This window comes from Oryx dammah, unplaced genomic scaffold (assembly GCF_014754425.2).
Source record: "Oryx dammah isolate SB20612 unplaced genomic scaffold, SCBI_Odam_1.1 HiC_scaffold_25, whole genome shotgun sequence".
Classification (NCBI taxonomy): Eukaryota; Metazoa; Chordata; class Mammalia; order Artiodactyla; family Bovidae; genus Oryx; species Oryx dammah.
In genome coordinates, this window is record NW_024070209.1 from 42,957,073 (window position 1) to 43,087,576 (window position 130,504).

At 37.7% G+C, this 130,504-nt stretch overlaps 2 protein-coding genes across 4 annotated transcripts; one reads left to right on the top strand and one right to left on the bottom strand.

Annotated features, from left to right (window-relative positions):
• Window positions 1-964: 964 nt before the first annotated feature.
• On the bottom strand, window positions 965-79,776 carry PUS10 (pseudouridine synthase 10). 3 transcript variants are annotated; one of them, XM_040224170.1, is made up of 19 exons: window positions 79,577-79,612; window positions 74,945-75,085; window positions 73,727-73,959; window positions 72,157-72,420; window positions 71,348-71,434; window positions 29,477-29,511; window positions 26,098-26,209; window positions 23,880-23,941; window positions 23,542-23,587; window positions 21,415-21,479; window positions 19,795-19,880; window positions 18,624-18,749; window positions 14,841-14,897; window positions 13,909-13,985; window positions 13,760-13,815; window positions 12,613-12,730; window positions 7,962-8,104; window positions 5,283-5,382; window positions 965-2,971 (listed from the first exon to the last, which is right to left on the bottom strand). In XM_040224170.1, exons 4-19 carry the CDS (start codon window positions 72,298-72,300, stop codon window positions 2,933-2,935), a joined length of 1,353 nt encoding a protein of 450 aa, XP_040080104.1. In that variant the 5' UTR covers window positions 72,301-72,420; window positions 73,727-73,959; window positions 74,945-75,085; window positions 79,577-79,612; the 3' UTR covers window positions 965-2,932. The 3 variants fall into 3 exon arrangements, with proteins under 3 accessions (XP_040080104.1, XP_040080103.1, XP_040080102.1); XM_040224169.1 differs by lacking the exons at window positions 73,727-73,959; window positions 79,577-79,612 and adding an exon at window positions 79,656-79,776; XM_040224168.1 differs by lacking the exon at window positions 73,727-73,959 and having other exon boundaries at window positions 79,577-79,636.
• Window positions 79,777-80,135: 359 nt separating this feature from the next.
• Window positions 80,136-111,920, top strand: PEX13 (peroxisomal biogenesis factor 13). The gene is made up of 4 exons (XM_040224171.1): window positions 80,136-80,268; window positions 102,429-103,123; window positions 106,785-106,910; window positions 109,239-111,920. The coding sequence occupies exons 1-4, from the start codon at window positions 80,177-80,179 to the stop codon at window positions 109,535-109,537; spliced, it is 1,212 nt and encodes a 403-aa protein (XP_040080105.1). The 5' UTR covers window positions 80,136-80,176; the 3' UTR covers window positions 109,538-111,920.
• The last annotated feature ends 18,584 nt before the right edge of the window (window positions 111,921-130,504 follow it).

Below are 130,504 nucleotides of genomic sequence, written 5' to 3' on the forward strand. Positions count from 1 at the left end.
ATAAAGGTAAAAAAATAGTAATATTAGTGTTAATTTCCCGATTTTGGTAGTTACATTGTGATGAAGTAGAACAATGTCCTTGTTTGTTGGAATTTGTCCTTATTTGTAGGAATTACACACCTAGTGTATTTGAGGTGATATATTTCAGGAAAAAACAGTCTTTGTACTTTTCTTACAAGTTTGAAGTTATTTCAAAATGAAAAAAATCAAAAAATGTTATAAAATGTATTTTCTCTATAATAATAAAGGCTATCATTAAAAAAACAACTAAGGAAAGCTTAATCAAAGTTCATTTTCTTATATGGAGTTAAAAATCAAAGAACAGAAGAACCCCATAAGAAAAGATCTATTTAAATAAGATGCTTTTTATAGAAATAGAAATTTAATTTCTAAATTGATTTCACATAACGTAAATGAAACCACTTATCTTACTAGGGAAATTTTTCATTTTACCAATTTTTTTTTTTTCACTTTTCCAGCTATTCAGTGTCTTTATTAAACAAAACAAGACTGTATTAGGGACAAAGATATACTTAAAGTACAAAGGGCCCTTTCCCTTAAGTGTTACTAAAAAAACAAAAACAAACATTTAAACAATAGGAGAAGATCACAAAACTAATTTAAGAATATTTTTATATAGGCAAAAAAAACTATGTATTTTTTGCACTCTATTAATGTTTTCAGTTCTAATTAAACAAAGACCTAAATTAATTTTCAACAACCTGTCTCATGAATAGTTGGAATAAGTATATACAGCTGTTTCCTCTTGAAATTTTATATAATCCCATTATAGTAAGTATAATAAGTCTTCTAATAATTGCTAAGGAGGTTCTTAATTCTTCCATTTGGACATCTACTAAATGCAAAGCTGAGCCAATAAGAAACCTACAAAAGACTATTTCTCAAATTACTTAAACTTCTCTTGTAGCAAAATTTCCCTAGGAAATAAGAAACATTCACACAATTACATTTTTACCACAAGTTTATTTCTATTATCCCTTTCTCATTTTCTGGCATTGAGAACAATGAAAAAGTTATTTGCTATTACCAGGTGGCTCAGTGGTAAAGAATTTGCCTGCCAAGCAGGGGACCTGGGTTCGATCCCTGGGTTGTGAAGATCCCCTGGAGAAGGGACCTGCTACCCATTCCAGTATTCTGGCCTGGAGAATTCCATAGACAGTCCATGGGGTCACAAAGAATCGGACATGACTGAGTGACTTTCACTTTCATTCACATATGAAATTTTTTCATGTCAGTTAAAGCATTTTCCTGATTCCTAAGGTTAATGATACAACTTAGTTTCTCTGAAGCATGTTTTTCTGTTTTTTTTATTTGTCTTTGTTGCTGTGAGTGGTCTTTCTCTAGTTGCAGTGAGCAGGGGCTACTCTTCACTGCAGTGCATGGACTTCTCACAAGCGGTGGCATCTCTTGTTGCAGAGCACAGGTTCTAGGCTCTCGAGCTTCAGTAGTTGTGGCTCACAGGCTCAGCAGTTGTGGCATATGAGCTAGTTGTTCTGTGACATGTGGGATCTTCCCAGACCAGGGGTTGAACCCATGTCCCCTGCATTGGTAAAAGGATTCTTATCCACTGTACCACCAGGGTAGTTCTAAAGCATGTTTAATGAAGAGATGGGAAACTGAGTAGTCCATACTATCTAGGTCACACGTGTTCCAAAATAAGTTCAGAAAGTTGAATCATGGTGATGGAAATTGCATTTATATCTGAAATTTTAATGAGACTCCTTTCTGAAACTTTTAATGATCCATCCATTTTCTTTAGGTTGTGCTTATTTAATGATTTTCCTTTTCAGAGTACCAACTGATGATTAACTAATTAACAAATGGTAATCATATGAGCTCACATGAAATTTACTTGGGCTATTTTTTTGTAAGCTTGATTTTGTATCTAAATTCCAAAAGTCAGTTCCCATGGTTATGTGCATTAAAATGACATTCTAGGTGCCTCCTTCATGTAGGAGGTGCTCAGTAATAAGGTTTTTTTAGAAATGACCCTAGAGATCAGGAAACTTCAGTCCTAGTCCCAGATATGGAATTTAGATGAATTTGAGATATATCAGTTAACTTCTATTCTTTGGTTTTCATATTTATAAAGTGGAGATGATAATACTCTTATCTACCTGCCTGATGAAGATGTTTGGAATTAGATAATATATTGAAGCACTCTGGAATATCAGCTTAACCTTTGTTTAGCAAGTCAGTTTTTCAGAATCTTATCCCTGGGATTAAAGTCATTGAAGGCACTTGTGTCTCCTCATTTAAAAGTCTCTTAACATGGTATGCCTCAGTTCCTAAGGTGTTACTTCCTCTCCCCCAGGAAACATACTGACAATTCTAGATTGTCAGAATAGTAACTTGGAGTCATTAAGATTTTGACAGATCACACCAAAACAGTACTTCTATTGGTAATCGCTTGCTTGAAGCTTACTGGGAAAAATATTAATGATGTCAGATTTTCATTTGATATCCTAGAATATTATAAGGATACTGTGCTGCATAAATCTAGAGGTAACTTTTATCAAGATTATTTTAAAAACTTAAAACATGATTTTAACTATCTTATGGAGGGAAATTTTGCTGAAAGAAATTAGAGCTTCTCAGATTATCAGAGAATGTATACTGTTTTTGTAACTCTAAATGAATGGTTCATTATTCATAATTTGGCTTGTTGGGGATTGGAGAAAAATCATAAGACATCCTTAGAATAATTCAACACAAATTATACACATAGTTAGATCCTGAGATGTTACAACAAATTTAAAAATATATAGATCAACATGATCCAAATGATTTCCAAGACACTGTTGGAAAAACAACCATTTTGGTGGTGGATAAAAACAACCTTTACAGTGTATGCTGGATGGACGTCCATGCGGAGCTGGAAAAGCCTACTCTTTGTTTCCAAATATGAAAGCTAGTCATCCAGAGCAGGGGGCCAATCAACATCTACAGACTAGAAGGAAGAAAACAAGTCATTAACACATTATTGTTCTAGTAAGCATTTACTGGTAATGCTGTACATATTTGACAGTTTTAATATAATGCAACAGAGGAAACTGCATTGGAAGAAAAACAGCCACAGAACATCTCAATTTAACACCCTAAAATCCACTCTAGGACTTGGGGTTCTTGGACCTGAGGTCTCTTCCTGAATTCACTGAGTAATTTGGTTACTCAGCCAGTTATTTAACTGTACTTTTTGATCAAAACAAGTTTAGAGTATATTTATAAACAAGTCAAGAGTATATTTAAATTTTTAAAATGTTATTTATGGGAAAATGAATGAATGCAGGGGGCAATACCAACTTTCCCTCAAAAGTCTCAGCAACTTTTAGTCTTCATTTTCCCATCCTGCATTTAACAGTACTACATTTAAAGTAGTCTTTATACTTACAATGTTAAATACTGTTAAATAAATGTTAATAAAGTAGTACATTTAAAGTAGTCTTTATACTTAAACAATGTTGTTTGTAACTTAGCAACTAAATGTGAAATAAATCATTATGAAAGATCACCTGAAACTAGAAAAGGATTAGAAGTTTTTGCATTCACATTAATAGAATTTTTGTTTCTTTTAAAATTGAATTTATCTATCTCTACTCATCCTGGTTTGGCTCTTCTAGAACAAAACCTTGATCTTTAAGTTATAATGGAATTACAGTAGCAGAATATTGGTCTCCACATAAAATATCATGTCCCAGGCATTAGAAGTATGAAATTCCACTTTGCCTTAACTACCTAGAGGGCCTAATTTAGAAGTTAAACAAACAAAAAGTACAAAAAGCAAACAACAAAACTACCATGCCCACATTGTTTTTTAATACCTAAAGTGTAAAACCTGAAATGACTGACTTACTAAAAATTATTTTTTTAAGTTAATCTATGTGTCAATACAAGACTTGGGAATTTTTATTAGAAAAGCCCAAATAAGTATTGTGTGTATCTATATATTTTACAAATGCCAAGATATACTTTGATTTCATTTCAGAGAATAGCCATAAACCAAACACCTATATATAAATTTAAGGGTGGTTTTTCAAGCCTGAAAACCAAACATTACTGATCACAGTATCTAGCATGTGTTGAGGACAGGGGAAAGTAGGCATATTTATTGGGTTTTTAAAGTTGTACAAGTGATCGTAGTGGACAGTCAAGGCTGAGAAACTCTGGCCTTTGGCTCTTCGACACTCCTAAGCTATCCTAAGAATTAAGGTCAAAGAAGATGAATGCATTTGGAATTTTCTTTAGGAGAAGATTGTCTTCCTGAAAATGAGAGTCTTCCTAAGAAGATTCCCTGCAACCCTCAAGGTGCTATCACTGGTTGTCCCACAGGAGGTGTATAAAATCTAACCCGAAAGAACTCAAGGGAAGTGCTGGTAAGGTAATAATGCTCCAGTGATCATTTGATTACCATGGCTGTTTTCACACCAGCTAATTATACCCACTTCTTTTCATTTATACTGAGATGATTCCCAAGTGCAAAAATCCCCCCCCCCTTTTTTTGTGGGCTAGGGGGCTGTTTTTAATCAGATATTTACCAAAGTGTACAACTTGTGACTCAATACCTATTGGTGCTCACATGAGGAAAATATTTATGGAGAATTTCCTGAAAGATCCATTCATTCCATCCTTCTAATTAAGAATGTAATGTGATTTCAATTCATACGATATGAACAGAGAATTTCTTTTATACCGTATCACAGAAGCCTTGAGTGAGTGAGTGAAGTCGCTCAGTCGTGTCCGACTCTTTGTGACCCCATGGGCTGTAGCCTAGCAGGCTCCTCTGTCCATGGGATTTTCCAGGCAATAGTCCTGGAGTGGATTGCCATTTCCTTCGCCAGGGGATCTTCCCAACCCAGGGATCGAACCCGGGTCTCCTGCATTGTAGACAGACGCTTTACCGTCTGAGCCACCAAGGAAGTGTCCTCATAGAAGCCTTATGGGACTGCTTTTATATATAACCATTGACTCATCCCATTTTCTATCCCTACGTGTTTCTGAGTAGGCTGTCTTAAATTCTCTACAAAAGAGACCAAAGGATATGTGAAGGGCACTGAAAACTTTCTTTCCTTGTGTGGTTCCAGGGTCTCATGTCATATGTAAAGCATAGTTAGTCAATTAGCTATATATTTGTAAGAATCATAAACAAGACCAATTTCAAATATCTATTAAAGTGAACAGTACTATTTGGCTTAGTGCTGCAAGAGCATAATGTTGGCTGAATTCAGTGTATAAACAGGCATTTCCACAGTAAAATGGTTTACCTCAACATCCAGCTCAAGAATGTCTGCAGTCACATCCATCAGAGAGCCAATGTTTGGCTTGGTTCTTCCAAAGTCTCCATGTACAAACTCTTTAATGTAGCTGAGGTTTGTTTAAGGATAAAATGAAGATAGTCGTGTAATACCAACTGTTAGGTGAGATTTGACAGGTTGGAGGAGAAATGACAAAAGCAGAAATGCAACAGAAGGGAGTTTATTTCTGAGCCGTGATTGGGACGTATATCTTAGAAAATATAGCTATGGCAATAAATAAGCTAGAGCAAACTGATTCCTACCAGTCTGGGAGCCAACACTGGGGCCTAGGGCCTATGTTTACACCAAACTTACCAAGAGTCATGACTTTCCTTTTGGCTCATCTCCAAGCGCCAAAGTTTGAATATGGATTTTTAAAATTAACTGTAGTTCAATACTTTTTAAAAAAGAACTTCAGCTGTTTTCTTTTTTGCCACAAATTCTATTTTATCATCTTTTTGGTCTCATCATTTTTTAGTAATGACAGCAGATATCTGCCAAATGGTAGGTTCTCACAGGGTCACTCCTGGTGACATTATTGATGGCTTCTCTTGTAACATGACCCAGTGACACAATAGCAATAGGATGGAAGACAATGTACATATTTATACTTAACGAAGGTCCTTCAGAAGGATTCTAAATTCTAGTTGTTTGCAATTCTTGCACGGTTGGCAATAGAACTAATTCTTTTGTGTGTGTATTTTTCTTATAGATTTTCAAATTTCAAAGTCAGTGACTAATCCTAGAATTATTCAAATTACCTTAATACTCCTTACACAGAACTCTACTATAATCTTAACTGTATTTTACCTGAGAGAGATGTTTTTGCCAGCATTCAGTAAATACTCATTTAGCCTATGTTATCTATAAACCAGCACTTAGTATAAAACTGTAATATAATTTAAATGTAAAAGTTTATTCTCAGGTGATAAATATAAAGTTAAAACCATAATATGATGATTAAGTCTTCCTCACTTTCTGATAATTTGTTCACTGTAGTTTCACCAAATATTTTGACTCAAACATAAGGTATATAGTTATCTAGTTTACTGTCTTCTTTGCTAAACTCATAATTGCTCAACTGTCCCTTTTCACTCACCTCTTTAGAGAGTGCTACTTCTGAGTAGCAATGATGAGGGAGGATGAGAAAAAGTCCCAGAATAACCAATTAAAAGGTCCATAATAGTCTTTATTCATAGCCAGAGGGATGAAGTATAAGTCAAATGAACTAGTTTGGTATACTGAGTAATATACGAGAAAAAGTCACGTAATTCTGTGAATTACGGAATCTAAAGTTCTACCATGTAATAGTCTTCCTTGGTTAATGCCTTAGACTTATTCTAAAAGTATGTTAGTTAGATTGAAAAGACATTGGCTTCTCCATAAGACCACTGCATTTCTTCTTAGCACATCAAAACAAACGCTAAAATTAGATGAAAATGTATGTCTTTTATATCTGTGATTTCTCTGAAATTCCACCCACTGTCCATCTACAATAAGCAAATGTGCTCCATGTCCCCTGGTCTAAATAGGTCATCACTTGATTGAAACTAAAAAAATTCAGATTTTCGGAGTAAATAACCTGTACTTATTTCAGCTTGGTCAGTCCTGGGGTGGAGTAGGTAAAGAGAAGGGGAGAGAAGATTGATGGAAAGGAGAGACAGACTAATAACAGAAAGACAGTAAGAATGCTGTTTGGTAATTAAAACTTATTCCCCCCCTGTTATTATATCCAATAAGTTGTCATGAGTTTTGTACCAAATAGAAGGTTTCATTCTTCATGTTATTCAATCACAAAACAGCATCAAACCAAGAAACAAATAAAAACTTGGGGCACTTCTGAAAAATAAACTAAAACTAAGACAAAGGCAGTTCCCTGATATATTTTAACCCGGCAACTAAGATCTGATACAAGGACTTCCCTGGTGGCTCAGATGATAAAGCGTCTGCCTATAATGCGGGAGACCTGGGTTCGATTCCTGGGTTGGAAAGATCCCCTGAAGAAGGCAATGGTACCCCACTCCAGTACTCTTGCCTGGAAAATCCCATGGATGGAGGTGCCTGGCAGGCTATAATCCATGGGGTTGCAAAGAGTCAGACACGACTGAGTGACTTCACTCACTCACTCACTCAAAATCTGATATAAAACCACACAAAGCAGAGTAGATTACTAACAAATGATTTAAACTGGGACTGTTCTCTTGTTCTGGGCCAGTGGCCAGATAACGTGAAGGTCTGCATGTGAAGTGGGGCCACTCCCATCCATCACCCCTGTTTAATCATCTGGGGCAGAATGCTGAAAGGACCTAAATGTGGTTGTCAATATGTGGCCTGCAAAATGTGTAAAGGCATGAATCAATCAAATGTGTTCTCTGAGCCCTTACTATGCCCTCAGTACCTCAGCATTGTTAAGATACTACCTATTTTAAGGTTCACATTGAATTGGCTGCTGCCTCGTGATTTACAATGTCATTTTGAAAAACACAAATTTAATAGGTCAAAATACCTCAGATAGACAAAAAAGATTCTTCTACAACCCAACCTTTCCTGAATAGTTTCAAGATAAGGTTGAACCTCTTTCCCAGGGTGGCATGAATTCTCCCAATAGGAATCTGGAAGGCTTAGTGCTACACAAGAGTGAAAGGATACGTTCCAGCTTGAGTCTTCAGGTAGAGGCGGAAATGGTGCTCGTCCACATAGCGTGTCTCCATGGAGTGAATGATGCGAGTTCTCACAGCCAGGGGCCTCCGGTGAAGGACCCGTAAAGGTGTTTTCTGGTCAATCGTTAAGTCCTAGAGAAGGGTATGAGAACCATGTTTCAGCTTTCCTGCCCAGTGAAGCCTGTCTTAGCATCTCCTTTGTCATCCATGGCTCACTATAGATGTTTTCTTAAGGATCCCATCTATTACTATCAGGACAGAAACTAATATTGTAATAAATTGTATTCTCTAAGGTTCAAACTTTGTGGGACTTCCTGTAATCTAGTCCACAATTACTTATCTTCTGGGCCCCAGTACACCATTTAAAAACAAATAAAAAAAGTATCATTGATTTGAAGTAAATGATACCCAAGGTCTCTTTTGTTCTAACATTGACAAATTGATTGGACCCTGGGGTGTTATCCTGCCCATTAAACAGAGATCTTGTAGAAGATAATGTTCTTACTTTTTTCCCCCCTAACCCAGCAGAGTGACCTAACAGTGAGAAATTCATACTGAGGTGAGAAATGGTGTTTATAGAAAATGGACATCAGCATCACTTGTGTGCCTGGGCAGTGTCCATGTTGTAGGGATAATAATATACCTATTCACAAGGTTATTTCTTTTTGTTCTACAAAAGGAAATATCTGGGAAATTAACAGCTGCATCACTGTCTAGGGTGGTGTTTCAGAATAATAATTATAAGTAAATCAGAACCTCTCAATATTTGTCAGCCCAGTTCAGGTTACTTGAGAATTACATTGCATGTTTTTTTTTTTACAGCTCAGCTTTTTAGGGACAAAGGCTTGGTTTTCTCACAGAGATGTCCTTTTATGTCACAAGATATAGATAAAGAAATACAGGTTAATATTGTAAAAGGCCAACTAATTCCCCGTTTTAAAAATAGATACTGGGCATAACCAGCAATGTAGGTTCACAAGAACTTTGAATCCTCTGCAATTTCTTGTTGGAACAACTCCTTCCTGATTTATGTGATTAGTAAGTGCCTGAAGCCATGCTGAGAAAAGAAAGATTTCTGTCTGGCCTCTCCTCTATCTAGTTCTCCACCAAGAAAGAAGAGCAGGTTCTGACAAAGACTATATTTGAAATGGTATGACTGCTTGCTTTTATCAGAGCAGTGAGTCAATGGCTCCTCCTAACTTGTGGGTTTTACGATTCTATAATTCTTTGATTTTAGAAGCACTTTGTTCAAATGAGGTAAGTTGTCTCTATAAGGTCTAATGTTACTCTAGTCAAAAAGACCAAAAAAAAGAAAAATGACAAGGCTGAATTATTATAGAAACAATAAAGATATGGTCTCCACTTTAGGGCACAGAAGCAGCTGGGCTTTAAAGGTGTGACTAGGTGCGGGGTGCTCTTCCCGTTTCCTTTACGAGTCATTCCTGGGACTCTGACCCAGGAGCAGGCAATGGAGTTAAAGCTGAGCCAATAAGACACACCACCACTTCCGACACAACACTCAGACTGACACACACTCGTGTGTCTTTTTGGTCTCTTGGTTTTCTAGTAAACAAAATGAAACCACTTCATTTACTCCAACACTGTGCTCTGCTTTCCCATACTGCTGAATTTTTCAGAAACACATATAAAGATACACAAATGATTTCTTCCTTACAATTAGGTTGCCCTGGACTTCCCTGGTAGTCCAGTGGTTGAGAATCTGCCTGCCAGTGCAGGGGACATGGGTTTGATACCTGGTCTGGGAAGATTCCACATGCCCCGGGGCAGCTGGGCCTGTGACACAACTACTGAGCCCAAGCTCTAGAGCCTGTGCTCCACAGCAGAAGAGGCCACCACAATGAGAAACCCATGCACTGCAACTAGAGAGAGAGCCCGTCTTCATCGTGAAGGTCCAGCACAGCCAAAACACACACACACACACACAAACTAGATTGCCCTTCAAAAAAGAGGAGACAGAGAGTAAATCTGAAATGACTTTTTGTCAGAATGGGGCAGTAATCAGTTTCTATATTTTTGATGCCAATAGGAATATCTGAAAAATGTTTTAACCCTAGCACTTTAAGAAAATGATTAGATGTCAAGTTATCATCAGTCCACTTGGGCTGTGGTCCATGAAAACAGACCTTTTCACTACTTAGGGTGTACCTATAACAATCATCTCAGCATTATTTCTGAATTAGCTCTATGGCTACTCCCAAACTATCACTCTGTTGTTAAAGTGGGTTTCTATTTTCCCCACAGCATTCTAAATGATATGTATGCATGTCATGGAGTAGAGGCTTAGAAATTTGTTTCACAATATTAAAGAAATTTGTCTTAGTATAACTCATTCTAAAGACTCTCAATAATAGAGCCAAAAGCCAAAGGGCCTTAGATATGGAATCACAGAAGCCAAGAAGTGGAGGGCCCACTGGGGACCATCTAGTCCACCTGTCATTTTATAGATGAACTTCTCTCAGTAGGTGGCATGTATGTTTTCACAAAAATACTCATTATTAAAATAAACACTATTCTGCACCTTGCTTTCCCCTGCCAATGTTATGGATGTTCCTACAAGTCATAGATGTAGACCTACCTCTATCTTTTTTTTCACAACAGTTTTAGACATATATACATACAACAACACAAATTAAAGGGGATCACATGTTGTTTTAGCTTTTTTTTAAACAGCTGCATAATATTCCAACATGTTCTACCATTTCCTTATCAAAGGAAATTTACTTTGTTTACAGTTCTGTTGATTTTCTCACTCTGAACAAAGTCAACAAACATCCTTGTGCACATATCCTTACACACTGAAGTTTTATTTCTTCAGGACAGATTGCCAATAGGGGAAGTACTGGGTAGACCATTAAATTTTTATTTTCACAGTCACTGCCACATTGTTTTCCAAAAGGCTAAAACACTTATATTTCTATTGAAAATATAAGTAACTAGCCTTCTCCCTCCAACCAACAGACATTCTTAGCCTCAGAAGAATAAAGCGATGTCACTGTTGCTTTAGTCTAGAGGTAAAGTATCTTAGTTGCCATTTTTTCAGCTGTCTGTTCGAATAATTTGTCCAGTTTTCTCTATTGGGTATTTATGTTTTTCATAAGTATAAATCCTATTTATGGTATTTCTTTTGCCATACATTTTTTTGGTACAGAGTCATACATATGTGTATATATAACCACACACTTATGTGTGTGTCTAAATCACAATGTATCATCCTCTATATATTCTTTTATTATTTTTTTAATTTACTTATTTTTGGCGTGCTGGGTCTTCATTGCTGCACACGGGCTTTCTCTGGTTGTGGCGAGCAGGGGCTACTCTCTAGTTGTGGTGTGCAGGCTTCTATTTACTGTGGCTTCTCTTGTTTTAGACCACGGCTCTAGAGTGCATGGGCTCACTAGTTGTAGCACACAGGCATAGTTGCCCGTGGCATATGGGAACTTCCCAGGCCAGGGATCAAACCCGTGCCCCTGCACTGACAGGTGGATTCCCAACCACTGCACCACCATAGAAGTCCTTTATATTCTTATAGCTTGTTTTTTTTTCCCCCCCTTTAGTATTCATCAGGAATATTTCCCTTTGTCAATGAATATTCATCTTCCATAAAATTTCTAACATCTGGCTAGTAATAGTCCATCATACCAGATAAGCCAGAAGACTAAACCAGTCCCCTCTAGATTTTTACAAAATATTGCCCATTTGAACAACGTTGTGATAACTACGTATTTGTGCCCCTTTCTGCTCATTCCTTGCATGTGAAAGTAAGTTATCTTTACAGGAAGAGGTGGGGGCAGGTGGGAAGAAATACTCAAATGAACATGTAGATCCTCAAGAGCAACATCCTCATGTGAAAGAAAATCTAGCATGTGCCAAAACATTTGTGCCCTACATATATCACCCTGACATACTGATTTACAGTATGTTTATCTGTGCAGTTAATCTGAGCACCAATTCTATTAGATAAATTCTGTTTTCTATTTCCTTTCTGCAGATGGTCAAATATAATAATAGCATTGTTGAATGTTTTCTATATGTCAGATCCTTCGTAAGGGCTTTATATGACTAAACCTGTTTAATTCTTCTAACTAATTTTATCGATGAAGAAACTGAAACACAAAGAAGCTAAGCAACTCATCCAAAGTCATACAACCAAGAAATGCAGAACCAAGATTTGTATACAGGTTATATGTTCTTGGAGTCAGACTCCTAATCAATAGCAACACTGCTTCTCAGACAAGTTAGATGAATTACTCAGTCATTTAAGGAGTAAATGGCAGAGCCAGAGTTTAGAACCAGGTTTCACAGCCCCTGGTGGCTCAGTGGTAAAGAACCCGCCTGCCAATGCAGGACACATGGGTTCCATCCCTGGGCCGGGAAGATCCCCTGGAGAAGAAAACAGCAACCCTCTCCAGTATTCTTGCCTGGGAAATGCAATGGACAGAGGAGCCTGGCAGGCTACAGTCCAAGGGGTTGCAAAAGAGTTGGACATGATTTAGCAACTAAACAACAGCAACAACTCAAGGGTCCCCAAAGCCAGTGTGCTATGACTTGGCAATAAATGAGAAGACAAAAGACTTTCATAAAGTCAGTAGAAAAACAGAAGAATTAGAGCACTGAACTACCTTTATGTCATCTAGGAATGCAATGTCCTTCCTCTGTATTGCTTTATTTGTCCATATTAAGGCACTGTAGGTCTTGGTCTTCTCTTCTTCACCTTCTTTCATATGTCCTATTGCCTCTCTAAACAAAAACAATAAAAGAAAGTTTGTCTGAGTTGATAAAATACAGATAAGCCTTGCCCCAAACTTCTCTTTCTTTAAAAATAGCTTTAGTGAGATATAATTTACATACAATTCCTCTGTTTAACTGAATGATTCAGTGATTTTTAGTACGTTTACAGAGCTGTGCAGCAATTACCACAATCTAATTTTAGAACACTCTAATCACCCCAAAAGAGAAACTCCACACCCAACTGCAATCTCTTCTCATTCCCCATTTCCCGCAGCCGTTGGCAACCACTAGTTGACTTTATCTCTATAGACATCCCTACTCTGAACATTTTATATAAAATATGAATACTGTAAAATGTACAATATGTGGTATTTGATGTCTGGCTTCTTCATAATGTTTTTAAGGTTCATCCATGTTGCCACAAGTATCAGTATTTTAAAGTAAAGTACTGATATTTTAGCACTGATTTTCCACTGTATGGATATACCATTTTGTTTATCCATAGACATTTTGGTGGTTTCCACCTTTTTGCTATTGTAAGTAATGTGACTATAAGCATTCATGCAGAAGTCTCTGTGTGGATGTACATTTTCACTTCTCGTAGGTATATAGCTAGAAGTGGGACGACTGGGTCAGCTGCCTACTATATATTTAACCTTTTGAGAAACTGCCAAATTGTTTTCCCAAGTGGTACTAGTTACCATCCCATAGGAATATATAAGGGATCCAATTTCTCCACATTCTTGCCAGTACTTGCTATCTTCTGTCTTTTTTGTTAAGTGGGATCTCCTTGTGGTTTTGATGTGCATTTCCCTAATGACTAATGATGCTGAACACTTTTTCATGTATTCACTGGCTATTTGTATATCCTCTTTGGAGAAATGTGCACTTAACATTCTCTCTAGTTTTAATTGAGTTGTTTTCTTATTACTGAGTTGCAGGAGTTCTTTATATATTCTGGATACAAATCCCTTATCAGATAAATGATCTGCAACCAAAACTCCCCTCTTGAGACATCACCAGTGAGCCTACCCTTACCTTGTGACAAGCTGCAAGTCACGGACTTGGATTTTGTTAGATGAGTTATTAATTTTCTGTAGTATTAGAAAAAGAAAAACAATTAGCAACTCTAGTTCAGTTACAGAGTTGCAGAAACATGACAATTTCCATGTCATGAAGTGGTTTACCTGCTGAAGTTCCTTAATTTCTTGTGAAGTGAAATGTACTCTATGAGGATTCACCAGCTCAATTGCAAAGGGCCTTCCTGGCAGCACACACCCCGTCATGAAACAGAAACGTGTTGATGGAGTTAACATTTGGGCTAATGCAAGAGGGTTAGGAGGTGTGAAAAAACGAGTTGAGCGCTAGAGGACGGAAAGTTCAGTGACATGACTACATCTGGGGGAGGGAAGAATGTGTGAAAAGAATCAAGGGGTTTTTGGGGGGCTGCTAAACCCCAGTACAGGCAATATGTGAAAATGACTGCTTTCCCAAAAGTCCATGAACGAGCCTGTGTTAATTTACAAAATCATGTCCAAACAGTCACTAATTGACTTGGTAACACTAATGTAACATTGTTATGTGCAGCAATGCCCAGGTATACCAAGTTGAAATACATTCTCCTAGCCTAGTGAAATGAAAAGCTGAGATTCCATGAGAAGAAAGGACTATAAATCTAGAATAGTTCAGGATTACTCTCATCATCTTTCTTGTAATGCAATAATATAAAATGAGAAAAATGAAGGCTAAGAGAGCAGGAACATCTTTTCAATGAAGATGTGCACTTTGAAAACTGTACTGGTACTGAAATGTTATTAAAAGGAACAATGAATAATCAGACTTTTGGAAAAAATCAAGTACCTGTTTGTTAATGCACAACTGTAAAAGTCCCTTATAACCTATATGTATGCAATAAAGATGGCCTCTGAAGAAATGATCCCTGTTAAAACATAATCATTTAATTTACAAGGGTAGCTCCAAAATCCACAAGGCTTCCTCTCATGGAGAAGCTCTGGGCTCTGCCAACTTTGATTCTGACTAAGTGACTACAGAAGACCTACTGCCTGGAAAGGGTGATAATCTGAAAGTTAGTTCTAGTCAAGTGATGTCGTAATCTTACCATTTCCTAATGTTCTCACATCTACATCTTCTCTTCCAGAGGAAGAAAAATTAAAGCCTTTGGAAAGCAGATAAAGAAAAAAAAAAAAAATCAGCAACGTAATAGTCCTAGGCTTTCATTCCTACCCTTGGTAGAAACCCAATTTGTCTTAATCTACAGGAGGATCCCAAAGAATAGTTATCATCAAAACTCTAGTCCTAATCTCTACTGAAAATAACAATGATAATAATAAATACTATTTATTGAGTACTTATTACATGTTAGACACTGAGCTAAAATTCTGCATACATTATTTCATTTATTCCTTTCTGTAACCTTATGAAATAAGTATTAAATGAAAGAACACCAAGCTTCTGAAAGGTTAAGTACTTTCCCCAAGGTAACACAATTAAAGGGAGGTAAAAGCCAGATCTTTCTTATCATCCCATGCCACCATCCCATGGGAAAGCCAAAGGCAGAGCACTGTTTGGAGAAAGGCCCTGCTACCACACTGGCCACAAACTTATGGTGAAAAATCTTTCTTTTTCTTAAAACAAAAGAAAACAAAATAAAAACAGTATTTGAGAATTAAACTCCATGAAAGGAAGGGAAAAGAAAAAGTTTGACTCTAAAAGCAAATTTATTATATAAGGAAACTTAAGCTGGGGCCACAATAAAACTAGTATATATTTTAAGATAGATGGATCATCACAGACTAAAAGCTACAAATACTGGGGTGGGAAAGTGGAAGTATGGAGTGGAGCAGAGGGTGGGGGGAGTGCTCCCATGACAACTTTCTTAGATCCAGAACCAACAGATGATTTTACCAGGGTAAACATTACCACGAGCAGGCTGTAGTCTGTCTTATACCTGCGCACCTCCATCCCCAATCCAACCTCAGGGAACTAGGGCCCTACAGTGACTGAGCCGTAACCTGTGGCTGATGGGGTGGAGGGAATGAACAGAACACAGAGACGTAGATCTCCCCGTGACTCCTCAATCAGATCAGAAACCTCAAATTCATAAACTAGCCCAAAGAGCTTCCCCAAAATTCCAGCCCATCAACAAGAAAGAAGTACAGAAAAATAGGCTCTTGAGAAGCCCAAAGGAACAATAAATCCAGACTAAGGGATAAAGGGTAGTTATTACATCTTTTAGAAAAAATGTTGCAAATTTGGACCCTACACTGAGAAATACTTTGGGGGGCAAACTTTAGAACTTTATTTGTATGCAATTATGAATAACAGAAATTTAGGGGGGTTCATGGAGAAGGCAAAGGCACTCCACTCCAGTACTCTTGACTGGAAAATCCCATGGATGGAGGAGCCTGGTAGGCTGTAGTCCATGGGATTGCTAAGAGTTGGACACAACTGAGCAACTTCACTTTCATGTTTCACTTTCATGCATTGGAGAAGGAAATGGCAACCCACTCCAGTGTTCTTGCCTGGAGAATGCCAGGGATAGGGGAGCCTGGTGGGCTGCCGTCTATGGGGTTGCACAGAGTTGGACACGACTGAAGCAACTTAGCAGCAGCAGTAGCAGCAGGGGGGTTCAGGATGGGGAACACATGTGTACCCATGGCTGATTCATGTCAATGTATGGCAAAAACCACTACAATATTGTAAAATAATTAGCCTCCAATTTAAATAAATTAAAAAAAATACTCATATTATGCCTTGCCTTATCCCCCAAATCCTGTGAGTTCTACAGACTTCTCAATGGAACAGATATTTCAAACAATAACAAAACCAAGAACAAGAATGATCAGGAACGACAATGATAGGGAAAAACAAGGACAAGAATGATAAGGGGTTTAGTGGTCTGTAGTGACCCTCATACTTGGGGACAGACAGACAATGGGACTGAAGGAAGGGCAGAGGTCAGATGATGATGGCCTCAGAATATCAAGTTAAATAGTTTGGACTTTACCCTGTAGCTAAAACACTGACCAGATTTCAGCAGGCAACTGACATGACAAATATTTATTCAAAAAGTGAAGTAATAAATGTATTGGGAAAACATTTCTTAGACACATTGGTTTTGAGAGTGTGTCAAAGTTTCACTTATTAACTAGAGAACTGGCAAGTAGAGAATATGACGTGCCAGTCTGAAGTGAATGAAAAACAAGTTTGTATCTCCCACTGAGGGGAAGGACCCTTTATAGAAGTAGTTAGGCTGCTTCATGCAATACTGGCTTATTTTCATAGAGCTGTAAAGTGTAGAGGTTCAACAGTCAGAACCATCTTCCCAGAGCTGTCAGATGTGAATCACAGAAGTGACAAGTAATATATCTGAGAAGCACAAGTTTAGCAAACTGATGCTACTAATCAGGGATTTCAGACAACAAGGTTTTATTTCATGACAAGGAGCCAATTAGCACAGAGGCCCAGAGGTCTGCTTTTTCTCAAGTGGCTCTTTATAAATTTCCTAAACATACAATTACAGTTTGCTTACTTTTCAGTTTGGGGACAATTTTTTTTTTCCTTCTCAAGTGGACTATAACAAGGAATTACCTCATGAAAGATTGCAAGGGGGAAACATACAGGTGTTCAGAACCCCTCTATAGCCCTCTTGGTAATGGAGGATTCCTTGGAACCCAAAAAATCAGAACTAAATCTTGTATCTTCTTACAGAAAGGAAATAAGGTGGCCCCCAACAAGAGTTTGAAAGAGACTTTTCATGCTAACGCTTTATTTTCACTTCTTTGTAACTTGAATAAGTCTTATGAGATAACCAATGTGTAAATATTAAATTAAGTAGGTAAAAGTTCATGGCAATAGCCCTGAGTCTTTACTGTTAAGATTTTGGAAAATGTTAGGTTGCTAGGTTACTTTCTTTTCCATTCAGTAAACAGTTCCTAAAGGCCTTTTTAAAAAGGGCCCACCTACCTGACAGGCAACAAATGATAAAAGGGGTATGGCTTTGAAGTGCTTCTCTTTCCTTTTGACAAGCAGAAAGCTGGAGGGACAGGGCATCTCATTTCGATCATTTGTCTGCCTTTACTAAAGCACATTTGTCTAAGGTTTGCCAGAGAGAAAGATGGATGTCTAGCTGGTCTTTCAAAAAAGATGTTCTAATTATGCTAGGAGACCTACTCCAAAGAGTATGATACACTTACTCACTGACTATGTTTTTTCCTGATATACAACATGATTTCCTCCGATTGAAATCTTAGTCCCTTTCCTCTAAGTCTAATCCTGGGTGAAACCACAAGGTTTTTTGCTCCTTTGACCTGACAGGCCTACTGAGACAAAGAAAGCATATTCCTGACAGGGTCTGACTCAGCTCACAAACCTGGGCTTGTTAATACCTAAGAAATTAAAACAACAACACTACTATTAAGTCTTTGTGAAATGGTTGCTGCTGATCTATCTTCTCTAGGTCTGAACTCTATTCTAGGATATTTTAGCAGTTAAGATGGAAGCCGGGCATTTGCCAGTGGTTACTCTTGAATAAGCAATGGATATAGAAGCTGTGTTTTAATTTCCTCATATTCCCAATAAGAGGCTGAGGCTAAAGTGTCCCAAGGTCAGAGCTTAAGTGCATTCATTTAAAGTAGTTTCAATTGTTCTGAATTTGCCCAGGAAAAGGCAGTTGTCTTGAGAGAACAGAGAAATCTTAGGGCAGCTTGGCTCAAATCCAGCCCTGGGCAGAGGAGCTCAGGACATGGCAATCCCTGTTCACAGGAAGCTGCCAGGCAAGGGGCCCAGACTTGGTGGTGGTTTACAAAATCCAGAAATCGTTCCTGCCATCTCCAAGAAGTCTATGAACAAGTATTTAAAATATTAATATTATAACACTTACTTTCTGCTTTGAACACTTTCAAAAGATGGTCTGAAATTAATTCTTCCACTGAAGATTCCAGCTTCCTTTCTCCATCAATTATCCAAGGAGTTTGTGGTAGATTCCTGGAGTATTTATTATATCTCCCTGACAAAGAAATATAAAGGTTACCTGGCTGGGATGGTGTGATTAACACAGCAGAATAAAAAGGAAAGTAACAACTATCCACTAAAGTGCCAACATTCTAGGGGCTATGATACAAAACAAGGCTTAGCCTTCGACTAATTTATAATCTAATTTAGTGACTTAGCACATACACATAATTCAATGAAAAAATTTAAGGTAGCAATAGAAGAGATGGCTAAAGACACGGTATGAATCATCAATGAGTTCTAAAGGAATGCTCAGTATACTTATTAACCTGACTGAGTGACTGAACAAGTTACAGTATTATGGAACACACCAAGGATCACTTAAAAAAAGGGCAACTACTGCTTTTACACCTGATTGATAATACTCTCAGTGTAAGAGTCATTGGTGATAATGTATTCCAAAGAGTTCAAATACAGGAAATTTTGCAGTTTTTATAAGTTAAAAAAAAAAAAAAGAAAACACCCTAACAGAATATGACTCACTGTTTTATGAATAAAGCTATGCTGAGGCAGGTAGCTTTTATTACCCCAGGGCAGGGTATTATAGTCAAGACTAAAGAGTGATTTCATTTCAGCTATTACTATGAAATAGCCATAGCTTTCAAAACAAAAACTGTCTAACCAGATTTACCTCTTGGGAAAGTCAATGCAACAATTTTTTTTTCCAATCAGAAGCCACTCTGCAGATAACATTTTTTCCCCAGGATTGACTTCATGTTGTAAAACATCCTCTCTGTTCTCTTGATTAGTTTTTGGTCTGTACATCTACCCATATTTCTATTTGGCCATCTCTGATGAAAACTTAAAATCTGGGATGTATCATTTCCTTTTGGCATGGCATTTTAAATATCAAATCTCTTTAGTGATCCATAAGAATACTTATAAAATCTAAATAAACTTGACTATCAGGTCTAGTGCTTAAAAGAGTTAACTAATCAGAAACTAATAACAACAATAAGAAGGAAATAGAGGAAAAATTGAGTTTTTCAGAAAGGAGAGACAATTGACAGTGTAAGTATATTCTAGACTAAGTATTTTACCAGCCACAAAAACAGCACCATGAGCACATTCAATTTCAAGAACAGTGCATACAGCCTTTGGTGAGTTTGGAGGACAAGGAAACTGCCTGCAAAACAAAATAAATTTTACAGCTACTATTTTCCAGACATGAAATTGAACCACATAACTAACATGAATCAGCATTGCCTGAGATGCACAGAGCCTGAGTCTCTGAAGGACTAAGCCTCTCCCGAATTTTAAATTTTGGGACTGTTAGGGTCTTCTGGGCCTCTGGAGGACCACTTTTAATACATGAGAACTGCACTAAGTAAATCAGGGCTCTGCTAATAACATTCAGACTCAGGAGGCCTCATGTTCCCAGATGACAGTTTTCAACATCAGCCTTGAGATTTCGGGGGAAAAAATCCACACATATGTAGTAGAAGCCTCTCTGGGTTCATTTTAGTATCCGTGAACACTTGCTGCTGCTTACAAAATCCTCAATCATTTGGGTAAAGCTGGTGTACAGTCAGAGATTGGTCATGTGAGTATGGCACACCTGTGGGGAGGGTAGTCCACCATTTTTCTCTTTTTTCATTTCAACTATGATCTTGGAAATCAGACCACAGAGCCAGAAAAAGTGAAATGTGGCTGACTCTGTCTTTTAGCTAAGAAACTTCAATCCAGCTGAGGACAGACAGGAGAAAGCAATGTATGACTTTATTCTCTGTCCACCATCTGGGAACTTTCAAGAACTGGAGTCTCTCTATAAATGACTAAATGTGTATTTAATCCAAAATGCTTGTGTTGAAATTTTCAGTTTCCCAAGATGTCTTAACAAAGAAATCACTTAGAAACTCAGGCACTACTGCTTGTGGAGAGTAACTGTCTTTTGTTTCTAAAGTTTAACAGGTACTTCCTTGGCGGTGCAGTGGTGAGGACTCCACACTTCAACTGCAAGGAGCACAAGTTTGATTCCTGGTGGGGGAACTAAGATCCCACACAGCATGGTCAAAACAACAACAACAAAACCTTAATAAAAATACTTCTATTCTGAGACATGTTTAGTCAGCAAAATATATGAAACCTTCCTCATAACTTCCTTGTTTGAAATTTATTCAAGGCTATTCTGGAAGGATAACTATGATAATATCTTATTAATGAAATGAACACACTGAGTATTAAAATGTAAGATTTATTGTAGTTCAGCATACTTTAGCAAGAAAGGAAACTCATAAGCCTTTTCCTCTCTCTTCTGGAGATGTATGATAGCAGGAAATCCAGGATGAGGGATGTAATGGGGCTAGTACTAGCCTGGAGAATCAGGAAACCTGGCTCAACATCCAGCACTCAATCTTAGGCAAGTCAGCCTTCACTTTGGACCTCAATGTTGTTGCTGTAAAGTCGCTAAGTCATCCTCTTCTAAAAGATAAACAAGTTGGACATGATTCATAAATCCAAATATTACTTTGAGAAACATTTATTGAACACCACTACATGCCAGATACTGAGCCAGGAACTGGGGATATAATGGAGATTAAGACACAATTCTGGTCCCGAAAATACATCCAGTCTTGTTTCAGAGATAATCCAGATTATTTCTAACATTCTCTTTATTCTAAAATTCCATGATTATTTCTTGTTTCTATACTTCTACTTACTTGCAGAAATCCTCTTCTTTTATCTTATTCAAAGCTTTCATAACTGCCATTCTAGTGAATACTGACTATATAGGGTAAAATGAAAAGAAAAAAAAAAAAAAAAGCATTTTATCACCTATATAAGAAAACATCAGAGGTGAAACACATGGTTGGAGAAATTATAATCATTTTAAACCATACTTAAAAGTGAGAAATACTTAATAGCTTCAAGAAAATAAAGAAAATACTGCAGTGTCCATACTGTCAGTTCTGGACTGGATGCTTCTCTTCAATTTAGGCTATGTCTATAATATCAGGTGGATCTAGCAAAATATGTCTTCTTCACTGCACTATCCCACTCCCCTCAAAATGTGGTATTTTTCAAATACAAAAAAATGATGACATGGCAGGAAATGTGCTTCAAATATTTTTTCTGAGACCTCAAAAGAAATTTAGATGGACCCATCTCTCTTTTCTTCTCTACATCCCTTCAAGGGTCACAGTACATAATTTAGGAGTTGGCTGCCAGGATAAGGGGTAAAACAGAGCCAACTAGCATGTCTTGACATCCAGCAATTCAGTATCACCCACTAACCACAGACAAAGTAAATAAAATCCACTATATTGAATAGAAGGGCATCTATAAATGTCCCACTTTGGGTTTTTCAAAACAAGAAAAGCCAAACTTCATGGTAGACATACTAGAACTAATTAGTGCATATTCATGTGGTCACTATGATAAGTTACAATTATTTCGTCTGTTATGAGAAACTACACTTGACTGAAAATAGGAACAATATCTAAATAGTTCAGCAACAAAAGAAATTATTTTCTAAACCATACTCTGTCAGAGGATTAGAATTAAAAATTAAGTGCTTGTTTGTTAAGATATGAAATCTCAACCCTGGAAGAATCTCAAAAGGTCATTCAACTTATTCCCAGCCATAATGCAGGAAAACTACACTTAAGACTAAACAACACTTACTGACCAAATGGCATGATATCTCTGATGGTTCGACAAAAATTTCCTTACTCTATTATTTGATGCTGGTACTTACATACTTGCTCAAAGATGACAAAAAATAGAGCTAGATCTTTATATAAACATGGCTCACAGGTCATTTGGGCAGAACTTCCCAGTTGGTATGGCAAAGCAGTGAGCTACAGCTGTACCCGGGTCCTTCTAGGTCACGAGGGTTAAGGGGAAGGGCCTGGAACGATGAGAACCCCTCGGCCTACTGCTCACAACTTAGAGCAACTTCACCTGTTAACCTCGGGGTGCTGGCCAAACATGGTGATATTCTAGATGTACCATGATGTGAGAAAAGGAGGGAAGCAGGGTTTTAGGCTTGATCTGTATTTCTGATTACTTCTGCACAGGGCATTTGGCAAATGTTACAAACTCCCCAAGCCTCCAATCTCCCCCAGGTACTAAAAGATCCAGCAATTAGTCAAAGTAAGAGGAAAGACCAGAAGATGTATCTTTGGTGATAAACTTATATTATTTTTAGCAACCACAACAGCAACACATCAGTTATGTTTAACAACCACAACATCGGTCAGTAAAACTAGAATCTCTGAGCTTATACAAAACCAGCTAAGTAACTGGGCTGTGAAAACCTGTCAGTAACATGCCAGGCCATTCCATCTTGGCATGACAGAACTAAAAATACAAGCTAACTATTTTTTCTCATTAACATGAAGGCCAGCTCACATCAGACAGTAAGGAGAATTTAAATAAAACACCCTTTTGCAAATGTAGCCTGAAGTAGGTTCTATTAATTCAGGACTGTCCTAAATAAAACAATTTACTTTGGATTATATTTTCAAAATACCAATTTCTAGAAAACAAATATTAGACAGAAGTTTGGAACTGTGATGACACTGAAAACATACTTTCCCAGATGGTGTAATTTTGGGGAAACAATTCAGACACTGATACAAGCATGAGAATGTGTTACGACTTCTGAGCCACACACAAAGGCGTTGAGAGTTTAAAAAAAAAGGAATGTAGCAAATGGAAATAGTTTGAGATTGATTCTTAGTATAATAGATGGCCAATATTTCTAATGCATATCCTTTTTGTTGTTAATGTGAATATTCAGCTCAGAAAAAACTCACTAAAGAATAAGAAGCAGAAATCCTTACCTGTTTGTTTTTGGCTGGCTTGAAACAATCTGGGCATATTGCACGTCTAAACAAAATTCAAGTTAATATAAAAGATTAATGAGTTTATTTGAGGGTGGATAAAATTCAAATATTTTATACAACATAGCTGCTAAATTCAGGATATCAGAAGCGGACAAAATGAATCCCTATATGAGCCACATTGGTCTGTCTAGACTCATATCAGAGAGCACACTTTAAACCTTCAGAGACACGACAAGTTCTGATAGGCCCCCTAGAAAGGAGAACAAAACTATTTTCATGAAAATCAAAAGGTATTAATAATGTTGCACAACTGGCAATGTTAAGTTGTAACTTACAGGAAGTGGCAATCCTCAACTGTTTCTGGGTGAGCAAAGACCACACTCACTTCAAACAAGCTCTAAAAATTATAAAGACAGTTTAAAAATGAGCAAAAAGAAACTAACATCTAACAACTTATCAATGGAAACAGAATTAACTCTCAAAGATTGGCTCAGAAAAAGTGACAAGGAAAACTGGAAATACTACTGTTTTCAAATCAGCTTGGTCACAGGGCAGCTGTAAAGGAAATAGTCTTTTCTCTTTTTTTAACTCCTAGAACTCAATCACTAGTGATCCTACAAAAAACAAGTTTAAAACAAATTAAATTTGTATGATTTTTTTGTAAAGTATATAAATTAGATACGAAGATGAATGAGAACTCAGGGAACTGGAAAGGGGTAAATGAAACAAACGAAGACATACTCCTGTCAGTACTATGATTAGAATTAGCAACTATTATTTATGCACATGCCTAAAAACTCTGTATGAGGTTTCTTTATTAAGTTCTCAAACTTTTTAATAGAATGACTTTTAAAAGAAAGATCTTAACTTTTTGTTTCCTTAAAAATATAATACATAATAATATTATAAAATAATGGGTTTTCAATCCCACTCCACTGAGGTAGAACTAGTAACAGTCTGACATGTTCCCTTCTAGCCATTTTTATGAATATAAACATAAATATATATACTTCTTTGTATATTTAATAGACATTTAGAAAACTGCTTAATTCAGTTAATATTACGTCATGAACATCTTTTCAACTCTAAGGACTGCTGGACATTTAACTTGTAGTTAAGTTTTACCATTTAAAAAAAATGGTACAGTGTTGCTATATGGCAAACCAATACAACATTGTAAAGCAATTATCCTTCAATTAAAAATAAATTTTAAAAAACATTTTTTTTAAATGCTATAATGAATATCCTTGTACACACAAAGAAGCACAATTTCATACTCTATACACATTTACCTCCATGGAGATTATACAAAATTTCACACTGAAAAAAAGATATAAATGTCATATAATAATTCTTCCTTTTTATTGAATTTTATATTTATTGATTGCATTGGATCGTCAGCAGGCCTATTAGCAACTCTTAATCACAATAGTGAAGGACTAATTTTTTTTTGTTCTACTCAAATCAACAAAATAAAATTAAAATTACAACATATTCCTTTTACTTAAGAAAACTTCATTCATGCTGAACCTATTAGAACATTACTGCATCTTTTGTTTTCTATTTTCTGTTCTTACTGATTCAACATGTAAAATTATCTGTGCTTCAAACTGAAATTTGAGGTAAAAATATTTTGCATCAATAACTTCTCTAATTTCCAAAGTACTTTCATCACCTCATTTCCTCTTCATACTATCTGTGAAGTGGTTTTATTCTCTATTTTTTCAGTATTCAGTTTAAAGGACAGAGTTTATTCTTACTAACAGAGGGAAACAGAGCTATATAATTCAGAATGAGGAAAATTTTTTCATTGTTTAGCTTTGAAAGATGGTTTTGTGATTTTATTTGAATAGGGGTATGTCTGATACCCAGGGAATTTCCTTCAAGCAAAATGATGAAGCAATGAGGCCATACTATTAAAATCTAATTTAAGATGAGCTGGGAATATGTCCTGTTTCCACGTTGGGAAATCTACTGAGCTCTTCCCTAAAATTCAATCCATTTCAAAGGCTGAAGCAAGGTCTACCCTGGAATAGAGGGGATGGGAACTGTTCTGGTTTCAAAGGCAGTCTGCTTAAAATTAAAGGGATTTGAGATACCAACAAGGCGGGATAGGTTGAGCTCATGCTCCCTATAGTTGAACAGGTTCTGTCTACATATTTGAAAACAAGACTAGCCACAGACAACCAAAATTAAATAGTCTAGAGTTGACTCCACACTTGTTCATAGTTATTTATGTATAGCTTTATATCAGTAAATCTGTCTAATTAAACTATAAATATACTTAAAGGCACAAATTCATTTCTAACCTTTTAAGGTCAGTTAGGGTACACTGCACCTGTTATACTCATAAGTGTCTTGATTACAAAGAAATTTAAAAAAGAAAAACTTTAATCTCAATTTTAACCTCAATTTAAGAACTGTAAAAGCTTAAAAACCTTTTACTGGATTATTGAAAGAGAAGATTCTTTTGGGTAACCAAAACTCTGCCATATAATGAAGTAAAACTAGTAAAACCAGAGAATAAAATTAACAATGCTGATGACCCAATACCTTTCCATCAATGGGAACACCCAGTTCCTCTGAAAACAGGGGGTGAGTTATCCATTTGTAGGCTTCTTTTAGCTGAACTATATCATTTCTTCCCAGCGACAGACTCTGCTTTCTGAATAACATAAAAATTAATTCACTGATATGAAAAACATCATTTTTATGAAGGCAAGAATTTATGCAATTATTAAAATGTATTGAGTGCCTACTATGTGAAGGCACTATTTTACACATTAGATAGAAAGCAGAGACCAAAGCAGACAAAGTTTCCTCAGTTCATGGACCTATATTCTAGTAGAATCAAGAAACTACTTTTTTTTTTTTTTAATGGCATATAGGACAAATTTTGAAGTTTCAAAAACAAAGGCATACAAATGAGTTTTTCTGAGATAAAATGGCCAGATTCCAGGATTTATATATCAGAAGATGGAAAGAAGGAATAGAGAAGATTGTTTATTGCTCAGAAATTATAAACTGTCTATTACAATAATTTCACCCAGACCAAAAATGTTTACATCTACTTTCTTCCTGATAATGGGGACTTACTTTTGGGAAATCAATCTAAAAGCTGTACTTCTCTTTACTGGTAAAGAAGATTAAATCCTAAAGCATCACTGCTCTAAAATGTTCATTAAGTTAACAACATATGCATGTCTTAATAAACATTTTACATTCCCCTCAAATCTACTCATAGCCAATAAATAGGTTTGGGGAAGTCCTAATTATGATTTCTAGCTTTTAGTTTGTAACCTAAAATTGAGATAGAAAGGAACTGAAGTGAAAGAAAAGAAAAGCATGATATGGTAATATTTAAACAGCTCTACTCTGAAATATCACTAATAAACAGGCCCATGTCATTCAAATAATTAAAATTTTAAATCAGTTACAGCTATTTACAGGACTGCTTTTTAACAAAAGAGATGTTTAGGCCAACTTGTGAATCATTTCTTTAAGTATCCAATTTTCACTAAAAAAAAGACAATACAGTCAATATCTACTGTATTTAATTCTTCAACACCCAAAGACACTGTGAACTATGAGTAGAAAATCAAAAATAATTTTGTTAATTGCTAAATTTAATTGATCTAAAAATATAATTATATACACACAATATAAAGACCACTGTTACTCTAAAAATGTAAATTAAGAAATAGCTGATCTACCCATTTTAATCCAGCTGAGATAACTGGTTAAACTGAATGCTTTCCTATGCTTTGGGTTTGTGGTTTTTAACAATGAAGCACTCTGATAAGCCCTACATCTGACAAAAAATTAGATTACTTCTCTACACTTATGAATTTATTCAAACACTAAGTGTTTGAGCTTCATAAACTGTTCCTAGTTTTCTGAATATCAGAAACATCTTAGGAATTTTCAAAGACTATCTTGATATTACATCAACAGTTTAACTAATGATATTTGCATAAAACAGCATCACAGTTGAAAGTAAATAATTAAGGTATGAGCACACATTTTAAAGAATAAAAAGGTTAAAACAGAAAACACAAGAATGGAAAACCCTTTAAAACTGTTTAGACTCTAGACAGTCTAAAATACAAAGGATTGTAGCCAAAGCCAATCCTAAAAACAGATTAAAACATTACTCATTATGTGTTTAAGAAAATTGATATTTTAGGTCCTTCATGGTTTTTGAAATATGTTTCAATTTAAAACACCTTACTCCAGTTTAAAAACTTCAACTACAGGTATTTTTTTCCTTCCAGATTAATGAACTATAGGAAAGGGTTAACAGACATTTTGGAAACCTTAGCCTCACCTTTAAGGCAAAAATATAGTACTTAAAACACCAGATTTTCAATCCTGCAAGCTGAATGTGGCTAATAGCTTTTCTAATATAATTTAGGGTGAATGTTTTCACAGAGGTCCTTAGCTTATGATTGGTGGTCCTTTAGAGGAATCAGTAGTCATTAAGGTAAATTCAGTACCAATTTAATACTTAGAAACGGCATTTCCCTCTCCTCTGTTAGATAACTAATGATGAGGATATCAATTACAATCACTTTTTCTATACATACAACAGGATAACCATTCTTAAGCAAAGATGAACCAAAATATCCAATACCATTTCCCCTAAATTCTTTGAATCAATTCTTTAATGGCAATCCCTCCACAGCCTTTTGACATTATTATTATAGAATGAACTAGGGATATTAAGAGGAAAGAGTAGTATTCTGCATTTTTTTCCTGTTTTAGTATCCCTATATTGATCAGGATCTTTTGGAAGAGCTAACCTTGGTTTAAAATCATTCAATAAGAAATAACTACAATAAGCAAGGAGGATGGAAACTGGAAGCATTTAAAAAACAGCATGCTCTGACGATGCTATTAATAAAAAACTTCTCAAACACAGGATCAAATTTTATTATGCCAGAATCACAAGCATTTGAGACTAATTTAACATAACCTAACAGAACCCCAAAACCTTTGATAACTATGTGGTTACTACCCTTTTAAAAATGCAGATGTGAAATACAACACACACAAAAATGCCAGATGTGAAATACAACACACCCAAAAATGCCAGATGAATTAACTTTTTGTAAAATACCAAGTATAAGATTCTGATACAGAAATTTGTACTTCTCTCTGTTGTTTTCTTTCAGGAGTACATAGGAACCTCCAATAGTCACATGGCCCTTTTCATACTGGTATAAAATTTTTAGTTTCAAAATCCAGAAATCCCTGGGAAATTAAAGAGCTTTTTCCTTAACTCAGTTGGCAACCAAACTCTGACTTGAACATGTAAGGCTTTGTTTATCAAATTTGGTGTGAATATTGGTATGCTTCACTGCAGAAATATTAATGCTTGATAATACAGTACTACCCCAGAGGAGAGAGATATATCATATATGGTATTTATGCTGTATTACATTTCCAAAGTCTAAAAAATTCTAAATTCCAAGACACATTTGCCACCAGGGGTTTCAGATAAAGGATGGTGGACCTATGTTTTCTATGTCTTATCTATGTATAAACTTACTGTTTTTCTGCCTTAACTAGGACTTTACTATGTATCTTTTATAGCATAATTAGGTTTATAATTTAGTTTCTAAGACCAGCATAAAATGTGTTCCTTTAAAATAAGCTGCCAAACTACATTATATAAGTGCATAATGATTATAAAATATACACTTATGTTCATGATAAATCTACCAAAAAAATGAGACTACTAATATGCTGTGCAATAAACCAGTTAAACAAGGTTAACATCTAAATATATAAAATAAAAATTTTTCTTTGTGCCAATTTCTCTAGTAGCTAGTGAACTCACTCTAAAAAAAGAGTAATAGTAAAAGTACTTTAAGAATCAAGTAGCTTTAAATTTAAATGGTAGTAAAAATTCCCTATGTAAATTACTTACCCCATTTCCTGTTTTACCAGCAACCAAGCAGCATGCTGTAGGCAATTTAGTCACACCCAGAAAGAAGAGAAAAGGGAAAAATGTTCATTGAAATTTGGTTCCAATATCATTACTAAAGTGCTTAAGTAATTTGCTAATCAAACTCTCCCCTGTAGAAGAGGACTTACTGTTCAGAAATGTGGCAATGACCTCAGTCTCATTTAAAATCAGAAATGAGGTAAGATGCCTCATTTGCAGTGCTGGCTTGCTGTGACCTAGGAATTCAACAGTGGTATCCCCCTCCTCCCCACAGATTTCTATTTCTCATTAATAAATTACAAGTGTTTTTTAATATGGGTGGCTCACATTTTTCTCTTAAAATATCTTACTGTTTCATGGGGGAAAGCCCAAACTGAATGAGTACATACTATGTCCCCAAAACATAGATTTGAAGGACTCAGTTTTTTTTTTTTTTAATAGGGCTAACATTTTAAAATCAAATTAATGATGTCCACATATAAGTGTTTAGGAGTATTATGTACTAATGTCTATAACTCACTTTGAAATATAAGAAAAACTAAGATGTGTGGGTGGATAAATGTATAGGTGTATTAAAAAAAGCAAATATAGAAAAATAAGTGTAGAATCTAAGTGGGTATATGAGTGTTCACTGTACAATTCTTTCAATTTTAATATAGGTTTGAAATTTTTCTTAATAAAATGCTAGGGGAAATGTTCTGGGAAGGATTAATTTTAAAAACTGATAAAGTTGCCTAAACGAAAACAATAACATTTACAATCGCAATTGTTATGAGGATATAGTGAAATTCATGTAAAATGCCTTGTATACTAAGTGTGTGACACCAGATTCCTCAGTCTGCCATTAGACTTCCATAGCTTTCACCTTAAAGAAAGGTAATAGATGGCCTGCCTCATGCATACGGCATTTTGTGAACATAACAGAGGCATAAATGTGTAAGTCTCTGCTTCTACATGTCACAAAAATGGCCAGTCACACCCATTTTAAGACCTGGAGAGACAGCTTTTGTCATTCATATGTCCTTTTAAACCTCAAATGGCTGGTAGGGCACCAGAGACTTCTAAAGACTTAGTTAGGATCATTTAGAAACATTAGGTGCATCAATTTGATCAGATATTAGCTAAACAGAATAAATTAATCACTAGTTAGGTAAGAACTACAACTGTTCCCAGTGCCTAAATGTCTCATCAGCACCTTCCAATCTATTAGTTTGTTTACTTTGCTACCTCAAACTAATATCATTTATAGTGCTGCAAGACCCCTTCCTCCGGCCTTCCATTTACTCAAGCCTTCTTTGAAAGTGTATGGTCATGGTGGAATACACAAATTAAGGAGTTGGAAGACCTGGCTTTAGGGTTTACCAGATGTCTGGCAGTCAGTTTCCTAGTGTGTAACATAAGAGAGTTAGACAAGATGCCAACAAATTTGGAAAACTCAGCAGTGGCCACAGGACTGAAAAGGTAAAATTTCACTGCAATTCCAAAGAATGCTCAAATTACCATACAGTTGCATTCATTTCACATGCTAGCAAGGTCATGCTCAAAATCCTCCAAGCGAGGCTTCAACAATACATGAATTGAGAACTTACAGATATACAAAATGGATTTAGAAAAGGTAGAGGAACCAGAGATCAAATCACCAACATCTGCTGGATCACAGACAAAGCAAGAGAATTCCAGAAAAACATCTACTTCTGCTTTATTGACTATGCCAAAGCCTTTGACTATGTGGATCACAACAAACTATGGAAAATTCTTCAAGAAATGGAAATACCAGACCACCTTACCTGCCTCCTGTGAAACCTGTATGCAGGTCAAGAAGCAACAATTAGAACCGAACATGGAACAACAGACTGGTTCAAAGTTGGGAAAGGAGGGCATCAAGGCTGTATATTGTCACCCTGCTTATTTAACTTCTATGCAGAGTACATCATGCAAAATGCTAGGCTGGATGAATCACAAGCTGGAATCAAGGAATCAAGATTGCCAGGAGAAATATCAACAACCTCAGATATGTGGATGACATCACCCTTATGGCAGAAAGCAAAGAGGAACTAAAGAGCTTTTTAATGAAGGTGAAAGAGGAGAGTGAAAAAGCTGGCTTAGAACTCAACATTCAAAAAACTAAGATCATGGACTCCAGTCCCATTGCTTCATGGCATATAGATGGAGAAACAACAGCAACAGTGAGAGACTTTATTTTCTTGGGCTCCAAAATCACTGCAGACAGTGTCTGCAGCCATGAAATTAAAAGACACTTGCTCCTTGGAAGAAAAGCTATGACAAACCTAGACAGCATATTAAAAAGTAGAGACATTACTTTGCTGACAAAGGTCCATCTGGTCAAAGCTATGGTTTTTCCAGTAGTCACGCATGGATGTGAGAGCTGAACCATAAAGAAGACTGAGCACCGAAGATGCATTTGAACCTGTGGTGTTGGAAAAGACTCTTGAAAGCCCCTCGAACTGCAAGCAGATAATATCAGTCAATCCTAAAGGAGGACTGAAGCTAAAGCTCCAATACTTTGGTCACCCGATGTGAAGAACTGACTCATTGGAAAAGACCCTGATGCTGGGAAAGATAGAAGGTGGGAGAAGGGGATGCCAGAGGATGAAATGGTTGGATGGCAGATTCAACAGACATGAGTTTGAGCAAGCTCTGGGACATGGTGAAGAATAGGGAAGCCTGGCATGCTGCAGTCCATGGGGTTGCAAAGAGTCAGATATGACTAAGCAACTGAACAACAAGACTAAAGATGACTGTAATTTAAATTTTTCTGGATGGCTAAAGGTCACCATTAATGGACATTAGTGGGTATACTGCTCTGTAACAGGGGCTATTAAGACTTCTAGGACTCTAAGATCATAGAAAAAATAAATAATGGTCTCCTAAAGTTGAAACCTTGGAGTCAGTGTTACCCCACCTTTCTTCAGTCTCCATACTTTAAGAGATCAATAAATACTTGTTTCCTCATCTATAAAGGGATATTAATATTCCCCTTGCAGAGATATGATAAGGATTTAATGAAATTATGTATGCAAAGAACCGAGTAAGATTTCTGGCATGTACTTAATAAATGGTACCTATTATTGTCATTTTTAAATTAAAACCTTATCTATAATTCACAAATAATAAAATTATTATCCCTTTAAAGACTTCCCTTTAAAGAGATTTGATCCCTTTCCTTCACACCACAGACTGCTCTGCTGTAGGCAGTCCTGGAACCTCCCTCATCAATGAAACCCTCCTGGGTACCTGCACCATAGAGAACTCTCTGGCCTTTTTTCAGAGGACTCAGACTCTTCTGTCCTTTTTTAGTGACCTCTTCATTTCCTCTTTTGACATCTGTTCTCTATGGTTCCTTCCAGATGATGCCATCTAGTCTGTAATCTACCCTGCCATCCTCTGATTATAAAGTAGTGTAGGGTGGAGGTTGCCAAGGGAAACCAGATTACCATGTGTAACATGTTAAATTAAATCAAATGTCTTTAGTACCTGAGATTTCTTAAAGGGTTTTCCCTTCCTAATCCCCTGCAGGCTCCCTGCTCAAGCATGCCAGCAGGGTTGGATTGAACTAATCACACAGCAGGGGCTGGAAGGCTGAATCGCAAAGTAGTCAGTGTTGCTCAATTATTCAATTTTACCACGTGCTAATAATGCCATGGACTTACTTCTGCTGAGGTAAAAGAAGTACATTCCTCTCCTTCAGGTCACCAAGATACTTTTAATAAATGTTCTATTCCTTAGTCAGTGGAAAAAATTCTTTCTCTGGAGTAAGAAATTTAATTCTTCCTCCCCAATATAACCACTTAAAGTTATCAAGTTTAATCAAACTTGATACCAAAGGTAGCATGTCACCTCCTGAAAACTCTGGACCCACAGAATTTAATCCTGGACTCAGCTTTGCTAAATGGGGTAGTTGAATAACGTGCTTACTAAAGTGCTTGTGCACTTTGGCAACACACAGACAGACACACACATACACAAGCATATACCCATACACATATCATGGAAATTCTATGCCTGGGAATGGCTTTTAATCTTAGAGTTTCGAGCTAGGGGCTCATTCACCAGCAAACAATGAAAGTGGGTTATAGTAAGGCCAGGAATCGAGGCTGTTCAAGCACAGGAGGCAGGCAGGAAGGAAGGAATGAGAGATGGGGGGAGGTACTAAAAATGGCACTTGTCACATACAGATTAATGGAGAGCCCAGAATAAAAGCCCACACACTGTAGGTGTGCACACCTACAGTCAATTAATCTTCAACAAAGGAGGCAAGAATATAAACTGGGAAAAAGCCTCGTCAACAAGTGTTGCTGGGAAAGTTGGACTGCTGCATGTAAATCAATGAAGTTAGAACACACGCTCACATCATGCATAAAAATAAACTCAAAATGGCTTAAAGACTTCAACATAAGAGGTCACAATATAAAATTCCAAGAAGAAAACATGCTCTGACATAAATTATTCAATGTTTTCTTAGGTCAGTCTCCCAAAGCAATAGAAATAAAAACAAAAATAAACAAATGGAACCCAATCAAACCTATAAGCTTTTACACAGAAAAGGAAACCATAAACAAAATGAAAAGACTGGTAGAAAATATTTACAAATAATGCAACCAATGAGAGCTTAATCTCCAAAATATACAAACACCTCATACAACTCAACAACAACAACAAACCCAAACAACTCAATTGAAAAATGGGCACTAGGCCTTAACAGACACTTCTCCAAAGAAAACATACAGATGGCCAGTAGGCACATGAAAAGATGCTCAACATCACTAATTATAAGAGAAATGCAAGTCAAAACTATGATGAGGTACCACCTCACATTGGTTAGAATGACTATCATTAAAAAGGAAACTCACTTTTTGAGACAAACTCAAACTTGTTTGTCTACAAGTAACAAACACTGGGAGAGGATGTGGAGAAAAAGGAACTCTCCTATACTGTTGGTGGGAATGTAAATTAAGTACAGTACTATGGAGAATAGAATAGAGGTTCCTCAGAAAAATTAAAAATAGAATTACCATATGATCCAGCAATCCCACTTTTGGGCATATACCTGGACAAAACTATCATTCAAAAGGGTACATGCATCCCTATGTTCACAGCATCACTATTCACAATAGCCAACTCTTTGGGGTTGGCAAATAGTTGGACATGACTGAGCAACTTTCACTTTCTTTACCAAATGAGCTATCAGGGAAGCTGAAAAATGGTAATATAACAATAATAATGATTAATATGATTAATAAAAATAGAAATATAGAGTGGTAGGGGCTGTGACAGGGAAATATTTTGAGGGGACATTTAAGGCATCCTCATTTCAGTCTTGTTATTAAAACTATCAAGAAGTAACATCTAATCTGAATTCTGAAGAATCAGTTTTTGAGAATTACCTGAGTGAAGAGTGGAGAAAATACAATCCGAACAGGGAAAAACTGTTGTGCAAAGGCCACAGAGCATCAGGAAGCTCCTGGGAACTATAGGTTATTGGTCCCTAAAGAGCTGAGGATGTGTGGCTGCAAAGTACAAAGGAGGAAACAGGATTAAAATGATAGAACTAGTGAACCCATGGTAAGGGGTTTAGATTTTACACTTAAGGCAAAATGGAGCCACAGAAGGATTTTAAGCAAGGGAGTAGCATGATCATATTTGTCTTCAGGAATTCTCTCAGGTTGCAGTGTGAGTTAGAGGAAGAAGATGGTGACTAAGGGAAATGAAGACATTTGGTAAACAAAAGCAGTAATTCAAGTGGGAAATCATATATATGGTAGTGGTGGTAGGCCTGGAGAGGAGGAGGCAGCTTTAAGAGATAAAGAAGACGCAGACTGGCAGGACTTGGTGATCAACACTGATGCTGGTGTTTCTAAATTACCCTTAAAATTCTAAGGTCTTTTGAATCCTACACATCTCTTGGGCTCATTTATGACAGCAAGGATAATGCAAATATAGACTTGTACCTACAGGGAAATGACACTAGCAGTGTGGGCAGCTAGAGGCATGACCCTCTGCTCTTCTCCACCCAGCACACACACACTCTCTCTCTCTTTCCTTCTCTCTCTCCACTTACCTACCTCCAAGTCTCCTCATCACCATCACCTCCCTGCCACTCTTTTGTTCCCCAGAATCTCTGATGTCAGACCTGTGATGTAATGACTAACACAGAGTCTGAGTGTCTCTTTTGATAAATAAAAGATCTGTTTTTAGCCATGTTTGAAAATCCACCTCAATCCTCTACATTATCTTTCTCTACAGGGTTGAGAAAAAAGAAAATGAAGCCAGACATATGACCTCACTCCAAATTTTCCTACTACTGTTGGCAAAAAAAAATTAAAAAAAAACCCTTTAGATAACATTAAAAACACTGAACATTCTATTTGTGACAAAGCAAGAGGAAAAAAGCAAGGACAAATCAGCAAAGATAGAATGAATCTGCAGAGTCAAATTAGATATAGCTCTGTGCTGTGTGCTGTGGTCTCTCAGTCGCGTCTGACTCTTTGCAACCCCATGGATTGTAGCCCCCCAGGCTCCTCTTCCATGGGGATTCTCCAGGCAAGAATGCTAGAGAGGGTTGCCATGCCCTCCTCCAGGGGATCTTCCCAACCCAGGGACTGAATCCAGGTCTCCTGAATTGCTGGCGTATTCTTTACCATCTGAGCCACCAGGGTACAGCTCTACTGATACAATTTCCAACAGCATTACTACTTCTGTTTTGTGAGTTTTAAGGAGAATCTGAGGGGAACTGGGGAAGAAAAAGGAGAATTTCTATTCCATTTTCCAATACTCTAGATAATTTTTGCCTGCCTCTGAAGGATTTGATTGGAAATAATTACAAGAAAAAATTCTATAGGGGTGGGAAGGTGGAATAGAAGTAGAGGAGGAGAGAAGTAACCGGAAAACAGAGCAGCTGCAATGAATGAAGGCTCTGGGACAGAGATAAATAAAAACAGGGTTCAGTCTTGTCCTTTGGTGTCATATGCTAATGAGATAACCTGGCAACTGAATTTCAGGTAACTCTAGAGTTAAAGACATCAGTCAAATGGAGATAACAACAAATATCTGTTAGTAATTGGGTGAGGCTGAGGGTGCAAAAGTGTTTCCTCTTAGAATTTGATTTTAGAGAATTAGCATCCACTGCCACCCAGTTAGCATATGACACTGATAAGGACACGGCTGAACCTTATTTGTCTTTATTTTTATCTGTCCCCAAGGCTTTATTCATTGCAGCTGCTCTGTCTTTTCGGTTCCTTCTCTCTACCTCTACTTATGCTGGTTAATGTGAAGTGAACCTGCGGATTCAAGAGGCTTCATCAACTAGCTCAATTTCAATAGCCATAAATACAATTTTACTTCAAAACAACTACCAAGAAAAACAGCATTTTAAAAATAAGTTTTAAGTTTTGGAATATTAAGGAGATAAACTAACTTGCTGATAACCTATTAATTGTTGGAAAAGGTCTTCAATAAATAACTCAAGAACTCTATAAAGAGAATTATTTTAAAATTATTCCAGGGTCTTCCCTGGTGGTCTAGTGGTTAGGACTCTGGGCTTTCACTTCGAAGGGCCTAGGTTCAATCCCTGGTCAAAGAACTAAGATCCTACAAGTTGAGCAGTACATCTAAAAAAAAAAAAAAATTCAAATTATAAGACTGGAAAATTATAAGACTGGAATCATTCCATATGTTGAATTTGATTTGCACTAAATGTATTAATATTCTTAGGGATAAAGGTTTCTTTATTGCATTTTTAAAATTAACTTTTAGATATTACTTTTTAAATATATTAAAAGAATATTATCAAAATAATCAGACTTCTGGCTTCAAGATAGTGGAAAAAGGCCCTTTCTGCTCACTTCTCTGGAAAATCACTGCAAAATAAGGAGAATGAGAAACAGAAAAAGACACCCCATCTACAATAAGACAAGAAGACTCATCACCCCACTCTCAATGTACAAAAGAAAAGGAATGCAGGAGTGGAAAGTAGCAGAGCCCAGGAAGCTGATCCCTCAGTCTTGGCAAAGAAAGATACTAGCTCCTCCAAGCCAAGCAAAGCTGAGGACTGGAAACCTAAGACAATAGAGGGTTAAATGTGGGCTAAAAAGAAGGGTAATAGTTGAAGGCCTGTATAAAGAACAGATGGACTCCCTCCCTGACACCAAGCAATAGGAGACGTATACTCTGGGAAACCAAACTAGAGGTGTCTACACTAAGGAGGCCCTGGCAAAAGAACAGCTGGAGTGAAGCCCTGCAAGGAAAACAGGAGGGGTCCATAAGAGCTTACAGTCTGAACAGAGAGAACAACAGCGCCCTTTCCTACCTTCCTCTGGCACTCGGGCTGCTGAGCTTATACCTTTCTTGACGGGGAGACTAGAGGATTCTTCTCTGGACAAACCGGATGGTTTTTGAGGGAAATTTTTCAGATAATGTGATATGGTCCTTTCATATAAAAAGTCAATTTACTACCTGTTCTCTTCTAATAAAACTCAGTCAACAGGCACCACCATCCCACACATAACTTTCAATCACCTTTAATGTTCTGTACTTAAATGAATGCACAGAGACCATAAGTCATTTGAAGAAAATCTCTAACATGAAAGGAAGAAACCAAAACACAAACACAAGTGGAAAGAATAGTGCACAAATTTCCATGTGCCCTTCAAGCCAGCCTCAAGTCATCAACATTTTGCTGAACATATTTTACCTATCTCTATTACCTTTTTCATTTAAGAGGGAGGTGGGCTGGAGTTACCATAAGAAAATCTCAAATAATTTCACCTGTGAACAATTCCCAATGGACACATTTTTAAAAGCAATATTCTTTGTTATTTAAACTTACATTGAAACATTTCTGATGTCAATTTAAACATACTTCATGGGAAATAGATGGGGAAACAGTGGAAACAGTGTCAGACTTTATTTCTGAGGGCTCCAAAATCACTCCAGATGGTGATTGCAGCCATGAAATTAAAAGACGCTTACTCCTTGGAAGGAAGGTTATGACCAATCTAGCTGCTAAGCTGCTAAGTCACTTCAGTCATGTCTGACTCTGTGTGACTAAATAGACGGCAGGCCACCAGGCTCCCCCATCCCTGGGATTCTCCGGGCAAGAACACTGGAGTGGGTTGCCATTTCCTTCTCCAATGCTTGAAAGTGAAAAGTGAAAGGGAAGTCGCTCAGTCGTGTCCGACTCTTAGCGACCCCATGGGCTGCAGCCCACAAAGCTCCTCCGTCCATGGGACTTTCCAGGCAAGAGTACTGGAGTGGGGTGCCATTGCCTTCTCCAGACCAACCTAGATAGCATGTTAAAGGTCTGTCTAGTCAAGGCTATGGTTTTTCCAGTGGTCATGTATGGATGTGAGAGTTGGACTGTGAAGAAAGCTGAGTGCCGAAGAATTGATGCTTTTGAACTGTGGTGTTGGAGAAGACTCTTGAGAGTCCCTTGGACTGCAAGAGGTCCAACCAGTCCATCCTAAAGGAGATCAGTCCTGGGTATTCATTGAAAGGACTGATGCTAAAGCTGAAACCCCAATACTTTGGCCACCTCATGTGAAGAGTTGACTCACTGGAAAAGACCCTGATACTGGGAGGGATTGGGGGCAGGAGGAGAAGGGGACGACAGAAGATGAGATGGCTGGATGGCATCACTGACTCGATGGACATGAGTTTGAGTAGACTATTTTTTTTTTCTCATTTTCTATTTTTCCTCTCAGATAACATGTAAAAAGTACAGAATATACTGGTTTTAAAAAATATTTATTTATTTATTTGGCTGCTTTGGGTCTTAGTTGCCCTGTGGCATGTCGGAGCTTAGTTCTAGAACCAGAGATCAAACCTGTGTCCCCTGAATTGGAAGGTAGATTCTTAACCACTGGACCACCAAGGAAGTCCCTGGAATACACTGTTATTTATTGTGGAACATAATTTTCTTTCTCACTTTCTCTGTGTATATTATCTCAACCTCAAAGGTTTTTTGTTTTTTCAGCAAAGAAAAGAAGTATGAGGACCCTTGGGGAGTGGAGGAGAAAGAAAGACCTCCTTCCTCCCTTTCCCCATTTCTTCCTGTTACTCTGATCACTGAATAGACATGAATTCCCGTGGCTTCTGCTGGGAACCTGGGTAAGACATGCTGGATACAGTCCAGAGTGGTCATGCTACTGCTAAGTGACTTCAGTCGTGTCTGACTCTGTGCGACCCCATAGACAGCAGCCCACCAGCCTCCCCCGTCCCTGGGATTCTCCAGGCAAGAACACTGGAGTGGGTTGCCATTTTCTTCTCCAATGCTTGAAAGTGAAAAGTGAACGGGAAGTCGTTCAGTCGTGTCCGACTCTTAACGACCCCATGGACTGCAGCCTACTAGGCTCCTCCGCCCATGGGATTTTCCAGGCAAGAGTACTGGAGTGGGGTGCCATTGCCTTCTCCGAGAGTGGTCATAGTCAATGACAAATGTCTTGTGTCCAAGTGTGGTAGGCATATATTAGTAGACAAAATAGACACAAATTCCTGACCTTGTAAACTTTATAGTCAAGAAACAGAAAACAGGCAAAAATAAATAAATGAATCACATGCTATTTCATGTGATAAATGCAATGAGAAATGATCCATTTATCAGTTCAGTTCAGCCGCTCAGTCAGGTCTGATTTTTTGCAACCCATGGACTGCATCATGCCAGGTCTCCCTGTCCATCACCAACTCTCAGAACTTGCTCAAAAGTCTATCAAGTTGGTGATGCCATCCAATCCTCTCATCCTCTGTCATCCCCTTTTCCTCCTGCCTTCAATCTTTCCCAGCATCTGGGTCTTTTCCAGTTAGTCAGTTCTTTGTATCAGGTGGCCAAAGTATTGGAGCTTCAGCTTCAGCATCAGTCCTTCCAATGAATATTCAGGACTGATTTCCTTTAGGATTGACTAGTTTCCTTTAGGACTGACTGGTTTGATCTCCTTGTAGTCCAAGGGACTCTCAAGAGTCTTCAACCCCACAGTTCAAAAGCATCAATTCTTCGGTGCTCAGCTTTCTTTATGGTCCAACTCTCACATCCACACATGACTACTGGAGAAACCATAGCTTTGACTAGATGGACTTTTGTCAGCAAAATAATGTCTCTGCTTTTTAATATGCTGCCTAGGTTGGTCATAGCTTTTCTTTCAAGGAGCAAGTATCTTTTCATTTCATGGGTCCAGTCACCATCTGCAGTGATTTTGGAGCCGAAGAAAATAAAGCCTGTCAGTTTGCATTGTTTCCCCATCTATTTGCCGTGAAGTGATGGGACTGGATTCCATGATCTTAGTTTTTTAAATGTTGAGTTCTAAGCCAGGTTTTCTACTCTTTCACTTTCATCAAGAGGCTCTATAGTTCCTCTTCACTTTCTGCCATAAGGGTGGTGTCATCTGCGTATCTGAGTTTGATATTTATCAGTTACTGTGGAGAAAACTAAAACAGGAAAGAGGAATGGAAGAAGAGCAATTTGCAAGTTTAAATAGGGTAGCAAGGGAAGGCCTCACTGAGAAGCAAAAAAAAAAAAAAATTGAAGAAGGTGAGGGAATAAGCCATATATATATCTGAGGGAGAAGTATTTCAGGCAGAGAGAACAGCAATGCAAAGACCTGGAGGCAGAAGTGCACCTGTTGTGTTCAATGTGGCTAGGCCAGTCTGGGAAGAGAGCAAGTATCTAGTGATGAAGTCAAAGAACTAAGGTACAGTGGTAGGGCAGGGCCAGTATAGGCCCTTGCAGGCAATTAGAGGACTTTTGTTTCACTCTGAGCCAGATGGGGAGCCATGGAGGGTAAACTAAGGAAGGACATGAACTGATTTACTTCTTAAAGTGATAAGGGACAAGCATGGAAGTAGGAACAGTTTTTAGGAGGCCATTATAAAAATCCAAGCAATTGCTTAACCTGCCTCTGGATAAGGGAAATTATCTTGACAGGTAGAGCAAGGAGAAAGACTAGGGTTGTTTCTAGGATCTCAATGCCTTCAAATTAACCAGTCTGTTAATGGGTCAACAGTCCATGACCCACTTGCTGGAAGAGTAAGTTGGGGCTTTACCAGCTAAAACTCTGTCCTAGGTCCTGGCCTGTAATCCTCTGCTTCACACTGTGCTGGATTATTCTCTTCCAAGAAGGAGCTCCCAGTGCATAGTGGGCAGGCAGGAGGTACCAGATCCAGGCATCTCACCTGTGCCCTGCAGTACATCTCCACAGGCACTAGCCTTCAGATCCAGAGACTTCTGGTCATTATGGATAAGAAGATGAAATAGTCCAGCTTGGTGGAAGTGGGGGAGAGGGTACACTCAGGACAGACAGTTGACATGCATAGACTGCAGACCCCAGAAAACTACTGACCATAGTAGTTTTACTGACCATCAGAAAACTACTGATCCATAGTGGCCAAGACACTGTACATAGCAGCCTCAATCTAGGGGCTTTTCTGATCCCTACCCTGGACACAAGACGGGTTTCAAGAAGTCCAATGCAACCGTCAGAGGATAGGGCTGACCTATGATAGCAACTTCCCTGGGGGAGCCTCCCATTCTCCCTGCTACGGCTCGGAACTCTATGCCTTTCATCCAGGAGTAATCAGAAGTTGGCCACTTCATGTACCTAAATCAATTCTGTAAACTTGGCCTGTGGACCAAATCAGCCACAAAGAAGACCCAAAATATCAAGAGGGCCAGTTCTTCCATCTACATTGGGGTTCTGCTCACAAGCACACATGAAGAAATACACAATGAATACATAAAAAACAAAGATGCATGCACATATGTATGTGTACATACAGATGCAAACATATATACAAACACACACACACACCTATACAGCAGAATATTCTATTCAAAGAAGACATCAAGAAAGAGTTGATGAGTACGTGCATTTTCAAAAAAACCTGTTAAATCTAGATCAGTGACTCTCAAATAGTTTGGTTTCAGAGCTTTTTATAGTTTAAAAATTTTTTGAGAACCCAATATAGCTTTTGTTTATGCTGGTTATATCTACCAATATTTATCATATTAGCAATTAAAACTATAAATTTTTAAAATATTAATCCCACAAAGAGTCAGACACAACTGAGTAACTGAACTGAACTGAATTCATCTAAAATTGATAAGAAAGTGATAAATCTACTACATGCTAACATAAATAACACTTTAAAAGTACTATATTGTTCAAACAAAATAATTCAGTGACAATAGTGGCAATGCAGTACATGTTTGCAATTTCTTTAGTATACATCTTAAAAAAGACATCTGGATTTTCATATCTGCTTTTATGTTCAATTTGCTACAATAGTATGTATCATGTAGCCTCTGGAAAACTCCACTGTATACTCTTGAGAGGATGAGAATGAAAATGGCAAATAATTATATATTACTATGAAAATACTTTTGACTTCATGAACCTCTTACAAGGACCCTGAGTAGTCCCTACACCACACTTGGAGAACTACTGATGTGACTGAAATGGACAATTTTGAAGGAACATACAAATAATTAAAATCTGACTAAGATGAATGAACGAAATCATATAGACAATAACCTTTAACAGAATAAACTGAAAAAATAATAAAGCTATCCCCTTAGTACTCCCTAAAATAGTCTGTTAAGAATAATCTATCAGAACTTCAAGAAACAGAACAAATTACTTCTTTTTGCTAAAATTTTCCAAGTACAAAAGAAAGTCTGATAATTAAATCCACAAGGATTACACAATCTAATATCCAAACCATAATCTAATATGTAATATATTTGCATAATTTAATACCCAAACCAAAGATAGCATTAAAATAGTAGATAAGAGGCTATTTTATTTACATATATATACATACAGACTTCCCAGGTGGCGCTAGGGGTAAAGAACCCACCTGCCAATGCAGGAGACTTGGGTTTGATCCCTAGGTTGGGAAGATTCCCTGGAGGAAGGATCCTACTCTAATATTCTTGCCTGGAGAACCCCACGGAATGAGGAGTCTGTTAGGCAGTAGTCCATAGCATCACAGAGTCAGACACGACTGACGTGACTGAGCATGCAGGCGTGCATATATATAAAAATCCTAAATAAAATATTAATAAGTCAAATTTTATTTTTATTTAAATAAAATCAGGCTAAAAATGTTATTTAGGAAAACAACAAAAGAAAACCAATTCATTTACTTGACTACAATAATAGTTAAAAAGAAAAATATAATAACTGTAAATACTCATTTTTGATTAAAACACTTACTAAACTTGAAATAGAAGCAAATTTCCATAAATAGAGAAAGAATATATATAAGAAAAGAGTTAACAATGCAATTACTACTAAAACTTCAGAAACATTCCTATTACTGAAGAGCAAGACAAGAGTCACTACTAATATTACCATTATGTAACATGTTTTGGAGGTCCTAATCAAGTCTACGAGATAAGTACACACACCAACACACATAGACATATATATCATATATATATATATAGTGAAAAAGAGTAGAAAAGTGATCATTATTTGCAAATAAAGTAATAGTATATTTAGATAATCAACCAAAAAAAGAAAAACACTAAAATTTTTAATCAGTCAATTCAGTTCAGTTGCTCAGTTGTGTCCGACTCTCTGCGACCCCATGAATCACAGCACACCGGACCTCCCTGTCCATCATCAACTCCCGGAGTTCATTCAGACTCACGTCCATCGAGTCAGTGATGCCATCCAGCCATCTCATCCTCTGTTGTCCCCTTCTCCTCCTGCCCCCAATCCCTCCCAGCATCAGGGTCTTTTCCAATGAGTCAACTCTTCGCATGAGGTGGCCAAAGTACTGGAGTTTCAGCTTTAGCATCAGTCCTTCCAATGAATATCCAGGACTGATCTCCTTTAGGATGGACTGGTTGGATCTCCTTGTGGTCCAAGGGACTCACAAGAGTCTTCTCCAACACCACAGTTCAAAAGCATCAATTCTTTGGCACTCAGCTTTCTTCACAGTACAACTCTCACATCCACACACAACCACTGGAAAAACCATAGCCTTGACTAGACGGACCTTTGTTGGCAAAGTAATGTCTCTGCTTTTGAATATACTATCTAGGTTGGTCATAACTTTCCTTCCAAGGAGTAAGTGTCTTTTAATTTCATGGCTGCAGTCACCATCTGCAGTGATTTTGGAGCCCCCCAAAATAAAGTCTGACACTGTTTCCCCATCTATTTCCCATGAAATGATGGGACCAGATGCCATGATCTTAGTTTTCTGAATGTTGAGCTTTAAACCAAATTTTTCACTCTCTTCTTTCACTTTCATCCAAGAGGCTGTTAATAGAGACTAGAAAATTGGGCAATTACAAGATAAATATCAAGACATACAAACATACACATATTGCTTTCCTAGTAACCAAACAGAAAATGTTATGAAAAAAAGAAACCCTACTCAGATTGCCTTTAAATAAAAAATGAAAACATGTTTAAAAAAACCAAAACACTAGGAATAAATTTATGAAATGTGAGATGAAAATGATAAAATAATTGTAAGCCCAAATGAAGAACTGAAACACAGTAGAGACATTTGCTCCTCGTTGAAAAGTTCCATAAAAACTAGAAACTTAAGTTTTCTGAATGACTATATACAAAGGTAAGTAATAAATGACAGACTGGAAGAAAAACTGTATAAAGGATCAATATGTCCAAAGAGCTCTCACAAATCAGTTTTAAACAGCCAAATAACCAGATAAAAAGGAACCCCAATGGTTAACATACATGCAAAAGAAATGTGAAACCTCACTTGAAAATTAAATAAGCATAAATTAAAACAAGATAATTTTTGCATGTAGTTTAGAATGTGAAAGAATATGATATACCCAGTTTGGGTGAGGGTACAGGGTGTAAGACACTGTTGTAAACTGGTAACATCTTGTGGGAGGGCAACTTAGAAATGCTCATCAAAATTTCAATTAATTCAAAGACAAGAGCTGCCCGTTTTGAATGTAAACCTCATTTCCCATAAATACAATAGCTCATTTTAGAGGTGCTATGATGATAGGATGAATGTTTTGTAAACTGTAAAATGTACACTCGACACAGGCACCCCCTCCCACCCCACATACCATGATCCTGTTTTTGTTAATGAATTTTATTGTAATTTGGAAAATAGCTTATCAGCCAAGGTATCAATATTGAAGGTTTTCTAAATGTGTTAAAGCAATGTACCAAAAACTTCAAACAAAATCTTTTCAAATCCATGATGAACTCCTCTGATCTGGTAACGTTTAGTGTGCCTGCCACTTTTTCTCCCCAGGGACTTGCCTAAGTAGTATCAGAAGCAGCATAGGAAAGAGGTCAAAAAGTATCCCAGAAGATGGGACTGACATACATACACTACTGTGCATAAAACATAATGAATGAGAACCTACTGTTCAGCACAGAGAACCCTACTCAGTGATCTGTGGTGACCCAAATGTGAAGGAAATCTAAAAGAACAGATAGACGTATACGTATAATTGATTCATTCTGCTGTACAGCAGAAACTAACACAACATTGTAAAGCAACTATACTCCAATAAAAAAAATTTTTTTTAAGTATCCTAGAAAAAGCATGGGACTCTGAAATAGAACTGGGTTCAAGTTCTCTTCCTACTTAGCAGCAAGTCATTTGGGGCAATTATATGCCCTTTAGTTGCTTGTTTCCTCATCTGTAAAATAGTCAGAATGCTGTTTCTTGTATAAATGAAATATCTCGTTTAAATGAGATATTCTACCAAAATGTTAATTGTAGTTTTTATAATGCAGGTCTCCTAACTCAGTTCAGTAGTGCACATTAAACAAAAAAGGGGATTTCCTCAAGCCTTGCCCCTTCCAAACTTTCAGTTCTAGTTTTAGTCTAAAAGTTTAAGGAAGGTCATTTGTTGTGAATTTGAGTATGGAACAGCAACCGCACTGGGCCAGTTTCTAGCTATGAATGCTGGTTAACAGGTATGCAAAACATAAAGGCAAATGACCAAGGCAGATCAAATCATACACCCAACGACAAAATGCAGTAAGTCCCTGGGGAAAGGAGAAAGGCAGGGGCCCTGGGACCTTCAATCCTGTCCAGTTTAAATCCTGTCAAAATCTTTATTAGGTGACCTTGTGTAGTATTTGGAAGGAGAGGGAGGGAGGCCGTGAGGGAGGGGAGGAAGGTGAGAGAGACGGAAAGGGGGAGAAAGATGGAGAGGATGAGAGAAAAAAGAGGGAAAAGGAACCACAGAACCCTAAGAATAATTTGGGGAAGCCTATCTAATGGCAAGATCTAATGCTAAGCTTTGGCATTTTGGCTGGGAAATTTCAAGTGCATTTCTAGAATATGGCAGAGTGATGAACTATTCATATACAACCACTAATTGATACAATATGATATAAAAATAGAAGCTACAATAACTAAAAAATTAAAAAGGCCTAAGTTCATGAGCTGTCAAAAATGATTATTAAATACACTCATGAGTCTAATTGGTAATGAATTTTTTCTACCCTTTACTTCCATCTACCACTCCTCCATTATATAAACTTAAAATATGCAAACATTGTAAGGATCACTATTGGGTATGAGTCCTACTATTAACTCTCAAAAAAAAGAATATAAACCCTACCACAAATAATTTTTTTGTGTGTATTTGTCTAAACTTAATTGATAGATTTTCATTCGGTTCAGTTCAGTCTCTCAGTCGTGTCCGACTCTTTGCGACCCCATGAATCGCAGCACGCCAGGCCTCCCTGTCCATCACCAACTCCCAGAGTTCACTCAGACTCACGTCCATCGAGTCGGTGATGCCATCCAGCCATCTCATCCTCTGTTGTCCCCTTTTTCTCCTGCCCCCAATCCCTCCCAGCATCAGAGTCTTTTCCAATGAGTCAACTCTTAGGGTTGTTATTGTATAAAAAAAGTATTTCTAACCTCACAGATGAAACAAACAGGACAGTACGCTCTGATCTTAGTAATTTGTTTAATGTAATAAATAAAAATAATGTAATATAATAATAATTAAAATGAAGCAAATGCAAAAATTACATTTTAAAAGTAAGCAAATATATTTTGATTTCTCGGTAAAGAAGAGCAAATTCAGGTATATATTTTTGCTAATTCTATAAAACAACGAGCAATGAGATTTGTACCCAGAATGGGGACAGTGGGAGTGTAATTGGAAATCTGGAAGCTGGAAAGCAGAGGAGTGATAAGAGACAAAGACACACACACACACAAAAGCTGAGTCCTAAACAGGCACAATGGGAAGCTGACACTCTGTGACTAACAGAAGTGTGAGGAGTAAACACCACCACGGAATTCTCAAAGTTGGGACAGAAGGAAGAAAAAGGAAGATTGACTAAAAATCTGTTTGAAAAAGACGTAGACCCTCAAATCTCCCATACCACTCCATTCAGCCAGGTGAATGCCCCTCCCTAACGCCTGTAAAAGGCTAGTTATTTTTCCTGTAGAAGGTAAAATGAGGGTCTTTTCAATGTGGGTTATGAGTCAAATGAAGGGAAATGACACCAGATGCCAACTTGGATCTCCAGGGAATGAGGAGCACTAGAAACAGTAAATTTGTGGTAAATATAATAGGTAGAGGTCAGGCCTCCCAGGTGGCTCAGTGGTAAAGAGTCTTCCTGCTAATGCAGAAGACGCAGGCTGGATCCCTGGGTTGGGAAGATCCCTGGAGGAGGAAATGGCAACCCACTCCAGTATTCTTGCCTGAGAAATTCCATGGACAGAGGACCCTGGCAGGCTACAGTCCACAGGGTCACAAAGAGTCAGACACGACTGAGCAACTGAGCACATTGTTTTCATCTCTTCTTTTAAAGATACATTTTCAGGGCAAAAATTATAACACAGTATTGTAGGGTTAAAATGTATATGGACATAACAAATATACAATAATAGCACTAAGAACAGTAAATATAAATATAATGTTGTAAGATTACAATATTTACCTGATAGAGTTAGGATAAAGATGCTTATTATAGTCCCTAGAGCAAAGGCTGGAAAATTTTTACATAAAAGAGCAGAAAGCATATATCTTCGGCTTTGCAGAACATAAGCATCTAGCACCTAAGCAACTCTGCTGTTGTTGAGTTGCTCAGTCGTGTCTGACTCTTTGCAACCCCTTGGACATATAGCCCACTAGACTCCTCTGTCCATGGGACTTCCCAGGCAAGAATACTAGAGTGGGTTGCCATTTCCTTCTCTAGGGGATCTTCCCCACCCAGGGATCGAACCTGCATCTTGTGAGTTCGCAGGTAGATTCTTTACCACTAAGCCATCAGGGAAGCCCACAATCAACTCTGCTATTATAGCACAAAAGGAAAAAAGCCTAAAATAAACTATCTAAGCTCCCAATTATAGGAAACAGAAAATGAAGAACAATTAAAGGCAAAATAAGTAGAAGGAAGAAAACAATAGAGAATAGAAATCAATGAAATATAAACATATATAGAGTAAATCAATGAAATCAAATGCTGGTTCTTTGAACAAATCAATCACATTCATTGGTAAATCTCCAGCTGAATAGATCACAGAGGAAAAAAGGGAAGACACAAATTACACTGTCATGGAATAAAACATTAAGCGATAAAAAGGAAATATTATGAAAAACTTTATGACAGTAAATCTGACAATGTAGATTAAATCTGACAATGTAGATGAAACAAATTCCTCAAAAGATACAAATTAACAAAATTGACATAAGATGCAATAGGAAACTTGAATAACCCAATATCAACTAAAGAAAATGAATTTGTAATTTTAAAAAAGGGTCAAGTATCCTAAGGAATCTACAACAAAACTGTTAGAGCTATTTTTAAAAGTTTAGCAAGATTCGAAGTTACAAGTCTGCAAAAACCAATTATATTTCTATAGATCAGCAATGAAAAATTGGCAAATGCAATAAAACTCTAATTCCACTAACAAGAGCACCCAAAACAATGAAATTCTTAGGGACAAGTTATTTAAAATATGTGTGAAATCTGCACAACTAAAAACTATATACCATTGTTGAAAGAAATTAAAGATCAAAATACATGAAAAAATATACTACATTTATGGGTTAAAAAAATTCAATATTGTTAAGAAGTCAGTTCTTGTCAAATTTATCTATGCTGCTGCTGCTAAGTTGCTTCAGTCGTGTCCGAGTCTGCGACCCCATAGACAGCAGCCCATCAGGCTCGCCTGTCCCTGGGATTCTCCAGGCAAGAACACTGGAGTGGGTTGCCATTTCCTTCTCCAGTGCATGAAAGTGAAAAGTCAAAGTGAAGTCACTCAGTCATGTCCGACTCTTAGTGACCCCATGGACTGCAGCCTACCAGGCTCCTCTGTCCATGGGATTTTCCAGGCAAGAGTACTGGAGTGGGGTGCCATTGGCCTTCTCTGAAATTTATCTATAAATGCAAGCAATTCCAGTGAAAATTTAAGCAAGTTTTTTTTTTTTTAAGAAATTAACAAGCTGAATGCAAAATTAGTATGGAAATGGAAAGTACCTAGAATAGTCAAAGCAAAGCAAATTTTAAAATGGACAAAGTTCAAAGACTTATGCTATATGTTTTTAAGACATACTATAATGCCATAGTAATCAAGACAGTATAGAACAGACATAAGAATGGGCCAATGTCAATGGAAGAGAATAGGGAACAAATACATTTATATACACATTCAAGCACACTGTCAGTTTATTTTTGACAAAGGTAGGAAGAAAATCAATGGGAAAAGAAACATGAGATGGTACTGGGGGAAAAAACTCATCAATCTTTACCTCACAATACAAGAAAATTTAACTTGCCAAATGTGAAGAGTCTTTACAAAGATATATGATTGGCAAGTAAGCACATGAAAAGATGGCCAGTATCATTCAGTTCAGTTCAGTTCAGTCACTCAGTCGTGTCTGACTCTGCGACCCCATGAATCGCAGCATGCCAGGCCTCCCTGTCCATCACCAACTCCCAGAGTTTACCCAAACTCATGTCCATCGAGTCAGTGATGCCATCCATCCATCTCATCCTGGGTCGTCCCCTTCTCTTCCTGCCCCCAATCCCTCCCAGCATCAGGGTCTTTTCCAATGAGTCAACTCTTCGCATGAGGTGGCCAAAGTCATTAGGAAAACAAATACACAACCTCTACACAATCACTAGAATGTCTCAAATGAAAGGGAAGGACAGCAACAAGTATGGACAAGGATGTGAAGCAAGTGGAATGCTTATACACTGATGGTGGGACATAAACTTAAACTGATAAATCCACTTAGAAAAATCATTCGGCAGTTTCTCATAAGGTTAAGCACAAAGCCACCCCATGACCCAGATATTTCACTTCAAGGTAGAAAAATGATGACATATAGCCACACAAAGAATTGTCCATGAAAGTAAATCTATAATATCTGAAAGTAGATCAGTAGTTGGCTAGAGTTGGGAGTGGAAGCACTGCAACAGGCACAAGAAACCTTTCCATATGTTGGAAATGTTTTATATCTTGATTTTGGTGATGGTTACTTGGATATATTCATTGATCAAAATGCGGTAGACTATTTTTTAACCAGGTACAGTTTACTGTTCATAGTTATAACTCATAAGTTGAAACATATACATGAAAGGAGATACCATTAACACTCACTGAAATACCAAAATTAAAAAAACTCAATACTGGGACTTCCCTGGTGGTCCAGTGGCTAACACTCTGTGCTGTCAGCGTAGAGGGCCTGGGGTTGATCCCGGGGCTCAGGGAAATAGATCCCACATGCCACAACAAAGATCAAAGATTTTAGGTACGAGAACTGAGACATGGTGCAACCAAATAAATAAATACTTTTTAAAAAGACACAATACTAAGAGTCAATGATGATACAACATAACTGCAACTCTCATTCACCGTTGATGGGAATGGAAACAAGTAGAACCTCTTTGAAAATTGTTTGGCATAATCTGGTAAGCTCAAAGAAATGTATTCCTTATGACTCAACAAATTTAGTCACAGGCATATATCATAGATGAACTCCTGCATGTGTGTAAGATAAGCTAGGAGAATGCTGATGGTCTCACTGTTGAAAGTAGCTTGAAACTAGAAATGCCCTCAATATCCATTAATAGTAGTATGAATAAACTGTAGTATATACATGCAACTGAATACTGTACAGCCATGAAAACACAGTACAGTTTCACATAACAGTATGAATGAATCTCTTCAAAAATAAAATCAAATGAAAGAAGCCAGACAAAAGATTTATCATGTTATGATTCCATTTTATATAAAGTTCAAGATCACACCCATTTCAATTCTAGCTTGAGGTATAAAGACAATGGTTACCTATGAGAAGAAGGAAGGGGTTAAATGCTGATGAATACAAAAACAGCAAATTACTAAAAAGAAAATGAAAATATTTAACTTCTGTGTTTTCTATGAGGCAATTACTTAAAATGTGAGAAATATGAAAGATAAAACAAACTAGAAAAAGACTCTCTAAGATATCCAACAAGCTATCCAATATACCTACTATATCACAAGCTCAGGGAAAGAAATCTCTATGCTAATTCACTCACTCTGACTCATTACACTATACCTGTAGTGAGTGTGATTAAAAGCTCTTCAGAAGACACATGTGGTGCATCTTAATCTTATTTGCAAAATAACTCAAGTTGCATCATGAATAAAAATGTGATCCAACAGAAGTGCCCTGATTATATGTCTTCATTTTTAAAAATCTTTTGAAATACCAATTTAGCATTCATTACTGATTTACTCACTAGGACTTGAGTGTACATGCCCACTTTCTTCATCGGGAAAGAATTTCACCTTGATAGGTAATGCTTTCAGAAATATGATCCAAAGTCTCACCAAAATCACTCTCCCATGGTTTTTAATAGAAATTTATAGTGATAATACCAAATGAATATTATATTATTAAAACACATAACGCCAGCTTCACGGAAAATTTAAATCCTAAATGAGAACTGAAATCTAAATGGAAACTATTTTATGATTCTTTTTTATTTACTTATTTTTTAAAATTTAAATTTATTTATTTTAATTGGAGGCTAATTACAATATTGTATTGGATTTGCCATACATTAACATGAATCCGCCATGGGTGTACATGTGTTCCCCATCCTGAACCCCCTCCCTCCTCCCTCCCCGTACCATCCCTCTGGGTCATCCCAATGCACCAGCCCCAAGCATCCTGTATCCTGCATCGAACCTGGACTGGCGATTCATTTCTTATATGATATTATACATGCTTCAATGCCATTCTCCCAAATCATCCCACCCTCTCCCTCTCCCACAGTCAAAAAGTCTGTTCTATACATCTGTGTCTCTTTTGCTGTCTCGCATTCTTTTTTAATTGCAATAAATTGGTATATAACATTATATAAGTTTCAGGTGTACAACATTATAACTGGACATCTGTATATATTACAGAGTGATCACTACCAAAAATCTAGTTACCATCCATCACCACAGTTTGGCCCCTTCACTCAATTCACCCACCCTGCAACCGTCTTTGCCTCTGATAACAACCTACCTGTTCTCTGTATCTGTGGATGTGTTTTCCTTTTGCTTTATTTGTTTATTTGTTTTTCTTAAGTTCCACAAGAGTGAAATCATACAGTTTTGTCTTTCTCTTATTTCATTTATCATAATATCCTCATGGTTTGTTCTTGTTGTTGTAAGTGGCAATATTTCATTCTTTTTATGGCTGAGTAATATTTCATTGCATATTTATATCACATCTTCTTTATCCATTCATCCTTCAGTGAACATCTAAGTTGTTTCCATATCTTGGTTATTGTAAATAATACTAAATGAACATAGTCAATAGTGAAGCTGGATTTGTCTGACTTCAGGCTGCCACCAGGTCCCTCTTCTTGGACATTTGGATATACACATGACAAAAGAACATCACTGAAAAGCCTAACTGACATGTCTGATAATAACTCTAGTTATGAAGGGAATAACATGATAATTCATTATCACACAGGCTAAACAACTGTCTTAGGATCAAAGGAAAATCAGAAGTGGTTCCTCACAAAAATGACTGGAAATTCCTCTATAATAAAGATATCTACCTTGATAAAATATTTTATTTAAAACCTCTTCTGTACAGTCAACTGATAACAAAACTTGAATACAATCATGGTGAGGAAGTGCTAAAAAATATAATGTTAATTTTACTTTCAAAGTTGTAGTCTTAGAGAATCACCAAATAAACTGTTGGTTTATCATCATGCTTGTTAAATTATCTCTCTCTCTCTCTCTATATATATATATATATATATATATATTTTTTTTTTTAATCAAGAATCCTTTCGTTAAGTTTGAAGATAATGGCCCTTTTGAGTGCGAAGATCAAAACCTAGACTAGGTCTCTCCTGTAAACATAGATATACAATAACCTACTTCTGATATCTAGCTGACCAAATCACATTATAAGCAGTAAGTAGGGCATGGAGTATGCACGCTCAGTCGTGTCCAGCTCTTTGCAATCCCATGGACTGTAGCCCACCAGGCTCCTCTGTCCATGGAATTTTCCAGGCAAGAAATACTGAAATGGGTTGCCATTTCCTTCTCCAGCAGATCTTCCTGACCCAGGGATCAAACCAGAGTCTCTCGAGTCTCCTGCATCAGCAGGTGGATTCTTTACCATTTCCACCACCAGGCATGGCAATAATCAAAAGCATATACTTTGGAGTTGGATCCATGAGTATTAAATCCTAGCTCTGTTATTTATTAGCAGTGTAACTTTGAGTTTCAGTTTCATCATCTATAAAATAGAGATAATAACCTCACCTGCTTCACGGGGCTGTTACAATTAAATGAGACAGCACAGGCAGCACGCCATCCTACAAATACTAAACGGTGGCAGCTACTGCCCACTGTGTTCCCAGGAAAGGGGTGATATCTTGCTGCTCCTAAAACATCAGTACACATTGTGGTGTGGCTGTTTTACAAATAAACTATCACTTTATATACATATATATTATACATATAAATTATTATGAGTGATTTCTCAGGAATAATCATTTAATAGCTGAGAAGTACTAAGTCTAAAACAACAGAGCTGATCTCAGCAAAAAGGGTAACTGAGATGACTTCTCTATGTAACAAGAGAAACTCCAATCTGAAAAAGGCAGAGTCTAATTTAGAAGTTCCCTTTTTTTCTGAAACTTAGTCCACTTAGCCACACAGTCCTAAAACTGAATGAAAAGAAAATGTTTGACAAGGAAATAGTTGGTAAGTAGCAATGTGCTAAGTAGCAACAGCATTCGATGGGGAAATAGAAAAAAGATGTGCTTTATATCTTGTATTCCTATTTAATTCTTTTATATAACCATTTCTCACTATAAAATTTAAAGATGCAAAATGTGACAATTCATGAGAATAAGACCATACAAATTAGAACAATAAATTTCAAAATTTCAAGGCTGCCTAATGCTCTTAACACCCTCTGCTCCCTCTCGACCACCCACACTGGTGGATTGGCCACAGCAACCTTTTCTTTCCCATTGCCTCCTCTACCAGTGCTTAGCTGGGTCAGGCCGAGAAAAAAGCAAAGCTTGGAAGTAACCGTATGCATCTTCAAGTATTTAAACATACATCTGAATACTCTGCCATAGCATTCCTGAATCCAACATGCATGCTATTTTTGTGGTGGCTTTTAGAATTAGTCTTGATCCTAGTTCTATCTCATCATGCCATCTCATTCCCAGGAATGTGATTTGTTCCTCCTTGCTACAAGCCTCAGTGACCTTCGGAAAGGGTTTTTGCTTTATTTGTCGGTCTCCCTGCACCTTATTCTCCAACTGGGAGTTATTAAACCATTCAATACTTACTCTGACTCCCTGACAGCTAGACTCCTGACTGCTCACCCTAACCAGAACTTGGGTTCTGTACAAACCTTGACTAACCACATGTCACTCATCCTTTCTCCCTGGGAACATATGTCCCACTTGTAGATCGAGTAACAGAATCCTAAACTTGCTCCCATGTCCAGTCCCAAGGCCCCCAATGCGACACCTCTGCCTGGATTGTATCATTCTTGTGTCCCCTGAACTTTTTCGAGTGCATGATTTAACAAGGGCAGTAGTTAGGAAAAGGCAATGCCCATAAAGCCAAGGTAGTTAAGTAAATAAAACACACCTAAATATAAAAGATGGAGAGACAACATAGATTAAAAACAAAAAAAAGAGCATGAATCAGGGAGACACATCCAAATTCCAATAAATGTGACACTTTGGACAAGCTTTGGTTTTTCCCTTTTCACATGAGATGAGATGATTAGTGAGGTAATCCCAATCACCCAAACATATCCTCTTTCCAATTCACAGACACTGGGGATCTGTTAAATTTTCAGATTGAAAAGTTGGGAACTGCTGGCTCTCCATTAGAGATTCTCCACTAGAGATTTTAATGCATTTACACCTGGGGTGGTGGCCTGACCAGACTTTCATATACTGATGTGCTCACAGAGGCATGCTATTGGCGTTACCTTTTATAAGGAAGATGGGTTTCAGTTGATGCCTGTCCTCTGAATGGTTTAAAATGCTGCAGCTTATGTATGCAAAACATTAGCAAGGTTACTTCCCCCCAACCCATCCATAAAGAGTACTGAAAAATCTTTAAGAGGCAGAGACAGTGATTGCTATAATTTTGCATGTTTTTCAATGCCTCAATCAGCAACCTTGTAAAAATGCATTGCATGGATATATGGATCATATAGAGATCGCAGCACATGCTACCTAACTATTCCAACCAAAAAATAAAGCTACAAATTCTGGAAACTCCTTAGTAAACCTAGAAAATTTGTCAATTGAAGTGAACCTTAAATTGGTGTTATACTAAATGGTGGGTAAGAAAGAACAAGAAGTGATTTAGGCAGGATGTTTGTCATACAAATAAAAATTGAGAAGTCATGAAAAATGAACAGAAAGTAGAAAATATGCATGTTAAATTAGAGAGTTGGGTTGATGAATGGAGAGAGCCAGCTTAGGCCTGTATATACAACATGAACTTGAAATTGTATCTCTCTGTACTTGAAGTCAAAGAGATATCATCAAATTCTGTTCTATGAGCTAAACATAATTAGAAAAGGCACTGCCCTTTAGACAAAGTAAGCACATGAGTCAATTACAGAGGGTATAATTACTGGAGTGTTCAGTTAAGAAAGATCCTAGGTTAATGATTGGGAGTTTAAGAAGCTTAAAGCTCAACATTCAGAAAACGAAGATCATGGCATCTGGTCCCAGCACTTCATGGCAAATAGATGGAAAAAGTGGAAACAGTGTCAGACTTTATTTTTTGGGGCTCCAAAATCGCTGCAGATGGTGATTGCAGCCATGAAATTAAAAGACACTTGGAAGGAAAGGAATGTTTCCTACTCCTTGGAAGGAAAGTTATGACCAACCTAGATAGCATATTCAAAAGCAGAGACATTACTTTGCCAACAAAGGTCCGTCTAGTCAAGGCTATGGTTTTTCCAGTGGTCATGTATGGATGTGAGAGTTGGACTGTGAAGAAAGCTGAGTGCCGAAGAATTGATGCTTTTGAACTGTGGTGTTGGAGAAGACTCTTGAGAGTCCCTTGGACTGCAAGGAGATCCAACCAGTCCATCCTAAAGGAGATCAGTCCTGGGTATTCATTGGAAGGACTGATGATAAAGCTACAAATTCTGGAAACTCCTTAGTAAACCTAGAAAATTTCCAATACTTTGGCCTCCTCATGCAAAGAGTTGACTCATTGGAAATGACTCTGATGCTGGGAGGGATTGGGGGCAGGAGGAGAAGGGGACGAGAGAGGATGAGATAGCTGGATGGCATCACCGACTTGATGGACGTGAGTTCGAGTGAACTCTGGGACAGGGAGGGCTGGAGTGCTGCGATTCATGGGGGTTGCAAACAGTCGGACACAACTGAGTGACTGAAGTGAACTGAACTGATAAATGCACCCAAATTTTTGAATATGTGCATTTTTAGGACAAGGAAGTCATTACTTTCTTTAGATTCTTAATGAGATAACATTACAAACTGGTTAAGAACCCACAGGTTTAAAATTCAAAGTCTTTTGCATACCCATTTGTCAGAATTTAAGGAAAAAAAAAAAAACAATTTTGTACTGCTTTTAATTTTGGCTAATTTCCCAGGGTTATGTATAATTTATAGTACTTAGTGCAAAGCCTGGGGCTATTACAAAGTATAACAAATGAAAGGGAAAGGAAAAGGTTTTGATTTGACAAATAAAAACCCAAACTATATCAAGTTGCATATAGAGAAGTAGCTGTTTCATACAACCAAAGTAACATTTAAGGGACACTAAATCCATTCAAAGTCAACAGTAAGGACCTACTGTATAGCACAGCACAAGGAACTCTACTCAATACTCTGTAATGACCTATGTGAGAAAAGCATCTAAAAAAGAGTGGATCTATGTATATGTATAACTGACTCACTTGGCTGCACAGCAGCAACTAACACAATATTGTAAATCAACTCTACACCAATAAAAATGAAAAACAAAGCAAAGTCAATAGCAAACAACTGTTTCCCACATGCCGCTCCTCTGGTGGGGCCACTATGCCAAAAGGATAGTACCATATTGCCCCCTACTGGACTAACTGGGAAAGATAAGCCTAAACAGGACTTTTATATTAAAGCACTTAACTTTTTTTTTTAACTGTTTACTTTTAAAAGGACATAATTGGAATGCTCTTTTCCTACAATTCAAGTTTAATCTAATATTAGCATAAGTCTAGGTTATTCATTCTATTGTAATTTTATTATGGCAATAATTAAATGTGATGGAGATGTTTAGAGGAATCAATCACTAACATAAGGTAACACTTAAAAATTACTATATTTTTCTAAAAACTATACAGGATCTTATAGTTTAAAAAGGCTGAGCAAAGTCTCTAGTCTAACCAACTATATGGTGCACATCTCTGCCAAGTAGTTGCCCAGCGTTGGTTTACACATTTTGGTGACAGAAAACTCACCGTACCTGAAAACAGGATAATTCCACTTAGGGCTGAAAATTACTCTATCTCTCCAGGAGAAAACCCCTCAAATATTTAAGCAGAGCAAATTCATCCCCCTAAATCGTCTATTCTCCAAACTAAGTAACGCAAGTTCCTTTGGCAGCAGCTCCTGCGACTAGGGGTCAGATGTCTCCACCATTCCAAATACACTCATCTAAATGTGTGTTTGTTTCCACAGCTGCTATTATAACAAATTCCTGCAAATTTCGTGATTTAAAACATACATTTAGTATATTAGTATTCTTTAGGTCAGAAGCCTGACACTGGTCTCACTGTGTCAACAGGGCCACATTCTTTTCTGGAGGCTTTAGGCTAAGAGGACCTGTTTTCTTGCCTTTTCTAGCTTGTAGAAACCACTCATTTTCTTTGGCTCATGACTCCCTCTCACTATCTTTAAAGGGAGCAACAGTGCATCTCTCTGAACCATTCTTCCACAATCACCTTTTCCTTTTACCACCATCTCAGCCAGGAAGGGTACTTTTAAGGACTCACATGATTAGGTTGAGCCCAACTAGAAAATTCCTGGATGGCTCAGCAGTAAAGAATCTGTTTGCCAATACAGGAGACTGTGGTTCGATCCCTGGGTTGGGAATATCCTCTGGAGGAGGAAATGGCAACCCATTCAGCATTCTTGCCTGGATAATACCATGGGCAGAGGAGCCTGGAGGGCTATAGTCCAAAGGGTGGCAAGGAGTTGGACACAACTGAATGAGCACACTGAGTCGTGTCCAACTCTTTGCGATTCAAGAGTTGATCCAAGAATTCTCCAAGCCAGAACACTGGAGTGGGTAGCCTTTCCCTTCTCCAGGGGATCTTCCCAACCCAGGGATCGAACCCAGGTCTCCCGCATTGCAGGCAGATTCTTTACCAGCTGAGCTACAAGGGAAGCCCATAATTACGGATAATCTCTGTTATCTCTCGGAGAAGGCAATGGCACCCCACTCCAGTATTCTTGCCTGGAAAATCCCATGGACAGAGGAGCCTGGTAGGCTGCAGTCCATGGGGTTGCTAGGAGTCGGACACGACTGAGCGACTTCACTCTGACTTTTCACTTTCATGCATTGGAGAAGGACATGGCAACCCACTCCAGTATTCTTGCCTGGAGAATCCCAGGGATGGGGGAGCCTGTTGGGCTGCTGTCTGTGGGGTGGTACAGAGTCAGACACGACTGAAGCGACTTAGCAGCAGCAGCAGCAGCTGTTATTTCTGCATCCTTAATTTTAATGACATCTGCCAAGTCCCTTCTTTTAAGGTATGGATACATATTCACAAGTTTGGGGGATTAGTACATGGACTACTACAAAACGCATTCCCATCTGTATTTGTTCCTCATAAAGTAGAAAATTCTATCTGAATGTGGGACTCCAGGAATGACTCGCACTGAGTGAAAAAAGGACTGTCATTTTAACCTTTGCAAATTGTTGTTGTTCAGTCACTAAGTCATGTCCAACTCTTTTCGACCCCATGGACTGCCAGGCTCCTCTGTTCTCCACTATCTCCCAGAGTTTGCTCAAATTCACATACATTGAGTCAATGATGCTATCTAACCATGTCATCCTCTGCCGCCCCCTTCTCCTTTTTCCCTCAGTCTTCCCCAGCATCAAGGTCTTTTCCAGTGAGTCAGCTCTTCTCATCAGGTGACCAAAGTATTAGAACTTCAGCTTTAGCAAGTCTTTCCAGTGAATATTCAGGATTGATTTCCTCTAGGATTGACTGGTTTGTCCGCCTTGCAGTCCAAGGGACTCTCAAAAGTCTTCTCCAACACTACAGTTCAAAAGCATCGGTTCTTCAGCACTCAGTCTTCTTTAGGGTTCAACTCTCATATCCATTACTGGAAAAAAACCACAGCTTTGACCATGCTGTCCTTCGTTGGCAAAGTAATGACTCTGCTTTTTAATATACTTTCGAGGTATGTCATAGCTTTCCTTCCAAGGAGCAAGCATCTTTTAATTTTATGGCTGCAGTCACCATTTGCAGTGATTTTGGAGCCCAAGAAAATAGTCTGTCACTGTTTCCACTTTTTCCCCTTTCTACTTGCCATGAAGTGATGGGACCAGATGCCATGATCTTAGTTTTTTGAATGTTGAGTTTCAACCCAGCTTTTTCACTCTCCCTTTTCACTTTCATTAAGAGGCTCTTTAGTTTCCTCTTCACTTTCTACCATTAGAGTTGTATCATCTGCATGTCTGAGGTTGTTGCTATTTTTCCTGGCAATCTTGATTCCTGCTTATGATTCATCCAGTCCAGCATCTCACATGATGTACTCTGCATATAAGTTAACATGACAATATACAGCCTTGCCATACTCCTTTCCCAATTTGGAAGAAGTCAGTTGTTACATATCCGGTTCTTTTGCTTCTTGATCCACATATAGATTGCTCAGGAGACAGGTAAAGTGGTCTGGTATTCCCTTCTCTTTAAGAATTTCCCACAGTTTGTTGTGATCCACACAGTCAAAGGCTTTAGCATAATAGTCAGTGAAGGAGAAGGAGATGTTTTTCTGGAACTCCCTTTCTCCATGATTCAGTGAATGTTGGCAATTTGATCTTGGTTCCTCTACCTTTTCTAAATCAGCTGTACATCTGGAAGTTCTCAGTTCATGTACTGTTGAAGTCTGGCTTGAAGGAATTTCAGCATAAAATTGATAGCATGTGAAATGAGTCCAATTGTGCCGTAGTTTGAACATTCTTTGGCACTGCCCTTCTTTACAATTAGAATGAAAACTGACCTTTTCCAGTCCTGTGGCCACTGCTGGGTTTTCCAAATTTGCTGACATATTGTGTACAGCACTTTAACAGCATTACCTTTTAGGATTTGAAATAGCTCAACTGGAATTCTGTAGATTTGTTAGTAGTAATGCTTCTTAAGGCGCACTTGACTTCACACTCCAGGATGTCTGGCTCTAGGTAAGTGACCACACCATCACAATTATCTGGGTCATTAAGACCTCTTTTTGTAGAGGTATTTTGTGTATTCTTGCCACCTTTTCTTAATCCCTTCTGCTTCTGTTAGGTCCTTACCATTTTCTGTCCTTTATCATGCCCATCCTTGTATGAAATCTTCCTTTGATAGCTCTAATTTTCTTAAAGAAACCTCTAATCTTTCCCATTCTGTTGTTTTCCTCTATTTCTTTCCATTTTTCATTTAAGAAGTCCTTCTTATTTCTCCTTGCTATACTTCTAATATCTGGACTGAAATCCAAAGAGCTTATCTAATCACATCCATAATTCACATTGGGCTACTAACTAAAACCCCTAAGCCTTGCTATAAACAGAGCTCTGAAGCTACTCCTGCCTCATCCTTTACTTGGCAGTTGTTTTTCTAAACACAAGTATAAAAACATATGTTTAATTCTATTAAATTTTATCTTGTTAGATTTTCCCTATTCTTGAGATCTTTTTGGACCTCAGTTCTAACAGTTAACCTGTCTGTTATACTCTCAAGTTTGTCATGCACAACTACAGTAAGTGTTCCTCATCATCACATGTTCCATCATCAATGATAGAAATCATGAACAGGACAAGGTATGAAAAGAGTCTTACAGCACACCAGAAATGTCCCTGAAGTTTGGTGATTCTTGAATTCTAATATGTACCTAACTTGTGGAGGGGCTTCTCTGACCCCTCTCTAGAGATCATGATTTAGGAGGTCTGAGACAAGGCCTACCATGTTTTCGACATCTTTCCTAAAGTGAGTTTCAAGTGGTTGATCTGCAGAGCACCTTTGGAAAAACATCCAGTCTGATACCAGTCGTTAATCAGCTCCTTCTGGGTATGACCAAAATCCACCCAACTGTTTTCACATCCTGGTCACATTTCCTGCCACTTTTTAGGAAGTTACCATGGGAAAGAAACCTGATCAAATGCATAGCTGAGTCTCAGTCATACAGGTGCTACTGCATTCCCCTGTTCTACCAGTCCTGGTTCGGGAAGATCCCCTGGAGAAGGAAATGGCAACCCACTCCAATATTCTTGTCTGGGAAATCCCATGGACAGAGAAGCCTGTCAGGCTACAGCCCACGGGGTTGCAAAGAGTCGGACACAACTGAGCACGCACAGACAAACCAGTCCCACTAGACTGCAAATGCAAGAAATAATACAGACATGATTTGACTTTAGTGAATTTGTTCAACTAAGTTTTCCTTATCCTCACTGTCCACAATTTACTCTTTAGTTTCTGATCTAAAATCTTGCCAGGCTTTTAGATTCAAGGTCACCAGTTGGTAGGTAACAAAACCAACTTTCCTTAGCTTTGGAAAGTTACAACTGCCCTCATCTGTCTCCAGACATTTGGAAAATCTGCTTTTAAAAGCTCTCAATGGTCATGGAGGTTGCAAGTTTCTTCTCAATCTATTCTGGAATGTAATTCATCCAGATCTGAACACCTGAACCCATTTGGAAATGCTTAACAATCTGGACTGGGGACTGGGGAAACAGACTCTTGGAGGGCACAAACAAAACTTGGTGCACACCAGGAGCCAGGAGAAATGAGCAGGGTCCCCACAAGAGACTGAGCCAGACTTGCCTATGAGTGTCCAGGAGCCTCTGGCAGAGGTGTGGGTCTACCGTGGCCTGCTGGGGGGTCAGGGGAACTGAAAGCAGCAATGCATGCCCAAGTCCTTTTGCAGGAGGCCACCATTACAACCCTCACAGCAACCAGAGTTTGGCCTGGGCCAAATGGACAGGGAGGGAACACAGCCCCACCCATCAACAGAAAACTGGATTAAGATTTACTGAGCATGGCCCCTCCCAGTTTCCCCCACAGTCAGTCTCTCCCATCAGGAAGCTTCCATAAATCTCTTATCCTTATCAGAGGGAAGAGAGAAACTAATCAAACTGATCACATGGACCACAGCCTTGTCCAACTCAATGAAACTATGAGACATGCCCTGTAGGGCCAACCAAGACAGATGTCACGGTAGAGAGGTCTGACAAAATGTGGTCCACTGGAGAAGGGAATGGCAAACCATTTCAATATTCTTGCCTTGAGAACCCCCAAAACAGTATGAAAAGACAAAAAGATAAGACATCGAAAGATGAACTCTAGGTGTCCAATATGCTACTGTAGAAGAGTGGAGAAAGAACTCCAGAAAGAATGAAGAGGCAGAGCCAAAGTGAAAACAATGCCCAGCTGTAGATGTGACTGGTGATGGAAATAAAATCCAATACTATAAAAAACAATATCGCATAGGAACCTTGAATGTTAGGTCCATGAAGGAAGACAAATTAGAAGTGGTCAAACAGGAAATGGTAAGAGTGAATGTTGACATTTTAAAAATCACTGAACTAAGATGGACTCAAATGGGTGAATTTAATTCAGATGACCATTATATCTACTATTGTGGGCAAGAATCCCTTAGAAGAAATGAAGTAGCCATCATAGTCAACAAGAGTCTGAAATGCAGTACTTTGGTGCAATCTCAAAAATGACAGAATGATCTCTGTTTCCAAGGTAAACCATTCAATATCACAGTAATTCAAGTCTATGCCCCAACCAGTAATGCCAAAGAGCTCAAGTTGAATAGTTCTATGATGACCTACAAGACCTTCTAGAACTAACACCCATCATGGGGGGCTGGAATGCAAAAGTAGGAAGTCAAGAAACACTTGGAGTAACAGGCAAGTTTGGCCTTGGAGTACAAAATGAAGTAAGGCAAAGTCTAACAGAGTTTGCCAAGGGAACACACTGGTCATAGCAACACTCTCTTCCAACAACACAAGAGACAACTCTATACATGGACATCACCAGATGGTCAATACCAAAATCAGACTGATTATATTCTTTGCAGCCAAAGATGGAGAAGCTCTATACAGTCAGCAAAAACAAGACCAGGAGCTGGCTGTGGCTCAGATCATGTACTCCTTATTGCAAAATTCACACTTAAATTGAAGAAAGTAGGGAAAACCCACAAGACCATTCAGGTATGACCTAAATCAAATCCCTTATGATTATACAGTGGAAGTTACAAACAGATTCAAGGGATTAGACCTGATAGAGTGCCTGAAGAACTATGGACGGAAATTTGTGACATTGTACAGGAGGCAGTGATCAAGACCATCCCCATGGAAAAGAAATGCAAAAAGGCAAAAATGGTTGTCTGAGGAGGCCTTACAAATAGCTGAGAAAAGAAGAGAAGTGAAAGGCAAAGGAGAAAAGGAAAGGTATACCCATCTGAATGCAGAGTTCCAAAGAACAGCAAGGAGAGATAAGAAAGACTTCCTCAGTAATCAATGCAAAGAAACAGAAGAAAACAGAATGGGAAAGACTAGAGATCTCTTCAACAAAATTAAAGACACCAAGGGAGTATTTCATGCAAAGATGGGCACAATAAAGGACAGAAATGGTATGAACCTAACAGAAGCAGAAGGTATTAAGAAGAGATGGCAAGAATACACAGAAGAACTATACAAAAGAGATCTTCATGACCCAAATAATCACAATGGTGTGATCACTCACCTATAGCCAGACATCCTGGAATGAAAAGTCAAATGGACCTTAGAAAGCATCACTATGAACAAAGCTAGTGGAGGTGATGGAATTCCAGTTGAGCTATTTCAAATCCTAAAAGATGATGCTGTGAAAGTGCTGCACTGAATATGCTAGCAAATTTGGAAAACTCGGCAGTGGCCACAGGACTGGAAAAGGTCTGTTTTCATTCCAATTCCTAGGAAAGGCAATGCCAAAGAATGTTCAAAGTACTGTACAACTGTACTCCTCTCACACACTGGCAAAGTATTGCTCAAAATTCTCCAACTTAGGCTTCAATAGTACATGAACTGAGAACTTCCAGATGTTCAAACTGGATTTAGAAAAGGCAGAGGAACCAGAGATAAAATTGCCAACATCCACTGGATCATTGAAAAAGCAAGAGAGTTCCAGAAAAACATCTATTTCTGCTTTATTGACTATGATGTCAAAGCCTTTGACTGTGTGGATCACACAAACTGGGGAAAGTTCCTCAAGAGATGGGAATACCAGACCACCTTATCTGCCTCCTGAGAAATCTGTATGCAGGTCAAGAAGCAACAGTTAGAATTGGACTTGGAACAATGGACTGGTTCCAAATTGGGAAAGGAGTACATCAAGGCTGTATATTGTCACGCTGCTTATTTAACTTATCTGCAAGTTGAGTCATGTGAAATGCTGGGCTTGATGAAGCACAGGTCAGAACCAAGATTGCTGGGAGAAATATCAATAACCTCAGATATGCAGATGACACCACCCTTATGGCAGAAAATGAAGAAGAACTAAAGAGCCTCTTGATGAAAGTGAAAGAAAAGAGTGAAAAAGCTGGCTTAAAACTCAACATTCAAAAAACTAAGATCATGGCATCCAGTCACATCACTTCATGGCAAATAGATGGGGAATCGATGGAAACAGTGGGAGACTTTATTTTCTTGGGCTCCAACATTAGTGCAGATGGTGACTGCAGCCATGAAATAAAGAGACACTTATCCTTGGAAGAAAAGCTATGACCAACCTAAACAGCATATTAAAAAGCAGAGATACTACTTTGCCAACAAAGGTCCATCTGGTCAAAGCTATGGTTTTTCCAGTAGTCATGTATGGAGTGAGAGTTGGCCCATAAAGAAAATTGAGCACTGAAGAATTGATGCTTTGAATTAAGGTTTTGGAGAAGACTCTTGAGAGTCCCTTGGACTGCAAGGAGATCAAATCAGTCAATCCTAAAGGAAATCAGTCCTGAATATTCATTGGAAGAACTGATACTGAAGCTGAAACTCCAATACTTTGGCCTCCTGATGTGAAGAACTGACTCACTGGAAAAGACCTTGATGCTGGTAAAGATTGAAGGCAGGAGAATGGATGACAGAGGATGAGATGCTTTGATGGCATCACCAACTTGATGGACATTCTCAAATGCAAGCTCTGGGAGTTGGTGATGGACAGGGAAGCTTGGCGTGTTGCAGTCCATGGGGTACCAGACACAACTGAGCAATTGAACTGAACTGACCACGTGGAGCTTTCATTCTCTTAGCGGTGACCATTCGACCCTTTTCATTTGCAAGTCATTTTCCTTGGAGAAGGAAATGGCAACGCACTCCAGTATCCTTGCCTGGAAAATTCCATGGATGGAGGAGCCTGGCAGACTACAGTCCATGGGGTTGCAGAGAGTCAGACATGACTAAATGACTTCACTTTCACTTTCCTTGACAAACAAAATAGGATCTTGAGGGTTCTGCTTTCTTTATATCATGCATCAGCAGTATACCTTCAGTATCAAAAAGCAGATCTATCCCGTTTTCATCTCTTTGTTGATCTAAATATAACTTTAAGTACCCTGAGTCTTCCTTAGCAGTTCTTCCAAGTTTGTGCTCATTTTTCCATTTGCTATTATTATAGATCTAAGCCTTCTTCTACATTTGCCTTAATTTGACTTCACCTTTTCTATATTTTTTAAATATTGATCTCAGGCTGGTAAAATAAAAACAAATTAACTGTTGGAGTTGGATGATACATAGGATTCATTAGGTTAGTCTTATTACTTCTGAAACTTATCAAAGAAAAAAGTCAAACAAATACATAAATACAAATGTTTATACACACACACACACACACACACACACAGAAAGTGAGAGAAGATAGCCCCCATTTTTTCTTCATCGGGATGTATTTTTCTCCCTAAACGTTATTTTATTGGTTGGGGTAATTTGCTTTTTTTTTTTGGTCATGCCTCATGGCTTGCACGGAGAAGGCCATGGCACCCCGCTCCAGTACTCTTGCCTGGAAAATCCCATGGATGGAGGAACCTGGTGGGCTGCAGTCCATGGGGTCGCTGGGAGTCAGACACGACTGAGTGACTTCACTTTCACTTTTCACTTTCATGCATTGGAGAAGGAAATGGCAACCCACTCCAATATTCTTGCTTGGAGAATCCCAGGGATGGGGGAGCCTGGCGGGCTGCCGTCTATGGGGTCGCACAGAGTTGGACACGACTGAAGTGACTTAGCAGCAGCAGCAGCAGCAGCAGCAGCAGCAGCAGCAGCATGGCTTGCAGAATCTTAGTTCCCCAACCAGGAACTGAACCCAGGCCATGGTAATAAAAGCACAAATCCTAATCCCTGGACTGCCAGGGAACTCACAGGGATAATCTGGCTTTAACTAAAGTCTGAATTGCACTTTCTCTGAATTTCCCAGTCCTTTTATTTTCCAGCCCAGATTCCTATGCCAGTTTTTCTTTGACTGTCTTTTTCTCTTAACTGTTTGAAGTCTACATATCAAAAGTCTAGTATATATTCTAATTATGCCTACTTCTCCCATCCTATCAGGAATACAAATTTCAAAAGGTTTTTTCACTTAGGAGTAGATTAGTTCCCCCATTATCCTTTAGGGCAGTGGTTCTCAACGTGTGGTCCTTATAGCAGCACCAACATTGCCCAGGAGCTTGTTAGAAATGCAAATTCATGCGTCCCACTCACCTACTGTATCAGAATCCCTGGGGATGGGGCCTAGGAAACTTTCCAATTGATTCCCATGCACATCAAAGTTTGAGGACAACTACTTTAAGAAAGTAAACTGTTCCAATTCAAAAGTTGTCAAGACAATGTGCTTTAAATTGTGATTTCCACCAAGTGCCTTAACACCAAAAATCCCTCATAGTACTGCATACTTTCATGACTCTCTTCATGTGTGCAACTCATCACTTCTGCCCTTGACCAAGGGACATACAACACAGTTCCACTCCTGTCATTGATGCTGTTTCTCTTTTTATGCTTCTCTGGGTGTTCAGCATCATTCCACTTGCAGGATCTCAGATCTCAATGCATGTACATAATTTCTTGCCACATTGCAATATTATATCTCTCCTTTAAACAAATCTGAATCTTGCAACAACAAAAAATCCTTCCATAGTTACATTCAAGTGGTAAGGCCAATTTCAGAAAGTCACCATGATAGCTAAGAGATATTTATTACTCTCTCTTATAACCAACTTTATCATCCAAATTTTGTATGCTGTTATGAAGTGAACTCCGGGAGTTGGTGATGGACAGGGAGGCCTGGCGTGCTGCAATTCATGGGGTTGCAAAGAGTCAGACACGACTGAGTGACTGATCTGATCTGATGAAGGCTTTGGAGTCTCTAAGTATTATATCCAACTAGCTTCCATATTGTTATCTTCTGTGAATCCCTGGATACGGTCTCCATTTATTCCGTTATCATGTTTTACTTGATGTCTAACAGGTGTTTTTGTCAGTTCATCACTTGTTTTCCCACTCTTTAGCAATATTAGTCTGTAACTGTCCTGACCAGACCAACTAGTCCAGCTAGTTCCTAGGAAAACAGGAACTGTACTCCATCCCTCCCTCCATATTCTCCCAAACTCAGTGAACATGATGGTGATTATACTAAACGCAAGTTTTTCTTCCTGAGCTTTTAAATTAGCCCTTTTATAATGATGATAAGCTAAAACTATAGCTTAGCTAGAAAGGAACTGGTAGGGCCAGAAATATGGAAGAGTGAATATAAATTTAACAGTTTGATTTTTAATTAAAAAAAAATTCTTTATTTAAGCTCATCCCTTTCCTGGGTTCTTCTGTAAAATATAATAAATAACACCAGGCTAATGAAAAATTATTTGCTTTCAAATCAATTTATCTGTGATCATAATTTTCTTCTTTAGAAGTAGGAAAAAAGGTGAATGATTTCAACTGACTCAATTGTATATTCCAACATGAATTATGAGATAACCAGCATCAGTGAATGGCACATAGGTTAATAGTTAATTTTACATACAGACAAATAAGTTCCAAGTTTTATAAGATCTAAGCTGACAACATAGAAGAAACACGGCAATAGAGATGCACTAAATTTATGTTTAAAATACAAGAATATTCTGAAGATGTATAGTTTGTTTAAACTGGGTCGAGTAACAAATAAGTTAACTAGTTTGAAAAGCAATTTATATCCCACTTGGCTAATAAAATATAACTCAAGTCCAAAGAAGTAATAAGAGACAGCAATAAAAGTAAGTATCAAAACATAATAATAAAAGAAAATGACAAAGTGAACCATAAACATGATTTGCTGAAAATATCTGGGTTGCAAAAACAGTATACTGCAAACTTGTGAATAGTTATCATTCTTAAGAAAATATGGGTAAAAATATATTACTCATTAATACAAAGGAAAAACTTTATACACTAAACTGTGGAAATGTATTAATATATTAAATGTATTAATGTATTAATTCCCCAATAATTGGACTAGTTATATATTTCTGCTAAGAGTTTAATGATTAAAAATCAATTATAAAAAGCAAGAAGAGTTTATGAAGAATAATTCTACTTTTTATTTAAAGAAGCATCTTCTTTTTTCTAATATGGAATAAAAATACTTCATAAGTATTCAACAAATATTAAGTTAAGAGTATTAAAAAATCACATATTTGGTAAAAACGGACACTAAAAATTTTACTGTAAAAATATAAACATTCAGATGAAGAGGCTGGTAGCAAGATATATAACCACACTTAGAAAATATATTTCTTTTCCTATCTCTGTTACTCAAATACTGAAACTTTTTGTGAATCAGTTAGCTTTTCAAAGTCTGTTTTTCTCTACCAGAATTGGACCTATCAGTGAGAAATGCATTGATGACTGACTAGAAAATCACTTTAAGTGTTCATGAACCTTGGTATCACATCAGCATCCCCTTTACTCTTCCATTTGCTCTGTTATCTTGTCATCAACAGAGATACTACTGAAAATCACTCTATTCTTCTTCACATCCCACCTCTTCTCTATCATTTATTCAGCTTCAACAAGCCTTAAGTTGTTGAAGTATGGCTAATAAACATACTCACCCAAAGAAAGTGATGGTACAGACGAAAGGTAAAGTTTTGGGATTCTTGGGGAAAAGATACTTCATACATACAAATGGATGTGTTTACAGCTCGTTATAAGTTAAGATTACAGAGGTCACTCTCTCTATGCTACATTTAACAGTTTTAGGAAAGATAGCTTTGTTTTCACATCAGTTTCTACACACAGGAATGTTACGATAATGCCTATTATTTTTTTCACTTACTAAAGAAAAAAGTTAAAATAAAGTACTTTCTCTCCATTTTTCCATTGACTAAAAGAGGTGTCACCTTTTTATATTTTACTTTGGAAAAGAGAAGGCTCATCAAAATTAAAATGACCTTAGCCTAGGACCATTATAAAACACATACATTTGCCCCCAAAGATCTCTGAGTAGTAGTAGTAGTAGTAGTAATGAAAGTCACTCAGTCATGTCAGACTCTTTGTGACCCCATAGACTATACAGTCCATGGAATTCTCCAGGCCAGAATACTGGGTAGCCTTTCCCTTCTTCAGGGGATCTTTCCAACCCAGGGATCAAACCCAGGTCTCCCACTTTTCAGGCAGATTCTTTACCAGCTGAGCCACAAGAGAAGCATAAGAATACTGGAGTGGGTAACCTATCCCTCATCCAGAGGATCTTCCCAACCCAGGAATTGAACTGGGGTGTCCTGCATTGCAGGCAGATTCTTTACCAACTGAGAGGCAAGCCCCAAAGATTCTGAAGTCCTGGTTAAATCTCTTTGACCACCATGTCTCACACAGAGCTAATGCTCAATAAATGTTGCTACTGAATAAGGATCTTTGAAAAAGATGGCAATCCTGTGAGGGATAGACTAACTTGAACCAATAATTCCTTTTTTCATTCATTCATTCAACATTATTAAACATTTATAATAATACAATGCTTTCAGTCATTCAATAAATACACAAACTGTGAAAACATAATATGGTAAGGAATATTTATACTTCCCTATTTTTTAGGAATTCTATTGCATACTTCACATATAGTTTTATGAATGTAAATGACCTTACCTCTCTTACAGATAGCTGCGGTGGGAAGGAGACTGACAATACCAAGTTGGTGAATTCAAACCCAGAGGCCTCAACCTTTTGGCACACCTAAAAAAGTATTACGTAGAAAGTATTTTTTATTTCATAAAAAAGTGTTATACAGATTTCTAGGAATTGCCGAAAATGTTATAGGAATCTTCATAACTTGAATTTTTGGTCCAAGAGACAGCACTGCAAAACTTCTAAACTTTTATCTTTGAGTAGGAAACTCTCAGAAACACCCTGAAATCAAATATTTGGTATCACGAGGCACCAAAAGAGCCAGGATTCACCTGCAGAACAATCTATCGAATGTCAAAATACTTTTCTATTAAGTCACCTGATAATTCAGAAAATATTTTAAACAAAATAAAGCCAAATAGGCACTCTTAACACCTGGCAACAAAAAGCAATCTCACCTTCAATCATGTACCTTTCACAAAGCTGTAATACTCATCTTTTCTAGACACAGAGACGTCTCAGAAAGAACTGTTTCTCTAACTCCTTAGCTATGTTAAACAGCAAAAGGGAAACTGCCATATTTTGTTCAATTAAACAGCACTCATAACAGAAATACATGAATAGATACTTCATTGATTTTTTTCAGACATGTTGATAAAAAGGTAATTTGAGAATAGTAGACTTCGTTTTTTAAAAAAATTAAGAAAATATTCCAATGATCCATTTGTGTGAAACAAGTTAAAATGAATGGCATTCTTCCTTTGGATACAGGCATTAGAATTGAAAATCTTTATATATTACACATTAATAATAAAAAAAAACCAGTGTACCTTTTTAATGAACTCTTTTTCACAGAAATCTTGAAGAATTCCTAGGCATACATTGCATACATTTAAATTCGAGTTCTTGGAAGAACTGCTTCCATCTTCAGTCACTGAGAGCTTTCCCTCTCCATTTTGACTCAGACTGTCCATCCCATCAATCTGATCTTCTGGTTCCTGGAGTCGAATTTTCTTAGGAGGTGGGTTTGGAACTTCAGAAACTAATTCATCTTCTTCAGCTTCCAGAAATTTTTGTAGTTCACTGAGCAACTCCTGAAAAGTTAATTAAAAAGAAAAAATAATGACTCTTTGACAATATCCTTAACAAGAATGAAAATTATGATATCTCATAGACTTATACAACGCTGATTTACATCAATTCTGGAGCAATAATTTGTTTTATTAACCAGCACTGGCTTTCAGGAGAATTTAGAAGAGATTTACCCAGTTCCTATAATATGTGTGTGAATATTTTTTCAAAAGGGTTTCATACATCAGTGGAACTAAATTCTTAAATCTGAGATGGAAAAGCTCCATTAACAAATTTACTAATTTGATCTGTAGTTCTGTTATGATTGATGATCATTCACTTGCTAATTTCAGCAACACAAACAAACAAAACAAAAAACTTCAATTCTAATTATTAACAAGTAGAAATGCAAACTGAATTTCCATTCATGTTAGGTTATTTAATAATCTCACAACCACGAAAATCTCACATGTACAATGTTTAATATGAAATCTAAAAAATTAGATTAAAAGTCTACTAAGTAAAAATAATTTCAAGGCAATCAACTACACAAAGGTAAAAAGATGCTGGCAATGCTGAAATTTGGCATCATAATTATATATCACTAACAGGCAATTATTGAAAAAAGCTCTTTACTACATTCTGGTTTCCCTAATTTCTGTCACTCTTAGTATCGGAATGTAAATTGTGGCACTGCTTTCAAACATTCTCATATTTCAGACATTCCACTCATCTAAATATTCAGAGGACTTTTCTTCTGTTTTGTCTAAATTAGGCAGATATTATTCAGTTGCTTTGAAATCCTTTGAAATTCACTCACATTACAATTTACTGACTCCAAAGGGAAAAATCTTTCACTCAAACAAATTTAATTCATTTTATTAAGACATTAGTTTTCCTATTAAATCTTTAACAGAGAAATATGTACTCATACATATATACCTATACAGGTATATTATGGCCCACACAAATATGTTTATTATTACCTAAGATCTATAATGTCAATAAACATTGTACAGATATATTAATATGTATGTGCACATATATGACATGATTAGAAAACACCAAAATATAAGTATATTTACCCAATAAAGTCCTCAGATATTTTCATGTTTATTTACATAAAATGATATATTAGTTGGTAACACTAAGTCTCTATACAAAACTTACAACATATGTATAAAACAATGTATCTGAAAATAATTGAAGAGAGTTACATAAACTCAATCTTACTACTTTGTAGTTATTATGCATATAAATGATACAGATATATTTATTAGTTATCATAGCATATGTACCATTTTCAGTTTTCAAAGTGTTTTCACATACGTTATTAGATATTGTCCCTTAAAATCCTGTGAGGTGGATGTTATCATCAATCCCATTTACAGAGGAGAAAACTGAAGCTGGAAAGTGGTGGAACTGGGGTTCAAATCCATGTCTTCTAGCTCCAAATTCTAGGCTTTGGATTCAGACAGACAGTTCATATCCTAGCTTGCTCACTTAATAGCTGTGTAACTTTGGGCAGGTTGTTTAACCTCTCTGTGTCTCAGTTTCGTCATCTGAAAATAGAGACAATCATAGTATGTACTTACCTGATAGGTTATTATGAGGATTAAATGAGCACTTGACACATAAAAATGTCTATGAATACTGGACATGATTTCTAATTTCCAAGATAATAGCAACGATTAATACATGGAAGGAATGACTGCTGCTGCTAACTCCCGGGAAACTTTTCCTCTGTCTGTGCCATGTGCAGCACGTGGGATCTTAGTTCCCCACCCAGGGATTGAACCCATGCCCCCTGAAATGGAAGCACAGATTCTTAACCACTAGACAGCCAGGGAAGTCCCTGGGAAAATTTTTTTTTAATTACAGGAAACTGAGCGTGCAGGCATGCATGTGTGTGAATTTGTACTGCTTATATAAGTACATATTTATATACATATATAATTACTATCTGCCTCTTAAATGAACATCACTATTAGAGTAAAATATATTTCACAAAATGTTATATATCTTATATGAAATATTCTATAAAATGTCAAAGCTCTCTTATATTACCATAAATGTCAAAGACCTCAGTATATTACTTTTTTGTTATGAATAGCAGCAAGTGATGATAGATGATAAGCATTTACTTCTAGAAAGTTACAAGTACCCCTGTTTGTAAATACAAGTGGTAAAACAGAAAAAGAAAAAAAGGCAACCAAACTCATAATGCTTCCACCCCCTTCTGTTATATTTTACTAAAATCTGGTGAGAAACACTATTTTGTGATATTCTGTCTAGATAGTCTTTAGGAAAGGTCTATGCAAACATTAAATGTACTAGGGAATTGTTCCACAAAGCTCCTACTACATTAAATGCTACACATAATCACTTAAGAAGGAACTTACATTTACATGGTAATGGAAATTCTAAAATTATCATTATCAGTAATTATTTCATTACAGTTTTTTAATGAAGATACTTGCTCTCAAATACACAGCTACTGACTTTAAAAATAGAGACCCTTTCTTAACTTTAAAAGAAAGAAAATACCTTGTAGGGAAGTTTGTATGGTGCATGAAAATCCACACCACAGAATCTGAAGATACATCTTGGACAGGTACCAGTACGGAGCAACAACTGGGCCACATGCTTGTTTTCCACAGTCAGAGGAAACATATTCAGTAACTGCAACTAGAAAAGAAGAATAAGTAAAACTAATGAGCATCTTTTGTGCTTTACTTTCACAGACAAATATATGGTCACCTTTAAGGATAAGACTCTTTAAGGATAAAAAGTTCATATTTGGAAATCACTATTTGGTACTCTCCAATAACGTTGCTTTCATTACATACATATTGAAACATAAACTTGAAAGCAATTTATTAGATGGATCAGGTAAAAGTTTCTAATCGTCGAGGATTCAACATTCTAGATTATGATAAGTGCATCAACATAACTAAATCAATCAAAAGAAATAAAAATAAAACAAACAAAATATGGTTGTCTCTGAGGAAGATAATGAAAACAAGAATAGAGACTGTAATTTTGCTTTTTATTTTGTACCATTCAGTATTGTTTGAGAACACAGAGTAGTAAATTCGATCAACTTTCCTCTTAGAAATAAAAAATGAGTTTGCTAGCAGTTTCCCTGGTGGTTCAGTGGTAAAGAATCTGCCTGCCAATGCAGGTGACACAGTTTTGATTCCTGATCCAGGAAGATTCGCCATGCTGTGAAGCAACTAAGCCCACGTGCCACAAGAGAGCAGTCCCCACTTGCCACAACCAGAGAAAAGCAGGTGCAGCAATGAAGACCCATACAGCCAAAAATAAATATTTTATATTTTTGCTAGAAAAAACAATCAGATCATTCTATGTTATGTAATACCTGACTGTCCTTAATGATAGTTAAGCAGACAAGTATCCAAAATAAAATGATCAGTAGCTTCAAAAATGTCAATTTTACTTTGATGAAATAATAACAACAACAAAAAAAACAACTATTAGCAAAGTGAGAACAATCTATTCTTTCCATACACAAGTAAAAATTCCAACAAAAACGAATTAAATACAAAATATTTCAGAGTAATTGTTGTCTAAAACAACTTACTACTTTTCAATTTGAAAAAACTCACTTAGAAGTAAATACTGCATAGACAATGGGCTCTTGTTGCTTGGAAGGAGGGGTAATAAAAATTAAATTATGAAATCATTCTTCTTGGGGGCAGGGTCTTCTGATTAATGAATCAGTTTACATTAATTTAAAATGAGGAACTAGTGACGTTTTATAAAACCATAATTGCATGGTAATGGTACTGAGGTACTGATAAAAGACTGGCACCTTTAATTTGTGCAATGTCATAATTCAAACGAACTTGCTTAATATTAGTGGGAGAGTGAAGCTCTTACCAACTGCTTACTATGAAGATGTGACTCTTAGAATCAGTTTATGTTTTCTAACCTTTTAAACCCACTACTAAATGCAAGTTTCTAAATGTTTGTGGACACTTATCAAGAGTAGATCCTTGACAGAAAATAATGAAGACAGGTAGATAGTTCTATGGAATTCTTCACCATAAAAATCAGTTGAGCAGGCAAGACTACAAACAACAGATTGCCTGTGGCTGGGTTCTAATTCAGTTAAATATATGCAGTTGGGAGGGAGAAGCAGGGAAGGAAATCAGGTCTGTCTGGACACATCAGTGAGAACTTTCAGACACCCAGATTGAGAAACACTGATTTAGGGTTGCCGAATGATGCTAAGAAGGCAATGGCACCCCACTCCAGTACTCTTGCCTGGAAAATCCCATGGACAGAGGAGGCTGGTGGGCTGCAGTCCATGGGGTTGCTAAGAGTTGAACACGACTGAGCGTCTTCACTTTCATATTTCACTTTCATGCACTGGAGAAGGAAATGGCAACCCACTCCAGTGTTCTTGCCTGGAGAATCCCAGGGACAGGGGAGCCTGGTGGGCTGCCGTCTATGGGGCCGCACAAGAGTTGGACATGACTGAAGCGACTTAGTAGTAGCAGTAGCAATGATGCTAAAGCTGAAACTCAGTACTTTGGCCACCTCATGCAAAGAGTTGACTCATTGGAAAAGACTCTGATGCTGGGAGGGATTGAGGGCAGGAGGAGAAGGGGGCGACAGAGGATGAGATGGCTGGATGGCATCACTGACTCGATGGACGTGAGTCTGAGTGAACTCTGGGAGTTGGTGATGGACAGGGAGGCCTGGCGTGATGCCATTCATGGGGTCACAGAGTTGGACATGACTGAGCGACTGAACTGAACTGAAGTAAATTGGAGCTTGGAAAGTAAAGAATATGTGGAGAACACTCTTTACAAAATGAAGCTCTGTGTGACCATTATTTACTAAAGATCTGAATCTCTTCCCCCAGCCCATTTAATCTAACAGTTTGGTACTGAGAAGGGGTTGGCATTCTTTAAGAAGCTGATTGTCAGCATTTAAAGTGTATCCCTGATGCACTGGCCTCACAGAGAAATTGTTTCTATCTTGCCCCTTTATCTTTTCTCCTCCTTTCCATTAGCTAAGGTTAAGGATTTCATTTCATTGAGAATTAAGCTTTAACTAGAAAGAGAAACAAATAAACCCTCCTGACCAAAAAATAAATCCATGAGTGATGTTTAAAAAGGACACTTTGTAACGAAGGTTTCCCTGGAGACTTTACTCTTTGTTAAAATGTGTTTTACCTTTCCTTCCCTTAAAGTTTGTTCCTCTAGTGGGTTGACTAGAATGAAAGTATCACGCAAGTCAATAAATGACACATCATAATTTCTTAGCTCTAAAAATTTCTCAAACCTGTTCAGAATTAGGAAACTCCCGACTTGAGTAATCTGAAGAGGTCTTAAAAAGCAGAACAAAACCCTCTTCGATAATTATGTTCAGTTCAGTTGCTCAGTCGTGTCCAACTCTGCGACCCCATGAATCGCAGCACGCCAGGCCTCCCTGTCCATCACCAACTCCCAGAGTTCACTCAGACTCACGTCCATCGAGTCGGTGATGCCATCCAGCCATCTCATCCTCTGTCGCCCCCTTCTCCTCCTGCCCCCAATCCCTCCCAGCATCAGAGTCTTTTCCAATGAGTCAACTCTTTGCATGAGGTGGCCAAAGTATTGGAGTTTCAGCTTCAGCATCATTCCTTCCAAAGAAATCCCAGGATTGATCTCCTTCAGAATGGACTGGTTGCATCTCCTTGCAGTCCAAGGGACTCTCAAGAGTCTTCTCCAACACCACAGTTCAAAAGCATCAATTCTTCGGCGCTCAGCCTTCTTCACAGTCCAACTCTCACATCCATACATGACCACTGGAAAAACCATAGGCTTGACTAGATGGAACTTAGTCGGCAAATTAATGTCTCTGCTTTTGAATGTGCTATCTAGGTTGGTCATAACTTTTCTTCCAAGGAGTAAGCGTCTTTTAATTTCATGGCTGCAGTCACCATCTGCAGTGATTTTGGAGCCCCCCAAAATAAAGTCTGACACTGTTTCCACTGTTTCCCCATTTATTTCCCAAGAAGTGATGGGACCGGATGCCATGATCTTCGTTTTCTGAATGTTGAGCTTTAAGCCAACTTTTTCACTCTCCTCTTTCACTTTCTTCAAGAGGCTTTTTAGTTCCTCTTCACTTTCTGCCATAAGGGTGGTGTCATCTGCATATCTGAGGTGATTGATATTTCTCTCGGTAATCTTGATTGTAGCTTGTGTTTCTTCCAGTCCAGCGTTTCTCATGATGTACTCTGCATATAAGTTAAATAAGCAGGGTGACAATATACAGCCTTGACATACTCCTTTTCCTATTTGGAACCAGTCTGTTGTTCCATGTCCAGTTCTAACTGTTGCTTCCTGACCTGCATGTTAGTGGATTTAGAAACTTCTCAAGATCATGTTCATCTGGCAACCATCTAGCGACTTCCCAAGCACGTTAACAGTATTGGGAGAAAATACGCTCTCCCTTAAATTTGGCTTCAAATGTACAGCGCTGAAATGATAGTATTTCATAAAACATGAAAAATCAGTTATTGTAATTAGATTTATTATCTTTGAACGCAAGCCTTGAGAAATACATCCCGTGCTGTAAGGTTTTCATTGTTCGCTGCCTTCAAGATATTTGCTTTTAGTTACGTGTGTACACAAAGAACTGGAACATATTGGAACAGAACCTCTTCCCAGGTGTCAGGATCCTTAGAGTCTCTTCTCCACAAACCAGCGGTAACTCGCCCGGTCCCTGGTTTACTAGAGGAGAGGATGAATTTTCTCTTCCTATCTCCGACGATTACAGAAACTATTATGGCAAAGGAGCAGGAAAATACCCAGGCTGAATCTCATATCCTGGGATCTTTTAAAACTCATTTTCATACAGAAGGGGGTCATTCGTTTTGTGGGGTGGGGTGTGGATTTTTAAATAAGGAGGTGCTCGTAACTGCATCGCGCTACCGATACGCTCTGCAGTGGAATCTAATTTCTGGAAAGTTCATCCCCAGGTCTAACCTCGAGTCTTCGGCCAACCAAGCAAGCCCTTCTCCCCTTCACTCAGATCCAAAAAACTTCTCACGCACCTCTCCTTGCTATCAAAGCCTCTCTAGAAGGAAGGCAACGATCCCCTCCACCCACACCTCTCCGGCACCCAGTCCGCAACCCCTCACCTCAGACCTCCTAGCCTCACCTTCTCCCCGGACGCCGGAGCCTGAAATTTAACCCCTTCCAGCCCTCCGAGAGAACGGGGAAGACTAAAGACAACGCACCTATTGCGTCTAGCAATTCTGTTCCCCGAGGAAACAAGAGCTTTAGAACGAGAGTACCAGGTCCTTCACGCGAGGACTGAGAGAACTCTCTCTCCCCTGCATGTTGGCAAGGAAATCAAGGTGCCTGGCCAGTCGCAACACACCCTGCCTCTTCCGCGGGGGGAGAAGTGCGTGGAGCATTACTCCGGGAGGGTGCGGGACTTGTCTCAGGGAAGCCTCCGTGGGACTCCCACGTCTGGGGCCCTGTAGCCGCTGCCGGAAATATCGATGAACTCTTATCCTCGGTTTAAAATGGAAATTCTTTCTAGGACAAACAAAAAGAGAGCATTTCTTCCCATGGATTAGTGGTATAGACCTAGACTGTAATCCCAAGCAGCAAAGCACCACGAGCCACATCCTGACTTCAGGGGCCGTCCGGGTGGAGGGCTCGGCGCTCGGCAAGTTGTGCCTGGCGTTCAAGCGGCCGGTGTCCCGGGGCCTGGAGAGTCCCAGTTCCGAGCGGGAGCTGAGAGGAGGCGGAGATGGCGTCCCAGCCGCCGCCTCCCCCGAAACCCTGGGAGACCCGCCGGATTCCGGGGACCGGGCCGGGACCAGGACCCGGCCCCACTTTCCAGTGAGTGTGCGATTCTTCAGGCCGCAAGTTTTGTGGGCCGCAGCGCTTACTTGGGAGGAGGCGGTTGAGGCCGTTGTTGGTGCTGAGGCGTCCCCTCCCCCTCTCCACCAGCTCCCCACCCGTACCCTTCGAGGGTCGAGGTGCTGCCGGGGTGTCTGCAGGGGTCGTTTCGGTGTCAGACAGCTGTTTCTGATTCGGCAGCTCTCGATAGCGACGTTTTCCAGGGGGTTCCTGTGCGCCTGTGTGGCTGTGGGTGCTCGGAAGCGAGGGCCAGGTACCTTTCTCTTTTCAGTGTCCCTTCTCTTTGAGGGACTGCTTGATTCTTTTTCCCCCACCATCTCCACCTTAAAGAGACTTTCGGTCCGTTGTAGGTGAGAGAGACATTTGCCCAGCCCCTCTTATTAGGGAGCAAAGTCTCTAAAGCCTTTAACCATCTCTCGACAAGTTGGTGAAAGCCCAAAAGGTCACTTTTACGCAACTACAATTCAAGCCTGTACTCTGCGTTCTTTTCCAGTATAACCCAGCCTTGTTTCGGATAGAGATTTATGAAAGCGGGAGAGTTCAAAACTGAGGCCTAACGGTGGCCTTTGTGTGCTAGATAGCGAGTGATTTTTTTTTTTCCTAAGGCCTATGTTTTTTTGTTTGATTTTAATCAGTGTTAAATGAATCTACAACTCAAAAAAAGGTTAAAATAGAATAAAAGAATTTCACAGCCTGTGTGATATGTGTTGGGTGGATCTGGACTTCTTTTTAATTTTTTAAAATTTTATAGTGTTATTTTATATTGGAACATAACAGTGTTGTGTTAGTTTCAGGTGTACAGCAAAGTGGTTCAATTATACATATACATGTATCCTTTTTCACATTCTTTTCCCATTTAGGTTATTTCAGAATATTAAGCAGCTTTCTCTGTGATATACAGTAGATCCTTGTTGATTATCTAAATACAGTAGTGTGTACATATGAGTCCCAGACTCCCACTGTATTCCTCCCCCACACCCTTCGCCCCCTGGTAACCATAAGTTCGTTCTCTAAGTCTGTGGATCTGGACATCTTAATTCAGATGGTGAGACTGGAATGTCAGATCACCTACTATGGTACGTTTCCTTACATAGAAATCCTGAACATACTGGAATGAATTTCTGCTATGTTCTGAAATCTTGTTATCTTTTATTAAGATGTTTGAGCACAATTGCTACTTTACTTAATGATGATAGGCACATAAGTAATAAGGTTTAACTATGCTGTTAAGCTGAGTGACACTTTCTTTTTATGAGTGGTTGACTTTCTTTTTTTTTTTTTTTTTGGTTGACTTTCTTTAAAAATTTGGACTGCTCTTGGGAAGAGCAAACTTTTATTCTTCTTCTGGTTAAGTTCTGTTTATGTAAAATTAACCATTTTCCCACTTTTTAAGAAAATGTGAATTGTAATATGTTAAACACTTAGAGACTGGTAGAGACTAAGATGATAAATACTCATGATTAACTCCCAGCTTTAAGCAGTTAGTAACATTTTGCCAGACTTGCCACAGGTCTCTTACAAAATAAAAATTAGAGCAACGGTTAAACCATCCCATTCGTCTTTCCTACAGTAATCACTGTCCCTATTTGGTGTTTACTGTGCATAATGTTTTTGTTGGAGGAGGAAGGACCACCCACTCCAGTATTCTTGCCTAGGAAGTCCCATGGACAGAGAAGTCTGGTAGGCTACAGTCCATGGGGGTCGCAAGAGTCGGACACAACTTAGGAACTAAACCACCACCACCAGTGTTTTTATACTTTAGTATTTGGGTTTGTGTGTGCATTACATATGTATGTATGTATTACTATTTAGTATTTTTTTTTAAACTTTAAATAAATATTATCAAACTGTATGTTATCATTTGCAAAGTGTTTTTCCACTAAGTATTATTTGAACTTTATTTTTTTCATTCATATAAGCTGTACAGGCATACCTGGGAGATAGTGCAGATTGGGCTCCAGACCACTGCAATAAGTGGAATATTGCAGTAAAGCAAGTCGCATGAGTTTCTTGATTTCCCATTGTTATGTTTACACTCTATTGAAGTCTATGCAGTAGCGTTTTGTCTAAAGAAATAACGTACATACCTTAAAGATACTTTATTACTAAAAAAAAATTGCAAACTATCATCTGAGCCTTCAACCAGTTGTAATCTTTTTGTTGGTAGAGAGTCTTATCCCCATTGCTGAAGGCTGGAGTGGTTCTGGCATTTTTTTAAAATAAGACAATGGTGAAGTTTGACACATTGGTTGACTCTTCCTTTCTCAAATATTTCTCCGTAGCATGCAGTCCTATTTGATAGCATCTTACCTACAATAGATCTTCTTTCAAAATTGGAGTAAAGCCTCTCAAACTCTGATAATGCTTTATCAACTAGATTTACATAATAGACTATATCCTTTGTTGTCATTTCAACAGTCTTCATGTCCTCACCAAGAGTGGATGCCATCTGAAGAAGCCACTTTCTTTGCTTATCCATAAGAAGCAGCTTTTCACACATAGAAGTCTTATCATGAGGTTACAGCAATAAAGTTACATCTTTAGGCTCCACTTTAGTTCTCTTGCTGTTTTCAGCACATCTGCAGTTACTTCCTTCACTGAAATTTTGGGGCTGCTCAAAGACATCCATGAGGATTGGAATCATCTGCTTCCAAACTCCTGTTAAAATTGATATTTTGAACTTGTCCCAGGTATCACAGATGTTTTTAATGGCATCAAAAAGGTGCCGTTAGGAAAACTTTTCAGAAAGGTTTTCAGTTTACTTTGCCCAAGTGCATCATGGAAATCACTATTTATGGCAGCTATAGCCTTATGAAATTTATTTCTTAGATAATCAGACTTAAAAGTTGAAATGCCTCTTTGATCCATGGGCTGCAGAGCAGGTATTTGTTAACAGGTATGAAAACAACATTAATCTTGTTGTACACCTCTGTCAGCTCTTGGGTAACCACTTGCATTGTCAGTGAGCAGTAATATGAAAGGAATCTTTTTTTCTGAGCACGAGGTCTGCACAGTGGTCTTAAAAATTTTTAGTAAACCATATTGTTAATAGTTAGGCTGTTGTGGAGACTTTTTTGTTCCACTAATAACAGCATAGGCAGAGTAGATTTAGCATAATTCTTAAAGGTCTTAGGATTTTCAGAATGGTAAGTGAGCATTGGTTTCACCTTCAAGTCACCAGCTGCATTAGCCCCTAACAAGAGATTGTCCTTTGAGGCTTTGAAGCTTGACTTCCCTTTGGATATGAAAGTCCTAAATGGCATCTTCTTCCCATAAAAGGCTGTTTTTAGTCTGCATTGAAAATCTATTATTTAGCATTGCCACGTTCATTAATGGATAACTTGCTAGAGTGTCTGCATTAGCACTTGCAGCTTTATCTTGCACTCCCTTGTTATAGAGACAGCTTCTTTCCTTAAACCTTGTGAACCAACCTCTGCTAGCTTCAGAAGTTTCTTCGGCAGCTTTCTCACCTTTCTCATACTTCACAGCATTGAAGAGTTAGGGCCTTGCTTTGGATTAGGTTTTGGCTTAAGGGAATATTAATGGCTGATTTGAGGTAGCCAGACTTAAAACTTTTGTCATATCAGCAATAAGGTGGTTTCACTTTCTTATTCACATGTTCACTGGAGTAGCACTTTTAATATCCTCCAAGAACTTTTCCTTTGTATTCACAAGTTGGCTAACTGGTGTAAGAGGCCTAGCCTTTGGCCTGTCTTGGCTTTTGGCATGCCTTCCTCACTAAGCTTATTCATTTCTAACTTTTTTCTTTTCTAGAAAAATATTTACCTATTTATGTTAGCCATATTAGGTCTTAGTTGTGTGGCAGCACACAGGATCTTCATTGTGGCACACAGATGTGTGGGCTTAGTTGCCTCTCAGCGTGTGAGATCTTAGTTCCCCAACCAGGGATTGAACTAATGTCCCCTGCCTTGCAAGGCCAATTGTTATCCACTGTACCACCAGGGAAGCCCTCATTGCTAGCTTTTGATGTAGAGATTTTTGACTCTTCCTTTGACTTGAACACTTAGAGGCCATTGTAGGGTTGTTGATTAGCCTAATTTCAACATTTTTATGTCTCAGATAATAAGAGGATCCTGCAAAGAGAGAGACTTTGGAGGAAAGGCTGGTCAGTGGAGCAGTCAGAACACACACAGCATGTATTTTGACAGTTTGCTGTTTTATGAGTGCAGTTCTTGGTGTCCTAAAACAAGTAGAGTAGTAACATTAAAGATCACTGATTTCCATAACAAATATAATAATAACAAAAAAGTTTGAAATATTGTGAGAGTCACCAAAATGTTACTCAGAGACACAAAGTGAGCAAATGCTGTTTAAAAAAAAAAAAATTGGCACAGACAGCCTAGGTGGAAGGGGTGTTTAGAGGAAAATGGATACATGTATATGTATGGCTGAGTCCCTTTGGTCTTCACCTGAAACTACTACAACATTGTCAATTGGCTATACCACAATACAAAATTTTAAAAAGTTTGGGGGGAAAATAGCGCAGATAGATTGTCTTGACGCAGGATTGCAACAAATCTTCAATTTGTAAAACACACTATATGCAAAGCATGATAAAGCAAGGTGTTATAAAATGATGTATTCTTGTAGTACGTTTTAATTGCCATAGAATATTCTGTTATATAGGGGCTTCCCAGGTGACTCAGTGGTAAAGAATCTGTCTACTAGTGCAGGAGATGTAAGTTCGATCCCTGGGTTGGGAAGATCCCCTGGAGGAAGAAATGGCAACCCGCTCCTTGCCTGGAAAATTCCGAAGACAGAGGAACCTGGCGGGCTACAGTCTATGGAGTGACAAGAGAGTCAGGCATGACTGAGCATACATATTCTGTTACATAGAAGTAAACTGTATTTGTTCGGTTGCAGATATTAGAGAATTAGTTGTTTAAAGCTACTACTACTTTCAGTAAACATTCTTGTGTCTTTCAAGCTACTACTACTTTCAGTAAACATTCTTGTGTCTTTCTCTTTGTTCACATTTCCATGAGGTTTTCTGAGAGGTGAGTTACTTAGTTGGAAGGGTATGCTTATCTTCAACTATTGACTCTTACATGCCGCTCCTCAAAATGGTTGTATACCAATTTTTACATTTTCACTAGCAAGGTATTCTGTTTCTCTATATTTTTTCCAACTCCTGATATTATTTTATAGTACTGTATTTATGAATCTAATGCGTGTGAAATGATATTTAATTTGCACTTCTCTGATAATAAAATTTAGGATCTGTTTTATATTTCTGGCTTTTCTGGTGGATCAGACAGTAAAAAATCTGTCTGCAATGCAGGAGACCCCAATTCGATCCCTGGGTCAGGAAGATCCCTGGAGGAGGAAATGGCAACCCACTCCAGTACTCTTGCCTGGAGAATTACATGAACAGAGAAGCCTGGTGGGCTACAGTCCATGGGGTCGCAAAAAGTCAGACACGACTGAAGTGACTTAGCACACAGCACGTGATATGTTTTGTTGTGCTATTTATCTATACTTATGCTAACACCACACTATCTTTATAATAAGTTTTTATATTTGGTTTGTCAGAATCCTTCATGTATTGCTGTACTTCATAATTGCTTTTGTCACATTTAGCCTTTATAAAAAGACTTACTGGGATATTTTTTATTGGAACTTTATATTTTATTGGAAATTCCATTTATATATAAGTAAGTCTTTTCATCCATAAGTATTGTGTAAGGTGAAATTGGTGAAAATTTTATCCTTTTTTACCTTGTGTAATGTTTTATTGTAGTTTCCATGAAGTTCTTCCCTATCCTCTATAAGATACAGATATTATATACAGCTTAATGTCAGACTCTTAATTTGCCCTGATGATTTGGTTGAAGTTTTTTAAATCCCATGTTGACAATCGTGTCATTTATAAATAAGCCAGCATTCTTGTATTGGTCCATAGACCTAACATTCTAGGTTCCTACGCAATGTTGTTCTTTACAGCATTGGACTTTACTTCCATCACCAGTCATATTTATGAGTAAGTATTGTTTTTGCTTTGGCTCATCCTCTTCATTCTTTTCTGAGCTATTTCTCCACTCTTCTCCAGTAGCATATTGGGCAACTATCAATCTGGAGAGTTCATCTTTCAGTGTTATATCTTTTTGCCTTTTCATGCTGTTCATGGCGTTCTCAAGGAAAGAATACTAAGGTGACTTGCCATTCCCTTCTCCAGTGGACCATGTTTTGTCAGAACTCTCTGCCATGACCTCTCTTGGGTGGCCCTACGTGACATGGTTCATAGTTTCACTGAATTAGACAAGGCTGTGCTCCATGTGATCAGTTTAGTTTTCTGTGCTTGTGCTTTTCATTCTATCTGATAGACAAAGTGCCTGAAGAACTCTGGATGGAGGTTCGTAAAATTGTACAGGAGGCAGTGATCAGAAACATCCCCAAGAAGAAGAAATGCAAAAAGGTAAAATGGTTGTCTGAGGAAGCCTTACAAATAGCTGAGAAAAGAAGAGAAGCAAAAGGTAAAGGAGAAAAAGATATATCCATCTGAATGCAGAGTTCAAAAGAATAGCAAGGAGAAATAAGAAAGCCTCCCTCAGTGATCAATGCAAAGAAATAAAGGAAAACAATAGAATGGAAAAGATTAGAGATCTCTTCAAGAAAATTAGAGACACCAACGGAACATTTCATGCAAAGATGGGCACAATAAAGGACAGAAACGGTATGGACCTAACAGAAGCAGAAGATATTAAGGAGAGCGGACAAGAATACACAGAAGAACTATATAGAAAAGATCTTAATGACCCAGATAACCACGATGGTGTGATCACTCACCTACAGTAAGACATCCTAGAGTGCATCTCAAGTGGGCCTTAGAAAACATCACTACGAACAAAGCTAATGAGGTGATGGAATTTCAGCTTAAGCTATTTTAAATCCTAAAAGGTGATGCTGTGAAAATGCTGCACTGAATATGCCAGCAAATTTGGACAACTCAGCAGTGGCCACAGGACTGGAAAAGCTCAGTTTTCATTCCAATCCCAAAGAAAGGCATGCCAAAGAATGCTCAAACTGTTGCACAATTGCACTCATCTCACATGCTAGTAAAGTAATACTCAAAATTCTCCAAGCCAGGCTTCAGCAATACGTGAACCGTGAACTCCCTGATGTTCAAGCTGGATTTAGAAAAGGCAGAAGAACCAGAGATCAAATTGCCAACATCCGTTGGAACATCGAAAAACCAAGAGAATTCCAGAAGAACATCTATTTCTGCTTTATTGACTATGCTAAAGCCTTTGACTGTGTGGATCACAACAAACTGTGGAAAATTCCCCAAGAGATGGAAATAACAACCACCTTGCCTGCCTCCTGAGAAACCTTTATGAAGGTCAAGAGGCAACAGCTAGAACCAGATATGGAACAATGAACTGGTTCCAAATTGGGGAAGGAGTATGTCAAGGCTGTATATTGTCATGCTGCTTATTTAACTTCCATGCAGAGTACATTATGCAACATGCCAGGCTAACTGAAGCACAAGCTGGAGTCAGGATTGCCAGGAGAAATATCAGTAACCTCACATATGCAGATGACACCACCCTTATGGCAGAAACTGAAGAAGAACTAAAGAGCCTCTTGATGAAAGTGAAAGAGGAGAATGAAAAAATTGGCTTAAAGCTCAACATTCAGAAAACTAAGATTATGGCATCTGGTCCCATCACTTTATGGCAAATAGATGAGGAAACAGTGCAAACAGCAAGAGACTATTTTCTTGGACTCCAGAATCACTGCAGATAGTGACTGCATGAAATTAAAAGACACTTGCTCCTTGGAAGAAAAGCTATGATCAACCTTGGCAGCATATTACAAAGCAGAGACATTACTTTGCCAACAAAGGTCTGTATAGTCAAAGCTCTGGTTTTTCCAGTAGTCATGTATGGATGTGAGAATTGGCTCGTAAAGAAAGCTGAGTGACAACGAATTGATGCTTTTGAACTATGGTGTTGGAGAAGACTCTTGAGAGTCCCTTGAACTACAAGGAGATCAAACCAGTCCATCTTAAAGGAAATCAGTCCTGAATATTTGTTGGAAAGACTGATACTGAAGCTCCCAATACTTTGGCCACCTGATGGGAAGAACTGACTCATTGGAAAAGACCTCTGATGCTGGGAAAGATTGAAGGCAGGAAGTGAAGGGGACAACAGAGGATGAGATGGTTGGATGGCATCACCAACTCAGTGGACATGAGTTTGAGCAAGCTCCGGGAGTTGATGATGGACAGGGAAGCCAGGCGTGCTGCAGTCCATGGGGTTGCAAAGAGTCGGATATGAAAGAGCGACTGAACTGAACTTCTATTGGTCGAGGCTTTCACTGGAATTATTCTCAAGTCTTGCTATCAGTTATGATGTTTGCTTTTTGTTTTTGGTAGATAGCCAGCAAACTTCTATTTCACTACCTTGCTTGGATTTTTATTATGAAGAGTAAATTTTATAAATTATTTTTATCTGTTAGGATATTTTTTGTTTTTATTTTATTATAACTGTTTGTTTTCTTGCATGGTCCAGTGTTGAATCATCCTTGCATTTCTGGATGAACTCTGCTTAATTTTGATTAAAAAAAAAATACAGTGTTAAATATAATATTTTAAGATATTTGCATATATGTTCCTAGGTGAATTTGGCCTCTAATTTACTTTCTTTGTATCTTTCTGGTTTGGTATCAAAGTTTTAAAGCTACAGAATTTTTTCTATGGAGTCTGGTTTTTATTTCTTTACAGACTTTACCTTAGCATTTTTCAAAATTTTACCTGATATCTTCCTTCTCTGCAGCTTTATTAGGCTCTTTGTTGTCAAGTCACTAAGTCATGTCTGATTCTTTGCGACCCTATGAAGTACAGCATGCCAGTCTCCCCTGTCCTTCAGTATCTCCTGGAGTTTGCTCAGATTCATGTTCATTGAGTCAGTGATGCTATCTAACCATCTCATCCTCTGCTGCCCTCTTCTCCTCTTGCCTTCAATCTTTCCTGACATCAGGGTCTTTTTAAATGAGTTGGCTCTTTGCATCAGGTGGCCAAAGTAGTGGAGCTTCAGCTTCAGCATCAGTCCTTCCAATGAATATTCAGGATTGATTTCCTTTAGTATTGACTGGTTTGATCTCCTTGTAGTCCAGGGTTCTCTCAAAAGTCTTCTCCAGCACTACAGTGCAAAAGCATGTATTCTTCGGTCCTCAGCTTTCTTTATGGTCCAGCTCTTACCTACATACATGAGTACTGGGAAAACTATAGGTTTAACTATATGGACCTTTGTCAGCAAAGTGATGTCTCTGCTTTTTAATATGATGTTTAGGTTGGTCATGGCTTTCCTTCCAAGGAGCAAGTGTCTTTTAATTTCATGGGTGCAGTCACCGTCCACAGTGATTTTGGAGCCCAAGAAAAGAAAATCTATCACTGTTTCCACTTTTTCCCCATCTATTTGCCATGAAGTGATGGGACCAGATGCCATGATCTTCGTTTTCTGAATGTTGAGCTTTATGCCAACTTTTTCACTCTCCTCTTTCACTTCCATCAAGAGGCTCTTTAGTTCCTCTTCACTTTCTGCCATTAGAGTGGTATCATCTGCATATCTGAGATTATTGATATTTCACCCAGCAATCTTGATTCCAGCTTGTGTTTCAGTCAGCCCAGCATTTCGCATGATGTACTCTGCATAGAAGTTAAATAAGCAGGGTGACAATATATGGCCTTGACATACTTCTTTCCCAATTTGGAACCAGTCCATTGTTCCATGTCTGGTTCTAACTTCTTGACCTATGTACAGATTTCTCAGGAGACAGGTGAGGTGGTCTGATATTCCAATGTCTTTAAGAGTATTCCAGAGTTTGTTGTGATCCACACAACCAAAGGCTTTAGCATAGTCATTAAAGCAGAAATAGATGTTTTTCTGGAATTCCTTTGCTTTTTCCACGATCCAACAAATGTTGGCAATTTGATCTCTGGTTCCTCTGAATTTTCTAAACCCACCTTGAACATCTGAAAGTTCTCAGTTCACATACTACTGAAGCCTGGTTTGAAGGATTTTGAGCGTGATCTTACTACCGTGTGAAATGAGTGCATTTGTACAGTCGTTTGAACATCTTTGGCATTGCCCTTCTTTGGGATTGAATCTGGGTTCAGATGTTCAGATTAATGTATGTATATGTATTCTCCTGTTCAGCAGCTACAGTGTTTGTGCTTGGTACCCATAGTGCCCAATCTGAGGATTCATGTCTTTATATCAGGTAAACTCTCACCAATCCTGTTTTTAAATATTGTGTGAGCACTATTCTTTTCCCGTCGCTTCTAGAATTCCTATTAAACATATCATGGGTAGTTCTGCTGCAAGTAACGGTATCTGACTTTCTGTGCTTTGGACTATAGACACAGTTATTCTGTAGTTGACAGGAAGTCTAGAGATATGCTAACTCAACATTGTCATCGGGGGACCTACATTTTGGGGGGCTTCCTTTTTGTGTCAGCTTTCTGACAGTTTCAGTCATCCCTGTCTTACTCTTGCTCCCTCAGAAGGAATCTCTTTTTTTGCTCGGGCTGCTTTCAAGATTACCGCCCCCCCCCCCCGCCTTTTTTTTCCCAGCAGTTATACTTTGTTGGGCTTTAATGTATTTTTAATTATATTGTTTTAATGGGATTCATAGATAACTTGAATCTGCCTTGATGTCTTTCATTGATTTTAGGAAAGGCTCAAGCATTACCTCGTTAAATATCACTTCTGCTCATCATCTTTTCACTTCTCTGGCTCTAATTATATATATGTGCTCTATTTTTTCACTATACTCTCCATGTCTTACACTCTTTTCTGTATGTGTCCTTTTGTTACTCATGCCTCATTCTGGATATTTTCTTCTGAGCATTCTTCTAGTCCACTGCTGTTTTTCTTTCAGTCATCTAATCTGATATTAAACAAGTCAGTCATTGAGTTCATAGTTTTAGGTACTTTATTTCTTTTTTTTTTAGTTTTAGAATTTTCATTTGATCCAGCTTTAGAGTTTCTATTCCCTGCTGAAATTCCCAATTTTGCCTTTTTTTTCCCTTGAGTATTTGTGACATAGTTGTTTAAAGTCTCTGCCTCATAATTCCATTATCTGAATATATATCATTTTTATTGTCTAACATTGCTCTTTTTTTTTAACATGTAGTTTTGTCATATTAGAGGCTCAATTATTTTTCAGTGAGAGCTGGACTATATTATATATAGACAACGTAAAGCGACTTGAGGCCTAGGATGGTCTCTTCCCACAGAGAGTTTTACTTTTGACAGGCCCCTTGGGCCACTAGCAGTCCAGGGTCATTTTAATAATTTCAAATTTGAACTAGTTTGAAATTGTGGTTTTCAGTTTCTGTCTGGCCTAGTCTATTTCTTGTTACCCTTTTCCCCCTTACTCCTAGCATATGACCTTTTAAAGTCCCAGTCTGAAGTGTGGGCATTACCTTGTCCCTCCTCTTTGGGCTTCTGAACTCTAGTTTTTGTCTCCTTAGCTCAGAGAAGCTTTAAAAAGCTCTGCTCAGCTTCTCATACTGTCAGCCATCTCTGAACTGGCCCCCATCCCTTGAGAAACATCTAAAATGGGCTCTCTAGCTTTTCTAATTGTTTTCTGTGGAAGGGTTCATCTGGTTACTTAGAATGCCATACTTGAAGTAGAATTCCCCAAGTTCTATATTTCTCCTCTGTTCCTTTTTGTACAGCGGCTAATTTTCTTTTTGTCTCATAGTTACAAGATCCTTGTGTCTGTGGGCATTGTGTATAAGAGTTCTAATGAAATTTTTTCACACTTACATGTTTTTTTCACTTTTTATTTTACAGATGTTATGACTTCATTTATGTCTTTGACTTTTTTAATCAATTCATTCAATCTTTAATTCTTATTTTCATCTCTTCAACCATTCTAAACATATTTAAAATATTTGTTGTTATATAAACTTAGTTTTTCCTTGAATGACCTTTAATTCTTATTGTTGATTTTTGTTACTTTGATGTCCTAGTGTTTTTATTTCTTCTTGTGTATAGTTTTGAATATTTTTAATGTGACCATTTTGAATAGGAATTTGTGAGTTCTGTTGTCTCACCTTTCCCTTCTACCTTCAGTTCTGTGCCTGGTAGGTTTCTTTGCTGCATCTACCTCCCTCTCAACACCTACTCCCCATGTAAGAATCTGGTATAAAAATGGTAGCTTAGATTAAGGATGTCACAGATTAAGTCACTAAGTCAGTTGTTAACTTGTTTCATTTCCTGGGTTTGAGGCTTTATCAGAATCTCCCCTTTCAATGCTTTATCAGAGTCTCTCCACCTGCAGTGCAGGAGACCCAGGTTCAATTCCTGGGTCGGGAAGATCTGCTGGAGAAGGCATAGGCTACCCACTCCAGTATTCTTGGGCTTCCCTTGTGGCTCAGCTGGTAAAGAATCCGCCTGCAATGCGGGAGACCTGGATTCAGTCCCTGAGTTGGGAAAATTGCCTGGAGAAAGGAAATGCTACCCACTCCAGTATTCTAGCCTAGAGAATGGGTCACAAAGAGTCAGACACGACTGAGCGACTTTCAGTTTCTTTCCCCCCGTCTTAGTTCTGTAACTTTCTAAAACTCGTAATCTGTTGTTAGCAAATTTTCTAATCATTTTTACCACTGTAAGCAAATTTTTATGAACCAAGGTGGCTCTTCCTAGTGCCCAGCCTCAATGAAGTAGTTTCATTTGAGTGGAACACTTGCACACTGAGCTGCTTCATCCAAACCTGGGTGTACTACACTATTTGGTAGTCCACTGACCCTTTTTATAGTTTTGTTTCTTTTTTTTAATGATGTGATTCAGTCTGAGGTAAAAAACTTCCCTGATGATTTATGCTTGCCAAAACCTTTAGATTAGACCTTTCGATGCATACTTTAGTTTGGAAATACAGAAGATGGGGTACAAGTTAAAAAGTTCAGAACATGGGACATTCATTAAGGAAACTGGCTGGACTCTTCTGAAAGTCCAAGACATTATTGTTGTTTTTAGATGAGAATGAGGGCACAACCAACCAAATGCAATGTGTGAGACGTAATTGAATTTTTGTCTCCCCCCCCAAAAAAAATATATAAACAAGACGTTTTGACTTTTATAACTCAATGATAAAGACTAACGACCTATTTTTTTTTTAATGGGCACAGTATGTGAATAGACATTTCTCCAAAGAAGATATAAAACTGGTCAGTAAGCACATGAAAAGAGGCTCTATCATTAACCATTAGGGACATGCAAATCAAATGCACAGTGACATACCATTTCACACTCACTAGGATGGCTTTTGTAAAAAAAATGGCAGATAATGACAGGTGTTGACAGAATGTAGAGAAATTGAAACCCTCATGTACCGCTGGTGAGCATGTAAAATGGTACAGTTGCCTTGGGAAACAATTTGGCAGTTATCAGAAAGGTTAAACACAGTATTACCATATGACGCAGAAATATCATTCTAGTCATAATAGCCCCAAGGTAGAAACAACCAATCTATGGATAAATACAATTCAGTAATAAAAAGGAGTCATGAAATTAAAAGGCACTTACTCCTTGGAAGGAAAGTTATGACCAACCTAGACAGCATATTAAAAAGCAGAAACATTACTTTGCCAGCAAAGGTCTGTCTAGTCAAGGTTATGGTTTTTCCAGTAGTCATGTATGGATGTGAGAGTTGGACTATGAAGAAAGCTGAGCGCTAAAGATTAATGCTTTTGAACTGTGGTGTTGGAGAAGACTCTTGAGAGTCCCTTGGACTGCAAGGAGATCAGTCCTGCGTGTTGACTGGAAGGACTGATGTTGAAGCTGAAACTCCAATACTTTGGCCACCTGATGCAAAGAGCTAACTCATTGGAAAAGACCCTGATGCTGGGAAAGATTGAGGGCAAGAGGAGAAAAGTACGACAGAGGATGAGATGGTTGGATGGCATCACTGACTCAATGGACATGAGTTTGGGTAAACTCTGGGAGTTGGTGATGGACAGGGAGGCTTGGCGTGCTGCATTCCCTGGGGTCACAGAGTCGGACACTGCTGAGCTGAACTGAAGGTACTAATACATTCTACAGCATGGATGAACCTTCAAAGCATTAAGTGAAAGAAGCCAGTCACAAAATGCTACATATTGTATGTTTCATTTACAGTAGATCCTCCTTATTTGCAGATTCCCTATTTACAAACTCTCCTACTCACTGAAATTTATTTGTAAGTCTGAAATCAGTACTTGAGACATTTTCATAATCTTTTCAGACACACACAGCAGTGAAATATCTGAGTCATCTGTTTGCTGAGGCTAAACAGAACACAACACTCTGGCTTCTTGTTTCAGCTCACATACTGTAAACAAGTGTCTTTCAAAATCTATTAAGTGCCAGCCACATTTCTCACATTTTTGTTGATTTCACAGTCTTAAACTGACCCATAAGCATAGTACCGAAGTGCTATCTAGTATTCTTAGGAAGCTTTTATGGAAAAAATATTAGCATTTTGTTCAGACTTGAGTTGTGCTTTAGGCCAGGAGTTCATTATTAATGAGTCAACAATATAATTAAAGTAGTTATATAACAGAAACATATAAGTATAAAACAAGTATATGTGTTGATCAGATGAAATGTTTTGACCAGAAGCTTGAGGGAACCTAACTCGTTTCCTTCTTGAGCAGTGTTTGGTACTTGCTAATTCAGTGTTTTCAGCTTTATGGGAACATAAGTATGACAGATAACAAGGATCAACTATATAGGAAATGTCCAAAGAAAGCAAACCTATAGCTACAGACAGTAGATTAGTGATTACCCAGGATTAGAGGAGAGTAAGAAACAGGGAGTGACTGTTAATGAATATGGGATGATGAAAATTTTCTGAAATTGCATATAGTGATAGTTATACACCTCTGTGAATATATGAAAAATCTTGCTTTTTACACTTTAAATGAGGGGATTCTATGGTATAAGAATTATATATCAATAAAGCTATTTAGACAAAGATAATTGAGAGTAATGGATATGTTTTGAATTATCAATTGAGTAACGGAGAATATGGATTTGTTAATTTTCAAAGATGGGAAAACAGTATTACTGTTTTGTATGAAGTATCTTTGTTGTTAGGAAATGCCCAGAGAGATATTTAGGAGTAATTTATTCGGTCTGCAGGTTAATTTCAAATAGTTCAAGAATTTTTAAAAGACTGTAGAGTGAGAAAGAGAAAGCAGGTGTGGCAAAATGATAGCAGTTGTTAAATCTAGATGGAAGCTTTGTGGATATTCATTGTACTTTTCTTTCATGCTCTTTTTTCTTTCCTGTTTGAAACTTTTCAAGGTAAAAAACTTGGTGGGGGAGACTTTTTGCTCTTTCAGCACTATGGAAAAATCTTTTGTTCTTCTAACCATAGGCTTCTTTAGTTATGCTTGTTGTAACATAAAGCAAAACCATATATACCCACTGAATGTATCTGTGTACACCAGAAACAGAGACCATTAAAACCAAAGAAGAGGGAATTCCCTGATGGTCCAGTGGTCAGGACTCCAAACGCTCACTGCTGAGGGCCCAGTTTCAGTCCCTGATTGGGGAACTAAAATCCCACAATCCAAACAGGGCAGCCAAAAACAACAACAAAGAAGAGTAAGAGGAATATACTACATTTCATACGTAGTATATGAAATCTTTTTATTACCAAATGTTTAAATTTAATTCCCTATAATTTTTTAAGTTACATATTCATCACAATTTATGAAACAGTACAAGGATATATAAAGAAAATCTATATTAATAGTCTGTGTGATACTTGTTTATTAAATACTTATTAAGGAAAGACTCCACATAGAGTTTGTATGTGTGCACATGTACTCAGTTTGGTTTTAACGCAGGCAGATTCTTTACCACTGAGCCACCTGGTAAACCCTATAGTGTTTGTATCAGTACCTATTTATATGCTAAGCTCTATAGTAGGTGATGGAGAAGCAAGGATAACTCCTGTGCCTTTGAGGAGTTCACTGTTTACAGGAAGAGTCAGATGCATAAGTAAATGTAAGATACTGTAGAATCCACCTGCCAAGGCAGAAGATGCGGGTTTGATCCCTGGGTTGGGAAAATCCCCTGGAAAAGGAAATGACAATCCGCTCTAATATTCTTGCCTGGGAAATCCCACGGACAGAGGATCCTGTCCATGGGGTCGCAAAAGAATCATATGCAACTTAGCGACTAAACAGCAACAACTGTATAAAATATGGATAAAGAATTATAGGAAGAACTTTTGATGATGGCAGAATAAGTAATTTAGGGGAAAAAAGTAATTGAGGACAAGTTGAAAGGTAAGCAGAATATAAAAACATCTGCTAGAAGGCATTTTAGAGCAAAAAAGAAAGTAAAGATTTATGGAGCTTAGATTCAGGAAAGCTGAAAATTCATAAAAGTGAACACGGCCTTTGGACGCAGTTTTTCCATAGAAGCTTCTGCTGATTTCAGAAAAAGTAGCTTAGATACTTAGCTTAGTAGAATAGCACTTTTTTGAAGCATGGTTGGAGTTCAGATGCCCTCCAAGAGGAGATACTGATAAATTTCCCATGCATTTATGTTAGACCCTGAAAAGATACATCTAGATATAAGGATATAAAAGGAGTAGACAGGCCCTGATAGAAACAGATGCCCAGCTTTAAATCATCAATTCCTGAAATTAAAAAGGACATTATGAATTGATAGTAGCCTTAGAAGCATGCCTGAACCAAACTAAAGGATAGTTCAGAAAACACTAACCAGGTATATACTACTGTATATAACATAGATAACAACAAGGAGCTACTGTATAGCACAGGGAACTAATGTACAGGGAACTACATTCACTGTCTTGTAATAACCTATAATAGGAAAAAATCTGGAAAAGAATGTATATGTTCAGTTACGTATATGTATATGCACTTATTTTGTTCTTCAGTCACTCAGTCATATCTGACTCATGTGACTCCATGAACTGCAGCACGCCAGTTTTCCCTGTCCTTATTATCTCCCAGAGTTTGCTCAAACTCATGTGCATTGAGTTGGTGATGTCATCCAATCATTCATTCTCTGTCATCCCCTTCTCCTCTTTCCTTCAGTCTTTCCCAGCATCAGGGTCTTATGCCAGTGAGTCAGCTCTTCCCATCAGGTGGCCATAGTATTGGAGCTTCATTTTCAGTATCAGTCCTTCCAATGAATATTCAGGGTTGATTTCCTTTAGGATTTGACTGATTTGATCTCCTTGCTATCCAAGGGACTTTCAAGAGTCTTCTCCAGCACCACAGTTTAAAAGCATCGATTCTTCAGTGCTCAGCCTTCTTTATGTTCCAACTGTCACATCTGTACATGACTACTGGAAAAACCATAGCTTTGATTGTACATGTATATATATATAGCTGAATCCCTTTGCTGTATACCTGCAAATAAGAAAACATTGTAAATCAACTACATTTCAATTTTTAAAAAGAAACAATATCTAGAATGAAGCACATCTAGAGAAAGAACATCATCCAGAATCTGAAATTATTGCTATAATAATGATTGCTGATGCACAGAAAAATCAAATAGCCAGACCCAGGAGGACATTATACAACATAAATATTAGCTAAGTAAGCAGCTAGGAAAAAAAAGATCCGTAGGGACTCTAGATATTGGCATTATCAAAGAGACTCTTTTTTAAAATATAAATTTATTTTAATTGGAGGCTAATTACTTTACAGTATTGTATTGGTTTTCCCATACATTGACATGAATCCGCCATGGGTGTACATGTGTTCCCCATCCTGAACCCCCCTCCCACCTCCCTCCCCATTCCATCCCTCTGGGTCATCCCAGTGCACCAGCCCCAAGCATCCTGTATCATGCATTGAACCTGGACTGGCGGTTTGTTTCACATATGATAATATACATGTTTCAGTGCCATTCTTCCAAATCATCCCACCCTCGCCCTCTCCCAGAGAGTCCAAAAGGCTGTTGTATACATCTGTGTCTCAAAGAGACTTTAAATTATGTTTAATATGTTGAGGGCAATAAAAGAAGAATTTTGACAGAAAATTGGAAACTATTAAAAAAGGAAAGGAATTTCTAGAACAAAAACAGCAATCAAGAGTGATAACTTGTTGGGTTAGAAACTGATTAGACACCACAGGTGTGTTCTGTAGCTACTGAGAATCTATGGGGTGGATGCTATTTTTCAAACTATGTAGTAGCAGTCCACAATAAGATAGGGAATTTGTACCAGCATGTAGAACAATATTGACCCTAAACACACCATTTAGTTCAACTGGCATTTAAAAAAAATTTTATTGGAGTATAATTGATTTACAGTGTCATGTTTCAAATGTACAGGAAGTGAATCAATTATACATATACAAGTATCCACTGTTTCATATTCTTTTCCCATATAGACCATTACAGGGTACTGAGTAGAGTTCCCTGTGCTATACAGTAGGTTCTTATTAGTTATCGATTTTATATATATTAGGTTGGTGTAAAAGTAATTGTAGTTTTTGCATTGTTGAAATTTGCCATTTGATATTGGAACCACCAGGCTTCCCAGGTGGTGCCAATGGTAAAGAATCCACTTGCCAGTTTGGGAGACACTAGAGATGCAGTTTCGATCCCTGGGTCAGGAATATCCACCACTTGGAACCACCACTGCACTGTACATTCCTTAAAAATGGAAAAAGAACTACTAGATCTATAACCTATAGCAAACATAATAATTGGCAGTGCCATCTTAAAAATTTTCCCTTTGAGACAGGAATGAGACTAGGATGCCTTCTATCATTCCGTTTATTCAAGATTGTACTGCAAGTCCTAAATGCAATGCCTTAGTAATCAAAGCTATAAGAATTGAAAAAAGGAAGAAAACCTATTGTTATTCACATTCAATATGACCACAGATATTTAAGATTCTAGAAAATACAAAAGAATCCAAAATAAGGTTGCTAGATACAAGGACTATATTTTTAAATCAATTATTTCTATATAACAGCAACAAAGAGAAATTTTAGAAAGACACCATTTACAATAACATCAAAACCCCCCAAATATATAGAAGTAAATCTAAAGAAAGACCTCCACACAGTAAACTATAAAACACTGAGACTCGGTGGTTATTTAAAAAAAATTATTGAGAAAAATCCTTAAGATATAAGTAAATGGAACATATGTTATAATCTTAAGTTTAAACTCAGTATTTTGGAGATGTTGACTACCTCAAATTAATCTATGAATTTAGTGTAATCCCAAATCAGAATCTTAATAGGGCTTTTGCAGGGAGAGCAGTATAGTACTTCAAGCTCTGATTCTAAAATGTATCTGGATATTCAGTGGGTCAGATAGCCAAGACACTGCTGAAGATGAAGAATATTGTGGGAAGACTTGTTTTATTGGCTATTAAGACCTATTATAAAACTACAGTAGTTAAGATAGTGCCATTTTAGGTGTAAGGATGGATAGATACCAAGTTGTAACTAACTATGAGAAAATGGACATATGTCTTTAAAAGAAACCCCAGGTTGAAGATACTACTACTAAAGCAAGCACAAGTAAACAAGAAAAAGAGTTTAGTCAGCCATTTTATCTTATCCAGTTTCTTCTTAACACAGATTCTAAGCATTTGGATATTAGAGATTATTCCTTACTCTAGAAAATCTTTAGTAGAACCTATTTACTAGATTTAATAGGCTCAGATCATGAACTCCTTATTGCCAAATTCAGACTAAAATTGAAGAAAGTGGAGAAAACCACTAGACCATTCAGGTATGACCTAAATCAAATCCCTTATGACTATACAGTGGAAGTGAGAAATAGATTAAAGGGACTAGATCTGATAGATAGAGTGCCTGATGAACTATGGACAGAGGTTCATGACATTGTACAGGAGACAGGAATCAAGACCATCCCCAAGAAAAAGAAATGCAAAAAAGCAAAATGGCTGTCTGAGGAGGCCTTACAAATAGCTGTGAAAACAAGGGAAGCGAAAAGCAGAGGGGAAAAGGAAAGATATAAGCATCTGAATGTAGAGTTCCAAAGAATAGTAAGGAGAGATAAGAACGCCTTCCTCAGCAATCAATGCAAAGAAATAGAGGGAAACAATGGAATGGGAAAGACTAGACAGATCTTCTTCAAGATCTGTCAAGAAAAGATCTCTTCAAGAAAATTAGAGATACCAAGGGAATATTTCATGCAAAGATGGGCTCAATAAAGGACAGAAATGGTAGGGACCTAACAGAAAAGAAAAGTGAAGTTGCTCAGTCATGTCCAACTCTTTTGTGGTCCCATGGACTGTAGCCTACCAGGCCCTTCAGTCCTTGGAATTTTCCAGGCAAGAGTACTGGAATGGGTCGCCATTTCCTTCTCCAGGGGATCTTCCCAAACCAGGGATTGAACCTGGGTCTCCCGCATTGCAGGCAGACGCTTTACCGTTTGAGCCACCAGGGAAGAAGATACTAAGAAGAGGTGGCAAAAAGACACAGAAGAACTGTACAAAAATGGTCTTCATGACCCAGATAATCACGATGGTGTGATCACTCACCTAGAGTCAGACATCCTGGAATGTGAAGTCAAGTGGGCCTTAGGAAGCATCACTACAAACAAAGCTAGTGGAGGTGATGGAATTCCAGTTGAGCTATTTCAAATCCTGAAAGATGATGCTGTGAAAGTGCTGCACTCAATATGCCAGCAAATTTGAAAAACTCAGCAGTGGCCACAGGACTGGAAAAGGTCAGTTTTCATTCCAATCCCAAAGAAAGGCAATGCCAAAGAATGCTCAAACTACTGCACATTTGCACTCATCTCACATGCTAGTAGAGTAATGCTTAAAATTCTCCAAGCCAGGCTTCAGAAATACATGAACCGTGAACTTCCAGATGTTCAAGCTGGTTTTAGAAAAGGCAGAGGAACCAGAGATCAAATTGCCAAATCCACTAGATATGGAAAAAGCAAGAGAGTTCCAGAAAAACATCTATTTCTGCTTTATTGACTATGCCAAAGCCTTTGACTGTGTGGATCACAATAAACTGTGGAAAATTCTGAAAGCGATGGGAATAGCAGACCACCTCACCTGCCTCCTGAGAAACCTGTATGCAGGTCAGGAAGCAACAGTTAGAACTGGACACGGAACAACAGACTGGTTCCAAATAGGAAAAGGAGTATGTCAAGGCTGTATATTGTCACCCTGCTTATTTAACTTATATGCAGAGTACATCATGAGAAACGCTAGGCTGGAGGAAGCACAAGCTGGAATCAAGATTGCTGGGAGAAATGTCAATAATCTCAGATATGCAGATGACATCACTCTTATGGCAGAAAGTGAAGAAGAACTAAAGAGCCTCTTGATGAAAGTGAAAGAAGAGGGTGAAAAAGTTGGCTTAAAGCTCAACATTCAGAAAACGAAGATCATGGCATCTGGTCCCATCACTTCATGGCGAATAGATGGATAAACAGTGAAAACAGTGACTGACTATTTTTCTGGGCTCCAAAATCACTGCAGATGGTGATTGCAGCCATGAAATTAAAAGACGCTTACTCCTTGGAAGGAAAGTTATGACCAACCTAGATAGCATATTAAAAAGCAGAGACATTACTTTACCAACAAAGGTCCATCTAGTCAAAGCTATGGTTTTTCCAGTAGTCATGTATGGATGTGAGAGTTGGGACTATAAAGAAAGGTGAGCGCAGAAGAATTGATGCTTTTGAACTGTGGTGTTGGAGAAGACTCTTGAGAGTCCCTTGGACTGCAAGGAGATCCAACCAGTCCATTCTAAAGGAGATCAGCCCTGGTTGTTCATTGGAAGGACTGATGTTGAAGCTGAAACTCCAGTACTTTGGCCACCTGATGTGAAGAGCTGACTCATTGGAAAAGATACTGGGAAAGATTGAGGGCAGGAGGAGACGGGGACGACAGAGGGTGAGATGGTTGGATAGCATCACCGACTCGATAACATGGGTTTGGGTGGACTCTGGGAGTTGGAGGCCTGGCGTGCTGAGGTTCATGGGGTTGCAAAGAATCAGACACAACTGAGCAACTGAACTGAACTCAATAGAATCATAATACTGTTTATATAGCAAGTTTAGTAGTTACTGTGAATGAATTTATTGTGTGCTTAAGTTACAATTTTGAAACTTTTTCGGTTTTAGATCTGCTGATTTGGGTCCTACTTTATTGACAAGACCTGGACAACCAGCACTTACCAGAGTGCCACCACCCATTCTTCCAAGGCCATCACAGCAGACAGGAAGCAGCAATTTGAACACTTTCAGACCTGCTTACAGTTCATTTTCTTCTGGATATGGTGCCTATGGAAATTCATTTTATGGAAGCTATAGCCCTTATAGTTACGGATATAACGGGCTGGGCTATAACCGCCTTCGTATAGATGATCTTCCACCTAGTAGATTCGTTCAGCAAGCTGAAGAAAGCAGCAGAGGTGCATTTCAGTCCATTGAAAGTATTGTGCATGCATTTGCCTCTGTCAGCATGATGATGGATGCTACTTTTTCAGCTGTCTATAACAGTTTCAGGGCTGTATTGGATGTGGCAAACCACTTTTCCCGATTAAAAATACACTTCACAAAGGTTTTTTCAGCTTTTGCATTAGTTAGGACTATAAGATATCTTTATAGACGGTTACAGTGGATGATAGGTTTAAGAAGAGGCTTGGAGAATGAGGACCTATGGGCAGAAAGTGAAGGAACTGTGGCTTGTCTTGGTGCTGAGGACAGAGCAGCTAACTCAGCAAAATCTTGGCCGATATTCTTATTCTTTGCTGTTATCCTTGGTGGTCCTTACCTCATCTGGAAACTGCTATCTACTCACAGTGATGAAGTAACAGGTAAGAGTAATAGAATGGGTTTAACAACCATGTAACAAGGATTTCCCTGGTGGTCCAGCAGTTAAGACTTTATCTTCCAACGTAGAGGGTGTGGGTTCAATCCCTGGTCAGAGAGCTATGATCCCACATACCTCACAGCCAGAAAACCAAAACATCCAAACAGAAGCAATGCTAAATTCAATAAAGACCTTTAAAAAATGGTATACATCGAAACAAAAAATACTATATATATATGTATAAGTCTTAAATTTCAATAATTAATTAGCTTTTTTATATTCATTTGTATTTAATCTTTTGATTGAGTTATTGTTTTTTTCAGTTAAGAACTTCAAAACTGGAAGAGGAACATATAGCAAAAACAGACTTGTTGATTTAGTCTTTGTTAGTTCAGTTTAACAGCACACATTACTTAACTGCTGTTCAGAAAGTACTAAACTTGATGCTGTAGAAGATACAGAGATAACATAGGGAATTAAACCCCTTATCCTTTTTAAAATGTACTGAGAGAGAAGTAAGTGAGGTACACATATAGGTAATTGTAGTGAGGCATAAAGAGTATAAGGAGTATGACAGTTGGTGAGAAACATAAGATTTATGGAACCTTTTTTATATGAAAGACACTGTGCTATGTATTTTGAGTATTTTACTCATTTAATTCTTACAACAATCCTAAGAGGAATTATCCTCATTTTACAAGTGATAGAACTAAAGTTCAAAGAAGTTAGTTGCTCAGGGTCACATCTTTAATAAGCCAGAACCAAAACCAAAATGAGGCATCTTTGACTGTTAAGCCCCTACTCTGTCAACTGGTACAGAGTATTATCTCTATTTAGAATTGAAGCTGATGTTTTTTGACTATTCGTATCTAGAAATAAGTAGCATCTAAGTTAGATTTTGGAAAGACAGATACTGTTCCATCAGTTATGTAGGAAAAAAACAAGACTGTGAAGCAGATGGAATAGCTTGAACAAAAGTATATAGGCAGGAACTATAAGAATTGTTCATCAACTGTCCTATAATATTGGATAGAAGGATACTGGAAAGTAAGGCTGAGAAATTATATTGTAACCTAGAAATGGAAGATCTTAATTTCCACGGAGAGGAGTCAAAAGATGCAGCCTCCTGTAAGAGAGTAGGAAAGGATACAATCCAAGACAGGTGAAAAGGAGAGGTGATTTTTTAATCTGAGGCCAGAGAGGGAGCATGTGTCCATTAGTAAAGTTTTATTAGAACACAGCCACATTCATTCATGTGCATTTTATTATGGCTGCTTATGTACTGAAAGACCAGAGTTGAGTAGTTTATAACAGAGACCCTGTCTTTGTTGGTACTCTTGTTGCCTTGCACTTGTTCTACACACTGCATATCTCAATATTATAACTTGACAATGTATTGAGTGAGACATGTATTGTTAAACTGCAGTACATATTTTTTATTATGAGTGCAGACATGCCTCATGAGAAAGGAACAGTAAAGTATACTTTGAATGTCACACTTTGAAGGCGCAGTATTGTCTGGATTGAATAGTACTGAATTAGGTGGCAAAGCATTGCATTTGTTATGCAGTGACAACATAGCTGTGTTAAAGTGACACAAAATACATCACCATTCCCAGACTGAGCACTCATCACAGTATTCCCAACTAACAGGAAGTCAACAGTCAGAAAAATAAAAAAATTCAAAATGGAATATCTCATCAGAGCAGAATTCCCTCACCCGAAAACAGGGTTGGGAGAAGGAGCAAACAAAGAAAAAATAAGCCTGCAATCAAAGTAAGTTTCTGAGAGGCTTCTTTGTCAGATTAGCAAGGAAATCTGTTTACCATTGGTTATTGCAATAGCCAAGGAAATATGTTCAGAGAAAGTAAACTTGTTTGAGACTATTAACATTCCAGGGAAAACAGTTTCTGGAAGAGTATTTGAAACAACAGCAATAGTCATTTTAAAACTAGGCAAATGGATTTACTTGGCTTGAATGGGTTTACTTGGCTTATGAGGACCCAGTAGATATTGATACTGTTCAGTAGTTTATTGGAAGAATCCTGTTGAATTTGAAGTGATTGAAGATGTTGCCTCTGTGAACAGACTGCAGGGAACAACTACAGATGAGTATTTTCAAAGCAGTTGGAAAACACTAATCCAACTTGAAGTTACATCTACAGAGATGTGTTGTAACTAATGGTAAAAATTTGTGTGTAACAGAAGCCTGGGCAGGACAAAATTTACAGAATTTTGAAAATATAATTTTTAAAGCCTACAGTTATTCTATTCATAGTATTCTTCATCAGCAGGTACATTGCATAAAATATTTGAATTTATCATATCTTATTGAACTAGTAATGTCAAAGATGAACTTCAGCCATTCTTGTGGACATAACTGTTACCAGTTCTGTGAATTTTTATCAGAAGAAGCTGAAGATACTGACTTGCCCTACCATACAGCAGTGAGATGACTGAGCACTCAGTGGTTAAGTTTTATTACTGTTTTGGGAGGATCAAGGCCAAGATTGCAATTTTTCTGAAAAACAAGAATCACTATGAGCCACTATTAGAAAACACTAAGTGGCTTTAAAAATCAGTCTTTGCTGCAGACTTGGTAATCTTCTTAATGAATCCAACCTAAAACTGTAAGGCAAAATAGCATTGGAGTAAAATTACTTTTACAACAAATATTGTTTGAATCACAAGTAATGTCACATTGCTTTTATACCTCATAGGTTGTCAAAAGTTAATGAAACAAGATTTCCATTCCCACATAAATTTGCAGCAGTTACACTTTTCTATGTCATTCTATAATTCAGAGGTGTTTTTGGACCTCCATGCAAGTGTGGAGGACATGTTCATATTTCAGAACCCATTTAACTGCCATTGAAGACCTTCCATTTAATCTTCATTTGAAAGTGATTAGTTTCTAATGAAATGACATGTTAAAAGATTAATATCAAGAGAACTTAACTATTCTGTGCTATTCACCTTCTTAGGATGAATATGCTTATTAAAACCACATATTCAATGAATTGATATTAGAATTTAGCAATGCATATCTTTGAAAAAAATTTCCAAAATGAGATACCTTAAATCTCATTACAAATTAGTGTCAACAGATGTATATTTGCAATTGATAATAGATGATAGAAAATATTATCTTTGAACCCCAAATTAAATGAAATATTATCCTACCCCAAAAAGCTTCCATTCTTTACAATAGATAAAAAAACCTCAATTATTATATTTTTAATTTTTCATAAAATGTATGGAAAATTTTTTTCTGTCATTTATGAGAAACTACACAACATGTTCAATTTTGCCTCATGGCCTAAAAAGTTTAAAATATTTCCTATCAAAATTATTTTACTCTATTAAAAAAAATTGCCAACCCCTGGCTTAAAATAAGGAAACTAGAATTTGGAACTTAAAGAAAAGGAAAAAGTTTATAAAAGATATTGTAATGAACATATTGTTGATCTTACATAGTGTTGTTAATTGTGGAAATTACTTTGCAGGACAGCTCTTCTCTTGGCAAATAAGTTTATATAGTTTGCAAACCACAGCCACTGGAATATCTTTTTTTTAACTTCCATTCATAGGGTCGCAAAGAGTCGGACATGACTGAGCGACTGGACTGCACTGAACCTAATCTTAATTCTTAATTTGGTTTATAGACAATACCAACTGGGCAAGTGGTGAGGATGACCATGTAGTTGCTAGAGCAGAATATGATTTTGTTGCTGTATCTGAAGAAGAAATTTCTTTCCGTGCTGGCGATATGCTGAACTTAGCTCTCAAAGGTAAGAAAACATGAATAAATGGGAATTACCTGTGTACTTTTAGAATTTATAAATGTATTGAAAACTGCATTAAAGCATCGTGGGGGACAAAAAGGATCTTGGTCACTGTTAGTTAACTCAGAGGTAGTTACTAGAATTTCTTTTTGTCAGTGTAAACCTTTGAAATCTGGGGGAGTGGGAGAGAAATGTCCCAGCAAAGTTGTTCCAATATTTCACTGAGATAAGGAAAGATTTTGTTTATATGATCTCTTCTAAACTTAAAACATTTGAATTCCAAGTTAATTACCAAACCCAAAACATGAGGTAAGCACTAAATGTAAAGAACCTAATAAACCAAAGTAATTGCCTGGCATCATCTAAGACATCCCTGTTGGTCTTTTGTTGCTGAGACTAGTGTTGCTTTTTCACTTGAATCATGTTTGCCTTAGAGACTTCAACATGAATATTTAGGAATTATTGTCATAAAGTATTAAAGAACCTCAGCAAGATGTTTATAGACATTCAGGTTAATTTTCAGACCAGGTTGCTAATAGTTTTTAGTGGCTCCAAACAAAATGGCCTTTTCCTCCACTTAATGATCAGAAGTTTTATAGGTTTACAAAAACAAAAATTGATTTTTTGTATGTGTGTATTTGAGGGATTGTTTTTCTATGAAAAGTCACATTTTGTTGGTAAAGATACTAGTAGTAATAATAAGAATGGTCATTTATAGACTGCTTAGTATGTACCAGGAGGAATTCCCTGGCAGTCCAGTGGTTAGGACTCAGTGCTCTAAACTGCCTAGAGCAGGGTCCAACCCCTGGTTGAGGAACTAAGATTCTACTAACTGCAGAGTGGTCAAAAAAAGAAAAAAATAAATGGACTAGACACTGTACATATTTAATTTAAACCATATAATAATGCTGGGAAGTAAGTACTGTTATTATTCTGTTCCTGGCTTACACATGAGAAAACTGAAACTCAGAATGAGTGAATTGTCCAGTGTTACCTAAAATGTAATGGAGATGGACTGTGAACCCAGGTTTATCTGACTTCAGAACCTGTATTTTAATCCATGTGATCTGTTAATGGAAACTGCCATTTTATTGGTGTTAGTCACTCTTTACATAAGGAAGAAATATCTTCAGTGTTCAAATCATTAGTTTCGGTAACTAGTTGAAAATCTTGGATCAAATTTGCTAAATCTCTGCCTCATCTCTTCACACGCAAAACCTAGGGTTCCAAGAAAAAATTTTAAATAATGTAAATTTAAGAAAAATTCTGGCTGCTAGGTATTATATTCATGTTTTCCTTCTAGTCAAAATAGTAATTTACTTAGATTTCAAAACAATTCTTTCTTTTTAAGATTTATTGTTAGAGGAAGATACAGATAATTAGTTTTAATAAATTAAAAGTAAAGATCAAATGTGGATTCTTTCAATTATAATATTCCAGAAAAATTTTACATCTCAGATTATTCTTCAACTAATAGTGCCTTTTAACACTTTGGCTTTGCTTCTTCATTCATTGCTAACATAGATATGTTAGGGCATTTAGAACAAAATCAGTCTCAGACATGGTTAATTTAACTTTTTTTCCTTCTTATTATAGAGAAACATGAAAATGTCATATTATGCCAGAATTATAGTTTTGAACTAAAACTTAACAAACAGCTTTTTAAAGACATAAATAAAAATAGCACAACATTGTAAAGCAACTATGCTTCAATAAATTTTCTTTTTAAATAGGTGGGAGTATTTAAATAATCTTTTCTACTTTAAGCTTAGAGTATTAACTTTTTGTTACGTGGCTGTAGGTAACTGAGGTCTTCAATTTTTGCCCACCTTGGGTTAAAATTAACATTCATTGTCCTTCAGGATTGTGAATTGTAATCACATAGAATGGATTTTTTTAAATTTCAGCCAAAAATATATAAAGAAAGCTGGCTTATATAAATGAACGTATCTATTTTCTATACTCATTCTAACTTATCAAAAAGTAGTAAGATACTCATTCCTTAAATTTCAATTTAAAATATGAAAGACATTGATGTTAATTTTCAGCTTTTGAGAGAACTGAATTTTTTTTCTCTATGAATGCACCAACTGACATAAACTTTATGTTCTTCAAGGCTGAAAAAAATTTTCATAAATATAAAATTAAAAATGTTATAAGAAGGGATCATAGAATTGAGCCTAGTCATCTTGATTTTAAATATTCATGTGCACTATTTATTTATGAGTATACTATATTATGTAAGTATAACACAGATTTTAACATTTTACTATCAATATTTTGTTGGACCCTCAAAGTATGTTATAATTACAAGGCTGTCTTTTCTTCCATCAGAGCAACAACCCAGAGTGCGTGGTTGGCTTCTGGCCAGTCTTGATGGTCAAACAACAGGACTTATACCTGCTAATTATGTCAAAATTCTTGGTAAAAGAAGAGGTAGAAAAACAGTGGAATTCAGTAAAATTTCCAAGCAGCAACAGTCTTTTACCAACACAACACTAATTAAAGGAGCCACAGCTGCTGATTCTTTGGATGACCAGGAAGCTGCCTTTGAATCTGTTTTTGTTGAAACTAATAAGGTTCCAGTTACATCTGATTCCACTGGGAAAAATGGAGATAAACAGGATCTTTGATAACTTTTATTGTTTGCCTGAAGTTGAACTATAGAGTACTTTTTAAAAATTTCTTCTTACAAAGAAATTAATCTACAATCCAATGAAAACATTTGTTAATGACTATTTGAGATGTTTTGCTGCTAGAAGTTATTAAAGTTGTACACTAGTATGTTGGTCTAGTGACCTGGTTATGTTTTATGAGTTATTGGACCATGAGGATATTTGTTTAGTCTAAATTATAAGATTATGGAGACTATCATTTTCATCTTATTTGAAACCCTGTGTTTCTCCTGAAAGAGTAAGATTGATGAACTGTAGAGTACAGTTTGCTACAGTAGGGATCACTAATACATTTTAAAATTCTAGTTTAATTGACTTGGAATCCTCAGGAATTGAGTGACTGCATGAGAACAGGCTAATTTTTCTACAACTTTAAATAAATTGAGTAATAAAAATTTTCTGATGTGTATTACATCCAGTATTGGGTTTGCTTTAGACAGTAGTAAAATGTTTTCACCCAACAACAATTAATGCTATTATGTTTTATTGTATTTTTGAAAATTTTATCTTAGAAAGGTTGCTAAAAGCATTGTGAAGGAAATGGTTCCAGGGTGATAGTTAGCCTGAATAGTTTTCCTTGCTAGTAAAAAGGCTATAATTTATCTTTCTTACAGATTGCTTCCTTTTCTTCAGAGGGTCATATGACTTTTTATATGTATGACTAGTTTTCATCCTAGGTGAATTAGAATTCTTAATCTGAAAGATTTACTTTGTTTTTCTCCAGCCTAGACTCAAGTTCTTTAAGTTTGCAACTCAATTCTAGCAGTAATGATTTTAAATCTTTTCACAGATTCTCTGCTTCTACCTATTAAAATTATTTTTTTAATTCCATATTCAGGCTGTTCTTTAAACATTGAGAGTGTATTACATTAGGTACATATTTCTTTTAGGTTCAGTTTTTACTACTGAGACTATAAATGCTGAATTGACGTTTAGAATATGATAATATATTTGACTTGTTTAGGAATGATTTTAGGTACAGTTAAATTTCAGTACACTGAATATTTCCCCACAAAATTGGAAAATTCATATACTTGCTATTATCATATTACAAAGATAATATCAGTTATACAGAGTATGAAAATATATTACAGATATTGTTGAAAACTTGAAATTATTTGATAAAGACTTTGATCTTTTTTTTATAGAGTTTATGTTCAACAACTAAGTAATTCTGGAATAATTGAAACTAAAACATTAGGAACCAAGTATATGAATAATCAACATAGAATTGTACTAAATGCTTCTTGGGAAACTCTCTTTTGTGACAATATAGTAAGTAATGTATTATTTAAAATACAATGTTGACCCCATGCAGAGAAAAGTAATAAAATAGTAAAATTGTTATCTAGATGTATTTTTCTAACACCTAGTTCTTCAAACCTTCCAGTTGAGGAGATTAAGTTACTTATATACTATTTTCCATTTGTATTCTACAGTTAGAGGTTCTGCTTTGCTTTGTTAGAAAGTCATTTATGGAAATTTTGTTCTTGAAACAAATTTTTTATAAAACAAATTATCAAATTTGATGTTGAGACATCTAAATTGAATGCAAGTAGAGGTGAAATCTTGAGTTGGTGCTATTTAGATTAGAAAAGGGGTCTTTATGATTGCTATTAAAAATGTATAGGGACAAGAGTATAGCACAAAATAAATGACAAAAACAATTTTACTTTTCTTATGGGTTTTTTTTTTTTGGTTAAGAATGCTAAATTGCAACATATATTTTATGTACATTATTTGTGTCTAAAAATTCTTTTTATAATAATCTAGAAAAGGAATTTAGGAATAAGCAAAGAAATTTTGTAACCTTTCTTATCATGACAGTTTTAGGTTTCAATATTGTTATTTTTAGAAACTTATTAGGACTGCTGCTTTGTAGAAATTACAAACTGAAACAAAAACATTTTCAATTAAATACAATAATCACAAGTTACAACAATAAAACAGGTTTCATTTAAATTTTTTTCTGATTATAGTTTATCAGTATAGAAAAAGGTAAGCTTTATAAATTTTCATGTTTTAACATTTTATTTAGGTATTTTATTTAGTCTGTCAGTGTGTCATATATTTACTTGAATGCTGATGTCCTTTATCTTGTGCTAAGAACAAATATTAAATGCAGTTAACATTTTATTTTTAATAGATTGTGAAGTTATTTTATTGGACAAATAAAAATATATTAAACTTGATTGACATTTTCTGAAGACAAACTGTTAACTCTTTACAGGATTGCAATTAATGTAAAAGTCTGTTTTTCTTCATATCATTGTGTATATTAGCTACTGCAGATCCATGTGTCTTTTCTATTTACTTGTGATTAAAGAAAATATTGAATTTACACTTATATAAAAATTACCTTGAAGATGAGTTAACTCATTATTGACCGGGGAATTTTTGAAGAAACTAACCCCTATGGCCAGCAGTTTTTATTTCGGCCACCCAAAAGTTAATTCTGTTATTTCACTAGCACCCTTTGGGTTATTGTACCCAGTAGTTATACCTGACACACCTGTAAAGTCTCCAGCCCAGTGAGTTTCATTTTCACTCTCCGTATCAATCCATCACTCAGGTTTTTTGCCTTTTTTTTTTTTTCCCTATCTGAATCAGAACTGTATTCTGAAGAACTATCATCTTCTGAGACACTAGTATATATGTCCCTTACACAATCAGAGAAGAAAAAGTATCTACATAAAGTTCACTGAAAAATGCTTCTTCCTCAAAATTTTATGAAATAAACTTGCATTTAAAATATACACAAGGTTGGAACAAAAACCCAACAGAGCAAAATGGGAATGATAATGACAATCATAAGTTGTATAATGAGCCCTTGATCAATTTTAAGCTCTAACAACGTTTCACAGTGATGCTGATTATATCACTCTCTAAAAAATGTATTGATACATCTCCAGTCAATAATATATTAAAATAAGACCTCATAAAATAAATTTTAAAAAGACCTCAGATCTAGGTTTTGGGAGACCTAGATTCTAGTCTGGACAATACTTACTGTGACATTTACTTACTGTAAGATTATTTTTCAGTTTCCTCATTGATGACATTGGTGATAGCTGCTATATCTGCCTCACATAAGAGTGCTTTTTTTTTTAAAAAATATAAATCAAAAGAGATTATGGCAGCTATATATTTTGTAATTTTTTCCATGTTTATTTAAACTTCCCACATGCTGTTAAAATGGCACAAGGTATTTATATCAATCTCAAATTTCATATTCACACATAATTAAAAGTTGAAATTAGTTCACTAGTACTTATACCTTTGCCTGCTGCTGCTGCTGCTAAGTTGCGTCAGTTGTGTCCGACACTGTGCAATCCCTTAGACGGCAGCCCACCAGGCTCCTCTGTCCCTGGGATTCTCCAAGCAAGAATACTGGAGTGGGTTGCCATTTCCTTCTCCAGTGCATGAAAGTGAAAAGTGAAAGTGAAGTCGCTCAGTCATGTCCGGCTGCAGTCATGTCCGGCTCTTGGCGGTCCCAAGGACTGTAGGTAGGCTCCTCAGTCCATGGGATATTCCAGGCAAGCGTACTGGAGTGGGGTGCCATTGCCTTCTCCAACTTTGCCTGAAATGTAATTTTAAATTACTTTGCTGAATACCTGAACAGCCTAGAAAAATGCAGTGGAATATTTATTCAACACAAAGAAATTTTGTTTTTTAAGCATTGCCTTGAAGTATCCTTTCATATTGTATGTTGTTTTTATGTAGGTTATCTCATTTGGGAGAAGGAACTGTTTCTTTTAAATTAAGACAACTAAGTCATGAATCCTCTGGAGTATATATGCCCTATTCATAGGGCATACTATATTATGGAAATACTATACTATATTATGCCATATGAATAGTTTTTCACATTTAAAGAAGTAATGTTTTAAGTATTCTAACCTAACAGTGTTTCTCTCCTCATATACATTGTCTTGTTTTTTAAGAATTTCACATGCTCAGAATTGACTCAGTTATTGATTACACTCTAATAATGACACCATTATCATTGGTCTAGAAAATCTATAGCTTTATTCTGTTTCATTTTACTCTAATACTTTTTTCATCTGCTGCCTGCAATTCCATACTCTCCACTCTCTTCTGTATTTAATGTTTATCCTTCCAAGCCATCTTCTAAATGTTTCGTGTATTTCTTTAAAAAACTGTATGATAACATTTATTTTGTATAACTTTCAGTTTTATATAAGTGATATTATGGTATAAAACTCATTTTACTTCTAACTTTCATAAAACATTCGGATTTTAGGAACTATTCATCTTACTGTATATAACATGCTTTCTGATGCATATTATTCTGTTATATTCACATACTATAGCTTATCTTTTCCTCTAGTCATAGATACTCAGGTTATTTCCAGCTGTTCACACTTATACAAACTTGTACGTTTTTTCTTATGACTCTGCCCTGTAGTTTCTTTGGTATATATGTCCTAGAGTAGAATGGCTGGTGTTTTAAGTATATGCATATTTAATTTCAGTTAGTAATGCTGGATTGTTCGCATGAATGGTTGTATAATTTGCACTTACACCAGCAAGACATGAGAATATCGTTTCCTGTACATCTTAAGCAGCACTTGATATTTTCTGATTTTTTATAATCTGTATATGAAATTGTACGCTGTCTTAATTTGCATTATCTGATTACTAATAAGCCCACACATGTACTTTTTTAATGACTGCTCTGGGTCTTCATTGCTGCGTGCATACTTTCCCTGGTTGCAGCAGTTGGGGTCTACTCTCTAGTTGTGATGCACCGGCTTCTCATTGTGCTGGTTTCTCATGTTGTGAAGCAAGGGCTCTACGCACGCATGCTTCAGTAATTGTGGCATGTGGACCCGGTAGTTGTGGCTCACAGGCTTCAGAGCACAGGCTCAGTAGTTGTGGCACATGGGCCCAGCTGTCCCATGGCATCTGGGATCTTCTTGGACCAGGGATCAAACACGTGTCTCCTGTGTTGACAAGTGGATTCTTTACCACCAAGCCACAAGGGAAGCCCTGAGTATATACTTTTTAGTCATTCTGGTTTTCCATTCTATGGATTGCCTATACTTATAGACAGTGGATGGCCTGTACTTATGTCCATTTTTCTATTAATTTTTCACTTTCTTGTTGATTATAGTGCAAGAAATTCTATATTCTAGGTAATGTTTCCTTGTTAGGTGCACATGTTGGAAATAACTTGGGCTTGTCGTTTATTCTTTCCATTGGTGTCACTGATGGAATAGAAATTTTTCTTCCAGTTATATTTTTTTAGGTCTTTGTCTATCACTGTTATAGTTTTATATTTATATTTAATTTAACTGGAGTTTAGTTTTGAATATAGTCAGTCAGTCAGTTAGTTCTGTCACTCAGTTGTGTCTTAACTCTTTGTGAGCCCGTGAACTGCAGCATGCCAGGGTTGTCCATCACCAACTCCCAGAGCTTGCTCAAACTCATGTCCATTGAGTCGGTGATGCCATCCCCCTCTCTTGCCTTCAGTCTTTCCCAGCATCAGAGTCTTTTTCAATGAGTTGGCTCCTTGCATCAGATGGCCAAAATACTGGAGCTTCAGCGTCAACATCAGTCCTTCCAGTGAATATTCAGGACTGATTTCCTTTAGGATTGACTGGTTGGATCTCCTTGCAGTCCATGGGACTCTCAAGAGTCTTCTCCAGCGCCACAGTTCAAAAGCATCAATTCTTTGGCACTCAGCTTTATGGTCCAACTCTCACATCCATGTTTGACTACAGGAAAAACCACAGCTTTTATTAGGCAGACCATTGTTGGCAAAGTAATGTCTCTGCTTTTTAATATGATGTCTAGATTGGTGATAGCTTTTCTTCCAAGGAGCAAGCGTCTTTTAATTTCATGGCTGCAATCACCATCTGCGGTGATCTTGGAGCCAAAAAATTAAAGTGTCACTGTTTCCATTGTTTTCCCATCTATTTGCCATGAAGTGATGGGACCAGATGCCATGATCTTAGTTTTCTGAATGTTGAGTTTTAAGCCAGCTTTTCCACTTTCCTCTTTCACTTTCATCAAGAGGCTCCTTAGTTTTTTGCTTTCTGCCATAAGGGTGGTGTCATCTGTGTATGTGAGATTATTGATATTTCTCCTGGCAATCTTGATTCAAACTTGTGCTTCATCCAGCCCAGCATTTCGCATGATGTACTCTGCATATAAATTAAATAAGCAGGGTGACAATGTAGAGCCTTGATGTACTCCTTTCCCAACTTTGAACCAGTTGGTTGTTCCATGTCTGGTTCTAACTGTTGCTTCTTAACCTGCATATAGGTTTCTCAGGAGGCAAGTAAGGTGGTGTGGCATTCCCATCTCTTTAAGAATTTTCCACAGTTTGTTGTGATCCACACAGTCAAAGGCTTTGGCATAGTCAATAAAGCAGAAGTAGATGTTTTTCTGGAACTGTCACTTCTTCATTGGTCCAGTGGATGTTGGCAATTTGATCTCTGCTTCCTCTACCTTTTCTAAATCCAGCTTGAACATCTGGGAGTTCACAGTTCATGTACTGTTGAAGTCTGGCTTGGAGAATTTTGAGCATTACTTTGCTAGTGTGTGAGATGAGTGCAGTTGTGTAGTAGTTTGAGCATTCTTTGGCATTGCCCTTCTTTGAGACTGAAATGAAAACTGACCTTTTCCAGTCCTGTGGCCACTGCTGAGTTTTCCAAATTTGCTGGCATATTGAGTGCAGCACTTTCACAGCATCATCTTTTAGGATTTGAAATAGCTTGACTGGAATTCTATCACCTCTACTAGCTTTGTTCATAGTGATGCTTCCTAAAGCCCACTTGACTTCGAATTCCAGGGTGTCTGGCTGTAGGTGAGTGATCAGACCATCGTGGTTATCTGGGTTATGAAGATCTTTTTTGTATAGTTCTTCTATGTATTCTTGCCACCTCTTCTTAATATCTTCTGCTCATGTTAGGTCCATACCATTTCTGTCCTTTATTGTGTTCCTCTTTGCATGAAATGTTCCCTTGGTGTCTCTGATTTTCTTGAAGAGATCTCTAGTCTTTCACTTTCTATTGTTTTCTTCTATTACTTTGCATTGATCACTGAGGAGGGCGTTCTTATCTATCCTTGCTATTCTTTGGAACTCTGCATTCAGATAGTTATCTTTCCTTTTCTCCTTTGCATTTCACTTCTCTTCTTTTCACAGCTATTTGTAAGGCCTCCTCAGACAACCATTTTTGCCTTTTTGCATTTCTTTTTCTTGGGGATGGTCTTGATCACTACCTCCTGTACAATGTCACAAACCTCCATCCATAGTTCTTCAGGCACTCTGTCATTTCTAATCCCTTGAATGTATTTGTCACTTCCATTGTACAATCGTAAGGGATTTGATTTAGGTCATATCTGAATGGTCTAGTGGTTTTCCCTACTTTCTTCAATTTAAGTCTGAATTTGGCAATAAGCAGTTCATGATCTGAGCCGCAGTCAGCTCCTGGTCTTGTTTTTGCTGAGTGTATAGAGCTTCTCCATCTTTGGCTGTGAAGAATATAATCAAAGAATGTAACATAATATACCTCAAGAGCAGATGTCAGCCTGGCTCATGGGCTCCGGGATCCGAAACTATTGGATATAGTATGAGATATGAATTCAACTTATTCTCCAGCTAATCATTAAAAGGGTTATTAATAAAACCACTTTTCTCTCTCTCTAGAGGAAAATTATCTTGGATTTACTTTGTTAGCACTATTTCCTTGAAATTGTGGGTTAAGATACATAAGGAATGCCTGCTGTTTATCCAGCAGCATATATTTGGTTGCAGAAAGCACAGGCTTTGACATGTCTCCGAGTAAGATAGAACTGTTAACCAAGCTTGCGAGGAACCCACCCTCAGGGATTTTTACACCATAATGGTTTCTGTGGCATCTGCGGCTTGCCTAAGGTGGATGCCAGGTTTACTGTACTGTGCCCTTTCTGGCAAGCTAAGTGACCTTAGTACCAAATTATATCCTTTTGAGTCTTGTGAGTATGAATATCTGCTGGGCATGAAGAGTAGAATTGTAAGGTTTTTCTAACACCATCTGTTAAATCCATTTTTCACCCATTTCACTACATACCAATTTGTCATAAACATGAAACTTGGGGCTCTGTTCTGTTTATTGATGTCAGTTCCTTTCCCAGTATAACATTGTCTTAATATAACTTTGTAATATGTCTAAATAGCTGAATCTTTTTGTTCTACTTTGATAGAATTAACTTTCATTGATTTTTATTGTTTTAGTATCCTTTTAGTAAAGTTCCCAAAAACAAGCTGCTGAAATTTTTATTGAAATTGAATTTGCAGATTACTTTAGAATTAACATTTTTATAAGGTCAGATCAGGGTATGCTGATCTTGTATTTGTAGCTTTGATGAATGCTTTTTAGTTCTAAAGTTAGTGATTCTCTGTGGTTGTCTATGAAATACAAATAATGAATTTTAGTTCTTCCTGAAAGGCCTTATACCTTTCTTTGATTTTGACTGTTTTGGCCAGGTTGCCAGTCTCTCTTTGACAGAGCTGTGGTAGCAGGCATTTTTATCAAATTTCTACTTCAGATTCTAAACTTGCTCTGTTAAATGCTATGTTTACTGTAGTTTTATGCTAGTTAGTCTTTTTCAAAAGAAGTTCCCGTTTATTGATATTTTATATATGCCTTTTTTCAGGTGTTTTTTTGTTTTCACCTTTAGTTATAGTAATATAGAGAATAACATTGATTTCTGATACTGAGCTATTCTTGCATTCCTACTCGATGTTATTTTTTAATGAAATGATTTATCAAAAATACACATATAAATGAGTATGGTGGTTTAGTTGCTAAGTTGTGTCCGACTCTTGCAACTCCATAGCCTGGGAACCTGCCAGGCTCCTCTGTACATGGGATTCTCCAGGCAAGAATATTAGAGTTGGTTGCCATTTCCTTCTCCAGGGGATATTCCCAACCCGGAAATCAAACCCTGTCTCCTGCACTGCAAGGAGATTCTTTACTGACTGAGCTATAAGGGAAGCCCATAAATGAGTATGCTGCTGCTGCTGCTAAGTCACTTCAGTCGTGTCTGACTCTGTGCAACCCCATAGACAGTAGCCCACCAGGCTCCCCTGTCTCTGGGATCCTCTAGGCAAGAACACTGGAGTGGGTTGCCATTTCCTTCTCCAATGCAGGAAAGTGAAAAGTGAAAGTGAAGTCTTTCAGTCGTGTCCGACCCTCAGCGACCCCATGGCCTGCAGCCTTCCAGGCTCCACCATCCATGGGATTTTCCAGGCAAGAGAACTGGAGTGGGGTGCCATTGACTTCTCTGATAAATAAATGAGTATAGAAGATGATTAAAATTGGGGTATTATGCAGAAATGTAACTGTGTGTTCAGAAGGCAGAATTGCCACTATTTGATGAGATGTCCTAGAAGAAGATAAGCTGAAAATGGGCTCTGGGTCATGGTCTGGCCTCATTTTCTCTGATATTTTACAAAAGCCTTTTCTGGAGAAAGTCATTGAGCTAATACTGGGAAACCTAGGGTTATCGACATTTTATGTACTGGGTTGGTGGGAAAGATCGTTTGATTTTTCCATACAATAGTACAGAAAAACCCGAACCAACTTTCTGGTCAACCCAATATTTTGAAAGATGTGCCAGCACCTAGAACTTGATACCTGCCTGTAACAATCAGGAGGATTGGGCTGCTTAGGCTTTTCCACTTTTAAGCTTCTGGTGGCTATCCTTCAGCACTCAGAAGTAGGTCAAAGCAGAACATTTGTGTGTTCTTGAAAGATCCAGGGAGCAGAAGGAAAGAGCTAGACCATCAGCAAGCCAACTTAGGTCAGGCTCACCCAGGCATTGTGAGATATTTTTTTAAATATGGTACCACGTAAGCATTATGTTGAAGTATCGAGTCACTGCACAAATCTGAACTGGCCACTCTCTTTGCCTGTTACAGTTATCCTGGATTTTGTTTTTATTTTCCTGAAGAGTCCTATGATCTTTCTATTTCTATACCCTACTCTTACGTCTTTCTTGGTTTACTCTCTTTGATGTAAAGCACATTTAGCAGCTTCCTGAAAAAGGCTCTGTGGGAGATGAAGTACGGGTCCTTGAATGTCTGGAAATTGTCTTTAATTCTGCTCTCGGTTTAAATAATAGTATGATATAAAATTCCAAGCTGGCTGTTGTTTTCCGTTAAAAATTTGAAGGGATTTCTCTGTTGTCTCCAGCTTCCATTGTGACCACTGAGAAGGCTTGAAGCTGTTTTGATTCTTGTTTCCTTATATGTGCCCTATTTTGTTTTTTGTTTGTTTTCCCCTCTAGAAGCTTGTAGGATCCATCTGAGGATATTAATGATTGTAAGTTACTTTGTTTTCAGGTTTCTATTTTGCTACGTAGTCTTTTCCCCCCTGTATTACTGTGTGTCTATTTATGTTTTATCTCAATCACAATAAAGATTTTCTGTCAGGTTTCTGCTGAACCTTGGTTGTCTGCTTATGTTTAAGAATAAGAGGCTGAACAGCTGATTGAAGGCTTTGAGCAGACAGGCAGGGTTTGTTGTCAGTGAACTTTGTGATAAAGCCAATTCAGGGGGCATGACATAGGATTTGCTAATATTTCCCTGATTTAAACATTCATCCAGTCTCAGGCAGAGTGACCCACCAAACTTATAGAATGGTCAGAGAAACAGACCAGAAAGCTCTTCAACTTTAGATAGGTAGGCAGCTCCAATGAGAGAGTGGAAAGCTGGATGTGTACGGTTTCTCCTTCCAAACTCACCATTCAGCTGAATCACTCCTCACCTAAGAAGCTGCTGGTAAGAGAGAGGGAAGGAGAAAGGCACCAGTATTACAGAGAAATACTGCTATGTGAAAACAGAGAGTAGGGAATTGTGGTAAATTGAACAGTGTGTTAAAAGTGAATGTATATTTTAAATTTATATTTGCTTGGGGGAGGTCTCTTTGCTGTTTCTAAGAGAAATACATGTAAAAATCTCCAATTTTTGATATATTCTCATGGTTTTGTCAGTTATTTTATGTATTTTTGCTACCTTATAAGTTTTGTACTTAGCATGCTTTCTGGTTTTGTTTTTGCTTTTTAATAGATCAGATTTTCTTCTGCAGGTTTGAAAGCTATACATTCTATTTTTATTCTCATTGTGGTTATTTCTAACCATATTTATGATTACCTTTCTCTACCAGTATTTAAAGTTATCAACATTGGAGTCTTACAGTAACGCAGAAGTATTGACAGTCATTCTCCCTCCTCCCCCCGATACACTTTACCTGTTGTCTCTCTGCTCCTCTTCACCCACGTTGATATCACTTAGAGTGTTTATCCCAGTTAATTTTTCATTTTGAATATTTGCTAATTGAACAAATAACTTGTCTGAGTTTGCTGTTTATTTCCTGTATACATTTTATCCATTTATGTGTTTAATCATCAAATTAGTATAATCACCTGGTTTTAAAAACACATAAGGAAATAAGAGCAGTGAGTGACTTGCCTCACTCCAAAGTCCAGATCCCAGAATCAGTCGTGTTTAACTCCATAGTATTGTTTTTACTTTCTTACTTGTAAGTAATGTGCTCACCTTGCTATTTTGACTTACCAATGTTAGAGGTTATCTATTACCCTCTCCTTCCCACCCTCCATGGAGGATTTGACTGCCTTGACTACTATCCCACTCTTCCTCTCACCCCTCTTCCTAATATTATTTTAATTTTTAGTCAATTCCATTCAGTAGCTCAGTCTTGTCTGACTCTTTGCGACCCTGTGGAATGTAGCACGCTAGGGTTCCCTGTCCATCACCAACTCCTGGAGCTTGCTCGTGTCCGTTAAGTCGGTGATGCCATCCAACCATTGCATTCTCTTTCATCCCCTTCTCCTCCTGCCTTCAATCTTTCCCAGCATCAGGGTCTTTTCCAGTGAGTCAGTTCTTCACATTAGGTGACCAAAGTATTGAAGCTTCAGCTTCAGTGTCAGTCCTTCCAGTGAATATTCAGGACTGGTTTCCTTTAGGATTGACTGGCTTTATCTCTTTTTGATCGATCTCCTTGCGCTTTAATTTTTAGTCAAGTTACTGAAAATGTTTGCATTATTGTGACCGTGTAAATATTGTTTCTTTCTTCCCTGTTGTTCATTTCATGTATGACTTTCTGGTTTTCCCGGTATTGCCACTGCCTTGCTTATTTGCCTCGTTTCTGTGTACTGTTCCTGGCTACAAGTTGTGGTGCCTAATGCTTTCGTGCTGGGCCTTTCAAGAGTTCTGCAGTGTAAACAGCTGTCAGAATCCCAGTCTCAGGTATAATTTCATCACCTCTGCTAAGTCAGTTACCTCACATTCATTTGCTTTTTTACTGCTTCTGAAAGTCTCATTGTTGTCTTCTCTTTTATGCTTTGACTTGGTTTAATACCTCTCATTCTTTTATTGTCGTTTTGGGGGAGATTTTGAAGGGAAAAGAGAATAAGGTGAATGGTTAATCTCTTGTATTTAACTAGAAAACAAACTAGTTTTCTTTAATCATGTTTTATACACCCTTGAGAGACTTATCCATAGTGCTGTCCACCCCACTTCCCTCCCCCTGTTCTGTGTTGAACTCAATTCATTAAGAGGTTTTTCCCACCACCACCACCCCCATCAAAGCAACTCTTCTTGAGGTCACTAGTGACCATTACACTGCTTTCCAGTGACCAGTTCTGTGTCTTTGTTCTACCTGATTTACAGGGGCACAGTTGATTACTTCCTCCTGCTTGAAAATCTTTTTTTTTTCCCCTCCCTTGGCTTCCAGGACGCCATACTCTTCTGCTTGCCCTGCAATATCATTAATCTCTTCTTTTTCAGTCTTCATTGCTGATGTCTCTTCATTTCCCCTACCTCTAAATATTGAACGGCCTCAGAGTTTAGACCTTGGACCACTATTGTAAACTTACTCACTTCCCTGATGAGCTTAACCAGTTAGCCAGTCTAGTGATTTATGATGCCATATGTTTTGATTCTAGAGTTTGTATCTCTTCTTTTATCTGAATTCCAAAATCATGTATCTACCTGCCACTTCACTATCTCCACTTGGTATCTTCTAGGCATCTTAGGTTTAGCATGCTTAAAAATCCTGATTTTTCTTTCAAAACCTATTTCTCCTCCATTCTGTGTCAGTAAATGAGAACTCTGCCTTTCTTTTTGTTTAGGCCAAAAATTTTGGAATCCTATGTTTTTCTTTTCGTTCATACCCCATATTGTCAGGGAATCCCATTCATATTAACTTTAAAATAGATTTTGCATTCAGGTACTCCATCCTCCACTGCCTGCTGTCTGGTCTAACCGCATCATCGCTTGCCTAGATTATTGATGGCCTTTTGACTCTGCTCCTGCCCTTACCTCACCAGACCTATAGTCTGTTGTCAAGAGTGGACCAGAGTGATCCTTTTTTAAAAAAAAATCTTAATCATTACACTCCTCTGCTGAAAACCTTTCAATGGCTTCATATTTGACTCAGTAAAAACTCAGAAGTCCTTATATTGGTCCACACAGTATTAAGCTATCTGACCCTCTAGTCTTTGCCTTCTGCTTCCCTCGCAAGAGCTTCCGTGGTGGCTCAGATGGTAAAGCGTCTGCCTAAAATGCGGAACACCAGGGTTCGATCCCTGGGTTGGAAAGATCCCCTGGAGAAGGAAATGGCAACCCACTCCAGTATTCTTGCCTGGAAAATTCCATGGACTGAGGAGCCTGGTAGGCTACAGTTCATGGGGTTGCAAAGAGTCAGACACGACTGAGCAACTTCACTTCCCTCACAAGAGTCACACTGGCCACACTTGTAGTTATTTCAGTACTTGAGGCATGCTTCCCATAGGAGCTTTGAACATTGTTTTTCTCATGTCTGGAGCACTTTTCTCCTGGATATCCTCAGGGCCCTCTGCACCTTTCTGGTTATTGCCCGAAAGTCATCTTCTCAGTGAGCCCATCCATATCACCTATTTTAACCTGCAACCCTTTCTGTCTCCCTCTGCGTTCCCTTATCCTCCTGCCTTTTTTTTTTTCCTTTGCAGCACATATTATGTATCCTCATGCATCCCCATACTTGAAAACAGTACCTGGCAAATTTAGGCACTCAATTATATTGAAAGAGTGAGTGGATAAATTGTAGTAGTAATTGCCTGTTCCTAATACTCTCATTAATGGCAAAAAGTTTCACTCTGAAAAGAGCATAAGTGACTGTTATGAAATTAACAGTAATGTTAATAGTAAACAAAATCAGTTCAAGGTAAATTAATGGCTTAAATTCATAACTACTAGCAATCCCTAGATATTTATAGTTCATCAATGTTTTGTTCTTTATACTACTAATAGACAGTAATAAAAATTTAAATACATAGAAACATCAAACTATATGCCCTTTATTATTTAAATTTTGTGTAGTTTAAATTTGGTTGATTTTTAAACACAATACATTCATAACCTAGCGTACTTGAGGAAATCTTAGTTTAAAGCCAACTTTATTAAGCTTCAGTTGGAAACTACACCACAGAGAAAAGACTCCAATTGTTCAGATAACATACACTTTTTAGATGGCATAATTAGAATTGATACTGTAATTGCCCCCAGCAACTTCATTTTATGTATTGTATTCAGCATACATTTGATTTTAGGATCTGTGGATCTTTGGATGCATCTTTAATCAATTCTGGAAATTTTACAACAGTTATCTTCTGTCGTCTGTAGAATTCATATTAGACATATGTTTAGTCCTCATCCTACCCTCCATATCTTTGTCTTTCATATTTTTCACCTCTGTCTTTTTGCTGCAATCTAGTTAATTTTCATGTATGTAGTATTTGCATGTTCAAGTATGCTATGTTAATGTCGACAAGAACTCCAGATCCTGCAGTCCTTCGAAGTTAAAATGCTTGTTGTTTGTACTGACTCTCATGCATAGTATCTGGCCTCTTCACATTCATGGTCACCTTTATTAATTCATTCCTTGTTAATCTGTAACTTCTGCAGGCCAAATCTGGTCAAGGCTTAATTGTAAAGAATTCACTTCTGCTGCTGCTGGTATAGAGGCATCATTATTTGAGGGCCATTTCAGTCCTTTCTTGAAGATCTTGAGTGAGAGTAGTTCACTTCCCCTCACCCTTACTCTGCTTCTGAGCCCAAAGCTCAGAATCCTCACAGCTAAGTTTCTCTGGGCAGGGGCGCTCATACCCCTCGCTTCTGCCTGGAGTTTCCTGCCCATTTTGATTGATTTTGCCTCTCCCCCTAATTCATATGAGATCAGTACTGCTTTCATGCATGTGTCTGAGCCAGAATCTATCTTGTTGAACAAGAAAGTCTCGTGTGTAGCCCACCATAGTGCCAAAAGTAGAAGCACTCTACAATTTCCAGACTCTTGTAGACAGTTATTCCAAATGTTACATTGTGAAATATCAGATATATCTATATTTTTGTTTTCTTTGAGACTTTTTCATAAAACTAATATTTTACTTTATACAAACGAATCTTTACATTGAAATTAACTGGGACACTCAATATCTCCAGTGGAACCTGAGGAGAAACAAGAATGAAGAAAAGATATTAATACTGGGAAGTAAACAAAGCATAGTTTCTATTGTAAACTTAATAAAACCAGCAAAGCATGTATATCTCATCTTATTTTTCTCATGTGCTGCAGATCGTCACAGATCCTTAAATTAAGACAAACATTCAGGGGCATTCCTGGTGGCTCGGTGGTAAAGAATCTGCTTGCCAATATAGGAGACACAGGTTTGATCCCTAATCCAGGAAGATCTCACGTGCTGCGGAGCAACTAAGCTCAATAGTGTGCTACAACTATTCGAGCCGAGAAGACACAACTACTGAAGCCTGTGTACCCTAGAGCCCGTGGTCCCCCACACGAGAAGCCAATGCAGTGAGAAGCCCACACACTGCAACTAGAGAGTAGTCCCTGATCACTGCAACTAGAGAAAAGCCTGAGCAGCAATGAAGACCCAGCACAGTCAGAAATAAAAAGAATTTTTAAAAGCAAGCATCTGGAGAATTTAAGATGTAGGAAGATTCTTAAATGCCTTCTGACTAATTAAAAATCAGATACCTCTTTAATAGTGAAGTTTAATGTCTTTTTTTTAGTCTATGGCAATACTCTGAAATTCTTTGAAAATTGTTCATCCCTATATGATAAGGCAACTGAACTCAAATTGATTGGAAAAACCCACTTCTTAACCATTGTATTAAGGATTAAACATTTATTCCTTTACTCATTTTCCATTTGTATGTGAAAGAACAACTTTTTTAAAGCCAGCAAAAATTTATTTCTTAGTATGAATGGATAATGCACTTTTCAATCTGAAGCTCAGTAAGTTCAAAATAATATCTATTTAGTTGCTGAGAGGTCCAAAGGATATCCTGCATTAAGCAAAGTACCTGGCATATAATAAGGTCTCTGGCTAAAGTGATAAGTACTTTTTGCTGCTGCTGCTGCCAAGTCGCTTCAGTCGTGTCCGACTCTGTGCGACCCCATAGATGGCAGCCCACCATACTCCCCCATCCCTGGGGTTATCCAGGCAAGAACACTGGAGTGGGTTGCCATTTCCTTCTCCAAGGCAGGAAAGTGAAAAGTGAAAGTGAAGTTGCTCAGTTGTGTCCGACTCTTAGCGACCCCATGGACTGCAGCCTACCAGGCTCCTCCGCCCATGGGATTTTCCAGGCAAGAGTACTGGAGTGGGGTGCCATTGCCTTCTCTAAATCTCTGTTCCTATAGGGCACCATTTTACCTGATCTCCTAGCAGATCCTTAGTCCTTAAAGATAGCTCCTGATTCAAAACTGCATTTTGATAACATTGTTATTAAGATTGTTATTAAGTACTTCTTAATTAACATTGTTAACACTGCATTTTGATAACATTGTTATTAAGAAGTACTTCTTTGTTATTAAGAAGTTATTAAGACATTGTTATTAAGTGTTTTTTAGGACATTGTTTTTAAGACAGTGTTTTAAGTGTTATTAAGACATTGTTATTAATGTTATTATAATAACATTATTATTAAGAAGTACTTCTTTGTTATTAAGAAGTACTTACTACATTGTTATTAAGAAGTACTTAATAACAATGTTATCAAAATGCAGTTTTGAATCAGGAGCTATCTTTAAGGACTAAGGATCTGCTAGGAGATCAGGTAAAATGGTGCCCTATAGGAACAGAGATTTCTATGAAAAAAAGTGAAAGTGGTAGTTACTCAGTCATGTCCAACTCTGCGACCCCATGGGCTGTAGCTGATCAGGCTCCTCTGTCCATGGAATTCTCCAGGCAAGAATACTGGAGTAGGTAGCCATTCCCTTCTCCAGGGGATCTTCCTGACCCAGGTCTCCTGCATTGGCAGGTGGATTCTTAACCCATTAGAAGAGGGGGAAATTATCTCTACCTGTTACTAGCACAGATACTGAGGCACAAGTGGAAAAGCTACTTTCAGGAGTAAGCAGTCAAGATTTTGACAATGTTGAGCACTGAGCTGCCCACACTTAGCACATATGTATGGACTATGTATGTTTATGTACACAGATGGAGGGCTTGCAGGCTGAGCATTTGACATCAATTTAAGTCATTATTGTGAACAGGGACCTCTACTTCATGGTAGTTTTTTTTTAAAAAAGCTCTGTGCTGGGATATGGGACATTTTGGGGAAGTAAATATGGCCCCCAACACACCCTTTTTCTTTCAGACCTTAAAGCAGATGAAGGAAACGTGCTTTTATGGATAACTTTCACTTTACCGCATTAATTTTGTTTTTATTGTTGTTTTATACAACCCTTTGCCTTGTCATAAACAGAGTTATGTTTAATTTAAGAGTAGTTCTTTTTTTAAAAAAAATATAATTTGGCTGCATTGGGTCTTAGTTGTGGAATGTGGGATCTTCATTGTGGCATTTGGGCTTAGTTGCCCTACAGCACGTGGGTTCCTAGTTCCTCAACCAGGGATCAAGCCCACATCGCCTGCATTATAGGGAGGATTCTTAACCACTGGACCACTAGGGATGTCCCTGTTTAATTTTAAATTATGTTCTCCAGTAATATTTGATGGTAGCTGAAGTCTGAAAGGTATTTGCATTTTTTATTGCCTTTTATCCATAAATGTTTTTCCATGTTATGTTTTTTGCATTTTTGCAGTGCTGATGAAGTCCCTTTTCAGTTCATATTTCACTGTAGTTAAAAATATTTCAGGGAATTCCCTGGTGATCCAGTGGTGAGAACTCAGTGCTTCTACGGCATGGGGCACAGGTTTGATCCCTGCAAGTTGTGTAGCACAGCAAAAAAAAAAAAAAGATTAAAAAAATGATTCTAGTGAAGTGAGTAATAGAAGTCTGAGTATGATATAATCCTAGAAACCAGGCTGTTGGGTAGAGACTGGTCACTGGCCACCAGTGTTTCAGTTCAGTTCAGTTCAGTCGCTCAGTCGTGTCCAACTCTTTGCGACCCCATGAATCGCAGCACGCCAGGCCTTCCTGTCCATTACCAACTCCCGGAGTTCACTCAGACTCACGTCCATCGAGTCAGTGATGCCATCCAGCCATCTCATCCTCTGTCGTCCCCTTCTCCTCCTGCCCCCAGTGTTTACTCTCTTGTAATTCAAAAATAGAACTCCCACCTTTTAGCTGGCCATGTAGCTGATCACATGGTTTCTACCTTTTCTAGCTCCTTTGTGGTTTCATTGTAGCCACTGGGATAGAAGTGGAAATGATGCACGTGACTTCCGGATCCTGCCTTTAACAGTACCGGGCATGCATTCTTTATCCTGTCTCCCATTCCCTCTGGGCTGTGCAAGTAAGAATGAGTCATCTGCAGCCGTTTCAGAGGCCTGTTTCAGTGACTGTATTTTGGGTCTCTTTGTATTTTGGATCTCTTTGTTAAAGCAACTTGTGTGTACGTGCTCAATCATATCAGACTGTTTGTGAACCCCATGGACTGTAGCCCATCGGGCTACTCTGTCCATGGAATTTACCAGGTGAGAATACTGGAGTGGGTTGCTATTCCCTACTCCAGGGGATCTTCCCAACCCAGGGATTGAACCTGTGTCTCAAATCTCCTGCATTGGCAAGTGGATTCTTTACTACTCTGCTACCTAGGAAGCTCCTAGATCAATTTAGTCTGTACTAAAACTAATAGAGGGATAGCTATCTTATGAACACAAAAGGTTTAGACTGGAGAAGGATAGGAAGTGGATCAAAGTCTTTAAGTGAGACTGCCTATTCCACATAAAAGGGCTCAGGACGAAACATCTGCACAATGCCAAAGATTCTTCCTTGGGCAAAGATTGTTGAACCTAATGAGGTGGCTATTTGACTTTGGACAAGTCACTTAAACTTTCTCTGTTTGATCTTAAAATGGAAGGATTGAAGAAGTTCTCTCAAGGATCCTTTCTAGCTCTGTCATTCTGTAGATGTATATTGTTCTAGAAAAGACAAGAGAGTAGTGAGGAAAAACTTCAGACGTTATTAATAAGTATCTAAGTTGATCCCTTAGAGAAGGACAATAGTATGTGGATCAGCAGTAGGAGTGGTTATGGATGAAGTCCAGTAGTAGAGCTCTATCCTCTTCTATCTCTGCTTGCAATTGGTTCATTCTTAACTGACTTCATTTCTTTTGGTCAAAACTTACTAAAACCAAGGAGTGGCAGACAACAACAAACTCACATTCTGACCTTTCCTAAACCACTTCCCTCAGAGCTATGGGCTTGATAATCAGTCTTTAAAGTTAGTACGGGTGAAAATACCTTTGGGAAAAGTCACCAGCCCGCAATCTGTTTCTACCCACCAGTGTCCTATGTATCTTAGATCTTTGTTATTGCAGTGCACTACTTTCAGGAGCCTTATCTTTTAGGGAATACACTAAGCTTCTTTAACAAATAGACACACACGAAAAAATAAAATACAGTAGCTAAAGCAAGACAAACATTTTCCTCATGTAACAGTCCAGAGGTAAGCAGGCAGTCTAGGGTCTGTTAGGCAGCTTTGCTTCACAAGGTAAACTTCAAAACCCAGGTTCTTTCTGTTACTGCTCTGCAGTCAGTCCTGTGTGGGTTCTTGTCTTCATAGTTTAAGCTGGCTCATCACCATTATAACTGAGTTTCAGCTTGTGTGAAAGTGTTACTAGAAAATTGGGTTGCAATAAGGAGAACATGGGATCTTTATCAAAGCGATGTCTCCCTGAACAGCAAATAGGTAAATTTTAAGCTAAGGATATATGCATATTCATGAAGGGGTTTGAGCAGAGAGAATTCAGCATAAAATTGGGGCAAAGGTCAACAGAGTTCGAGTCTTATTTGATTGAAGTCAGGTGGGTCAACATCATCATTCCACCGTTCACCTGAATGGGGGCCTTAATTCCTGCAGAACTCAAAGATATAATTTTATTATATATATCCCTTGAGGAGGAACTAAAATTGCTTTACCACTGCACTATTGCTTGACTGCCTTTTCTATATTTCTGCTTTCCCTTTGTTCCCTTAATATCATTAATTACTGAGACCTGTTTAAGGGCAAACATTGCAGCCAGGCGTGGATTATGAAATGGCTTAGGCCCAAATGGCTTCTTTTATGTTCATAGCAGTGCTGTTTACAATAGACAAGACATGGAAATAACCTGTCCATCAACATATGAATGAATAGAGATGTGGGGTGTGTGTGTGTGTGTGTGTGTGTGTGTGTGTGTGATGAAATACTACTTAGCCATAAAAAGAATGAAATAATGCCATTTGCAGCAACATGGATGGACCTAGGGATTATCAACCTAAATGAAGTAAGTTGGAGAGAGAAAGACAAACACTATATGGTATCACTTATATGTGGAATCTGAAAAAAAATACTGTAAATGAACTTATCAATGAAACAGTCTCACAGAACAGATCTGTGGTTGCCAAGGGTGGAAGAGGGTGGAGGGGAGCTAGATTGAGTTTGGG

What these genes read in the sequence shown, in the direction of transcription:
- PEX13 (XM_040224171.1), top strand. Translation starts at nt 80,177, where the DNA reads ATGGCGTCCCAGCCGCCGCCTCCCCCGAAACCCTGGGAGACCCGCCGG. An exon ending in TCACAGTGATGAAGTAACAG is followed by an intron (nt 103,124 to 106,784) that starts GTAAGAGTAATA and finishes TTTGGTTTATAG; the next exon opens with ACAATACCAACTGGGCAAGT. An exon ending in GCTGAACTTAGCTCTCAAAG is followed by an intron (nt 106,911 to 109,238) that starts GTAAGAAAACAT and finishes TTCTTCCATCAG; the next exon opens with AGCAACAACCCAGAGTGCGT.
- PUS10 (XM_040224169.1), bottom strand. Translation starts at nt 75,070, where the DNA reads ATGTTTCCTCTGACTGTGGAAAACAAGCATGTGGCCCAGTTGTTGCTC. An exon ending in AAAGAAGAGGATTTCTGCAA is followed by an intron (nt 19,881 to 21,414) that starts GTAAGTAGAAGT and finishes TTTGTTTTGCAG; the next exon opens with GCAGTTTCCTTGTCCTCCAA. An exon ending in CATTCCTAGATGACATAAAG is followed by an intron (nt 8,105 to 12,612) that starts GTAGTTCAGTGC and finishes ACCCTTCTCTAG; the next exon opens with GACTTAACGATTGACCAGAA.